General features: G+C 33.0%; 4 protein-coding genes across 8 annotated transcripts; 1 reads left to right on the top strand and 3 right to left on the bottom strand.

Annotated features, from left to right (window-relative positions):
- Positions 1–825: 825 nt before the first annotated feature.
- LOC148620859 (uncharacterized) lies at positions 826–2,987 on the bottom strand. Its single transcript, XM_088573941.1, has 4 exons — positions 2,844–2,987; positions 2,248–2,468; positions 1,773–1,904; positions 826–972 (listed from the first exon to the last, which is right to left on the bottom strand). The coding sequence occupies exons 2-4, from the start codon at positions 2,456–2,458 to the stop codon at positions 965–967; spliced, it is 351 nt and encodes a 116-aa protein (XP_088430067.1). The 5' UTR covers positions 2,459–2,468; positions 2,844–2,987; the 3' UTR covers positions 826–964.
- Positions 2,988–7,403: 4,416 nt separating this feature from the next.
- Positions 7,404–8,691, bottom strand: LOC148620858 (uncharacterized). The gene is made up of 3 exons (XM_088573877.1): positions 8,487–8,691; positions 8,096–8,227; positions 7,404–7,411 (listed from the first exon to the last, which is right to left on the bottom strand). Exons 1-3 carry the CDS (start codon positions 8,689–8,691, stop codon positions 7,404–7,406), a joined length of 345 nt encoding a protein of 114 aa, XP_088430003.1.
- A 6,901-nt stretch (positions 8,692–15,592) lies between these two features.
- LOC148620857 (uncharacterized) lies at positions 15,593–17,337 on the bottom strand. The gene is made up of 4 exons (XM_088573940.1): positions 17,251–17,337; positions 16,528–16,754; positions 16,142–16,273; positions 15,593–15,736 (listed from the first exon to the last, which is right to left on the bottom strand). Exons 2-4 carry the CDS (start codon positions 16,736–16,738, stop codon positions 15,729–15,731), a joined length of 351 nt encoding a protein of 116 aa, XP_088430066.1. The 5' UTR covers positions 16,739–16,754; positions 17,251–17,337; the 3' UTR covers positions 15,593–15,728.
- Positions 17,338–28,575: 11,238 nt separating this feature from the next.
- LOC148620856 (thrombospondin type-1 domain-containing protein 4-like) lies at positions 28,576–111,444 on the top strand. 5 transcript variants are annotated; one of them, XM_088574695.1, is made up of 16 exons: positions 28,576–28,874; positions 40,099–40,183; positions 43,866–43,955; positions 45,101–45,204; positions 45,608–45,659; positions 46,523–46,774; positions 85,919–86,123; positions 91,350–91,525; positions 93,114–93,789; positions 99,102–99,231; positions 100,381–100,585; positions 101,689–101,859; positions 105,100–105,273; positions 105,575–105,760; positions 107,536–107,689; positions 108,543–111,444. In XM_088574695.1, the coding sequence occupies exons 3-16, from the start codon at positions 43,887–43,889 to the stop codon at positions 108,689–108,691; spliced, it is 2,703 nt and encodes a 900-aa protein (XP_088430821.1). In that variant the 5' UTR covers positions 28,576–28,874; positions 40,099–40,183; positions 43,866–43,886; the 3' UTR covers positions 108,692–111,444. The 5 variants fall into 5 exon arrangements, with proteins under 5 accessions (XP_088430821.1, XP_088430820.1, XP_088430822.1 ...); XM_088574694.1 differs by lacking the exon at positions 40,099–40,183; XM_088574696.1 differs by lacking the exons at positions 28,576–28,874; positions 40,099–40,183 and adding an exon at positions 40,202–40,314.
- The last annotated feature ends 32,735 nt before the right edge of the window (positions 111,445–144,179 follow it).

Below are 144,179 nucleotides of genomic sequence, written 5' to 3'. Positions count from 1 at the left end.
GTACTACTAAGCCTCTGAGTCCGGCTTGCTCATACAATGCACCAAGAGTTTGCCATTCCTATCAAAGAACCCGCCTTATATTCAATCGGTCTTTATCATGATATTGCAGAATGTTATGGTGTATCAATCTTCTCAATAAGTCTCCCGACATTGAGATGACTGATACACCATAAAATTTGACAATATCATGATAAAGACTGACTGAATAGGTTTGATGGTTATTAGGCGTTTTTTAAAGGAATTTTGTCATCTCTTCTGCATTCTACTAGAAATTAAGATTTTTTTTTTTTTTTTTTTTTGGTATTTGGTTAATGATTCTGGAAAAGAATAGACGCTTTCACTACTAGAATATCAGGACTTGTCTACGGATTAGTCGTTTTATAGCAATATAAGGTTTCGAAGATGTGTTATCTATATCGTGTTTCTTGTTGTTTGTTTGGCTTTGCTCTTTTTCAATCTTTTTTCCGTTGTCCTTTTCATCACATTACGAGTTAAGTTACATTTTAAGGATCGTAATCAGATGCTAAACATTATTTTAAGGTGTACTAATCTTTCCAAAAAACAAGTTCAAAAGATTTTTCGAACCAAAGATAAAATATAGAGTATGATGCATTAAACTCACGACTATCCGCTCCGTAACTAGGTAATGAAATGTCTCCAAGGTCCCTAATTTTTTTTTAATTTGTAAACTTTCATAATGATCATCATTTAAAGTATATCATAAAAATAATGAAAAGGTGAATGCCATTGGAATACAGTTCGTATATATTACAAAAGATGAAAATAAGCCGTCTATAAGCATAAAACAAATAAAAATATCTGTAATTCATAATTTTATTGTCATATATATATAGAAAAATAGAAAACTTTAATTTGATGACCGCAATGGTAAGTGTCATAACTGACTTGCACGCATCTTTGGAATTACTGTGATATTCTTGGATTTTTCTTTTTTTTGAATTTTTCAATAACCTGGAATTAAATGGATAGTCAAAATAAATATACATAAAAAACATTCAACTGGATTAGGATATGCCTTATTTATATATTACATGCATTGTTTTACACATTAATATCACAATGAAATAATCATTCTTATTTCCAAAGCGTTATTCGAATTATACCGACAGATGTATCTTTTAACATTTCATGGTAAAATATCAAACGAATGTTCGATAGAAATATTAAAATGAACCAGTTTTGTATAGTCCTGTCTAAACAAGGCAAGGGGTAATCCATCACAGATCAAGATAATATACGAAACTGTTCAAATACATTTGTTACGTTCTTGTTCTTGAAAAATATTCGATTGGTTGTAGTGTAAAAAAATATGGCGGGAAATTTTCCAATTCTTTTTTTTTTAATTCTGTAGTAGAAATTTTAAATGTTTACATCTCCATCGCCCAACTTTTGGCTACACTTTTATTTTTTAATACAGTTTCTACGAGGCATACTGACAGATTTCCAATTAAAACCTATTTGGATTACGAAAAGCATAAATCACTAATCATAAGTTTTTGTCTGCTTTTAAGACAGAGCTGCACTTAAATTGATTAAGATATGCATTATTATTAATACTAAATGTATTGTTTTACACATTTATCTCATAATGAAATATGATTTTCGATTTTCAAAGCGTTATTTGAATTATACAGTCAAATGTACATTTCAAAATTTTATAGTAAAATTACACTTTTATCGCACCAGTCTATACAGATCTAATATAAAGTAAACAAGGAAATTATATATCTAGCGAATATATAAATGCCTACCGCTCCATAAGCTTCCCAGACCAGAATGTCTCCATGTTCCACCAAGATGGCCTCCAAGTCGGCTCCCAAATCTGCTTCCAAGGACACCGTTGTCATAGTGACCGTATCTGTTGTATCCGACAGCGGATCTTCCTGTAGCAAAACAGAAAATAAAACATGTAATACAAGAAATGCTAATGACAAATAAAGTGAATACGATGAAAATTAAATAAAATTTACGATGAATTAAGAAAATCAATGTGAATAAATATGAAAATAATATGAGATGAATAAACATATAATTAACATCCACATTCATGAAATGTAAATATACAAATAACTAAAAATAACTAGTTTGATAACTAAGCACATTTTGTCACGTACATTAATAGTTGATTCATGTAGAGTGTTGCAGAAAATAGATTAAAAGAAATTTCAACAGGCTATGATATTTGCAAAACTTTCGCTTTACCCAACGATTATAAAAAAAAATTACTGTATCTGCCGTGGTGACCAAGGCTACCACCACCAAGACCCCAACTGTTTCCAAGACCAAGACCTCTACCTCCAAGACCCAATCTATCCCAAGATCCTCCTAGTCCTCTAGATCCCCATCTGTTCCAACGATTACCATTGTATCTGTCATACTGACCGCAAGCCAATGCAACCATGGCAACAAGGACGACTGCTACAATTTTGATGTTCATTCTGATTTGACTGAAATAACCAAGGAATAAGAGATTATTGTAGGAGTTTGTTTGAATTTGGTGCTGTTATGGATCTATAAACGCAATATCCATATTTTGTTGAATAACATTGACAGAGAGTATAGTATTGTTCGAAAACATGTACTTATACACAAATATAATACTTTCTTCCTCTCATCATCATTTAAGGGAATATAACGTAAGGTTTGATGGCACACATTTAGGCAGCAGATGGAGATCGCGCATTGAAATCGTTTGAATGCAGAAATATTCTCATATATCCTAGAAGGGATTATACAATACAATAATATGTGATTTGTTGGTTTTTTTTTTTTTTTTGCTTTCATTTTTCTTAGTACTAATAACAAAAACAGCATTGACTTACCCTGTGTTGAAACCCTGATGGCAATGATTTAGTTTACTGTGATCTTTTTGTCAATCAAATCCTCATATTTATACAATTTAAAAGAAGGAAAAACTAAAGAAAAACTTTCCCATTTACTATATTTATGTTGTGTTGACGTAGATATAAACAATACGTATTTGAATATTAATGAAAATTAATTCACAAGTTTTAACCTTATGTCGTAGTAGGTGACATTTGATTGACATTTGACATGTTGTAATAATGACGTCTGGTATAGCAGATATTATTATTAGATATTATCGCGCTTAAAACATAAAACTGTACGACGTTATGAAGAAAACCTTACTTTGACAATACTGATCGTCCATTAAATGCAGTTATTAATGGAAATGTGACAGGGTAAGCGACATTACATGTTGCAAAAAAAATTAAGCAAATATTGTAAATAGCGTTTTCTCGACAACCTTTTGAAACTATATTACATTAAAGAAGATCTTTTTCATAGAAAAAAAACCTTATATTTAAATTGTTAAAAATTTCAGTTCAACACTTGACTGTTTTTCGATACACAACTGCATGCTACATTTTTAACGTGCATGATGTCGGATTTGCCAAATACAAACCCTAGTCCGTTCGATCGCATCCAAACTTGTAACCGCGTATTTAACCAAAAATTTACGTAGACCGATATGACTAGATTTTTCAACACTAAGCATAATGTGAATATATATATAGTTTTAATATATATAAAACTATTCGAAAGAAACGAAAGAGACGAGATGTACATTATAAAGACCAGTTCAATTTATAGACCAATGAATAAAAATCACATCAAATTCCAAAATTCGTGACAGCGAATTTTCCTTGAAAGCTGGTCCCTAAAAGTAATGAATAATCCCTACGATAAATCAACTGACTAGTGAATTTTGCCATTTCCAACTTTCTGGTATTTCTATTCTTGATATATTTGAATATAGTCTTGTTAATGTTAGAATAATTAATCTAATTTTCCCGTTATTTAGTTATTTTAAATGAAACACTAGAAAAAAAATGTTTGATTAAGGACGAAATATACATAGTACTGTTTGTATGCAGTTTGTCTTCGGATACTATATAGACGTTAGATGTGCTCTAAAAAGCTCAAAATTGTCTTATGTTCGTGTGCTTAATTGATTTTATCTAATAGCACCCCATCATGCGTTTTGTGCTATCAGAGAACGGGTTCTTCTCAAATCATACGAAATGAGCTTAAAACCATATATTGTAATGTTCATTATAAATGTCCGACCGCAAGTATTCAATTTAGATCAAACATTTAAAAAAAAATTTCAACGATTTGATTGCCTACTTTTTGTGTTCTTTTCTTCTATCTGATTGTTCGCAAATTTGAATTTTAATAAACAATATGTATTCTTTCTTCAGATTCAAGTTTGAATTTTGGACATTTAGATAGGTTTTGACTTAAGCACTACTTGTGGCCAGAATTCTGGGAAATATGGTCCAGGTTCTTTTTCGGTATCATTTTACTAGTTCTGTCTTGGTTTATTACACATACAAGCTGATTGTTTTGTATATGATTAAACTCAATTGAATGTTTTTGTATATTTATACCCCACTCCGTAGGAGGGGTTACTGTTTTACCTGGGTTACTCATTCTGCCATTCCGTCAGTTTGTTATTTCGTCATTCTGTAATTTTTTCGTAAAAATTTTTAGCTTCTGTAAATGACAGACTGTTGAAGTGTTCAACAAAGCTTTATATGGGTATATTCTACAGTTGTACTTCCTGTGTCCTTATACAGTGGTAATATAAAAATTTTCGTCACATTTTCCTCGGCTACTCTTCATCACAGATGGCTGATATTTTCCTCAAAACTTCCAATGGGGGGGTGGGGTGGGCGGGATTAGTTCTAGTAACAATATGACATCTACTTACTTCATCTATATTACGCGTGAGACAAAATACTTTCAGTGGGAATACACTATTACCAATACAATAATCTACCACACTTGACACTCACCGGAATTTACACAGTTACCATATGACAGAAAACGCAAACATATTTTTGTAAAATACTGACACATAAATTCGATTATCAACACGTTAACCAATAACACAAAGAAAAATGAGTGCTGTGGAATTCTTGAATAATGTACATGTTTCACGAGAGACTCTTAGTGAGTGACATACGTGGGTTACTCGTATTTTCCCGGCTGATTTGTGATTACCTACAGTTTTAATTATTTTTGTAATTTTCTGGTAATCACCAGACATTTTGACACTGAAGGAAACATCCCAATTAATTACATTTCAGAAACCATCATTAAAAAAATTAAGCTAACAGATAACTAATTATATTAGTCATATACCTAGAGTAAGTAAGTATAACTTTTTACTGTTTGAAAAAGCTTATAAAAGGGCAAACATTTGATATTTTCCCAGATTTGCTAATCGGGCTGATATCAATTGTTATTTTGCTATTTCATGCTTCGGAATGATATGACACGGTTGTCCGTAAATGGTATAACACCTGTTTCAGTATCCATCCGCTTGGAAATTAAATTACCGTAATTGTTTTCAAATATGGCGTCAGATCGATTAATTCAGAGGTAGACTACACTATGGATTATTTCGAGTCTATGAAATATTAAACAAAAATCAAAAGGGAAACCACGAGTGATCTAAAAATATTATCGATGTGACTGGAAGTAAATTCTGAGCACAGGAATATTGAGAAATTCTCGTTCCAGAACTGGATAAAATTTGGCCCGGTTCTTCATGAAAGTTTCGGCGATACACCAAGATAACCAGCAGCTCTTCTTTGCCTACCAAGAAACACAAGTTTGAAGATTTTCTTAATGGATATCTCAAATTTTGAGACGACTGATATTAACCCTTGTAAAGTTAAAAATTCATAGATGGTCCTGAAGTTGACTTTAAAGATAGAATAGTTCATATGTTTGCCAGGGCACTGAAAAAATAACAATGAAGTTATCAAATTTAGATTCAGATGAGAAATTTTAAATAATTATTCATGTTTGACTATCAAATATCAAAATATTTTCTTGCTGTATTCTTATATTGTTAAATATAAATGTTTTGTTTTTCCAAATATGTAAATATCTTTAACCCCCCTGTTGTGAAGCAAATGATAAAACGACGATTACAAGCCATTTTTAATATTATATGCATTATAAGCCCTTGCTTGATATTAAACATTCGGCTCTTGTGCCTATATCTAAACTTGTGTTTATAATACATCAAATATAAAAATCTGATAATAGAAAATGAGCAATAGAAAGACTTTAGCCTACCATGAAGATTTTCATCTTGTCCTTCCACTTTAGTTCTAAGCGCGTTAAAGGAAGACAAATAACCAGCATGAATCGTTTTATTTTTCAATAAAAATGCGTTTGTTTCAGCTTTCTGCCACTTTAAAGGTTTACAAAGAGTTATAAACAGCTTCAACCTAAGAGGTGCTGAGACTTAAGTCATTTCTATCAATTGCAACACTGGCTTTCTACAGAACAGTGAATAGTAATATGTTTGATTTTATTTCGGGAAAAAATAAGTTGAAACGAGGTACCCCCAAATCTGGGATCATCTTTTTTCTAGTTATATACAACTCGGGTTGCATATTTGATAAAGTTGGAGCCAGTTCTTGTGATTGCAAAGAGCACGAACACTAACATAATGTAACCGAGCGACGAGCGTTAACTATCTTACCTTTATTGGTAGATTGATTACTCCTGTACTAGTTTATTATTAGTGTGTATTATAGTAGGAATACCAAGGGTTATACTTTATACTAAGTCGATGTTTTAGGGAAAACGAGTAGACGTTTTATCTACTAACATAAAAGGACAAGTCTATATTACATAATGTTTAATTGTTGTATTGGTATATGTTTGTGCGAGGAAGGCTTTAAGTTGCTGTAATTGACATATAATAAAATTGCAGTCTTTGTTTACCTTAACTCGACCTTCTTTCGTTGAGTCATCACGTAGTTTCTAACAATTACAAATAATTCAGACAAACCTCCGCTTGTATAGAGATGAGTTCATAAGGTGTCGAGTACATGTGATTTCTGTAAGATGTTTGATCTTGCGTGTGTTTTTAGGGGGGGTGGGGCTATGACTCGTTTTGAAGAACACTTCAATCATGGATGGTCGGGCACTAAACACAGTTTTTTCCCCGACAGAGTTTCAATCCCAAGTTAAAAAAAAATCTTTCGAGTATAGAGATCGCAGTCATCTGTTTCAACTGTATAAAGATAAATGTTTCAAAGATGCATGATCTATTTCATATTTTAATTTACTTTTTTATCATAATGTACAGTATACAACCGAATCTAGTGTTAGGTCTGAAATGCAACTCGTATCTTATATCATGTGTTTACAACAAACCGTCTATAACTAAACAACAAATTAAAGTATCACATTTTCATTATTTTATTGACATAAATATAAAAAAATATATAATGATTATTGCATAGCCACAATGATTAGCGTCATTTCTGAATTGCACGCATCTTTGGAATTACTTGGCTGTATATTCTTGGATTTCATTCTAAATTTCTTCAATACCCTGGAATGAAATGGATAATCAATGAGGGTGTTATGAAATGTACAAGTGGCATTAGATATCTTTTTTTCATTACTACTTTATATATTACTATGCACAATAATATCACAATTTGATAATATTCTCTATTACAACAACATATTTCGAAATTCTGATTCCGTTAATATCTTTTGAAAGTTCATGAAAATATGTCAAAATTATAACTAAATCCACGAATACATGTAAGTTTACATAAATCTGAACTTAAACAAAACACTCCCTTGACTGCAGTGGATTGAGGTCCACTATACTTATGGCAATGTCATGTTCGTAAATGCAGTTGATAAGTGTACCAGTCTTGGAAAACATTAGTTAGTTTCTATGAACAAAGAGCTTTTTCTACGATTTGGATGGTTCTATTCCACTGCCGGGTAAGTCGACCCAGACCTTCCAGAATATGACAACCGAAAATTTCTTATGAATGCCGGACAATTCGACCCATACTAGATATTTCGAACCATGACGGTGAGTGTGTTGCCCGATTTGAAATAATTTCAAAGATAATAAAAAATAAATCATAAGTCTGACAAAATGAAATACAATTCTAAATTATGTTTTCAATTTTGTTTCGTTGGAAGCTTTTTCAAGTATTATCTGTCTAGCTCATATTAATCAAAAAGATTTATGTGGCACTTAAAATATGCCTACCTCTCCATAAGCTTCCAAGACCAGAATGTCTCCATGATCCACCAAGACGGTCTCCAAGTCGGCTTCCCAATCTGGCTCCAAGGACACCGTTTCCATAGTGACCGTATCTGTTGTATCCGACAGCAGCTCTCCCTGAAGATAAAAAATACATTTTATATGAAAAAAAAAGATAAAGTGATATAGATATTAAAATTAAATGAAAATAAAATGACATAAAAAAAAGGAATTCAAATTAAATTCAAATGTATATAAATGTAATATAACTTTTGATAATCAAGCGCTTTTCTTCACTTACATTGAACATAGATTTACGTCGAAAGTAAAATGGACAAAAAAGAAATACCGGGATTCTATCAGTTCGAAATTTTCTCGATAACATATCAAAACTTACTGTATCTACCGTGTTGACCAAGGCTACCATCGCCATGACTCCAACTGTTTCCAAGACCAAGACCTCTACCTCCAAGACTCAATCTATCCCAGGATCCTCTTGGTCCCCCAGATCCCCATCTGTTCCAACGACTGTATCTGTCATACTGAGCAGAAGCTAATGTTACTATAGCAACAAGGATGACTGCTACAATTTTGATGTTCATTCTGTTTTGACTAAAGTAAGCAAGGAGTAAGAGATCATTTTAGGAGTTTACTTGATTTAGGTGCAGTTACGGTTCTATGGAAGCAATATCCATATTTTGTTGAATAATATTGAAATAGAGTGTGGTGTTGTTCGACAACGCGTATTTATAAAAATATATACAACATTATAATAGTTTCTTCCTTTGATCATCATTTATGAATATAAGACAAGTTTTGATTGTATACATTTACGAATCTGATGGAGATCGAATTAAATTCATTTGAATGCAGAAATATTCTCATATATCCTATAAGTGATTAAACATACAAAACCAAAATTTAAGTATTAAATGAACGGGAGCAAAAATTACGAGTGATTTTTTTTTGTTGGTGGTAAAAGTAAGACTTTTAGTATAAACTTGTGATAAAAAAAACAGTTTTGACTTACATTATGCTGCAACCCTGATAACGGTAGTGATTAGGTTTACTGTGATCTTCTGTCTATCAAGTCCTGATATTTATACAACTTAAAAGAAGGAAAAACTAAAAAAACAAATTCCCAGTTACTATGTTTATGTTGTGGTGACGTAGATATAAACAATACGTATTTGATCAGTAATGAAAATTAATTTACCACTTATAACCTTATGTAGAAGAAGGTGACTTTTGATGAACATGTGACATGTTGTATTAATGAGGTCTGGTATAGCATATATTATTACTAGATATCATCGGTCTTAAAACGTAAAACTGTACGATGTAATGAAGAAAGCCTTACTTTGACAATACTGGCCATCAATTAAAAGCATAATGTGAATATCATTGATATAAAACAAATATTCGAAAGAAACGAACGAAGCGGGAGGTACAATATACAGACCAGTTCAATTTATAGACCAATAAATAAAAATCATATCAACTTCCCAAATTTGTGGCAGCGAATTTTCCGTGAACGCTGGTCCCTTAAAGTAATTACTAACCCCTACGATAAATCAACTGACTGGTGAATTTTGCCATTTCCAACTCTCATAATTTTGGGGGTTTTTTTGTGTTGTTTTTTGTTTTTTGTTTTGTTTTGTTTTGTTTTGTTTTTGTTTTTTTTTTAATTTTATGTATTTATTCATATTCAACACTGTTTTTGATATATTGAAATTTCATCCTGGTAATGTTAGAACGTTGTTTTGTTTAAAGAAAGTACACCCGACTGAGGTATTAACGATCATACATTTGGAAGATTGGGGAATCCTGACATTAGGTGTTACAGCATTAAATTTATTAAAATTACGATATGTAATTTGACGAAATAAGACATCACAGTCACAGGAAGGAAATGGCATTATAATAATTACATTTTAAATAACATACCAGAAAAAAATATGTCGGATTTAGAACGAAATATACATAGTACTGTTTGCATTTGTCTTCGGATACTATATAGACGTAGGGTGTGTACTAGCAAACTAGGACTTGTCTTCTGTTCGTGTGTTAATTGATTTCATCTAAAATCATCCCATCATGCGTTTTGTTCTATCATAGAACGGGTTCTTCTCAAACCCTAAGAATTGCGTTAAAAACCATATATTGTAATGCTTCTTTATAAATGTCCGAACGGAAGTATTCAATTTAGAGCAAACATTTGAAAGATATATCAATGGAACCAAAGTTATAGCGGTAACCAAAGGAATGTGATCCAGGCACAAAGACCAGTTATGGAAAACAGACATACACAACAAAGAACATAAAGTTACTAAAATCATACATACAAAGTAACTAAAGCAAATGAGCAACTCGAACTCCACTAAAAACTGGAAGCATTGACCTGGTGCACCGGTAGGAAAGCGTACTCTGCTTTCCAAGAAACACCCGCCGAGGTTCTCATAAAAAGTAAAATCCGGAGTAGACGAAAGAGGAAAGGAAAACTATGACACGTTGAACAAATCAGTTTCCATGGAGCAGATGAATTCATGATGACGACCATAAAACTTCTGTAGTGATGGAAGAATCTTTTTCAACGATTTGAGTTGTCTACCTTTTGTGTTCTTTTCTTCTATCTTATTGTTCGCAAAAAATTGTATTTTAACAAAAATATGTATTCTTTCTACAGATTCCTGTTCGAATTTTGGACATTTAAATGGGTTTTGCACTACTCGTGGCCAGAATTCTGAGAAATATAGTACAGGTACTATTTCGGCAGCATTTGACTAGTCCTGTCTTGGTTTATTACACATACAAGCTGATTGTTCTTTAAATGATTAAACTAAATTGAGTGTTTTTTTTTTTGTATATGTATACTCCCGCTACATAGAAGGGGGTTTACTGTTTTACCTGGGTCCGCCATTCTGTTATTTCGTCATTCTTTCAATTATAAACACATTTTTCGTAACAGAATTCTAAGCTACTGTAAATCACAGGCTGTTGTAATTTTCTACAATGGTTTATATTGGTATACTCTACCGTTGGTTTTTTATTCGTGACCATATGCAATCTACTTCCTGATTGCCAAAAAAAAAAAGACTTCAAATTTCCTTATACAGTTGTAATATATGATATTTTCGTAACATCTTTCTCGGCTACCATTATTAGTAGGATGTTGATTAACTGTACTTTGCTTTATTAGGGGAGTTGCACTGTGCTATTCATTTTCGTAATCATCTGACATATACTTCCTGTGTCAAAGAGGGTCTACAGTCCTACCACAACACTCGTTACTCCCGTAGTGGTATTAATTCAATGTAGATCCTGAAAACTTCGAAAGATCTTTGGAGACAATCAATTCAAAACTATCATCTGAATATAATAGCATTAAAACCTATGATTTTTCAACACTTCTATTCCCCATACTCAGTTAAAATTCCGACTTAAACATATTATACATCGTTGTTTTTTTTTTCAAAAAGATGGTATACCTAGATACAAACATATAGTTCTTGGTAGACATTCCTCATACTTTGTAAGAAATAATTCCAAATCATCTTCCAAATACAGAGAAATATGTTTAAAAAATGCTGGAATTTTTAATCGACAACATATTTGTCCAGTGTGGTGGACGCGTTTTTCAACAAACGGTTGGCATTTAAATGGGAACAAATTTTGTTCCTTTACTTGCTGACCTTTTCCTTCACTCTTATGAGGCTGACTTTATTTTGTTTGTTTGTTTGTTGGGGTTTAACATCCGAGCAGCAATATTTCAGCTATATTCAGACGATGAACATGAAATGGATGATAAATGAACATGAATGATGATGAAATGAAAAAGGGATGGGACACGAGGACAATGGGGTCGAAAAATTTTGATTGCCACTGGAAATAGGGAGAAGTGGGTAGGGTCAGGCAATTTAGCATCCTGTGGCGGAGCCCTATGGTTCATACTCCGGGAGAATACCACAGTAGGGTTCTTTAACGTGCGAGGAACGTGGCATCTTTCCCAACACTGTGCACCACTATGGTTTGCGGTCAGGATTTCCGTTTTATTGCCTGACAACCTCAGCATGTAACACGCCAGGGGTACTCCATTCCACCACTTGGGGCACACATCCCAGTTGCTGTGTGGGCAGAGCGCCTATTCTGTAAACACCCGGACCTGCACGGGGCGGCTGACTTTATTGCTGATCTGATTCGAAAGAAAGAATATCGTTTGGCTAGATCTTTTTATATCAGTTTCCGCTATATAGATGACGTATTATCTTTAAACAATCCTAATTTAGGGGACTTGATACATCGCATCTTCCCCAAAGAACTTGAGATAAAGGATAATACAGACACTGTGAAGTCAGCCTCATATCTTGACCTACACTTAAAAATTGATGGGAAAAGAAAACTATTGACCAAACTTTACGACAAACGTGTTGACCTTTCATTCAGAATCGCCAACTTTTCTTTCATCTGTGGCAACATCCCTTCAGCACCTGCGTATGGGGTGTTCATATCACAACTCATTCGCTATGCCAGAGCTTGCTAAAACTACGCAGACTTTTTGTATCGCGCCAGACTTCCAACAAATAGGCTTCTGGAACAGGGTTATGTTAGCTATCTTCATCACTAAAGAAGTTCTATGGTCGTAATCTTGAACTCGTGGATCGCTACGGTGTATTCATCCGTGCCATGAAAACTGATTTGTTCAACGTGTCAGTTTTCTTTTCCTTTTTCGTCTAGAAAAGCAGAAGACGCCTACCCTACCGGTGCACCTGGTCAATGCTCCCAGTTTAGTGGAGTCCGAGTTGCTCATTTGTTTTTGTTACTTTGTATGTATGATTTTAGTTACTATATGTTTTTGTTACTTTGTATTACTGAAATGGTATGATACCATTTACGGACATGTTGTATCATTCCGAGGAATGAAATAACTTTTGATATCAGCCCGATTAGGGAATCTGGCAAAAATATCAAATGTTTGCCGTTTTATTTGCTTTTTCATGCGGTAAGAAATAATACTTATTTACTCTAAGTACATGACTATTATAATTATATATATATATAATAATACTTATTTACTCTAAGTACATGACTATTATAATTATATATTATATATATATATATATATATTAATCCTACGAGGAGGAATGACTCGGCCAGTGAAAGCTATATTTTTCTATAGCCTAGCTGGCCGAGTGGTCTAGGGCGCTGGACTTTATGCAGGCGGTGTTGTCATCGATGTCACAGCAGTACGAGTTCGAGTCCCGCGGAGGGAACGACAAAAAATTTGCATTGCAAATTTGACAGTTCTAACATCGTTGGGAATTTTTCAGACCTTTCTATACGTTTATATATCTTCCCTGTATCAATTTGATCCGATGGAGCAGTGTAGCAAATAGAGTCGTCACATTCTGAGACGTTGTATATATATATATATATGTTATCTTACAATTTTGAATTATGATAAGTGTCTGAAATGTAATGAATTTGGATATTTCTTTTAGTGTCAAAATGTCTGGTTTTTACCTTTTTTTTCCAAAAACGATTAAAATTCTATGTTATCACAAATAAAACTCCGCTTGTATAGAGATGAGTTCATAAGATTTCAAGTACATCTGTTTACTGGAAGATGTTTGTTGTGGCGTGTGAAGAATATCCAAATGATAATTGTATTTATTATATAAATATCCTTTATTTTCCCCTCCTGTTGTGAAGCATATAATAAAAGACCGTTACAAGACATTAATACATTGTAATAGCATATGCATTATTAGCCCTTGGTTCTTGGGCCAATATCTAAACTTGGGTTTATAATACATAAGACATCCCTTCCGCAGAGAAGTAAATAGTAATATGCTTCATTTTATTTGGGGGAAAATTAGTTGGAGAGAGGTAACCCCAAATCGCCTTTTTCTAGTTATACGCTTCAGAAGGGAACGTTTATGGTTGAATTATCAACTTGGTTCTGTATACTTATGGCAAGAAAAAACATTAATATCCGGTTTGTGCTTTCATTTTCAAGAGCTGAAAAACCGTATGATGGCAACTTCCTTTGCGTATATTTGTATATATATGCGATTGAGAGCCAAACCAGTCTCGGAAAATATTCGCTAGTTTCCATAATTAAAAACTAATCGAATTATAGCTTTTTCAAGATAGGGTTGGCCAAAAAAGTCTGCAGTATGGCGCCCAGATATTTACCGAAAATTACGTTATCAATTTTACCCATTATTCTCGGGTCATAAAAATTACGAAACGAAAATAAACGATAAAAGAAAGAATCGAAACGAAACAATTCAATAAAATGAATCGAGTCGTGATAAAAACATAGTTCAACGATACAAATCGAAACAGAATGAAGCGAAAGTAGATTGAATACAAGAAATATCTTAAGACGTCTTAATTATAAGAACCATAATGTTTACCAGTGCCGGACAATTCGACCCAAAGACATTTCAGACTATGACAACCAATAATTCCTTATGAATGCCGGATATTTCGGCCAATAGACATAACAGACCATGACAATCAGTATAATGCTTAAGGACATATATCATTACAAAATTTACAATATTTAAAGGTTATAAGTATAAATATCAAAACAGAGCTGACGAAAATGATCAAAGTTGTTTTTTAACTAATCTTCTTTGGGAGCGTTAATAGGTTTCACCTTCATCATATTATACAAGTCGGGTTGCATATTTGATATAGTTGGAGCAAGTTCATGTAATTACAAAGAGCTCGAACACAAGCATTATATAACCGAGCGACGAGCCTTATCCATCCTATCTTTACTGGTAGATTGATAACTCCAGTCATCGCTTAGTATGTATTATACTAGAATATCAGGGGTTATATTTTGTACCGAGTCGATGTATTATGGAAAAAGAGTTGACTTTTTTATCTTCTAACGAACAAAGACTTGCCTATAATGCATAATGTTTAATTGCTGTACTTAGTATATATATGTAATGTACATGTAGGCTTTCAGTTGCTGTATTTGACATAAATTATTTCAGTCTTTACCTTTACTCGACCTTCTTTTCGTTAAGTTACAATGTAGTTTCTAACAATTACAAATAATTCAGACAAAACTCCGCTTGTATAGAGATGAATTCATAAGATTTCAAGTCCATGCGTTTACTAGAAGATGTTTGTTGTGGCGTGTGTTTTAGGGGGGGGGATGCTTTGACTCGTTTTGAAGATCACTTCAATCATGGGTGATAGGACAATAAACATAGTTTTTCCAATTTCTTTTAAACTTACGACACAAGATAAAAAAGCTCTTTTAAGTCTAAAAAATCTAGTCATCTGTTTTAACTATATTAAGCTAAAAGTTTCAAAGATGCCTGAACTATTTCATATTTTAATTTGTGGATTTGTTAATCGTAATGTGCAGTATACTACGGAAGTTAGTGTGAGATTAAAACCTCTGAAATGTAGCTCGTATCTTATGTCATGTTTTAACAATAGACCGTTTAAAACTAAACAAAAACTTAAGTATTACATTTTCATTATTTTATTGTCATAAATATAGAAAAATATAAAAAAATATTGAATAGCCACAATGGTAAGTGTCATATCTGAATTGCACACATCTTTGGAATTACTTGGCTGTATATTCTTGGATTTCATTCTGATTTATTCAATATCCTGGAAATAAATGAATAATCAATGAGGGTGTTATGAAATGTACAAGTGGCATTAATTACCCTTTTTTCGTTACTACTTAACATATTACTATGCACATTAATATCATAATTGGATAACATTCTCTATTACAACAACATATTTTGAAATTTTGATATACCGTGTATATCTTTCAGACAAGGACAAACGAAAATTTCTTACGAATGCCGGACAATTCGGCCAATACTAGACATTTCGACAAATGACGGTGTGTCAGGCGATTTGAAGCAAATTCAATAAGAATAAATTATAAGTCTGACAAATGAAATACAATATGTTACCAATTTTGTTTGGTTGGAATCATTCAGATATCATCTGTCTATGTCATATTAATCAAAAAGATTTATGTGGCAATTAAGAGATGCCTACCTCTCCATAAGCTTCCAAGACCAGAATGTCTCCATGATCCACCAAGACGGTCTCCAAGTCGGCTTCCCAATCTGCCTCCAAGGACACCGTTGTCATAATGACCGTATCTGTTGTATCCGACAGCGGCTCTCCCTGAAGATTAAAAAGACATTTTATATGAAAAAAAGATAAAGTAATTAAGATATTAAAATTAATTGAAAATTAAATGACATAAAACAAAGAAACAATAATTAAATTCAAATGGATATAACTGAATATAACTTTTGATAATCAAGTGCTTTTCTTCACTTACATTGATAATAGATTTACGTCGAAAACAAAAATGCACTAAAAGGAACACCGGGGTTTGATCAGTACGAAACTTTCACAATAACATAAAAACTTACTGTATCTGCCGTGGTGACCAAGGCTACCACCGCCAAGTCCCCAACTATTTCCAAGACCAAGACCTCTGCTTCCAAGACTCAATCTATCCCAAGATCCTCCTAGCCCTCTAGATCCCCATCTGTTCCAACGACTACCACTGTATCTGTCATACTGACCGGAAGCCAATGCAACCATGGCAACAATGACAACTGCTACAATTTTGGCGTTCATGTTAATGTTGTGTTAACTGAAAAAAAGAGGAAAAACATATGTACCATTAATGTACTACATGTAGTCATTTTTATTGAAATCTAGATTGTACATGTACTGACGGTAACATCAGAGGTAAACCCTGAAACAGAACACTATCTATGTTGTTGATGCATGGCATTTTTACAGTCAGCAGCAAAACGCTAGCAAGTATTAAAAATCACATTTACTATAACTTCATACAAGTTTTGGTCTGTACTTTATTGTCTTAATTCAAATGTAAAGTTGCGCGATGAGTATATGCACTATCATTAAGAGTAAAACGGGTATATTTTCTGTTGGCAAACGCTTGTTTTACCTATATTATACTGTATCACTGGAAATCGTTAAGCATTTTCTTTGCATGCTGAGATTGTTTTAAATTTTGATTCTTATTCAACTTTATTTCTAATGAAGCTTATTTTGATTAAGCTGTAGAACATTTTAAACGCTAAAAGTACATGTATGGGAGCAGTAATATTATTAAATCTTACCTTTGATTCTTTCAAGTATGAGACTTCTGGTAACTCTGAAGTGGTTGTGATTTTTTATCAATTTTAACCCCATATTTATACAAAAACTAGATGAGGAAATATTGAAAACTAAAATCCCCCGATCAAATTTTGCCATTCTGTGGTGACGCAGGTAAAAAAAACAATTGGTAAGAAAACACCTATAGAATGCCCTTTTGCCTTTAATAACCTTTGTGTGGTTGTTATGTTTTTGATGGATAGGTGACAGATATTATCATATTTTGCAAGCTAATTGTCATTTCACACATACACTGTATGTATGAACAAATCTAATTTACGCATCTTCTTTGGTTCTGCTCAATTTGTAATTCTAAATAACTTAGCATTGATGACTAAATTATTATTTTTATTCACTTTTAAATGTTAGAAGTTATTCGGTAGATGTACCGATACATCCCATAAGGCATGTTGTATCAATACATGAAAAGTTTTGTTGGAGTTAAAACATATTATTTTTTTGCCTGAATTGTTTGCAAAGGATTTTTTTTTGTTTGCGGTGGTACATTTACCTATCTTTTGTGTTCATTCGTTTTTACAATATGAAAAACCTCCTTTTCATTAGTCATTTCATTTGTATTTATATTCAAGATAACAATGTATCAAATAGTATCTACACTTCTCATCTAGTTTTCTAAACCAGTGGAAAAAAGTGTCCTTGATAAATCAATCATCTGCGTGTTGCTCATTCATCCCTTCACATCAGTATAACCTTGCTTCTGCATGTAACTTGATAAGTGTGTCGTACATGTACATAGAGTAAACGCAAATATCATTTATCGAAGTTTAGTATGATTATCATATGCGTTTACTTTAAAATGTAACTATTGACTCGCTATCACATATGTACATTTGTACTATTATCATGTGTGTATGAGTTTTTGTTTAACAATCATAATTTAATTATGTTTTTTAGATGATAAGTGTATTTATGTCCTTGAACAATAAAGGAATTTATGATGTAAACTTTTGTATGAGCTTCAAAGTACATGCAAACTATTTTCTTTAAATAAAATTTGTTTATACAGTTACATGTATGTCCTAATAAGGAAGCGCAATGTTAATTGGTCAACCAATTGACAACCACGCAGTTGTTTTGTCTGGACGGTCTAGTCAGTCGTCTGCATTCACAAGCGCATTTGGGTGGAACAAAACTTTTTACCAACCCAACCCCCCTTCCCATAATTTAAGTTCTTAGTATGGTAGGATTATTTTATAAAATTTTAATTCTGAGTATTCGTTAAAATTCGCAGTAATTTGTGCTTAATGCAATGTTCTTGTAAGTTCACTGTTTGTATATCATGTCTATAGTTTGTAATTCCTATTTTGTATGTGTTTCATTTTGTTGAACATCATTTGCGTTCGTCATTTCATTTACTTTCAAACGTTATATCATATTCAAATAAAATAATACATATTTGACATATGTGTTTTAAATTATTGATATTATCTTTCGATACAAATATACAATAATTAAAACTAGAGGCCCCAGGAGCCTGAATCGCTCACCTGGTTGAATTCTGTCTTTCAAGGGCAATAAATTTAAAAAGAAGTTGTCCAACAATTTTGAACCAAGAAGACTTTGGTAGGACCTTTCATAAGGATCATTTCAGCAATTGCAAGTTTCTTTCTAATTATCATAGTTTTCAAGATATTGGCTGAAAACTGTTAAAAAAAAAATCAGTCATTTTTTTTTATTTTCAAGGGCAATAATAAGGAGTCATCTGACAAATTTAATGCCTAAAGACTTTTGTAGTTCTAAAAATAATGATTTTCAGCTATTGAAAAAAAATTGGCTAAACCTAACGGTTTTGGAGATATATATGAAAAATTACTGTCTGACCCTTATGTTCTATTTTTAGTAACAGGGGCCATGTATTTCGACAGATCAAATATCCCCACATTAGTTGTATGCTGGATACCCTTAAAAACATTCATACCAAGTTTTTGTTCAATTGGTAAAGTAGTGTCAGAGGAGGAGATTTTTGAAAGAAATTTCATTAAAAATAGCAAAAAACCGTTGAAAAAGAGCAATAACTCCAACATGGCTTAATGGATTAAAATGAATATTTGACCATAGATAGATCTCATCATGCTGAACACGTTTATCCTGTCAGAATTTAGTTAAACCTAACGATTTTGGGAGATATATGCGAAAAACTACTGTCTTACACTCATGGAGACGTTCACGTTTCCCATTTTAGCGTTCGTGTATGGTGCGCACGATAAAAGCGTTCTTTTAAACACACGATAGGAGCGTTCGTTTAAACGCACGATATTTATTTTTGTACTTTGATTATTTCCTTGATTTAACCTTTATCTTTATATTTTTGCCATTATTAATCTTTTTTATTTCTATTAATTTTATTTCCTATTTTTTTCTTTCGTTGTTTTTGATATTATATTATTAAACGTCTCAAGGAGTGTACCCTTATGTTCTATTTGTTAGTAACAGCGGCCATGTTTTTTGACGAATCAAAAATCCTAACATCAGTTCGATGCATGATACCCCAATGAACATTCATACCAAGTTTTGTTCCAATTGGTCAAGGACGACGACGACGACGGACGCGAAGTGATGGCAATAGCTCACATGGCCTTCAGCCAGGTGAACTAAAAAATTGATATCATAAGCGGCAAATTTCTGATAATCGCTAGTGGTTTCAGTGACCCGAGGGTCGCTCCTAACCTTTTTAAAATTCATATCCATTAAGATTTTACTAACTTATCCTAATGGAAACTAAGTTAAAAGTTTGCAGGAAATTGGTTAATAAGGACTAGATTAATATTCGTACCATATAGTTACAAAATGTATGGTTGACAGGTACATCATATTTGACATTGACATCTCATTTTTAATGACCTTTTGTTTTACATACGTCATAGTATGAAACTAATTATAGAATGACGTAGAATTGATTGACATTAACTATGCCATACTTTTACATACATGTACATGTACATTAATTTGTATGTTCACACTGTGAAATCTATAAATAGGTTCAGGGTTACAGTTGTCAAAATAATGTTCTTGATAGAAGTGCTATAAAAACTGTAATGGTTATTGTTTAAAGCCAAGATCATTTCGAGAAATACATGTCACAATGTTTTGATGACAAAATCATATAATTCCTCAATTCAAAACTATGCTAATGTTTAATCTTGTAAATTTCTGTAAAGTAATTTTGTTTTGGGATAATTATAGAAAACGGTATAATTAGTTATGTATCTATCAAGAAATAGAAATTACAGTATCGAACTAATTTGATTATACTGTCGTATGTTGATATAAAATATACGTTTTTTGTAATACATTCTTTTAATCACATACAGAAAATAGAGATTGAATAACTTATTTGCAAAAGGAATATACATGTTAGTGTTATATCATATCTTCAAATTAAAATATAACTTTTTTTGCATACGCATTACAAGTGTTTGTTTAAACCCGTTACCTTATATCACACATCTAGACCTATATTGCATACCTTACATTGAACCCTTCACTGACCATACTTTAAGTATGGTTGAAATATATGATATAATGAGCATGACATGTTAAAATCTGTATCATATGCTGTATCAACCCTCGACCTATATCACCTCGCGGCCCGGTGGTTTTGGGGTGATATAGGAATCTCGGGTTGATGCAGTATATAGCACATAGCATAATATACAAAATGTATACATTGATAATGTAACAGAGAACAAGTAGGTGAATGCATTTTCGCTTTAAAAAATACGTTAAAAATATGTAGTCGGATAACAACATACAATGACATGTTTAATTAAACCGTATAATATACTTATCCTCCATCAATGCACATCTACGTTTCCAGGCAGCTTTGAGGAACAAACATAGATTTTTTAGTCAACCCTTGGTACTGATCCCACATTAATGTTAATAGGAACGAGGCAAAAAATTACATATCAGAAATCTGTATGCTTGACAAAACATAACAAAATTTTTTTCGTCTTTATTGAGTTCATAATGCAACAGTTGCAATATCGAGTACTCCTTGGTATATTTCCATAACGACCAGACCCTATACGTAATCTTGCAGTACCACTACGTACGTGTAGTTTAGTTAACAGAGCAAACATCAAAACGTAAATTTAAATACATTTCTAAGGCTTGTTCAAAACATAGTTCGGAAAATTTGTATAAACCACGCTTTTCACAATCAGATATACACATTCATATCACTTTTGAAAATAGTTGTCTTTAATATACGACATCTCATATGACACGTTTATGTTACGTTGATCCAACCATAAGTACATTTTGTAGAGAGATATTAAACAGCAGATCACCTACAATTGAAGACCAGTAAGTTTTACCATTTCTAGCACCAATACATAGTAACCTATGCAAGTCATAAACCATATTAAACTTATCTTGTATAATATGTAACCCATATTTAACAATCTTAATATTTCGTATAATATGTAGAGGTAATTGACTTAATTCACCAAGCAAACAAGAAGTTGGTGCTGTTCATCCTAACTAATAACGTTGATTAAAGCCGTACAAAGTATTTTGTTTTATTTTTGGATTTTTTTTTATAATTAAGTACTAGTCAACATAAAATTCAGACATTGCCTGCGGTAAAGTGGTCCATGATAGTGAAATAAATAAACCCACAAAACAAACGATGCTTTTTTAGTCTACATATGCTAATATACTTTCACATAACAATAATCTTTTCTGCATTCAGATCTGCACTTTTTAGAAATTCATACATTCATCTCCCACTGAAATCAACCAAATGAAACCAAATCAAGAACGGTAACTCTTGCAAAGTGCTAAACAATGTTTTTATCTCGAAAGTGCAACAATCAAATGACAAAGTAAGACTGGTTATTTTGCCACTAAGTGTCTCTGAATTATAAATAAACATGAAATCGGTGGGATTTTGACAACCATGAATTACTTCCTGTCTTTATTTTTTTAAAGACTGCTACTACATGTATATATTTCATTTTTTATTCTACCACTACCCAGTTTATTTCAATTTTCTTCTACTGCTACTTGATATATTTCAATTTTTGTATCGAAATTTTCTTCCATTTTTGTCTCAGTCCGATTTGATTAAGTGGTTTTGGTACCGGACTTCATACTGATTTTTTTGCGTGTGTATTGTTTACATTAATTACTTTTAAAAATATTAACATTTTTGCTCATATATGCAGTCTGGATATCAGTATGAATTAATATCCAGTTTTGAGGATCAACCAATAGCTTTCGGGTTTTAAAATGTACATGTACATGTATATAAAACGAATATTTTTACGCAAACTATTATGACTGCTAAGATTACACCAACATATGCATAAATGGGCCATACCTAAATACATGTATAAAAGACAAAACAATCCCCAACAAACAGAAACAAGTTCGAAAACAGTGTGCAAGATAAAGCATCATGAGTTGTCTTTCTTTGCTCTTGCATGTAAATATTTAAGATTGGACAATATGTACTTTTAGACGTATTTTTCACATTTAAAAACGCATTCTTATAAATAGAACTATTTCATTTCTTCGTCAGCCTTACTTGTAACTTTTAAAAAGGTGTTAATTCCGTAATGAAGTTGTGGTTAACTGGTTTAATGTAAACTTTCTAGCCTGTGTGTCTGTTTTATCTTGAAGAATCAAGATTTCGGCACTATTTGATCAACACCAAAAACTTCCACGCCAATAATTTATTACTGCGTGTATTTACACACTCACGCTTATTTTTCCTCAGTTATTTCTACTTTAAATAGACATTTTTGAGTCACATAAAAGGCATATACGATGAAAGAAGGGAAAGAAAAAATACAAAGATAATTGTTCAATAAAATACCAAAAGAAAAGAATCTACTAAAATTATAAGGTCAATATTGTTTTGGATATATGCATATACATTCATGTTTTGTGTTAGTGTTCCTGTACCAACCAGGCACTGAGCCACCAAAATGCATTACGGTTGTAATTCTACAACTGGCAAAAAATAATTAGCTTGCAAAGAAAATTTATTTTCACTTATATATATATTACCTTATCAATTTTTTAAATCAAGGGAATTCAGAAATATTTAAAAGTTGTGTCAAACGAATAATGACGCAAAAAACATGTTATATCTAAACTTAAATGAACCTGCGTGCCAATGAAGTTCTCTTCTATAGGTATAACCGAATATATATGTAAATGTTGAGCTCCCTAAAATTTCAATCTTCATTTTAGCACTTGAAAACAGCAGATTCAGGATTTTATATTGTAGGAAGTAGGGGTGGTTGGGTGGTGTATATGAGGGCGTGAATAGAATGAAAACTCGGGCAATATGTAATAACGTTAAAATGTTCTTGCTTCGCTTTGCCCGAGTTTTCATTCTATTCACGCCCTCATATACACCACCCAAATACCCCTACTTCCTACAATATAAAATCCTGAATCTGTTGTTTTCAAGTGCTAAAATGAAGATTGAAATTTTAGGGAGCTCAACATGTACATATATATTCGGTTATACCTATAGAAGAGAACTTCATTGGCACGCAGGTTCATTTAAGTTTAGATATAACATGTTATTTGCGTCATTATTTGTTTGATACAACTTTTAAATATTTCTGAATTCCCTTGATTTAAAAAATTGATAAGGTAATATATAAAAGCAAACTTGTAATCAATAAGTGTGAAGAAAAATCGTTTAATTTGTACAGTGTATATTCAAATTTATATGAAAGATAAAGCATGCGTGAATGTAAACTGGATTTCTACTCAATATAAGAGTCAGGCAGAATCATTGCGATTTAATTTTACAGTCCGTTTTCATTGCTTACAGTCAAGCTATATAGGTCACTAACCCTTTGTATTTTTAGAGTCAGTTCTACAACATCCTAAGCTTCTTGAAATATGGTGTAGTTCGAGAAACTTTGCCAGTTCCCAAACGTATACAAACAAGATCATGACTGTGACCAAAAGTTTTACAGTGAAATTTCCGGGTTCTTTTCCATTTTAACTAGTTTGCATTGTTCTGAGTTCTTTACTAAAGTTATCATGCAACAAGAAATACAAGTATTATATTCAAACTGAAAAATATGAGTGCGCCAAATTATTATGTGGTATAATAATAAAATCATAACGCGATCTAAGATTGTGTAGACAGTACAACCAAGCTGACGTATATTTGACTAGAATCGACCTTTATTTGATGGCCGGAGAACCATTTGTGTATGAGCAGAACTTCTGTCGATCATAATTCTATTGCTGTCAAATTTGACGATAAGTTACTGGAAAATTTGCCAAAAATATTGATACAGTTGTTTTAAAATGTATAAAATTCGTGATTAGACCATGGGTTATCTCCAGTAATTTGTACTTAGTCTATGCCATGACACTTTTCGACATTGATAGTATTAACTCATAGTAAATTGAATCTTTTGATTTGATAACATTTGTACAATTGACTGTTACGCGAACTTGTCCAGGTATTGGTAGGTCAGATCGGGGGTATTCTAATGATTTTATTGAATAAATGTAAAAATGGGGCTGCTATGTGTGGGTCGTTTAATTTGCAGCTCTTGAGTTTTTTTTCCAGTTGTGTGGCATCAGCAGTGTGTGGTTAAGAGGGAGTTTCTTTTCCAGTTGTGTGGCATCAGCAGTGTGTGGTTCAGAGGGAGTTTTTTTCTCCAGTTGTGTGGCATCAGCAGTGTGTTTTTCAGAGGGAGTTTTTTTCTCCAGTTGTGTGGCATCAGCAGTGTGTGGTTCAGAGGGAGTTGTTTTCTCCAGTTGTGTGGCATCAGCAGTGTGTGGTTCAGAGGGAGTTTTTTTTCCAGTTGTGTGGCATCAGCAGTGTGTGGTTCAGAGGGAGTTTTTTCTCCAGTTGTTTGGCGTCAGCAGTGTGTGGTTCAGAAGCAGTTTTTTCTCCAGTTGTGTGGCATCAACAGTGTGTGGTTCAGAGGGAGTTGTTTGTACAAGTGTTTACTGAAGCACTGTTTTTATTGGACAAATTGTAATTGTTAACTGACTGCTGATGGCAGTAATTTACTTCTTGATACATGTAACAAAACCTCTAGTATATAGTTCAGGACACATAAGCAGTTGGGTATCGAACTCTGACTAAATGTTCATGACCTACATGTATAGCTACTCGGTCAGAACAGACCTCTAGCCGACGGCTTTGAACACGATCCAAAAGCGTTTGTCCTGTGCAGGGACTATGGCCAAGTTCCTAGGACTGAAACCAAAAGCCGACTCTCAAGGTCTCGAACGTGATTGATTGATTAATTGATTGTTTTTTTAATGCCGTTTTGGTGACCAGGGCCATATCACGGCAAGAGCACTTAACCATCTAAAAACACTAACATTGTCTCGAACAGACTGAAAGCACAGCTAAAAGTTCAGGAAGAGGGAACATGGTTTGCCCATAGTCGACTACCAAAGATGTGCATGGATCACTGTCGACCGCCAAGGACGTGCATCACAGCCGACTGCCAAGGACGTGGATCAAAGCCTACTGCTTAGGACATGGGTCACTGCCGAGTAATCTGTCCTAGTAAGTTTCAATCCTAGGAACGAAGTCGGACTGTGTAAATTCTGAAGACACGAACCTTAACCTACAATCAGTCCATTTAATCAGAACTGGAGCAGTATTGCTTTTAGAACACAAACAATCCTGATTATTAAGTACACGATGTCATTATAACTAACCTTCATACAATGTACGCACATTCTACATGTATAAAATCAAATGCTTGACAGACCAAGGATCGTTAATCATTTGTGACACGCTGTCTTAAATCAGTTCTCTAACCATCTTGAAGACCTTTTTCCATACCAACACACCGATTAACCATTAATTTTGTAAGTTATAGTGGGCGAGGATGAAAAACTTGAGATTCTTCACTGTTATTACGTAAAAGTGATTTGAATGAGATATCAACAGAAAGTTTTTTTTATGTTTTATGCGATACAGCGCTCTTTAAGATTAATGTAGGAATTATAATTATGCCATGGTTCACATTTCTTTCAAACATTATATTAGTTTTAGATACTGCAATGCTAAATTATGATTATGCATCATATAGATTGTATCATTCCGTAACCTTTACCAAATTGTGCAATTGCAGTTGCAGTATATTGTACGAAACAAAATAGGGATATACATTATCATATTAAATTTGAATTGAAAAGGTGAACTTTAAAAGGCCATAGCTAGGTGTTAAGGAAAGGGGTCTATAAAAAGAAGGCAGGTTTATTTTTATTTTTCTTTGTATAGTCAATGGTTACGCTTAAGAACATGAGATTCAAAGTGACAAATCCCTCATATCCCCATATCTGCATGATAATTTAAGCTGAAGAACAAAACAATAAAAAAAATAACAACAACAAATAATCATGGCAAAAATGCAAGAACATTTTATGGGTTATTTCTAGTGTCTTTTCGCACAAAAGGGTTGTGCATGTGCGTGTACATGTACCCATTGACCCCTATAACTACTGTTTGAACACATGCAGTTCTATAGAACTACCGTTTGAGACACTCTGCTGAGACTAAATAAGGTAACTGACACAAAATATTGAATACATCATGCAGTGGAAAGAAAATCTTAAGGTCATGACAAGGTCCCCATTATCCAAATAAAAGATCTCTAATGGCTTACGTATGATAAACAAATACAGCAGGGTCTAGATTAACAATGTCGGGTCATCATGTACATGTATTAATTGAATACAATACAAGAAGATCGTTTATTCTCGGACTGACGGAAGTTCAAAAGGTGTGTAGCAGTACAAGTTTGAACGTCTCATTAAATCCCTTTTATATACTTGCAGGTTAATTAAAGATCAATTGAAGTACTCGGAAGGTACTGATTGAAAAAAGGAGGACACAAACTTAAAACCTAGATAATCATAAAATGAGTGACATATACATGTACGGTCAGTTAAGCTAATTTTGTGGTTTATAACTATTATCTTGAAACATGACAACTTATCTATTATACAAAATATCCTGATTTTACAACTCTTCATATTTTTTAATCGGTCATTCGCGGGTCGGGAATATATTCGTGCTTGGATTACAATCACAAGAATGTACAAAAGCAGCAATAAATAGAACCCTGTACCTACAAGGAACAGTTGTTTGATTTTAATTAAACCATTGTTGTGACGTCAACCTATTGTTTTAACAGTGGATTCTTTTTGACAAAATCAACGGTAGACAAACAATAGACAAAGCTTTCCAAAACAACTCAGTGAGTAGTTTTTAAAAAGTGTAAGCCATTGTTCGATTTATCAGTACGCCACTAATTACCATTAGTTCAAAAAGAACTAACGAAAAAGTTATTAACATTGACTTCTGAATGTATACATCCGCGAATCCAAGTTGCCAATGGGTTTCCGCCAGTCCTTGCGCCAGTTTGTTTATCACGAACTGGCGTTTAACTGTACACTTCGCTTGCTCCGTAGTGATGACGTGCGATTCCATGCACACGAGTACATGCACTTAATTTTATATAATATGACAGCTACTTTTAAGGACCACATATGTATAAACGATTTCTTTTTCAAAATTAGAAAGAAATGGAGACAAAGATTTTAGCTTTTTCATTGGAAAACAATATTATGATAAAAATGTCGATCGGAAACTCGAAAAAAAGTCGAATTGACCATCTGGCTCTTGGGTCAGGCCATGTCAAAGAAACTCCATATCTGTTCATATATCGATCTCTTCCTATTGATCAAGGCTGCTGTAAGTTATTGCTCCACTCGAAACGTCTTAAAACAAATGAATTCAGTAATGTTGAAAATACCCAATATATACTCGAAGCGAATTTAGCTCACTTGAGTTACACAAAAGACTTAACTGGAAGTCAAAACAGATTAATTCGGAGACGTCAAGACCATAGTTTAAGTAACAGAAACAATGAAATGCTGTTGATTCGTAAAAAGAAATCACTCGCCCTTTTGGTTCGTGCTTTCTTTTTACGAATCAACGGCATTTCATTGTATATCTATTACTGAAACAAAATGAGTAATCTTTTTTATTCAAGATCCTTACATAAAACTGAGAAAAAAAGTAATTCAATGTTATATTATCAGTGTTTTATTTAAACTTCGCAACATTGATTGCATGACATTTATCTGGAGTCGTGCTATTATATCAAATGAAAATATCACGTTGTGATGAGAGTTTTAATCATTTTTGTCTGCAACGTAAAATCCTTGAAGAATTATGCTGTATAAAACATGATGATTTTTCCACTCTCAAATTCTTTTTATAATCTTTGACGATGAAAAATATCGTTAACGCATGCCCCAATTGTTTCTACTTGTTTTTAATCGGATTTCACCCCTGTTCTGTTATGTCAAAGTAAAAAAAATTATGTGCTTTGAAATAATAGGAATTTTTTTTGCAACTTTACTGCAAGTTTTACGAGCGTCTCAGAATTCATTTATACTTACACTGTTCATTGTAGGTGTTGAAATGTAGAGGAAAGGGGAATATTAAGTTTCAAGTGTGACAATATTCTTATCTTGTGGAATAAAAAGGGGTATTTTTCTTTTTTAAAAAGATGAAAGGATAATTATACATCGTTAAAATGCGGTGAGTATACTTGTATTTTCAAATATAAATAATTAAAATAAAATACGTGCAATGTATAAAAATATTGAAGATATCTTGATTTATGTTTAATTTCCCGATGTAGGAGATTAAACTGGTTGCTAAATGTATATGATATTACCGATGATATCCTAGAAAACAAAATTCCGTTCTTGTAACAATTTGCTATAAAAATATTACAGTCTTAAAATAACAAAAATGTTCTTGATGCTACAGTGTGAAAGTGGGGCATTTTTTTTTGTATCAAATTGAAACGATGTAAAATCTATCAAAACCGACCATCAAGAAATGTGTTTTGTTTTAATCAGACATCTTATACGTGTATATAAATTGTTAACTGCGCAAGTCCCTATTAGGGCATTAGATGTAAACAATTTTTACTCTACATTGATGGTTTATGGATGTAGACCTATGGTAAGGGACATAACTCTTGAAATCAGCGACATGTTTGTATCATATTCAATTTCGCCTAAGCCTATCAAACTTTCGTTTGATACTGATTGAAATCAGTCCCAGTTATTTTGATGCTTACATAAGATCGATGTAAAATGCTGAATAAAAACGTTCCAATGATTTGTAAGATTTGTGTCCCTCAACCTAGATATACCTGCTTAAGAAGGACTTGCTACAAGTCTCTCTGTAATATATATGTTCTATGATACTATCAAATATTAGTTCACTATCCAATATGCAGTAATGATATTTAATCAAATAGCATGTATATTAAAGAGAGACGTGTAGCAAGTCTAGATTAAAGTAAAAGTTTAAAATAATCAAATTCATGTTTTCAAATTACATTATGTAGGATGGCTTAATTTTATGGACTTATATACAGTCATATGTAGGGTGCATTCGGTAAACCCTGTCGTGTAGGTATTCCGGGGACATACATTGTGCATGTTTCAATTTAAAGGCAAGGAGTTGAATCAAGTTCAAAATACCGAAATGGATACGGGAGTTCCACGATGGAATTTGATTCATTTCTACTTGTGGCAAACATTAACACTAAACAGACTAGAACCAAAAGGCTAACACGAGTTTCAAAATAACCCGCTAAGGTGACGATTGGCATTTTAGGGTTAATTAGAACCCAATAGATCATAGCAACACGACTCCTTTGTATAACGAAAGTAATTTAGCTTTACAGGTAATGGTACATTGTGAATGGAAGCATATTCATGCATTTGTATTTTTTTCAAACAAATATCTGGTTAATTTCATATGCAACTTAGTGAAATATGCATATACGAATATACACCGAACAGATAAAATAAATGCTTGTTTTGAAGGTGTGACTCTTTGTATTCTTGATTTATAATAAAGGGAATAGATTAATTTCAAAAACCTGCTACTTTTTCACTTTTTGCGATAAAGCGTTCATTAAATTCGTCCCAGATTTGCTTCCTATTTTTTGACAGACCTACGCCCTGTGTCGTTAACAAGCATGAATCATATGGTTTCGTATTACAAAGTGATTATATTTACCAATTACTTTTTCAATATATAAACCTTCAACCTATACATGTACATGTAGGTGAAAATTGCATTCATTCGGAAGTGTTGATTGCTTTTAACTACATGTGTCTGCGTGTATCAACACTGGTTTGACTAAATTGTGCACCGGTTCAACCTTACCGGAAAAACCATTTACGAATCATGGAAGCAGTAATAGCTTCGTTGTTTAATTGTTAAACCTTGGTCCAGCTGAAAAATAATTTATCAAATCTCACGTTTTTTTTATATATTAACTTCTTGATTACATAATGCAACACATTGATAAAGTTTTTAGTGAGACATGAAATTAGAAATTAATGTCGCTTATATAAGTAAAAATAGCCAATGTTTTAAGTTTAAAACAAACAACAAAATTCACGTCAATTTTCAGGTTTAGAACATGAAATTCATGCCTTATTTCTTCAAAGTTGATTAATAAAATAGGTTATAAATAAGTTATAAACGATACCAGATTGAAATATCACCTTTATATCACAAATATTTCATATCGATTATATTTATCTTAAACGTAAATTAGTCTCGCTGAACCCTTTGGAAAGCTTTCAAAACTTCATATACAACTTTTTATTTTTATTGGCAATGGAGACTTGAATCTCAAAAAGAGATTATTGTTTTAGTATTTATTTATTAAGTAATAAACAATATCTCAATGATAGAACAAGCATTTTATTAGGGTGTTCACAGTAGGTGAAGGCTATTTCATTCAAATTTAAGCTATAAGACCGATTAAGAGTAATTGCAACGCACAGCTTAGGTTTCATCTATTATATATTTATCAAGGCGTAACAATCATCCTTGATTGTATTCGGTGCTTGTTTTAATCCAAGATCTACACTTTATTACGTAGTCCTTATGCAGTAGCCATTCCTGGGGGTTCGGGGTTGCACACCCTTGTTATGAAAATTCTGTTACTTAAATACAAAATTGGCAAAAATTAACCAAAAATAGCCTGGAACCACCTTTATAAAATATTAGATCCGCCTCTGAAATTGATATTGTGATTTTCGACAGATTAAATTGTCAATTAGGGTAAGAAAATCAAATTTGGTATCAATGTTTCTGCAGAAAAAAAAACAGTCTACGGGAGCCTGAGTGTAACCTGACCTAACTTACAACCGGAAATCACGGGAATTCTCGTTGGTAACATGTTAATTATGTTCATGTCATTATGCACAGAACAAAGTAACGCTGTCTTCATACATAAAGTTTGACTTCATTATACATGTAAACATCATCCATTGGCATACATGTATAAAGTAGCGACATGAATTTCTCGCATTACACTAGTTCTGCATTTAAATTATTTGCTGATATTGAAAGAGTAGTCAAGGGAACCAAGGTTATAGCGGTAATAAAAAGAATGTAATCCAGGGACAAAGACCAGACATGGAAAACAGACATACACAACAAAGAACATAAAGTAACCAAAACAAAAACATACAAAGTAACAAAAGCAAATGAGCAACTCGGACTCCACTAAAAACTGGGAGCAAGGACAAGGTGCACCGGTAGGGTAAGCGTCCTCTGCTTTTCTAGAAACACCCGCCGAGTTGCTCATAAAAAGTCAAGTCCGGGGTAGACAAACGAGGAAAGGAAAACCATGACCCGTTGAATAAATCAGTTTTCATGGTGCTGATGGATACACCATAACGATCCACGAGTTCATGATTGAAATTTGAGGCCCAATAACAAACCGAAAAGATGAAACTAATAAAACTAATCACAACTGTAGCTGCTCGACTATGGTTTTTCCAATCCTTGGCGGTCCGCGTCCGTCTTTGGTCAGTCATCACGACCTCTCGTCCTTCAGTTTTTGTTTCCGCTCTTATCAAAATATTTTTTTTATCATCTATAATAATTATTAAACGTGCCCCTCTATTCAAGATCTAACATTCGCTCACCCGTTAATGACTACGCAACAGTTTCTACGGAAGCTCGGTAATTTCAGTGTCAGGCGTTATTCATTTTAATGTCGAGTTAAATACAATGTAAGTCGTTACAACAAATTAGTTTAAGTCGATGTGACGAGTAACCTAAGTCGGGTTAACGACGTAAAAATGAAGCACTACAATTAGTTTTCAGAGCAAAGGACGCTTACCCTACCTGTGCACCTGGTTCATGATTCCAGTTTTTAGTGGAGTCCGAGTTGTTCATTTACTTTTGTCACTTTGTATGTATTATTTTGGTTATTTTATGTTGTTTGTTGTGTGTGTCAGCATTCAATGTCTGGTCTCTGTCCCTAAACTACATTCTTTTGATTTCCGCCAGAATATTGGTTCCCTTGATTACTATTTCCGATATATTTTAATTGGTACCGGTAATGCACAACGTGTCACACTAATGGTCAGTTTCAGATCTTTATCCATATGATCGATGATCTGATTTTTGTGATATTGGCCTGTTTCAGATCTTTTTGCATACGATCGATGATCTGAATTTTGTGATTCATAAATATAATCAAAGTGGTCCCGCGCCATAACTTGTTTTATGTAATACAGGCCCGAAGCCAGAACTTTTCCGAAGGGGGGCGGGTTCGGAGGGGTTATTTTGGATGATTTTTTTTTCAGACTTATAGAGCTTAACCAGTTTTAAACTAAATGTAGTGTTAATCAGTTATTAACGCTATATGTTGTTTCCAAATGAAGGTTCTTCGTATCCTCCCTGCCTATGGGATATGTAATTTAAAAAAGCATGATTTTGTGTAACGCACTCAAATATCTGATTTTCCTCCGACTAAACTTTGCTTGATAATGTATATTTTCAATTTTTATCGTTATATGTGTATTATGGCCAATATGAGTTAACACGAAGTTCTATCGTAAACTTATAGTTATGTCTAACAAATACTTTTAACTACTCCAAAAATAAATGCAACTGACGATTGAGGCTACTGTCCTCTAAATCCATTACATATACCGTAATGGTACTCAGAAGGCGAATCCGGCAATTCACTTTTAGGGCTTTAATTTATAGTTCGGAAATGTGCAACATTCTCATTGTAAACGACTTTAAGGCGGATAACACCCCAACGCTTTCGGTTTTTACAATGTAACTGGGATTTCTTAAGAAAAGAGAATCGAGTATAGAACCTATGTACGACATATTCATGAATATATAAAATTACCATATAATGTAGTTCCTGTATAACACCCATTTATACCATAACTTACAATGTATGAATATTGCATCTTTTGTACTATACGAGCAACTCGGTAGGAGAAGACTTCATAATATTGACTAACTTGTGTACTATCCCATTTGTTTTAGTTGAGTAAATAGAATTATTATAAACGAGAAAGTGAACTCGGTAGGTGTTTCCAGAACAGCAGCGGAGGTCAACGCTACCGGTGCACCTTGTGCATACTTCTAGTTTTTAGTAGAGTCCCGGTGCTCATTTACTTTTTATTTTACATGTATATGCATGTTTTCTCGTGTTTTTTGTTGCGGTTGTCTGTTTTCTTTGTCTAGTCGTTATCTCTTGATTACACGTATGTTCTTTTTATATTATCGTTCGAATCCTGACTCCATTCATTTTAGAAGGGATTCTGAATATACTTGACAATGTCTTCACAATGTTCACAGATTATTTACGATATCGTTCCTCACCACTCCCGTTTTAACCCGCATTTTAATCGTATGAGCAGCTCGGTGGGTGTTTTAGAAAAGCAAAGGACGCTTACACTACCGGCGCACCTTAGTCGAGTATGTGTTCCTTATTTATACTTGTACAGAGGGGTTGAATGCTGGGTTTGGAAGATTTCTTCGGATCAAAATACGTTTTTTTACTATGTTATTGGTAACGATATTTTTTTCACATACATCGAATCAAATTATTTTTTTATATAAAAATTTTTAATATGAGAAAATTTGGATCAGAGGGACAGAAAAGCAAGGGCATGCCTTTTCCTTCCATTCATTTCATGTTCATCGCCTGAATTTACCTGAAATACTACTGCTCGGGCGTTAAACCCCAACAATCAATCAATTAATCAATCTACAAGACAAAAATAGTTGTCCCTTGTACAAAGTCTAAGGCAACTCTAATGAATATTGAACGAAGAATTAGTAATGGGCAAATAAGTACTGTTGATATAAACAAATGAAAGTGTATTACAGAGACTCATAAGCATGTTTATTTATAACAGAAGCGCATATCCAAATAGCACACGGTATTTGTTTTTTGTTTTGAATTCTACACGAAAAAAATTCCACACATTGACGTAATCGTTAACTTTTAGGGAAAATATTTATAAAATCACTATAACCCGAGAAAAGGTGACCGCAACATACAGACCGATTGTTTTTCTTAAGGTCCATTAAACTAATCCCTATCTAAATACGCATTTGTTAAATGTAGTATATTTTAATCCGTATTATACCCTTATTAAGAAAACAGATTTTAAAGATCTAAAATTGAAAGAAAGTTAAAGTCAATGTTAAGACTCTCCTTCAACTTTACAGATTACGAAAACAGGTGTTTTAACAAACGTATGCTGTTTAACAAACCACCCGCCGAGACAGTTAAGGGTGCACTCTACATGTATTATATTCTTTTTTTTTCTTTTTCGTTTATAATTCTTCTTTGGTATATGATTTGTTAGGGTTTGAAACTTTACACAGTATTCTTATCTTCTCACATCAAAGTATATTTAACCATATTCAGTCTAAATACGTACAAAGTTGAAGTTCATTCAAAGTTTAACCAGCGATTTATTAATTGTGGGCGTGAAAGCTATTTTGAATTGATAGTCAATCTCAAGTAGTTATGGAATAAAAAAAAACAAATGTGTACAGCAACATTCGAGATAATTCCTGTAACAAATCGATTAGAATTGAGACAAAATGCCTTTCAAGTAATAATCACATCGAAGAAAAGTCATACCGATGCACATGTACGAGAAAAGTGCATGTATGTTTGCATGATCTTAAGATCATCGTGGAGTAAATTACCTATCACATCCACTATTAGATTTTAACTTCAAAGTTATCGATTCTCTGCAGCAAATACATGTATATGATAAATTCCCCACAATATCACTTAAATTCGATAATGCATGCGATACATGTATGTTTGTTAATTGGTTGGTAAATAAACTATAATCAACAAGGAACGATACAAAGTTTTTTTTTCAATATCTATACATAAATTATTTTCATTTTACATTTTTCGTAGCGTCACGACACCGGTAAACGTCCTTTGTGCATGCGCAACCGCAAATTGAATGCGAAAAGTACGACCCGGGAATTCCTGATCGATCGTAATAACATCAGAATGGTCAGCTGAAAGATGCGAATTTCCTATTTAATTTCTCAAATTGAAATTTCGGGTAATAGTTTTGAACCGTCCGTACATGTATTTGGTCGCGAAACTGTCTTTGGCAGTATGTCCCTATCCGGGCTCCGGAGGTTTCTACAAAACGTTAAATATTTTTATTTATTAAAATGTTGTATCGTTTCTTTTGTTGACCAGTGTAGATTGATAAAGTTCATAAATGCGTGAAAGAAGTTCTTTTGTTGTGTTTTTAGAGGTGACATTGGTGCGGTTGTGTAAATGGCTTAAAATAAATACTGTGAGGCAGTGGTGCATTCCAGGAAAAGGTTTCGACGGTTGAACTTTGTGGAAAGTTTTATAGTTTTTCCCAAAAGTTCGGCAAATGAGCGTGATATCATCAAACGAGACCCCCCTTTTATGAATTTCTAGATCGAAACTCCTCCATTTAAGAAATTTCTGAACTCGCACCTAAAAGATAGGGAGAGAAAGATTGAAAAATTTATGACATAAAAATATGTAACCGTTGGTCTTACATCGTTGTAGACCCAGGCCTGACAAAACATACCAAATTGAATACACATTCTTTCGGTAATGGAAAATTAATCTTTTAGGAAATTCTTTGTAAAACACCTGGTCATTTAATCCAGGGGTAAGAAGTTTACCATTTCAACACTAATTAGTATTTAAAATTTAAGCCCTGAATTACGGGACATACATGTAATTTTGACTTAAAATGCTCGTTTAACTAGCTCCATAATGCTTTTCGTAGTGGGGAGCTCTTTTATAAAGATTGATTTACTTATTGATAAATTGTAAAGCAACCTTAAAATAACTTTAAAATTTAGATTTGAGGGGTGTTATCAGTTTGAACGATTGCACGATACTCCGAGAGAAAAGCACAATGAGAGATAAGCATTTACATTGTACATGTAGCTAGAGAACAACCGGTGTAAAATTAATGAAAAATTAACGTCAAATCTTTATAACAGAAAAGAATTATCGATAAGTCTGAAGCAAATAATGGGTACGAACAAATTTGTCGAACAGATTGGCAAACTCTAGGCAATAATTAAAAGGAACAGTGTAGAGAAGAAGGTCCACATACCAAATGGCAATATCAAGGCAAAAAAACAAAACAAAAACAAAAACAAAACAAAACATAACCCCCCCCCAAAAAAAAAACAAAAAAAACAAAAAAACAAAAAAAAAACCAAAAAACGGAAGGCTGCAAAATAACCGTAATGGTCCTGACTTGCTAAACGCGATTCCGATGAAAATGCAAGCTTTCTAAATTAAATTGTATTTGTTTACTTTTGAACGTATGGGGAAGCAAGGAGTAAAAGCCTGTTCGAAATTCATTATTATTACCTTTTCCAATTTCGAACACATTTTAGCCTACCAAATCTTTTTTTGATTTTGACGCTAATGCAACCTTCATTTCTTTTCAAAGCAATCTAAACCTATCAATTGTTCCATTCAGTCACTGCACGTAGGATATAACAATACTCAATTCTACTTTCTGTTCTGATGACCGAAGGTTTCTGAAAAGGTCACCTAACAGAAACTGAAATGGAGTGTTGTTAGTGACTGAATTGAACAATTGATGGATTTAATTTCAGTTAGATTGTTTTCAAAGGCCCCTGCACATGAATTCAATATACATGTATCATGTACAATAGAAAAAAACGAAAACAAAACAAACAAACAAAAATCAAACACAAATATGCTACGGGGAACAAGGCTTAAAAGTTATACTTATTCTAGCTTAGAGATTAGATGAAGAATTCTTTCAGAACAATCTACGAACGTGCAAAAAACAAAAAAGTGCATCACTTTAAAATTAATGTTTTTATTATGAAACTTGTCATCACCACATTATCAGTTGGAATGTTTTGAATGCCTTTTTTTCTCTGTATAGATTGCTCATGTACATTTTATACTTTAAATACTAATCTTTATATGAATCATGCAGTGGTATACCGTATGGTGAGTTATTTTTGCAGGTGTAAAGTTTGGCAAGGTACACAAAAAATTCTGGTTTTTCTAGTTTTTGCGGACGATAAGTAGTGCACTAAGTACTAAAGCCAAGAATAACTAATTTGCGAATTTATTGAGGCGCTTTTAGACAGCCCACTAAAATACGCCAATGAAAATTAATACCCCGTGTACGGTATATACAATATGCAACGTAAAATTATTGTAATTTCATTATTTTAAAGCCTTCCACGAACAAATATATAATTATTTAGGCGGTGTTGACAATTGTATACGTCTAAAGGAACGACAACTTGTTAACCTTAAATTTTATAAGATCAGTATTGCTTGTTCTATTTAATTCGTATTCAGTTTCTTTATGAAAAAGTTCAATTTTAACCGGAATCGATTTACATTTTCTTATAAATGTACAGTGCATGCACAAGTCATGTTCTTACGTGTACATACAATAAGACCGATCTAAACTTAAGCCCGACTAAATACACGATAGATGATCATGAAACATCATATAACTTGCGTTCAAAGACACTATAAATAAACGCTTAAAATTTGATCAAGAAGATAGGAAATTGTCTGAGATTAGATTTTAGAATACTAGTATTACAGAGGCTGCCTTATTATTGCATGGATGTTGTATTAGTTTTTAATCTTAATTATGTAAACGAAGCCAATGTACGTTGATATCTGGTTAACATACAGTACAAGTACATGTACTTCGTGACCCATATAAAGACAAATGGGTTTCCATTATGTTATGTTATGCAAACACAACCCAGATCGTTCTATTTTATTTTAAGGCTTTTTTGTATCGCGCTAGAATTCTAGCAAATAGGCTTCTGGAGCAGGGTTAAGTTGCTACAAGATTGAAGTCATCACTACAAAAGTTTTATGGCCTTCATCATGAACTCGTTACGGTGTATCCATCTGCGCCATGAAAACTGATTTGTTCAACGTGTCATAGTTTTCCTTTCCTCTTTCGTCTACCCCGGACTTGAATTTTTATGAGCAACTCGGCAGGTGTTTCTAGAAAAACAGAGAACGCTTACCCTACCAGTGCACCTGGTCCATGCTCCCAGTTTTTAGTGGAGTCCGAGTTGCTCAGTTACTTTTGTTACTTTGTATGTATGATTTTAATTACTCTATGTTCTTTGTTGTGTATGTCTTTTTTTCCATGTCTGGTCTTTGTCCCTGGATTACATTCTTTTGATAACCTCTATAACCTTGGTTCCCTTGATTACTCGTTGATTACCTCTATAACCTTGGTTCCCTTGATTATTGTTTGATTACCGCTATAACCTTGGTTCCCTTGATTATTCTTTGATTACCGCTATAACCTTGGTTCCCGTGATTACTCCTTGATTACCTCTATAACCTTGGTTCCCTTGATTACCGCTATAACCTTGGTTCCCTTGATTATTCTTTTAAATACTTTATTATACTATGAACAAGTATAATTTTTAACGTGTTAAACAGATATATATTATTTGTTAATCAGAGATCCCATAAAGATTTCATTCTGTCGGGAATCGTCTCCCCCTAGTCATGTTCATTTTATTAAATAAAGTTTAACATACATAATGTTATATGTTTTTCCGTTTTTATTTCGAAACAATAATTTGCAAAATTTAGGCAAAAAAATAGCAAATAACAGCCTAGGACCCCTATAGACCCCATAAAAAGGCTGTGGATTTTAAGCTACTCCATAAAGTTTGTTTTAGACTTACATTTAACATCGTGTGTTTGTAGCGCATGATCAGTCTATGTTTTGTTAAGCATAGAAGGCAAAAGGAATATAATTAGCAGTGCGACATGGGAAAGTGTGAAACAAAAACATATTTAAAACTTTCTAAGGTTGCAAATTATTTATGCAATGTGTCCATGAAAGGTGTGCAGTCAGATAATTTGGAAGATTCGTGTCTTGCACACCCGTAGCACTTCCCTTTTTCATGTACTGGTATCCCATATATTGTTCACGTAAAACTTATGTGAATTGGGCTTCAAGTGACATTCACGAACATCTACGAGATTATCACATGAAATTCACTTAACATGAACTTCATGTTGAGATTCTAAATGAAATTTGCGTGAAAGTTCGATTCACACAAATTCACGTGAAAGTTCGATTCACACAAATTCACGTGAAAAAACTGTCACAATTTTTTATTGGCTCAATTTGGATGAAAATCACGTAAACTTCATGTGAAAATCGTGCAAAATAATTTTGCCTGTGTATGACAATAGAAGATTTGCTTTGAGTAAGATGCATGCAATTCATTTTCCTTTCATTTTTAACTTTTACATGTAGTTCATATTACAAGCTTATAGTACAACTCGCATACTTAGCTTAATTAATTATCATGCGAAGCAGATAATATCTCAGTATATACAGTGGTAAATGCTGATTAAAAGTTTAATTAATTTCAGAATTCCTAATGCCACCTGAAACTGACCACTGGACAATACTTAAGAGATCGGATCTGGCTAACGTATCGATTTAAGCCGAATACTTGTAATTATGGACTTTTAGATTAGATTTAGCAATAAAGAAATTCTTGTAACTAACAGATGCGACATGCTAAATTCACTGGTCTGAATTTCGAGGACTTTAATAATTACCATTCATAATAAGTATTAATTAAGGTAGGTCGTTGCATTTTTTTTTTCTATTATCAAGCCTAAAAAAATATGAAACCTAATATGGGTAAAAAATTCATGGCTATGAATTAGTGTATTTTGTTGAACCATAAAAACTATATTGAGATACAATGTATCTGTAGGTATAAATACTTGTATTCAGTTTGAGATTTGAGAGACTTACCGTTAATTTAGTTGAAAAAAAAAATTAGTACTATATTTACGCATCGCCGATTATCAACCAAAGCTTTATACATGTAGTAATCAGCGTCTGTAAAAAAATGTGCTTGCTGTAAAACCTTTCTTTGGAGTGAGACTTGACATGACTATTAATAACTATATTATATATAAGATAGTGCGCACAAGAACAAACCCTGTAGAAAAAAAGAACAGATTTCTTTCTTTGTTTGCTCTTCTTTAATATATTTAAGGATTTATATTTAGCTTTATACATGTACGTCTCATTCTCAAAATAATTTAATGGAGGACCATAACGGTCAATGAAATGGTAGTTTTATATACACAACTGTGGCCATGATTTACTAACATACTTAGTTTCATGAGGCAACAACATTTTATGTCGGTTCAGGCACCCTAAATACACACAGTAGCAGATTGCAGCCACGCATGAAAGTTTTTTTTATTTTATGTTGTTCCCACTATGTAATAATATCGACCCTACACGGTAGTTACATGTATATTGTTCCCTCAAGATAATATGTCGTTCGACAACATAGTTATCTTTGGTTCCCTAAAGTTACTATGTCGTTCCCACTAGAAACTTATCATATTCCCTCAATATATTATGACGTTCGGACCATAAGTATGCTATCTTGTTCCCTCAAGACGAAATATAATTGTTCCCACAAGAAATAGAACCGTGTGGTTCCGGGTATGAAAAGAATAGGTCCTCAACAGCGCTTAGCTTGGAAATAAAATGACGCAGATAACATTAGTCAAAGTACTCATGTACTGAATCAATTTATATCGATCCTTTAAATTTTTTACGCCTCAAATAATTGTCAAATTGCAAAAATATAGGATTACGAATGACATTTAATAAACACACAACAAAATTCGCGATGCATCGTGGCATGCAGTGCAAAATTTTTCCAAATATTCAGATTCGATGTTGGTTTACATGGAACACATAGATGAATTAACATAAAATATCCAACATACTGCATAACTGAACTACAAACTACTTGCTGACCTTTCCCAGCTTCTAAATGTTCAAGTCAAAATTCAGTTTAAATATATCCAGGTCGAAACAGTCCGTCAAATCCTTCAAACTTGGGTCACAATCATTGGAATTAAGCAGGTCCTTAGATACATGTCCCTTTAAGCTAGCTATATTTCTCAGTTGATAAGCTACATAGCTCAAATCCTACATGCGTGTCTTTTAAAAGCGCTTAGTTTCTGGGCACCTAGTTCCAGAGACACGTACATTAACATAAACGCCAGTCTTCGAATGAAATTTCAACAATTATGTCTGTTGCAGGAAATACTCGCCATGTGTTTTTAAGACCCTGAAGCACCTACAGCTCTATCATTATAACACATGGCTAAATAGCTAAATAGAATTATTATTACAAAAAACAATGTCACCAGACCACAGACTAATACCATTCCTGAGAAATCTTGCATTATCGGAATTCCTATACCATTGTCTATAATCAAAGTTTCATTTTATTCATCTCCGGACTTCCAATATCACGAGGAAATAACCGTAATCAAAATACATGCACGATACAGTGGGCGATATGGTTTCGGGGAATTATGCTACTCTTTTCTTAAAACTTTAGCAAACAATGCACGACACATATTAGCCTGAAAAAGGCAGTGTAGTACCTGCCTGAAACTCTTTCTTTATATAAGTTTCTTGATCGGAACCACTTCCCCATTTTTGTAAATAAATCGATCCGCCAGGCACTGCATGAAATGTCTGAAGACAGCTCTTCAAATTGGCACACAGCATTACTCTATTTCATTTCTATGAACTATGGCTATTTATAATCTCGAATGGTTTCCAATTCTAACTAAACATCAAATAGTTTATTATGCGTCTAAGAATATTTCATTTGTAGGCAACTTAAATATATCGACATATTGAATATAATATAATGAACGATTGGTTTATTCTGGTAAATGCATAGAAATAAACAGGTACTGGTGAAATTAAAGGTCAACTATTTTTAATTAGATCGTTGTTAATACAAACCAAATTACATGTAGAAATCATCATATTTATCTCGCAGTAAAAGTTGTTTATTTGGGTTTGTTAATTTTGCGTTAATAGCATAGAATGAAATATTATATATTAGAAATACCTATAAAGTGGACGTTACAATCTGTATTTGAACCTTAATGGGGTATGCCAGTGGGATTATTTCCCTGCAATTTCAGATGCTAACAGGCTTTACAAATCAAAATGCTCTGGCGACTGCTATATCAATTCTGATATTCGATCTAAACTGATAAAAATCAAAAAGCGAAGACAAAAATCCTTGTCAAACCCGCATGTATACAAAATAAAGTTAGATAATCGAGAAAAATGATAGAGACTAACAGCTTTTATGCTGCTCACAAACATCTTTATTTTACCTACTTGCATCCGGCTTCTTCAAATAATTCTGGCTAAAAGCTTTCAGAATTCCATAACTATAGGTCTTTAAATACGAACGTAACATGCAATGAATTTGGTTTATTTCGAAACAATATGTCATGGAATTCCAATCTAAAAGGGAAACAACTTCACAACTGCAACCATGCGTAGTTTTATTAAACTGTAGTTGTCTACATGTGTTACTTGAATTAAGCGATTTGTTATCTTTATATTTTCATTACTTTTCTCTCAGAAGAGATACGAAAATAAATTCGTATGACATTTCCAGAGCTGCGATTTTCAAAGCAATTCAAAGCAATTGTTTACAAGAATATATTATATTTCCTTGTGCTCAAACATTTTGTATTTGTATATAAAACTACGGTGATTTCTGGACTGTGTTCAATGATAATTGGAACATTACAAGCGAAGTATTTATACGAACCGGAAGTGAAATTTGTAAAGGGGGGGATAAAGTTTGACCGGCAATGTTGACGTGTGATGTTGAGTTAAAGTGATTCACAAATGTATACAGTTGTATTCATTTGTACATATACATTTGTGTACTTGTTATAGTACTTTTGCACACGTGTAAAGATTTTCATTGTTTATTTTTTGTAGATATTGTACCACATATTTTTTTTTGTTTTTAAATTGATTTATTCCTTCCGTATAATTTGTTTTCCTTGATTTAACTTATTGCAGCTTTCCTTACGTTCTCTTATTACACAGCAGTATTGTCGGCAAAATGACAAATTAGAATATACTACGCACAAATTTCTGTCGTGCGTTTGACACGATAATTTATGACAAAATGCGTAATAAAAAAACTTTAAAAATACAATCAAGCTTCATTTTATTTCTTATTGTCTGCCTTTTAAAAGTGCAAAAGGCAATTTGCATTTTGTAATGTTGTAATGTCGTAAAATTTGACTTTTTTTAAAATTTACAGTTGATCGTCAATAATATCATAATGCAGTCTATAACAAAATGGATAGTGAGGATAATATTCGTAGCAAGTTTTGTTCCTTCGTTTCAGCAGGTAAGTATTGGTTTTAATTAATAAAGTATAACGTGTAAATACTCATTTTGATTTTGTTTTATTTGACCAATCACCGTTTATATCGGCCTTCGGTCATCGTTCGTCGATCAAATAAAGACACCGAATTGTTTACTTATTCTGTATCGATATACAACCAAAGACTTTCTTCATATGTACCAATATATCATATAGTTAGATTAAAATGTAACTTTTTTGTACATGCATTATAAGTGTTTGTTTAAACAATATAGTGTCTACCCTTTGTCGCATACCATATATAACATCTCTATACCTATATCGCGTATCCTATATCACACCCCTAGACCTATATCGCATACCCTAGACCTATATCGTATACCCTATATAACATGATCATCTCTAGACCTATATCGCATACCCTATATATATCACACCCCTAGACCTATATCGCATACCTTATATCATACCCCTAGACCTATATCGCATACCTTATATCATACCCCTAGACCTATATCGCATACCCTATATCACACCTCTAGACCTATATCTCATACCTTATATCAAACCCCTTCACAGACCATATTTGAAGTATGGTTAAAATACATGATATAATGAACATGACAAGTTAAAATCTGTATCAAATGCTGTATCAACCCTCGACCTGTATCCCCCACGATGGTGAGGTGATATATGTAAAGGTGTCTTGGTTTGATACAGCATGTGTGATACAGATTTCGACATGTAATATTCAGTATATATTTAAGTCACAAAATGACCACAGTGACTTATTGCTTTTCGTTTGTTTCTTTTTACTATAGTAACTGTTGTCTTTTACTCATTTTCCCCGGTTTTCCTATGCACGAATTCGTCTGACACTTTTTTCTCGTAAACGGCACATATGAACATGCAACTGATCAAACCGAAACTTGACCGAATCATGTTTTAGATATAATTGATGTTGCGGGGTGCTTTCAAGAATTGAAACTTTTAAAGTGGCCTCCAAATAATAAAAAAATCAATGCTGTCCAGTTTCAAGGAACATTGACATTTATGGATTAAGCTTCTTCCGTGCGACAATATATGCAGGATTAGTCCCCGATTTTGCAAAACGCAATCTTTAGCTTGATTTATTTTGACTAGTGTTTTTTTTTTTTCTTCTTTTTCAGATTTCTGAAGACTCAAAAACCTCTATTGAATGGAATCCATGGTCAAAATGTTCACAAACTTGTGGCCACGGTATACAAACTAGAATTGAAAACTGCCAACAAGGGTAAGTTGTTCACGTGTATGATATATATTAGTTATGACATTTTTTTTCTTCAAAAAAATACATGGTAACGAAAGAAAGGAAAAGGAAAGAAAAAGGAAAGCAAGAAAGAAACAAACAAACGAACGAATGAATAGAAATGATAGATAAATAGCCACCAGTTTCATTGATATTCAAAGGACTCTTTTGATAACCACATATTTTGCAGAATTTTTTAGAAATAACCATGAGATTAAGTCGACTTTCGATAGTATACCCAATATGTTTCGTTTACAAATTATCTTTTATACACTAAAATAATATACAAAACATGAATCATTCAATTGTTATGAGGAAGAAAGCCAAACCCTTTTTTTTCCATTCTTTCTGTTTTACGCAATCATCTATATTATCACTTCCTTTTTAGAGGCAACGGCTGTAAGGGAATGAAACGGCAGATAAAGATTTGCCAACAACAGGTACTACTACTGGAGTCTTATAAATGTAAAGATGTTATGTAGGAACGTATGACAAAGGGGAGGCACAAGGGATTTAAGGGCACATACCTCGAACTAGTTTTCTGCCAAACTATTTTATTGAACCGTACAAAATGTACCTATTGATATGTGTGATTGTCTGTTTGTGTGTTATCTAGAATTAGTGTTTTTAATTTCTTAACTATTCAAACATCGTACTTTACGCATTTTGTCCCATTTTCATTCAAACTAGTCCGTAGAGTATTCATTAAGCTGTAACGTGGGGATTAAGATTGACGATGATGACATTGACGGACGAGAACTTATGTATATTTACATGTACATGTGCATTCGTTTTAAATGGGAAGTTGCTTAAAATAGGTGTTTTCAGATTCAAACTATGCCACAATGCTTTTTTGCTAGGCTAGAATAAATTCCGTAAATCTCCTACTATCGTGTTGCATGTAAGATGTGATAATTTTCATCGGTTAAAAAGTATCTGAAACGAAAAATACCAAAAAGAAGACTGCATTTATTATGACGAGCAGGTAGACGTGATGCGGTATTATATCATGTACATACGCTCGTCAAAAAACGGTTCAAATTACAATTTGATCCAATGCGCTAGCCAAGAGTCTCAACCGGAACACATCAGTCTTTCTCGTTACACAAAAATACAACCATTATTTTTTTAGTATAGCAGAAATGGCTGAGTACTTCCTATTGTCAAGAGTACGCTTTGTACAAGCATTTCTTTAAATAAATATTTGTTGCAAATACATCAGAAATCATTTTAACAGAAACATACATTCTGTGTCTTCAAATCTTTGTATCCGTAAAATCTTTTTTTCCTTACCCTTTTACAGAAATGCCCAGGGAAAGCCATAGGCTCAAGAGATCGCCAGTGTAAAAAGTATATTAATGAGATAGTTTACGGAAGACGACACCACTGGTACGGATATGTCAAATCTAATGATCCATGCGCTTTGTATTGCAAAGCGTCACATTATGGATTCTATAAAAAGTTTGAAGACAAGGCTGAAGACGGTACAAAATGCAAAATAAAATATGTACATCGTTCAGAGATTGAAGGCATGTGTGTCGATGGGACCTGCCAGGTAAGTTAATTTGAAACTCGACGCTTTTATGAGCAGACCCAATGAACGAGTGTATGCCCCTCCTCATTTCCCCCTTAAACTGGTATTTTTTATGTGTGCATAAAACGTAAGACTTGATTTTTTACTCTTCTACGCAAACATATCTTCTTGCCATCGCCATCTCGGCCTTTAATTCTATCACCAACCCTAACCAGAAGACTAGATCCGACCCTAGCGTAATTACAGTGCATGCATATGTGAGGTACATGTACATGTACACCTGTACACCGGTGTATACAAATGTAGTAATCATGTATTCTGTAATAACATGGAAATATTTCAGGACAGAAATGCATATTTTCATGATGATAACAAGCTTGGAATTCTTTCCTTTATTACCTGATCCATATGATGGCTCACATTTGTTCGAGTGTAACAAACATATCTATGGTTGGCAAAAACTGCATATCTATATCGTTGTTTTTTTGGGGGGGAGGATACACAGAACAAAGTTAATAATTTGTGTTTCGGCTATCCAAGTATGGATATATATATATATATATATATATATATATATATATATATATATATATATATACATCTATGTATTGTTGATGGACCGATCGAATATGGTACTATATATTTGTTCATAAATATAGATAATCTCCACCGTTGTGAATTTCAAAAGTTTTGGGCTAAGACTGTAGATATTGCACAGGAAACACGAGAAAAATGAAAGCAAATCCAACAACCTTAGGATGATCATAAAAGAGTAGAGTAGCGAACCCCGAGAACCCTTTTGTTGGAAAATTTGGTTAATTTTGCCTGAAATGTAGGCACATACATGTATGAGTCAATAATAGCATGGAATCACAGTTTTAAACTATATAGATCTACCCCATGACTATTTCAAGTTCGTGTGAGGTGCATGGAACGTACTATAGGGTCTTCTGTTTCCTTACTTGTACTTGAACATACATGTATTAGTATACTTATCGTCCGTATATACACGAAGTCGCTCACCCCATTATTCTTAGGTTAATCAAGACAATTTATTAATATTTAAAAAAAATATATACTGCATACAATTAGTCTATTTTTATGTCACTTCTGTTTTTTATATGTGAACTTTCGAATAAAAAGCTACAAAATAGATTAATAATTAAAATAGTTTCCGATCTGTAGCGTTTCTCACAGAAGTGTTGATGAATAAAAAGAGCTCCATAAAAAAATATTGTTATACATCATTTCATTTACAATCATCTTCACAAAGTAATAATGTTCATGTTCAATTCTGTGAAGTGCCTTATTTTTTCTTATTGCGAGGTATTATTAGTATTTTGGCTCTGTAAAATCCATTAATTGACGAATCGAAAGAGGAAACCGGTTACGTAATTGTCAGCATTAAATTAAGACGTCGTAGATTAAACACCGCACTTGACTCAGAGATTAGTGATCTCCTTCAAAATAACATAAACAATATTGTTATTTCAAGTACCTCTTATCTGCTATATTCATTGTAATAGTTAACTCAATTGATTGATTAATTAAAATTAGGATGAATAAAACTTGCATTGTGAGCAGAATGCAACATTACATTTCAATGATTAATTTTCAAAGTAATTGAAAGTTCTGTTTACGTCCGTCCACCTTCCTTTTTGACAATCTTTATTATGTGCAGATGTCTAGAATTAATTGAATTTGTTAATTGGCTTTGATGATTTGATTTCATACAGTATCCCTATATAAACTCTGATTTTATCCAGTTCTACTTTCAAGTATTTCAAGAATGCATGGTTAAAAAGGATCCTTTGAATAAAACTGAATCAGCAAATTGTAAATATCTATAGGCGGGCAAGGACAGTATTATTAAGATTTTATTTCGGTCATTTCCTGTCTCCGCAATGACAACACTGATTTTACGTAAGCCAAACCAAATAAAAAAGGAGAAAAAAAAATATCTACTAGCAAAAGAAAAATGCTTACAATAGGTTGGAAAATTATTTTATTTTTCAAAATTTAATCATTTTGCATTGAGTTACGTGTTATGGGGTATCAGCATCCATGTGCCAAAATGGAAATAAAATGTTTAGGGTACATGTAGGCACAAAAGAGGGTTGGTAGGGTAGCAGGAAACAGAGATATTATTTATTTATTCTGCCTTGGATGAATGACGCATTTTTTTCTACAATGTACGTGTCATCATGTCGATTTCTTAAACCCCTACTTATCCCGCCAAAGGATAGGTTTGCACTGTACTTTTTATTAATGATATCAGTATTCTTTAGTGATATATCTGAGTCAAAGGTGAGCGATTTGGGCCCTCTTAGGCATCTATAACCTTTAGTTCTTTGTTTGTTTGTTTATATATATATATTTTTTTTCCAAATTATGGGTCTTCAAATTAATATGCATGATTTCATAAAAACAAATGTACATCACATTTATTTACATATATCGACATTATCTTTCAAGTCACTAACCAAATGAGTTACTGGGTATGTTCAAATTTGAATTTTGGTTAAACGGGGTAGTTTTGTCATGGATATATCCGTTTCATTTTCATTATGAAGTCGTTTTTTGGACTTTTTTTATTGCTGCATGTATGTGTTATACTTTTATAATAAATGTTTATCTAGCAACATTCTCGCCAACACTGATAACGTCCATATTACCCAATAATTGAGAATCTAGATATAAACAACAGAATTCATATCTTGTAAATGATCTTAAGATCTTAGACTTACGAAATTATTTCGAAAGATAGTTAATGAATATATTAATAACTTCTTTGAAAGAATTTTCGATATGATACACTTTTTTTCTGTCTTATATTATATTTTTTTTGTGATAAATAGATAATTGGCGATAATATACCCAAAGTTAATATACAAGTATGAAATAAGAACGTAATTTCTAACAGTAATTGCATTGAACTAATTATCTGGCAAAGTACGAGACATCATGGTGAAACACATTCTGTTAAGTTTTTTTTTTTGACCCCCCCCCCCAAATAGTCTTACAAAGACTTGAGTTAAGTGTAGGTATTTTACTTAGACGATTTCCCTTAATACATGTAAGTACATTTAGATAGCATTGAAAACGGTCATATCCAAAACAAACGATATTATTTCGCTGTTTGTACCATCTAAATTAAAGACAGAGATGATCGAGATGTTTTGTTCAATATAATTGGCGGTTTTAAATAAACACAATACATGTGCGTGTACTAATTCTTTCCATAAGAAGCTCGAAAATTCGTTAACTTCATTCTTCATTTAGCAAAAACTATCAATAATATACTGCGAACCCCTTTTTCTCCTCATTCTCTTTTCTTTATATCTGGATTCGCGGCTGATTAACTTATATATTACATGTAAGTTATATTATATTGGTATGCAAAAACTTTGAATGAGTGTCAAAAATACATTTTGAGACATTCTATTATTTTCTCTTTTCGTTGTCAAGTACAAATACTGGTCGCCATGAAAAGGGAAGATCCCCTCGAAAGAATAATGAATTATCAAGTTAGTACGCTTTTGGCATGCTTTGTAATCAGCTCGAACTGTCGTTGTTCCTTTTGTCTAATTCTTTCAGAGACTCTTAGGTTAAAACAAAAAAATGATAAAAATAAAGCAGAGACGATCATTGTAGCTTGTCAAAAGTAGATTAAAGTGGCAACATATCTAAATTATTTTGTAAAGCCCCTTTCAATTAATATGTAAATAGTTGGAAATGGTTCAAAGGTAACTTGTCATTTGTGCAAATTAATAAATTTTGTTGACAGATTCGACTGTGTTCGGATATTTTCTGGTACATGTAGGACCATTATTTAATCAAAAGATTTCCTACTAAATATACATAACCATATTAATATGTATCTTTAACTTTTTTATGTGTCTATTCAGGCTATTTAAATATTTTACATGCATTACATGTTTGTTTAAGAATTGTAAATTGTCTTTTAAAATGTCCCAAAGTATTTTTCTGATAAGTGCTCATTTCCGCTTCTTGCCTCTTGTTGTCAAGAAAACCATAAGGGTGTAATGGGATCAAGGTTCCAAATAAATTTATAAAGGAAAAATCTAAAGATAAAAGAATCTCAATAGCGGCTTTCAAAAAACTGAACGCGGTAAAGGGCATAAGAGTCTATCTTTGCAGTCCAATTTATCATATTGAGTCTAGTGTTTGTTTAAACTTGGTTTGACTTGAAACATGAAAAAATATTTTAAGTCACAATCCAATTATTGCATTAACTTCAATGTCGGATGTGTTTGCTTTCTTTTGATGTTCTATTGAGAAATATTTGTATACTTTTAAGACGAATATGAATGCTTTTTATGTGGAGATTTCAACGCTATAACTTGTGCTGAACTTATCCATCGAAAGCTAAGCTACTTTGATGTGCAAATGTTTTTGGATATTGACATAAATTGAAGATTGCATCCTTCATCGTCTTGACACTTTTAATTGCTTTCCATGATGACAATATTTGGTTTATGTCAAATGACGAAGTTATTTGTGAAAGAGTGATTTTTCCAAAGTCAATTAAAACGATGTAGAATGATTTGTTCGCATAATAATAAAAGTAATTACCATGCCTGTGTGGAGTAAAGCTGGCTAAATACTAACGCCCAATATCTAATTTTTATATTCGAAGGTGATGAAATGTTTCATATTTTCATGTGTCAAATCACTGACACAGGGAGAATGAAGTGATTATAGACAAATTTATTAATTCCTCCATCAAATCAGAGAATGGTTGACTAGACTTATACTTGTATCCTCGGTATGAATTTTACAACCCCACAGAGTTCAGCATTGACTTTTTGCAGAGCTATGGAGATTTAGTGTTAGTACTTGTTAATTAATTAGTACATATAATAATGTATTACAATAACGTGCCAACAAACACAATATGTACACGACCCAGAAGAAGATTTCCAATTCTTATTACCATTCTCATTAATGTATTACATGTAAGGTACATGTACTACAGAAAGCAAACAGAAAGTCAACACTGAACGCGGATTGATTGTATATACAGACACGCCATGTAGTATAATTCTGCAAAGCTCGAGACTAATGTATAATCCTGATTTTATTCTGTGTGGCGTGGCGGAATTGTCAGTTCATTGCATATTAAAGCTTTTCCAGTCCAGGTGATGACGAATTACTGCACACATACACAGCCAAGCTTCTTTATATGCTTCAATGGAAATAAGTTACTTTTATCCGCAAATTAATCAGGCAAATTTTGGTTGCCCTTCCCTTTGATCGGTAGTTTTGTACATTGAGATGTCAAAGCTAGTTTCCAGTATGTTATATTAATAGTTTAGTACATGTAATTCTTGTATCACTACATCGCATAAGTGTCGAGAAACAAATGAAATAACCATGCATCAAATTTTCCGGTTATCTAATACAATAAAATCAGTAAGTTTCACCAATTATTATAGCTGCATTAGCTGTAATTTTCGTGAATTTTTGTTACTTTTGAAATATACCATAACTTTGAATTATTTCTACTAAATAGTACTTTTCTTGTACAATTTCATTTGATATCCACAAATAAAATGCACTAAATACATGAAATAGGTGTCTATATACTTATTGTCTTGCAAGACAAAAAATCGACCTAGATAAGTTCGTATGCATGTGACTTCTGGTGACCTTAATCTACGCATGTGCTGTAAGGGTCGCTTCTTTAATAACAAATCTGATTGCAAAACGAAAGCGGTTATTAAACGGCAAGGAAGTCCGACGGACTCAGGCCGTAAAAGAAAAAAGTTCGATTATAACGCAAGGATCCTTTGGAAATTTACGTATTGTGATATAATGTGGCTCAAATATGGTCATTATTTATTTGAAAACTAATCAAGATATAGATGAAATGAAATGAAAACAAAACACGTGCTTACCTGTGTATCCGTTATTGCTATTTTTTTTGCCAAGGTTAAAGTATTTTTAACCCTGGTGAATGTCCTGTCGGAAGTAATGGCGAAAAATAATTAGATCAGACCTATCGATATTCTCTGACTAAAAAAAACCTTGTTTTCACAATATTCTGTACGTATTATCCACATTAATTGCTTCAACTGCATTAGTACAAACTTACTTCGTTGAAAAAGCAAAATTCAGTAGAATCAAAACTGAACCAATTTGGCAGCTAACGCAGCTTTAAGATATATTTAACACATTTGTACATAAGTCTACGGTTGTTTGGTTCTTATGCGCTCTCTAACAACTTGGTATTTCGATCCGACTGAATTATTTTGTCCTAAAATAAAGACAGAAAATGAAAAGGGTTACATTGTTGTAACTGTTGGGATAAATTTGGATGTTAACACTTAATTACATAGTTGGTCCGTCTCTTTGTGGTAACACATTTCTCAGCTTGTATTTAACCTAATGGCTTTCTTTTGGTGTTCTACTTTTCTGTGGCGACGGCGACTTGTACGTATTGTGTCTCTTCTTTCAAAGTGTCCAACACATCTCATATGTCTATTTTTGTCGATGCGACTTGCATGTAGAAATTGCAAATGCCGAGTTCACTCACAAAAACTGGCAATAATGATGAACACGACAATTCGAGCACACCCGTTGTTTTACTAGAGTTTAAAACTTCATTCTTTAATTGATCATTATTGTATGAAAATGACTGTTTATAAGGTATGTTAGTATCGTTCTAGTTTCATTTTCTTTACCAGAATTTCCGGCGTAGAACATATTGAAAACCGAAGACCGATCTGTATTTTATTATATACTTAGGGGTACTCGAAACACTGTATAACAATGCAAAATCTTCTATTTTATGTTTTTTTTAATACCTCTATCATGTAGAAATAGATATTTGTCATTTTTATCGGTATTTTTATACAAAAAGATGTTTTGCCTTTAACAGTGAACTCAACGCTCTCTAAATGACAAATCTCCTTGCTTTTGAATGGTAGACTAGGACCCATTCTCGTGAAATCACGGAGTTACATGACGAGACTTACATACCCTATAATGAAATCTGACTTCGTTCACAGTAGAACCAATTAAATATGTCAGATTCTCGAAAATACGAATTGCAGTTAAGTGCATTGTGCATATTTCTTGTTCTAAGTTCAGCAATAATTAGCGCTAAGATTTCAACAAACTGTCAAACAAGGGTTAATCTGATTATTAATCTTTATACGTCATCACCCGAATTATAAGGCATTCATTATCATTCCTGGAGGCTGAGTATAACTGTTAATAAATAAGAGCCAATTTTTTAAAGAAAATTAAGATTGATGGCTTTGAAAGAGTCGTTTGCAATTCTCATTCTCTTTGTATGAGATTTTCACACAATTATTACGCAATTCCGTATAGTTGGTAACACTGATTAGGGTTAAACTGGCGTTATCATTTGCACAATCCGTCGCATTGTGATTTCTTATGGTTTCAAAAAGCCTTTGAAATTTGTCAGGAACATGCTCGGAATTTATATCGTTAAGAGGGCGCACGCCAAACGCACAAATGAAGCAGCATATTATGGAGTGTTTAACTATACTGACTAATTAAATTACATCATCAGAAAAAAAAACGGTGCGTTTATAAAAGAATCGAAATGAAGATAATGCCATTGATGAATTCAAATTATCTCTAGAAAGACATCTTATCTTCTAATTGCTCATCAGATGATACTAAGAATTGGAGTTGATTTTTTTTAAGATGGATTGTTATATCATCTTTGTATTTCTATTAATGTTGAAGGTAAGAGACACTTTATTATACTAATCATTAACAATACAGCAGCGCCTCAATTAGAACCTCAGGGTTTGCAAATGTTGCGTTTAAGAATATTGTTATTTTTATTTCATTAATTCTGGGTAAATAATAAAACATAACACGAGCTTTTTGTCGTTACGGTACTGTGATATTAATAAAATTTATAATATTTCTACCTGAAATGTGTTTTCATTTTTGAAATATTCTAATTAAATATTAAAAACATTTGCATTGTCACGGATCATTTTTTTCATTTTTGTGTATAATTTTGTCAAAAATAATGCATGTGCCGCCTTTTTTATCATGTATATGTCTTGCAAATGATATTTTAATGCTTAAATTTTACTGTATCACCTCCATCATCATGACCATAAATGAAAAGAATGGCAACACTATTCGCCAGTGTGTTCGATCGTTCTCCTTCCTGTCTTGTTTTATAGTAATTGTCACCCGTGTGTCTGTTCGACCGTTTTATTTCTTGTCGTCTTTTGGACATTGATATAGTTTGTCACTGAATTCTACTTTCAAATGTGTTAGAGTCAAATTTTGGTGAAAATTCTACATCAAAATATGATCAACGTTTTATAATGACGATTTGATGAGTTTTCTTTCGGTTTTGTTAGAGCTTCAGGGTTTGTATTGTAAAATTAGACTTACAGCTCAGGCGAAGATTCAGAAATTAGAAACAGAGGGTTCAAAAAGGGGGGATCAAGACAAATGGTTCGCCCAAAGTTTGCACAATATTATAGTTTCCAACTTAAAGGGATTCCATTCATTCCCTCCTTGGCTCCGCCACCTCAGCTGGAAAGATCACTGGTAGCCAAAACTAAACAATTACATGTATATCAGTGGCGGAACCAGATTTTTATGTAAGGGGACAAAAAAAATATAGACAGGACCACCGGTGAGGATCACGAAGTGATCCGATTTTACTAGGGGAGTTTGAGGCATGCCCCTCCCCCCCCCAAGAAAAATTTGAAATATTAAACCTCAAATCCTGCATTCTGAGGGTATCTTGAACAATTTTTCAACCATTTTTAAAAATTGCAATTTTCTAAAGGGGGTCGGGCCCCAGGATCCGCAATTGTATATACCTACAGTATATGCATTATGAAATTTAACAACACCCTTGTGACTGTTGCAATAATTCGAACGTGTAATAAAATTTATGGGTTGTCAGGTGTTTTATCTCAGATTAAGAGAGGCAAATTATAGTACAGGTGAATAAACGATTTTGAAAACGCATTTTCAAAAATTTTATGTATTTTATATACATGTATGTGAGACAAGAGAAATTTATCAACGACACGTGCAGCTTAGTGCAATAAATCTACGAAATTGTTTTTGCACTGAAAAATTCTAACATTACATCGTAAATTCACGAATAAGATTTGATTTTACTTATATTATGACAGTAGTTAAAACACGTATGCGCGCTCCATCTCTATGTACGAGGGCGAACTTTGGCGAACATGTTGTAATTAAACATTTTTTTGTATCGGGAAATTTTGTGTACATTAACATTGAATCATTATGCAAAGTCAATAAACGAATATACCCGTTGGTCCAGAGAGCAATAATTAATTTTCGCTCATGCAGCTCACTCATCATAGAAAAATACAATTTCGTCATGACGATTAATTTGTTAAAATTTTTTGTAAAGGTCAGTTGGTGGATGAAATTATAATTGCCTTACATGGGCAACAGGGCACTATGTGGCCATAAGTTACCACAGAAATTGTAGAGTGTTCATATAACAACTCATATGTTATGCCAGAGCTTGTCGGAACAACGCAGACTTTTTGTATAGCACTAGAATTCTAACAAATAGGCTTCTGAAACAGGGTTATGTTGCTACATGATTGAAGTCATCACTACAGAAGTTTTATGGTAGTCATCATGAACTGTTACGGTGTATCCATGTGCACCATGAAAACTGATTTGTTCAACGTGTCATAGTTTTCCTTTCCTCTTTCGCTTACCCCGGACTTGACTTTTTATGAGCAACTTAGCGGGTGTTTCTAGACAAACAAAGGACGCTTACCCTACCGGCGCATCTGGTCCTTGCTCCCAGTTTTTAGTGGAGTCCGAGTTGCTCATTTGCTTTTGTTACTTTGTATGTATGATTTTATTTACTTTATGTTCTTTGTTGTGTATGTCTGTTTTCCATAACTGGTCTTTGTGTCTGGATCACATTCTTTTAGTTACCACTAGAATCTTAGTTCCCTTGATTACTCCTTCAACACATACAATGTAGGCACTGTTAGTTGCATTATTATTTTATATTATTATTATTATTATTATTATTATTATTATCATCATCATCATCATACTCATATCATTGTAGGATGTATCCCTCACTGAAATTGCAGTGTTGTGCATAATAATTCAATATTTTCAACACGTATTCTGCAAAACAATACATGTACATGTATCATTGTAGCATTTTACGTGTAGTTAATTGATTTACATAATAATGTGAAGTATTCTTCTTTTGATCCAAAGAGCCTTCGCGTAGAGTACATAGTTAAACTATATAATAACCCTGGGTCTCTGGATGTTTCCAGGGGTATCTCGAGAAGAAACTATAATTGTGGTATGGGTTTGGGTGAAATTTGATTATTAGGCCATTCATATCAAAAAGAAAAAAAACAAGAAAAGCTACAGGTCCAAGTGCCAGATTTCCGGGGATTAAAGACGTCTTCTGTTGAAATATAGTTACTATTAATTATGTGTAATATGCAAGTGATATACAGGAAAATCTGCAAAATTACTAAAATAATATTTTTTGAATGGAACCCTCAGATAGATTTCTGGGTACGAAATTAAACAAAAATGTTTAGTTAAAGCTAAATCATTCATAACATATGTACATAACAAAGTCAAGTGAATAATCATAGAATTATATACCCCCTCTTTCCTAAAAAATGTAATGATTTCTCAATAGGCTCACAATTACATTTTAAGTCCCAGGACGAGTCATATGTATGCAATGCTAGCTGAGGCTCTAAAGGAAACTGTATCGTTGCTGAATTAGGCGTGTTAGTCGTGCTCTTTTAACACCAAACATTCGCTGTGTATATTTGTTTAGTGTTGTATATATTTCTACTGTCATGCTAAAGATTCATTCTTATACAAATCACTTCAAGTTGCAAAAAATAATCAAGAATCTACCCATCGTAAATAAAAATATGTTTATTTTATTTCTTAAAACAGTGAAATAAAGTTACAGAAATAAAGCATTTGTTAACATTGTTCTAATATTGGCTCTGGTAAATATAATGATCTCTCACCGATTTATCATCAATTCGATACTTCTTCAAGATAAGGAATTCCACTAAAACAATGTTATCAACAAAATCGCGGGAGTAGTTACAAACAACAAGTGGCATAGGAATTTTGCCTATTTATCGCATATCTTTTAACGTCAAACTTTTTTTCTGATGTTGAAACAATTCCAGTGCTAAAAGATTTAGAAGTCATTAGACACGCGTTAGGAGAATTTTGTTTGTTTTCAGAATGAAAACATGTGCGTGTCCCAGAGGGAGTAATATATGATATTTCTTAAGTAAATAGAATGCGTTCGTGTCCGGTTTTCTTAATGTTAGCAGGCGCAGTTCCAGGATTTTGAAGATTGAGGGGGCGAAGTACCTGAACAACTTAGCCAGGCAGGCAAATGTTTGAAATTTTATGAATCAATTGCAAATGAATTTAGGTAGAACGTGAATCGAGTGCAACCATACATAGTTTGGTAAGCCACCGGAGAGATAGTTGCGTGGGAGAGTGGGCAAAACATTTACATTTGTATTTGGTGCTTCATTCTTTATTCGTGGTTTGGAGTTAATTACATGTATATACAGTTAGTTGTATCCCTATCTGTAAATTTACAATATTGTATCTTTTCCTTTTGACGGATCAATGGACAGAAGTATATTACAAACCTTAATTTGCGGCCATCTTGAAAATTTCAAAAACATTATGCACGACCAGGTAAAGAAGTAATCAAGGAAACCAAGGTTATTGCGGTAATCAAAAGAATGTAATCCAGGGACAAAACCATACATGGAAAACAGACATACACAACAAAGAACATAAAGTAACTAAAATCATACATACAAAGTAACAAAAGCAAATGAGCAACTCGGACTCCACTAAAAACTGGAAGCATGAACCAGGTGCACCGGTAGGGTAAGCGTCCTCTGCTTTTCTAGAAACAGCCGCCGAGTTGCTCATAAAAAGTCCGGGGTAGACAAACGAGGAAAGGAAAACTATGACCCGTTGAATAAATCAGTTTTCATGGTGCTGATGGATACACCATAACGATCCATGAGTTCATGATGACGACCATAAAACTTCTGTTGTGATGACTTCAATCTTGTAGCAACATACCCCTGTTCCAGAAGCCTATTTGTTAGAATTCTAGCACGATACAAAGTCTGCGTAATTTCGGCAAGCTCTAACATAACGTATGAGTTGTGATATGAACATTCCATACGCAGGAGCCGAAGGGATGTTGCCAAAGATGAAAGGAAAGTTGACAATTCTGAATGAAAAGTCATCACGTTTGTCGTAAAGTTTGGTCAATAGTTTACCTTTACCATCGATTTCTAAGTGTAGGTCAAGATATGAGGCTGACTTCACTGTGTCTATAGTATCCTTTATCTCAAGTTCTTTTAGGTAGATGCGATGTATCAAATCCCCGAAGTTAGGATTGTTTAAAGATAATATGTCATCTATATAGCGGAAACTGAAATTGAAGGATCTAGCCAAACGATATTCTTTCTTTCTGATCAGATCAGCTATAAAGTCAGCTTCATAAGAGTGAAGGAATAGGTCAGCAAGTAAAGGAGCACAATTTGTTCCCATTGGAATGCCGACCGTTTGTTGAAAAACACGTCCACCACACTGGACGAATATGTTGTCGATTAAAAATTCCAGCATTTTGTAAACATCTTCCTCAGTATATTTTTGGAAGATGATTTGGAATTATTTCTTACAAAGTATGAGGAATCTCTACCAAGAACTATTGAGAAATGAGAACGCCTTCGTAGCGTCAAATTTATCTCTTTTTTAGTCTTACATATCGGACAATTTCATTTAAGGTTACGGAAGAAAAATATATGTAACAGTACAGTATGCAATGTAGGCAACCAGACAGACATGAACGCTTCGTTATCCACCTCCGAATGGTATATTCAAAAGGAATGGATGTATCCCATATGTCTATTAACATTATTGCATTATTGCTCGCAAGCTCGTGCTATATAATATTCTGCTCGGGACAATATTCACCAGTATTCATGCAATAACCCTTTTATTATATAGTAATAAATATTTCAGTTAACATTATACTAATTTGTTGGATGTAATGCATATGTGTTTTATTGCACTTGTTCAAATATGATGCATAATAAATATATGAACTAGTGCAATGTGAATTTATGAATGTTTGATAAATTGTAGTAAAATTGAAAGGAATGCATTTTTGTTTGTATTATTTGAAGGAAAAATGGAATCACGATAACTGTCACCAAAACACGGAAATATGACCCATATAAAGACGTCATTGCCGTTTCATAACAACCTGACAATATCCCGTTCAGCCATTTTGTAGCAGACGACAACAGTGCAATAAATTTAAAAACGTATTTGGAACGTCTCCGAATTTTTCCAGATACGAACGAAAGTTTGTGTGCAAATATCGGGATATATTGCATGCTTTGTTTTCTACTGATTTGAATAGGAAAATATTTATTACTATATAATAACTGATCAAAACTGCCAATACAGTACTAAATTCAAAAGTGCGCCAATATGGATTTAGCCGTCCAATTCGGCTTTTACCCGTCAAATACGTCATATAGGTCTGGTTAAAATCCATATTGGCCTAGCGTATTGGATAAGTTAGTCAATAAAGGTATAATTGGGTAAGGTTTTCCATATTAGCTGAGTTATTGGTCCTCGACTAGAAGTAATGGACTTCGGAGATGGGAAACCTTACGCAATAATACTATAATATCTCCGGCTAATATATGACCATACAAGCATTTCTTTGAAGTTGAACGAGGCAATATAGATATAGCCATTTACGCATTTACACAGCTTTGCCAAATAACTTCTGAAATGCATGCAAATTGTTGATATGAAAGAAAGTGAGATGTCAAACGTTTTCATAAAACAAACATGTCACATGTTACATGAATGGATATTAAAAGTCTCAACTTTTAACATTTTTAATCTCTTTTGGCAGAACAATGATCTATCAACATAAAACTAACATTACACCTGTTTGAAATCGCATTAATTTTAAGTTGAAAGCAAAATGAAGTTTTCATGATAGAGTAACTTTGAATTAATTCGTTCCATTTTTAACAGATAATCTTAAGATTTTTGGTCAACCTAGAAACAGAGACTTTCACTTATATCTGGTAGAGACCGTAAACGTTTGACCTTCTTGTATATACTTAAATGGCATTAAAGTAAATGGACCTGTTCCCTAGCCATTTGATAATTATGTCGAAATTTATATTCTTACAAGGTGTAGAGAGTTTCAGATGCCAGTAGCGACTTGTTTTACGATATGTTTTCATCCGGTACTCAACATTCATTTCGTCTGATAGTAATCTACGTCCGCAGAAACGATCAATAAAGGTCAAATTATTAAGTGAAAGAATTTTAAGTAGGGCTTCTTCACATTTCAGCTCAGTCACTTTTGTAATAGTAGGAAGTGTTTCCGCGACCAAGTGCTAATAATAACACTATATGTACATGTTTCCAAAACTTATACTGAATTGGATTAGACGAAAACTAGTAGAATAATGATATATCCCTCGTCAATAAAGTTCGGGTATGATTACACATTCCTGGTCTGTACGTCTGTCGCACGATCCAGTTTTAACTTATTAGTTACATGTATTTAAGACTTGCAATTTTATCATCTGGGATTCACCTATCATTCCGTTTTGATCCAGCCTTGCTAGAGCCGTATTAGCACCACCAGTTTATTTAGGGACGGTATCAAAATCATCAAGAAACATTTTGAAAGTGATAGTCGCATGTAAATGAGGTTCCATCTGAAAAAAATCCGAATGCTAATCGTCGCATCATTAATAGGTTCCAAGCTGAAGTATCTAAATGAATATGCTAACCCATAAAAATTCCTTGCGATATCTTTTTCTTTAGAAAAATGGCACATTTATGTGTTCGATGTTGAAAATTGGCGAGAAATTTTACCCGTACCTTTCCATTCCTTGATGCATACTGTATATATCTTCTGAACAAAAATTCATGTGCCATCATTTATGATTTATGTGATTTATATTAGACGCACTTTAATCCTTTTACCTGAATTTAATATTCGTATTTATTCTATCTTGTATGATTCTTACTTAGTAGCGAAACCATAGATATGCTCATTTTGTTTCTGACCCGAGCTTTTAAATCACGTCATAATATTTTCTTGTTTCTTTCTTTTCTTGCTCTGTTACATGTAGCAGTCATTTATCCAATCGGTCTCGTTTTAAGGAGAATTGACGTTCTTATTAAAAGTGTGATTAGAATAAACAAGAGCGCGCTTTCCACAGGCATGTCCAAAAAATGAATTGATATATAGACTACTTTATGGGTATGATTAAATGGGATGCCATGATAGATTTTGTTGTCAAACTTATTATTCGTGTACATGTTCGCTTGTTTTGTACAAGTGACAAACCTTTGGAGAGTATGTGTTTTATACCCCGTCACATGAGGTGGCGGAGTGTTATATTATATAATCAGAAAAGTTGCGTGTCCGTCCGTCTGTCCGTTCACCGAGGGTTTCCTGGTGATAATTTGAGAACGGATCAATGATTTTTTAAAACTTTGTTCATTTTTAAAGAATCATAAAGTATAGGGTAGATTTAACAGCAAAACCAAAATTTATTTTTCGAACATTCTGAAAAAATAAAATTGAAGCTGAGTTTCTTTCATTTTCTTCTTTCCTATAATTCCTTTGGAAAAAGGACAAGGGGAGAGAAAAGCAAAAGCATTTATGCTAATTGTGTAATAAATAACACATTGACATCTTGCTATTTATTATACATGAATCTTGTAATAGTTCATCATTATGAATATGATCTTAACAATCATTTTGTATCATAAATGTGACATAATTGTCCACTTGATTGGTTGTGAAAATCTACATTAAGTAAGCATTAATTCTTCTTCAAATAAGTTTAACATGCTATAAATGGGGGGAGGGTAATAATCGAATCTTCCCAAAATATTCGATGCACATATTCAATATTTATATATTAAATTTATTATTATTATACATTATGAAAAGTTTGAATGATATTGGTTGCATACTTTTTTACGTTACAGGAGCCGGTTTTATAAAAATTCTTACATTGAGATTTTCTTAAAATCCTTCCTCAAATCAAATTTCGACCAATCAGATCAGTTGAAATTAAAGATTTGAGGAAAATCTCCATTTGAGATTTTTTTTCATGAAACCGGACCACGATTACATAAAATAGGTACCCCTTACACGTGACTGCCGGCCGGACGGAGTTGAGCGGAAACTAGACCTGCGTTCGCTGTTAGTGGCGCAAGTAAAACTCGCATTCAGTCAGATGCAAGTATTCGGCTTTCTGTTTCAAGAACAATTTGAAGCAGGGCTTTTAGATTGTGAAATCTGTTCGTTGTCCTTGAGTGTTTTTGTTGATATCTTTTCCCATTATAAAATGACCGATTTTTAAAAGTACTCTCTTTCTATCATGATAAAAGAAAAATCAAATCGGTATGGAAATGCACTCAGTATAATTATGCTAAATTTTAAGATATGCTTAATACACTAAATAGCTCTTTTGTAATCTGCTCCTTTTATTATTAACTTCTTTCCAGTTAGATATCACGATAGGCTCCTCAAAAGTTAGATTTAAAGGTTCCAACATGAGAAAATAGATTCCTTAACTGGCGTCAGTTTAAGATTTCTTTTACGCCTTCTACTTAATTGGATAAAATTAATGTCAATCTTGATCTCAGGTATATTTAATGCAATCCAACAGGTAAAAATGCTTAGTTTAGTTTGCTCAAGTTATCAGTTGGGTCTAATATTGCAGTCGTCCCTTTTATACCTTATTTTCTACCTGAACAGGTGAAAAAGGTGTATTGCTTAAGCACACCTGAGATTTTTATAATGTAAAATACGATTTTCACAGCGGGACGCTTTGTTTTACATTATTGGATATCAGGAGTGGAGTTGTCAAATTAAGTGTTTAGTGCCAAAATTTAGCTCAGGATCAATATAATGTAACTTCTTGGTCAACTTTTGAATCGAATGGACCAGTAATGGATCTTCACTGGACTTTTATTATATGTCTCATATTGGTAAGTTTCATTTTATGTTAATACAAATTCATTTATTTTTGTTTGTTTGTTTGTTTTCCGAATTGTTATCTTTTTAGATTCCATATTTTATACGTAAATATGCTATCGGAGAAGTATTTATTTATAATTCTATTATGACATGCTGCATGTAAAATGCACAGTTAGATGTTATTGTATATTTTTACATGTTTTTAGTCAATAATAATACTTCTTCATACGTCTCATAAAGATTGTTCATAGATATTTTAAGGAGAACACATGGATTTAACGTAATAGCCTATCTCTAATACGTTTCCATTACTCCCTCCAAAAAAAATGCAAGTACATAAAAGATATGAAAATTTATCTTTAACTGTATATAATTATGTTTTTGAATATGATAAATATTTGGCCAACTATTATTTAACGACTGCAATAATTTACTTTGAAAAAAAATAACATCTAACAAATATGATGTAATAATTACAATGTGGTGTGGAATTTTAAAAAAATACCACTGGAAACTTGTTTTGAAAACAAGCTTTTTACTGTATTTCATATTGCAAGAAAAAATTAAGTACCTTTTGTAGACTTTTATGCGAAACAATTACACATGTTTGATGTATAGTGCAATTTAAGGAATTTGTGCAATTGTCAAATTAATATAATAAGAACATGGAATATGACAAACGATGAATTACTACAAGTCTGCAACAATGTATAGATCTGTTGTAGAGATTAAGACGTTGTTATACATGTAAATATTACTTTGAGCCCTTTTAATTTGTGAATGGAATTCCCGTGTTGTATTTTAAAATAGTTTTGTTGAAAACATTTGAACAAGCACATGAGGTCAACTCGAATTTGATAAAGTCTTTTAGTTGTTAATTACATATGTAATTGCTTTTGGTACTATTTACAACATGTAAAGACACGGTGTAATGTGGAATCTATTTTGCCCGAGTTCATCAGGAGATTTTTACTAGTATTATCAAAATTATGTTTGTGTTACATCTCTCCTTGAAGAAGTTTCCTACATGTACATGTGCGTCCTACTAAGAAGAATATTTTGTTTGTAATGTCCGGTCGCAAAGTTCATGCATCTTACATCTCTCATTTAATGATTTTTTTAAATGACAATTCTGTCACTGAATGTGTAATGTCAAATGATTTTGTTGATATTTAGCAGATATTTCAGCCTAAAAGTAGATGAGGTTTATTTCAAGACTTTGACAATTAAGTAGCAGTTAACCCACCGAATTCACTTTTATTTCCAATTCAGAAACAGTCATATAGACCACTTTACCAGTTTTAGTTTGTCATTTGGTTGTTCGAGAAAAAATATATTGATTGTATATAATATAAATTGGCACTTTGCAAGAGTTGTCGTTCTTAATTTGGTTTGACTTGATTATTTCAGTGGGAGATGCATGCATTGTTTTCTAAAAAAAATAAGGATCTGAATACAGAAAATTATGTAAAAATATAGCATATGTAGACAAAAACATCATTTGTTTTGTGGATTTTTGACACCATGAATCACCTCTACCATAGGCAGTGTCTTATTTGTATATAAACTGGTACTTAATGACCATAGCAAAACGAAATAGGTTATTTCAAACCAAGCTTGTTGCTCATTTACGCTCGTTCCTTTGTACGTGTTATTTCAGTTATTTCATGTCCTTTGTTGTGTGTCTGTTTTCCTTGTCTAGTCTTTATACTTGGAATATATTCTTTTGATTTCCGCTCGAATCTTGGTTCCATTGCTTACTCCTTCATGTTCAAGTACTTCAAAGTATGGTACCAGCAAACGGCTATCGTCGAATATATTGTAATTATTCATGCATTGGTGTATTAGCTAAATTAAGGCTTTACTAGCGGAGTGATACAAATTAAATCAGAAAGCGTTTATAGGTTGGCGGAGGAGATTGCGAGTCATACTGCTCACACCAACTTCACTTAAAAAATACTTATAAATATAACAGTTTAGTTTCCGCTTTAATGTATGTTGGTATAATGAGTGTAAACCGTGAAAAAAGTCTTTATTTAACAAAAAATATAAATTGTCCCGAACCAACTTTGTTAAGGCTGTAAACGTTCTAAAACTGTCATGTCGATATTCACCATGTTGATACGATAGCATAAAAAATGAATTACGGAATGCTCCATAAAATAATTTATAAATCTATTTCCTATAGAGGCATTTTATAGCTATTGACCTCAGATCTGCGGAAGTTCAAATGTTTATACAATTAAATAGTAAAAGCAAACGGCCTTATTTGACAACTGTCTAGACGCTAAAGGAAGGAATGAAAGAAATGAAAACCATGTATAATGTGTAAAAAATTGTAACATTACATTTCATGAATACTTTGGCGTATACATGTATGTGCAATCTTTTAAGCCATTACAAGTAGCAGTTGACGCTATAAATACAAAACATAAATTATAACTTTTTGCAACGTGTTAAATTCTTCAACTTTCGAAGTACTAGTATGTTTGAGAGTCATGCAATTTAAAAACACAATCAATGACTTTTTTATGCTTTTTAAAGTCGATGAATGTAGACACTTTATATGACCTTGAGAACATTTACATATACCTCCTACCTACAAGGTATTCGCTATTTAAAACTTTTACACCTCTGTGTTACGCATACTTAACCCCTCCCCTTTATGCAAAATAGTACTATAAAATGCAGCTTCGCGTATTTGTAATCAGCATGTCTGGAAGCGGTTATAGGTCTGCGGAGCTGATGCAACTGATACTGCTCATACCAACTTTACATAGATTTACTTATAAATATAACAGCAGTTTGGTTTTAGCTTGAGTAGCAGTCTTTATAAAAATCAGACAGAAGGTGATTCATGCATGTCAAACACCCACCTAATTCAGTTTTGTTTCTTGTTCCGACCCACATCTTGCATACCTATATAAATCAGAACCTCACCGCGTGTAAAGCGCTCTCCTAATTTTTTATTAATTATTCATGCTAGTGGTCAAGTGCAGGTTTTTATTGTTGATCACATGGTCACTAATCGTTAAAGTGCCCCTTTAACAGGCGTAAAATAGAAGTTTAAAATAAAACAACAATTTTTAAATTTGTACTGAAATTCTTGTCAGACAAACGGGTAAATATTTACAAAGAGAATATCGTGTCAATGTGCTTGTTAAGTTTTTCTCAAGTTGCGTTTTGTAATACACGAGTAGGAACGCCTTAGACATTGACGAAGAGGATACAGATAGTTTGTTTATGCTGGAACAATGGAAACATTAGATCCGATTCTCTGAGAGATATAAGACATTGTAAACTTTGGAAAGTTATAGATAATAAAATCGCTACCGAAGACATACATGCAGAGTGAAATTCAGTGGGGCTCTTTTTTTGACAATATAAACTATAAACGTTTCTTGGGTATGACGCGCCGGTCCTTGACTTGTCTACATGTTCATGTATGAGGTGGTCATTGATGATAAGCGGATCTGACATCGAAACATCGATTTTTCAAATTCATTCGTTCTTTATGAAATGAATGTAGGTATGGTGAACAATCTTGTTTGATGAAAGTCTAGACATATATTAAAGGGATGGACAAAACGCTAGGCGTACAGAATTTAAATTCATTATTGGATAGGCGATTCCGTCGAAGTTTGACCGAATTTCTAATAGGATGTCGGAAGGAATTTGACAACTTTATCTTAGTGATAAACATTTGACCATACAATACAAGCGATTTAATTATCTGACGGCTAAAGAAGTGTCCAAAAGAATTTCAGTTAATGGCACAACCAATAAAACACACACACACACACACACAAAACAGTCAAGCAAAAACAAACAAACAAAAAGACTATAATTACTTAGTTGTCTACCTTGAAATAACGATATTCGTAAAGACCCTCATCTTAAGGCGTGAAATGTACATGTACAACAACAATGCAGTGTCAAACATTGATTTTCTGCAATATGTAGGACAGACATTTTTGTAAATATTGACTGAGTCTACATACATTGTATATCAACATTAGGACAATTCTCCATATCTTTATCAACTAGGTCATATTTCTATCTCTTTCTATTTTTTATTTCTAATAATAGCTTATCATAATTTAATTTCGAATGAATTCAAATCAAAATATTGCGAACTTTTTCATTATCAAAACGTAATATTCAATGGCGAAGTGTGGATCTATCGACGTTAAAAAACGTCACAGTACCAAAGCAGTTTATTCAAAATAACTTTGTTAGCTCAAAGCGAACTAACCAATCAGAAATTTGAAATTTGTTACACATCAAATCAAATTATTGTAATATGACGTGCTCCTAAGCTCTTTAGACCACAGCCGTAGTAAAAAAGTGATAAACACATGACCATCGTGCAACACATAGGCTGCGTCTATTAACTATTAAAAATATGAAGAAACTAGTCCTATTAGAACCGAAATATATCACGGAAATGCCATTTTATCATTGTTTTACCACGGGCTGACCATTTTCGTTGTTATTTAATCCCTCGCTACTACTCGGGGAATAACAATGCTACATCAAAGGCCAGCTCGTGGTAAAACAATAATAAAATGGAGTTTCCGTGATTTGTTTCTTAATTTTATTATAAGGCGGGAAATTATGTAATTTATTTATCATATTTGCGATTTTGATATTTAAAAGTAAAAATGCCAATGTAGACTTACAATTTTATTTGTTGAATTCTAAGACACGCATTTTTCTTATTTTATATGAATTTAAAGTAATCAAGGGAACCATGATTTTTGTGGAAATCAAAAGAATGCAAAAAAAAAAATGTAATCCAGGCATAAAGACTTGACAGGGAAATCATACCGACATTTTTTTTTATTTTTCTATGTTGCCCCAGAAAATGTTCATGCACATTATTTTGTCATTATATTACAACAACAGTCAGACATATGAAATATTGGGTTAAGAAAGTAGAATTTAAAGGAATTTTATCTACATATATGGACGTTACAATATGCTGTTATCGAATGCACTGAGGCTTAAACCTCTTTAAGTCAACTATAGTCAATTTTCAGATAATAATATCAATTCAATGCAAGAAGAAGATTCATTTCGGTTCTCATTTCTATCTCATATTTTTTGCATTTGAATAAGCAACTACAATTTCATATGATTATGAAACTTAAGTCCGCCATAAATGTATTTTGTTAAGTCAACACACAGATTGCTATTTCTCTGTATACAGTTTGAACTACAGACTGTCTTAAGAATCATGCAAAAAAGATGAAGTGGTAAGTCGAAAATTGTTGTAAATTTTCTAAGCAGCCTATAGATCAAGTAAAGCTTCTCGAAAGTTATGCTTGATAAAAATGCCAAGAGGTTTATCTAAGGCAGAGAACGTAAGAAAGTTGTCCAAAATAAGAGGAATTTGTACTTTAAAGAAACTAAACAAAAATGTGGCTAAACATCATCTGCATGATTCTTAGGTAAACTGGTATTTATTATGCTCATACAAATGGATGAATACAGCCATTTTACAATGAACAGAAATGAACATTACGTAACTATATAGTCTAGATATACAATTTCAGAAGGAGAAAAAAAGAGGTGCAAGGTTTGACACTTATGCGAGATTGTTGTATCTTTCACGAAATAATACTTCTTGCATCATAATTCCTTTCAATAAAGAGCTGATTGAAACAAGACATGCATGTATAATAGTTGTATTGGTATAAAACCATCTTAAGTAAGGGAATTGTGTATTATAGACAGTCGGGGCGGATTCATAACACTAAAAATAGGGGTGTTTTTAACCATAAATCGATGAAAATGGTATCAATCTCTGCAGGCTGTCATTAGCACATTACTGTCTAAATCTCACGCAATAATTTCAATAAAAAAGTGAGGGGTCCGGAACCTTCCACTGAATCCAGCACTGACAGTTATAAATATAAGTTATTTTTGATCAGATACAAAAAATAGTACTTCAACTAACTGTAAGTTTTGCTTTTAAAAATAAATAAAGAAAAATGGAATGGAAGCATTCAAGTCAAATATCTGTATAACACCGTACGAATCCAAATAATGCCATAAACATGAAAGAAACATATGATAATGTATGCTGTTGTGTTCCTTGACATTGTAAAGGGATCATGATTAGCCGCAAAGGTTTTAATGCGTGTAGTACAAAATATAGTTTGGGGGTATGTAAAATTTTCTTCGAATTTGTGCCGATGATGAGGGTTTTAATTTTTGTTTTTAATTTTGAATTTTAGCCCCTTTAAGTAGTTTTGAACAACGCAGGTGTAGTGAATGCTTGTGACACGAAATTAACTTGCCGGTGGCGGATCGCTTTTTTGAACACCTTGGGGAAAATGTATCATTACAGCATAGAATCCCCCTTTTTCTGGATCCTCCTTTCCAAGGGATATGGATCTGCGCCAGTTAAATGTACGATACGTACATCATTTCTGCTAAAAAGACAATGATATACATGTATTCAGTACACCGGATATCTAATGCATCTCAATTTTTAACTATCCCATGCTTGTACATATACTGTGTATCCTGTATGATAAATTGTACTTGTGCATGTTTACATGTACATTTCTAATATTGATAAAAATGACTTGATCTATCCTTATGAAACTAAAACGGAAGTACGAGCGTGTTTGCATTGCCAAATATACATGACATATGGCCCTGTTTGACACTAGTCTCGAAATTTATGAATGGGATAAAATGCGTACTAGGTGTGGATTATTTAAAGACACGAACATATTATCGATTTTGCATACGAGTTACTGAATATCTCCTGTATTTGAAGAAGGCGCGGCGATAATGCAGTATGATCAATAAACATTCAAAATAAATTGTGTACGCCCGTATACGACCACATTTAGTTAATCCGAATCTTCTTAATAAATGTTATGTAACATTTGTGCAACTTATTGTTGTTAAGCGCAGTGTTTCGAAAGTTCTGAGGATCAATTTTTATGTTATTTGATCAGTACCGCATTTGGGGTTCTACTTTGAAATGCACGTGCATCTGTTGTAGGTTTACTCTTAATTTTATTTTCTAATCTTAATTCCGCATGCAGTAATGGATGTGGTAGTTTATCAAAAAGAGGTATTTTTGAGAAACCAGTACTCAATTTATATTTATGGTTCATTGAAAAGGGTCAGGCACCGGTTCGGCCACAACAAAGTACAGATCTGCCACTTTTTGTTCAATTCCTAGTCCGTCTGTTCGTACCGTACCATATTTAACATATGTTTCTACAAATAAATATCGTTAACCTTGAACCGGTAACTATTGCTCGAAAGTATCACAATATACTCATGCACGTGTACATACAGCTGTACATGTAGTACATAGGACCTAGACTTAACATAATTTTTAACAGACAAAAATCTTACTAAATGTCAAATTTCAAGTGACGAAAGTGTAACTCAGATTAAAAAGCATAAATAAAAGTTTATTCCCACTGATAAGAAAATATTGCAGCATCATTTCGACGGAAATAACTGAAGGGGGATTTAACAGTACAATAGCGCTTTTTATTACATAACTATTTGAGTTATCGTTTATTTCTAAATTTTACCTTGAACATTTTTCAAATTATTGTTGTTAGAACATTTTTTGCCGATATATGTACTTGTATTATGCTTATTTCTTCTCATTTTTTGTACACCTGTATTTTTCATTCGTTCATATCAATATAGCAATTGAACTCTTCTAAATAGCAAGAGATGTACTTGCATTTTGAAATCGATTCGTAAAAAGCTTCAATCCAATTGTACACACAGGTGTTAAGCCGTTCAATTAAAAGAATTTATGAGAAGATACACAATCAATTTAATGGTTAAAGTAAAGAAGTAAAGAAAAGTTAATTCTTTTTGGAAGCCATAGGACTTAGTCAGCCAAATCGTTTATAAGCGGATATAATTAATCCAGTTAATTACCACCTGGTACCATTTTGCTGCTTCAGTAGGTACTATTGGAAAGACCAGCTCTTGCATAATTATCAGGCTTAAAAAATAGTCATGTTTATACTACCCTGCATGTACGACCCTAATTTTTTAGCCTGCGATTAAGGAGTTAGACATAGGGAAAGGGACATAACTGTTGAAATCAGTGATATGTTTGTATCATATTCGATTTCACCAAAGGCTATCAAGCTTTCATTTGAAACAGAATGAAATCAGTCCAAGTTATTTTGATGTTTACATGAGATTGATGCAGAATACAAACGTTCCAATTATTTGTAGGAGTTGTGTCCCTTACCCTAGGTCTACCTCCTTAAGTTTTTTGTTGTCATTTTTTTGACAAGCATTATTAAATTCTGCATGTGTCTCTAAGACAAACCAGTCAAAAAGTTTGAAACCAAATACAGTTTTGGGAGAGGATGTTTATAAGTATGTTCAATCCCTTTGCTTTTTATACAATAAAATGTGTTCAGTTCCAAGTTTTGCCAACCGACTGACTATATTTTTGACTGAGTCTGTCGGCAGAAATACCTTTTTGTCATTTTGTCAGTAACACTATCGAATCCAGTACTCGATATTTTACCTATAAACATAGTCAAGTACAACGAAAGTAGTCAAAAAGCGGAAACCAAATTAAACCTGGGGAGACTTTTGGTATACACGTACAATGTATGACCATTAAATGGCATGACATTTTGACATGTATGATAAGTAAAACTTATTCGCATAGTTTCTTTATTTAAGACATGGTTCACACCCGTAGCCACGGGGGGGGGTCTTTCAACGTTTTTCGACCCCACCTTAAAAGCGAATACGCACTATTAAATTCAAGGTTTTGTTTGATTTGTGACTATTAAAATCGACTGCAACTCACAGTGCGAGGTGCAGGACTTGCTCAACGAGTCTAAAGAACCCCCTCTACAAAGTCCTGCCCACGGGCCTGTGGTTGGCTACGAATTTGATAAAACTCACAATTTCATTTGTGTTTTTAGCGCCGATCTTAATAGAGGTAATGTGCATTTGATTGACACATTCTCCTGATTAGCTTCATGTACTTCATGTATAAAGTTCAGCAAGTTGTATAAAGCTGTTATGAAATGCATAGTAGTAAGAAGTACGTGTATGTGGTGCATTGTAAGTAATAAGCTTGTAACTATTCGGACCAAATACAAGTAGATGGTACCTGTTTATTTAAAGAAGAAAAAAAAACAATCGTTGCACGCTGGCATGTACAAAAATAAAATCAACGTATGAGCGGATACAGTAAGATGGTGCAAGTTTTGTGATTCTTTACATTCTGTGCTTGATCACGTCCTTAAAAGAACACAAGATCTCGCGAGGCTTCCAGATACATGTATCCATTTCATAGTAGTTAGGAATGTTGAAAACTATATTTATTTTCTATTTTTACAGGTTTAACGTTTTTATTCATTGTATAATAGTATCTTGGGGCGAGCTTTGTTCTTTTGACGTGTTAAAATGAAACGTTCCATCATAGACCAGCATATGAGATATGGAGTTACCTCAGATTTGAGTTGTGTGCCAGGCGTCATACAACCCTAAATGTTAACCGTATAAACATGTCACTATTTTATGAATGAAAAAGAAACCGTTTAGCCATTAACAGTTTCAATCATTTTTGTCAGAATGATTAGATATTTATATTAACATTACGACTAACGTATATCACATCAATTTTACCTTGAAATCAAAATGAAGTGTACTTGACTTAGTGGCTTTGGATTAATTTGTTCCGTTTTTAAAAGTTAATCTATGGATTTTAAGTCAACTTAGAAACGTAAGATTGCTGTTCAGCATTAGGGAAATAACGACCGTTTTTGTATATACTTTTGTGGTATTTGGGTGAATAGGCCTAGTAAAGGTCGGCCATTTTATTCTAACTTCGTGACCTCCCCAAAGAAATTCATTCATTATTTATGTAATTCCCAAAGCACGAATCCTATTATTTTTGATGAATGACAAAAATATCTGAGGATATTGAGAAGAAAGACAAACATTTTTGGCTTTCTTTGATGTAGTTAAAGGTGCATTCCTAGATTAATGCGATGCATTACTACCGATTTGATATTTCATATTGTTATCACTAAGAAGTTGTACACATGTACGTATAGTTCTGAGTAAAGATTTTAATGCACTGTTTAAAAGGTACAGTTTGCTTGTTACGTTTCGGATTTTCCAATTAAAACATTGCAGTCAATTTCACCAAACTGCTACTTGAATGAGTTTTTAAATTAGTTAACTTGTCTGAACTTATTGCAACTTTTTCTTGGTTACTTCTATCTTCATACAAAATTAATTATAGAAAAAAGAGATGCTACCTTACTAATGCCATTCATTTCCTTCGTACTCATGTACATGTACATATATATATGTATCGGCTATTAAGTTGCATCTTTAACATAGAGAGTCACGTTGCGTTCCATCTTAGTCTAATTCTCCTCCGCAGACCTATATCCGCTTCATGAATCACTACAATGTACTTATCACTCCGCTAGATGATAAGTTTTGCTACGAACAGGATGTGAAACATTTCATAAGGCATGCGAACTACTACATGTATTAACAAAACGAATTCGCGGAGGTGTTTACCATTGTTATGTACTAATTTGCATAAAGAGGCGGCTTTAAGTACTGAATATGGTAGAAGTGTACCAGCTTTGAAATAGCTAATAATTATAATCTTGCACTTGAGAATGCGTTCAAACATATCTGACCTTGATATCAATGTAATACCAAAAAAGCAATTTTGCCGATCGTTTCCAATATGATGATTCTATCCACAACGAACCCAAGAAAGTTACAGTCTCATCCGATTAAGTTATAGCCTTGTATGTACCTGTACATACATGTATAATTTTTTCTTTTATCTGTGGAAAATTAGACAAAATCTAGAATCCGAAACATGTTCGGTTGTGACTGGTTTACTTTGATTGTTGGTTTATTGAACTGATAATCTAACTACAAAACGGGTCACATTAATAGAAAGTTTCTTATAAATGCACATTTCCTAAACATATGTCCTGCTTCGGGTGATACACGTATTGTATCTAGATACATTGTACGGTATTATTATTCAGGAATTGGCCCCACACCTTCTGTGTTGACATTCTAAGAGTGTCATGTTTGTTTTATGGCTAGAGAATAAAACAGCAACTTAAATAATGCAATGTAAATATAACGAAATTTATATTCAACTGCATGAACTCTATAAAATTATATAATCAAAGGATTCCGAAAATATTTAACACACTTGTGTAACTTGAAAATGCATTAATTTGGTGTAACTGTTTACACAATATTTTCATTTTAAGTAGGTGCTTCTTTAATGCAAATCAAACTTGTATCGTGAGAGGGATACATTCTTCGGCTACATGTACAATGTACACTACAATTCAGGTGTACCTTTCAATTTCAACTCGCCCGACAGTGGGATACTTTCGAAAGCTTGAACTTTTGTATTGTGACAAGCGGCTACAGCAGTCATCTGATTTTAGATAACTTGACAAACATGTATACATAGTGCAGTTTGTTACCAGAACCATTTTGTTTTTCGTGCACCATTTTCCGCAACCGTGTCGCGTGGAAGTGAAATGTTTATCATACTCGCAGTGTAACTGGCAATAATAAACTTGACAAACCTATCGAAGGCTTAAGTGAGAACATGAATGCAGCTCGAAATTAGTATTCAAATACATGTACATAATGCTATTATATAATCCATAAATGATTTATACATTGACGCAGTCACCGAGTGTTTTAGATGCTTTTTAATTTTATGCTAAGATTGGCTTTGATTAAAATTCTATTCTGAAGTGCTAACTTCTTTACTTTACACGACCACTTCAAAAATGTATTTGTTTATTTCGTTCAAAATGTTGTTAACTTCAATTGTACAATCCAACCTCGTTCACCTTGATCTTTTTGCAAAATAAATTACTTAGGCTTCAGACACCACCTTATTCTCAGTTAAAAATGAAAACAATACAAAAGTAATGAAATGCATTTAGTTAGAGTTTTTACCCTTTCATCTTTATCTTATTTCACTTTTTATACATGCACGTACATGTAATTTCCCGTTAAAGTACCCAGTACTTGTGATGTAGAAAGCCTCAACTTGAATCGATCGGACTGTGCTTTAACACCTACCCGCCTCCTCTGCGTGGGTTGAGATGGCCAAATTTTAACAGTACAATATATGCATTAAGTTACGTGAACATGCTTTTTAAAACTTGTCACGTTTTTATCTTCGTGGTTTAAGATTGGTAATTTCGCAAACACATGAGAATATTAGCATTTACATTCCGTGGGAGAAAATTTGCTTCGCTTTGTTAGAGATACACTTACAACAAAATATAAATTATACTTTTCAACCAAAGATTTTAAACTTTATGAACGTGTTTATTTATGTACCACGACCTGGGTCCACAAGCAATAACGCGTTTATATAGATTTACAAGTTATCACTGCAGTGACCTGATCTGAATAAAATGTGTATTGCATGTGAGACTCAGTAGAACGGCTTTTTTTTTCAACCTTTATTATTGGTGAAAAGGGTGGTCGCTTATTTTTGTAGTTCACTTTTCATAGTTTCTTGACATTCGGAGGAATTAATTAGTTTTTGGTGGACATACAATGGTATATGCTATATATAACAACTAACTAATATCGACTAATTCTCTAAAATGTTAAACAAAGTAAACCTAACTAATGAAACAACGGTTTTGTTGAGAGAATGGTCATACAATGTGCTTGAAATTACAACGTGTGTACAGACTTCTTGGACTTGCTTGCGGGTGTAAGGCAAAGCGGTCAAAGTATTTTCAACTAACAGTTTTAAGCTTTCCTCTGTACTAGCTATGGCCATTGTGTGCAACCTTTAAGTTCGAAAACACTTCTTTCAGTACAAGAAAATGTGACAAATCGAATGGATCCTGCTTGGTACTAGTCCACTTCTCGTGCTATAATATTGAAAGGAAAGCAAATTTACCTGTTCTTCTGACTGGTTGATATGGAATCAAACCACTTCGTTTGACTTCATATCAACCAGTAAGTTGGACGGGGAATTTAAAATTGCTGATAGTAGGTCGCAGTCTCAATACAGAATAAATACGTCCCCGATAGCGCCGGACATTTGTCTGGTACGCTATTACTATTCATCAATATATAAAACATATGACTTAAGAAAAACATAGATAGTTTAGTGGATCATGATTTAAGAGGACTATACCGATTGTTATCAATATTTTAGTGAATGTTCAATAAACTGTACACACCCCATGACCGAGTTCTTGTCCGATCAACCATTTCATGTGAAGGCTTAAAATAAACATATTTGGGGAAAGTAGTATGATAAAATTATTTAATGGGAACATAATGTTTGGTACAACTTAATGTAAATTGTCTTCTTGGTTTCATTCGTTGTACTATCAATTATGGCAAAAGGACGGAGATATACGGGCATTTTGAAAAGTAATTGCGAAATGATTCCAAGATGGTATGGTCCATGGACATGTACATATTCAGTTTACAAATACAAATGACAAAATATCTCATTGTACCTGATATTACAGGGACCGTTTGCTTCTCATTTGCGACGAAAATGGTTTGACGATTAGCACGTTTTGTCCAGTGACTCTTTAATGTGGTATATTATCCCTAAAGCGACGGACACCTGTCTGGACATCCATTACTATACCTGTTGTAATTTAAATATAATTGACTAAATAAGTATAAACTATTTAATGAAGGTCTAAAGAAAAGATTTTACCATCAGATTAAAATTAAAATATAATAAACCTGTCCTTAAGTCGGTGTTGTAGTGGAAACATACATGAAGGAGGGTCGCCATAATGAGATGGGACCGGAACCGAATTTTTCACCCCATCTTCCCTTTCCGTTAAATCAACGCTCTAAATTGTCTTACATAGGAACAAGTGAAATTTATACATTTTCTTCAAATTAAAATTGAATAAAGCAGACAGAAGGCTTTGTTACTTACATATCTAACCAAACGAAAGCATAGCAGTAAACAAAAAAAACAAAAAAAAACAACAAAAAAACCCTCTTTCAGAAGTCGCAATTCCCATTTTGCGTATAAGCGTGACAATTTGCAACCTTTCCTTTAATATCATTTTACGGTTACATGCTTTTTTCACTGTGTCGTTTTCCTTCAAGTTTACTGCAATAATAACAAGAAACATTACCATTATTGCATTTTGTACATTATCATGTTAGTCACAAGTTCTAAAATAGCAACCGTAAATTGTCTTACATAGGAACAAGTGAAATTTATACATTTTCTTCAAATTAAAATTGAATAAAGCAGACAGAAGGCTTTGTTACTTACATATCTAACCAAACGAAAGCATAGCAGTAAACAAAAAAAAAAAACAACAAAAAAACCCTCTTTCAGAAGTCGCAATTCCCATTTTGCGTATAAGCGTGACAATTTGCCACCTTTCCTTTAATATCATTTTACGGTTACATGCTTTTTTCACTGTGTCGTTTTCCTTCAAGTTTACTGCAATAATAACAAGAAACATTACCATTATTGAATTTTGTACATTATCATGTTAGTCACAAGTTCTAAAATAGCAACCGTCCCTTTTACGCCTATATCTACCTATGCAAGTAAAAAAGATGCTATAAATTTGACTAAGCACACCTGAGATTTGAGATCATAAATATGGCTCCCGCAGTAGGACATTTTGCATTCCATAAACAAATCGGGATTTATAAGTAGAAAAACTAATACCGATTTTTAATTTATTTTGTGTATATTCTACCGAAAGCTATATTAATTCTGTTACGTAATTTTATTTATGGTATTTATGTACAAACCTTTCTAATCGTTAGGCGGGAAACTGTATAAGTTTTTAGTAATATTTCACTTAGACGATTTAGGAAATTTAGCCGTTTCGCAGTGAGCGTGTATTTGTACAGAAAATGTTTACCACTAACCTGTAACTAAATTACTTTATTCTAAAACACCAGGCTTTTAAACATTTATTGTAAAATTGACTTTAAAAAGCACCGGAAGTCACTGAGGGAGTTTATTTTTTAAGGGGGAGACTAAAATTTGAAATAAGGGGCAGGACGATGATTTATTGTAAAAAAATAATCCAGGATTCCCAATCAGGTCAAATAGAAAGGCAGGATGCATGTCAGTAGGGGAAAAACACGATCTAAAGAAATCAGGAACGGACTAGAGTGAAAAAAGTCAGGTCAGAATCAATATTGAAAAACAAAATATCATATGGTTGCTTCCTTATACATACGAAGCTAGTAATTAGTTTTACATGTACCATGATTATCGAGTCACTCTTGCCAGGTCATGATGTGGTGATGTACACATTTTTGTAGTTTTTGTAGCACACAACTTGCGAGTTGTTTTAACATGAAGCATATTTTTGAAAATGAAAAGACCTTTTCAACATAAATATGAAAAATGACATTTTAAGTTCCTGTGTGAATTACGGTGAATTCAATAGCCAAATTGAATTTACCTTGTTTTGAACGAAACAATTTTGTCTTTGTATTGATTTATGGGCGAAAAAAGGTATATCAAGCTGTTACGTGCAGTTGTTTATTACTATGATTACAAAACTCCTGTTTTGTTATTTATTTAAGTGTTGTAATTGTTAACTTTACTTATGCTATTCTACGCCCTACTTTGTACGTGTATGACATTGACACGTCTAAAGCTTTTACTGTATGACCCCCATTTTTGGGTATTTCTTGGGGACTCCCTTTTTAAAATACTATAATAACAGTGTATGTTTATTTCGTACAGTTTTGAGACAGAATTTGCGAATGGTAGTCTGGAAATACACTTTCTGAAAACCTATAAGGGTCTGCGCATGTACATGTAGATGTATGATTATGCCAATCGTTTAACCAGAAATCCGACGTTACCAATCGTCCTTCTTGAGGTATTGCAGATATTGTTGCTTTTTTAAAGGGCCAAAAAATGTAAAACAATTTATTATTGGTATTGGATGTCCATGTATTATTTTGTTTCGTCGAAAAAGTGGTATAAACACAACCAATTTGATTACCCCTTAAGTACCCGGATGTTAGGACAGGAGAATGTTGCTCCGCTCGTACATGTATGCGTCTGTTTACTGTCTAGATACATACTTTATAATGTTGCTACAATATACGTGTATGCATCACATCTGGTTTATCCAAAGATGATTAGGTTAGTCTATGGTACAAATAATTCTACACAGTCATGTGTAAAATTGAAGAAATCTTACCATTCAATCCCGGTACATATCTTAACGGTAATTGATATGTAAATGTTTAAGTGTCATAAACAAATAAGGGAAAATTACAGTTGTCAAAGACGTGACAAATTATGTCAAAGAGCGGGAACATGTAGCACGTCAATCCGTTACCAACATAAAACACTTGACACTTGTGTAATGAATGATTTTGCATTTCTAACTGAATTCTGCAGATGTTGGCAAATGTACGACCGATTCTAACAAGTGTGATGAAATCCGCTCTTTTGCTTTGTTTAGAAACACCTCAAGTTAAGGGATAAAAAGATTGTATAACGATTTCGGGTTATTAAAATTGCAATTAAAAAGGAATATTTCTTCTTTCTTTGTTTATCTAATGTTAATATATTAATAGAGAACTTCGTTAACCCTGGCTTCTTTAGATTAAGCTAGCTCTGCTTACCATAAGAACCCGGGTGATGTCAGTCGTGATTTTTACTAATCTCATGAAACTCAGCTGTAGAACATATCTAGATTTGAATAGTAATCACTCATTTTGATAAGGGTGACGGGGTAGGTGACCTAACCGGATAATTATTATGTAGATTCATCTGAAATATCACTTCCTTCGATTTGAGATCGGAAACGAAGTTTGTGTGACATAAACAAGGCTGGTCGGATGTAAAAGGACATTTCTCCAAAACTGATAATGATACTAAATAACGACGGTCATATTCTACAGCGAATCATACATGCTAAGAACTATACCATAAGTGATTTAACATGTAAAGCGGGGTATAAATTACCTTACTGGCACTTACATGTGTTCACTAAACATCCATCTAAAAAAAATTCCGAACCGCCTACGGTTCCCATTGTTTTGCATTACAAATATGTATACATGTAGAAATGTATAGTCAGTTGAACTATTCTATAGACAAATTGTGGCAATTCGTAAATGAAATTTGTTTTTTAACTAGTTTTACTGGTACCTTTAGCTATTGGAACCGGATGTGGCACCCACTATTCCGTTGTTCCATTTACTACTATGCGAATTATTCAAGAACCTGTCACCTGACTTTTTATGGGTAAATTATTATCTGACAAATATTGTAAATCATAACGAAGTTTCTTACATTCCCCCTTAATGAAAGGGAGCTTTGCTTTTTATGAATGAACCTGCAATAGATTGATATGTCATGTGATCGATGACGTTTACTATATTTACTTATCTATTAAGAAAAAAAGTAAAATATTTGTTACAGTGCCAACACAAATACTGTGTCACTTGTGTCTGCACAGTTTGTTTTGCGAATGAATGAAAACAAAGAGTAAAAGAGTTTGATACAATCTGACACGAGACTTTTTTCGGTACTATGAACAGAATAGTACAGTTATTACAACAGCTTTTCATGTTAAGTGGTATACGTAATCATTCTTTGCAATGCTCAAATCATCAGCAAGTTAAGATTTCTGACACCATGACACAAGTTGGAGAGGGTTATAATTTTGGATGGGAGAAAAATAAACGAACTTTGTACGAAAAGCAAATAAACGATCTTTTGTTTAAAAAAATAATAATTTTACAAAAAAGGAAGACAACTAAGTTATTTTGCCCAATGACTGTATCGTTGAGATGGATGACAATTCAACTTAACTGCCCCCTTTTCGGCATATATGTAGACTGTCGCTTACTCGACTTAAGCTTTCGTACCGTAGCATGCAGTTATAACCGGCTCACCCCACCTTGATTGGTGAGCTGTATACCTTTAATTCTGACTATCTTCAATTAGAAACATCTGACAAAAATCACGTACATGTATAAATTTGTTTAATTATTTCAACAAAGAATCGTATTTGAAATCTTGAGTGATTTTTGATATTTCATTTTGTCACTAACAGATGTACATGTACATTTATGCCATTTTAGTGCATTTTTCATGTTATGGCTTGTTCAGGTACTAAATACTTGTAATTGCAACACAACACCTGCATACGTTCTCTGTTGGATCTGTTAAGTACCGAAATGTTGATGCAGCCATAATTTTTACACAAGGAAGTAGACATTTTCCTTGCCTGTTTTAAGTATATATCTTAACAATAACGTGTTAATAGCTCCTATTAACCATAAATGCCATGGTCAGTCCTTTGAAACGGTTTGACAAAGTGACTAGAAATCTTGCTTCAGTGGTTATGAAGATATCAAGTTTGTACGTTCTCTGTTCGCTGAACCTTATAAAATGGAACCCTTTTAAACCAGACAAATTTAAAAGTTCCTTTATATCAACTTTGTACGTTTTCGCTGAACCTTATAAAACAGAACCCTTTTAAACCAGACAGATTTTAAAGTTCGTTAATACATGTATTAGTTTAAATCATATCATCTGTCTGATCCGAACCAATTTCAAATTGAATTCAATTCAGTTAAGACAGATTTCACTGCAACAAGATTGTATGTTTCATGGGGAAAACTGTTCATTGACATCTTGTCTCATAGATATCGACAAGATTTTTCACGGGACAATATACATTTGAAAATAATATATGTAAGTTCTGAAAGTATCCATATCCTCACCTGGTCCATGCCCCCATTTTTATTGGAGTCCGAGTTGCTCATTTACTTCTGTTTCTTTGTACGTGTTATTTTGGTTATTTCTCGTTCTTTCTTGTGTGTGTCTGTTTATTTCTGTAGTTTTATCCCTTGATTGCATTCTTTTGGTTTCCGCTAGAATCTTGGTTCCCTTGGCTACCCTTTCTAGTTACACAAAACCATTCATGGTACTGTTCTGGTTATTCAGGAATGTTTTTTTCAAACAATAAGGTAAAAACTTTCACCGAAACTTATGCAGGATTCAATTGTCATATGATAAGGAATGGAAAATTTACCACATGAAAAGTATTAATCTAAAGATATATATGCCTGATAAATTTGTATATGTACAAATGCAAGCATAATAATCACACATATCATTGAAACAGGCCCATTATCGGCAAATATTATAAACAAATGTCTTAATTGGTAGGGTAGTAATGAGAAAGTGCAATTCATCGCGAGAAAAAAAAAACACAACCTAAACAGTAAATAAGTAATAGAAAGTAAGAAAAAGATCAATTTTCCCCTTTAATGACAAATTGAAAAAGTGGTCAAACCATAGATATCAGCCCTTATTAAAATTTAACTGCATTTTAAAGATTTTTGTAATGTACATTGTAAAGCCAGACAAAAGATGTCATTCTAAATTTGTCAATGTTACACCTAATGAGGTTCGTAAATACCTCATTTCGTTCGGTAATAGACTGAAATAGCCATTTTGGTCTGAGCTAATATGTCAACGTGATTCAAAATGATCACTCTAAATTATTTCGGTCTGGGGAGACATTTTTATTGAATAAAGAGGTACAAGCTATCCGAGTTCAGCCTGGAATTTCAATGCACACATATACTGTATGTACAATTGGTAACGTGCATTGTACATGTAGATCAATTATCACAATATCTATATATAACTGACACAACTATAGCCAAAACATACAATATCTACGAGTTTGTGTTTTTTAGTTGTGCTTCTGGTTACAGCCTCATATTTAGCAATTTAGCTATATCATACGTGCGCTTGACACAGACGTATTGTACCTTAAGATAGATATAAATGAGCGATAAAATAGGCTCTTAGCATTGTTTACAGGTGACAGTCCGTGTGCTAGTGGCCGTAGCGATATAACTTAATTATTTGGTGTCGAAAGTAATGAATCCTGATAGTATCGCAATGTAATTGTCGCCCTTGTTATTGTCAGAGATATATTCACTATATACAAAGTACAATTACATGACTTGATAGTTACGGGGGAAACTTATCACTAACAAGTGTAGAAATGTTCTATGCTACTATAATTATAGACTTGTGGCCTTCTCGTTTTTGTAATGGGATGTCTGTTTTGCCTCTAGACGTATAATTTTCACATTGGGTTTCATTCCATTGTGCAAAGTATCTGATAATTTCGTTATAGGCTAATTGAAAGACCTTTAAATGATTTACCATATTTTAGAATTTAGAGAAACGTCCTTGAAAGAACAATTATAATAATATACTTAACACCTGTATGTCAACAGAGAGTTTTGAAGACTACATTATCATGAAACTTGATATATATAATAGAAATGAATTTAAAAAAATAGTAGCGCTGCATTAAGTCGGTTTGTGGAATATTTCGAAGTCAATTTTCATCCTATTGTTTAAAACGCGAAACCATTGAACAACTGCTTGAGTATCTCTAGATGCATGGATGTCCAGTTTACCATCAAAAAGTCCCCCCTCCAAATTTGTCATGAAATTAACAAAATCTTTCCTAGATCGGCAACTGTGTGCAGATCTGATCATGATTTATCCACGTGCATTTATTAGAAGAAGTGGATAAATATCTGAAAAAAAATGTCAAAAGATGAAATTGTTACAGTTAGATAGCATTCGTGTTCCGTGTCTACAGAACTGTAAATGTACAAAAGTCTACAGTTTCATCATTTGGTTTCCATCACCTTCCATAGAAACCATCAGTTTGTCTTAAAGCTGGATAAATTTCAAATACTTGAAATCTTAACTGACTGAGGTCAGAAACGCCAATGTCAAGTACAGCGTTAAGTGTCAAAGTGTTATCACTTTAGGTTTTGGGTAACAGTATATGATATCTAGGATCAGAGCAAGAGATTGTGATAGCTAAAGATAATACATCAACACTCTCATAATAAATGTTTGTCTTTCTTTTATATTGTTATCTGAGCAAAGATACTTCGTTAATAGGTTTACAATGGGATTTTATAGTAAATACAAATGTTGAATAATTGACATCAATTCTAGGTTGAGCGCATTTACTGTACATTGTAACTTCTTGTTAAATGTGTCTATCAAACCCTTGTTTTATTAATTGTTTACATGTACTTGCAAATATGCATGAAAGTGTATTTATTTGAATGAAATATACAAAAATGTATTACATGTAGTAGGCGAACATCATTGTATGGAAAATACCATATCATAGATGTACCTACATTTTCTTATAGTCCTTTGTATATTTTTCCATTTCTTTCTGCGATGAAATTGAATAGAGGAAGACATTTGAAGATTTTGAGGAAAGGTCTATATCAAGATGTTAAAAGAATATGTCAACTGCAGTTTTAAGTGCCATTCTGTACAAGAATCACTCAATGGGTGGCACAACATAATTCTCAATTTCGTCTTTTGCCTTGAGATTAAATACATTCAATACATCTAGGAAACAATTAAGCAGAAAAGCTATTTAAATTTATCATGAAGCATCTGTGACGTAGATATTGTTTGACTGGTTATATAAGTGAGAAGTGCGAGAAAATTTTCCCGCCATTTTTCCATAATGCATTTCAACTAGATTTGACCTATCATTATCCTACAAAAAGCAAATTTTACAAGTACTTGGTTATTTCCGGAGGTTATCAGGTTAAATACTTGGTTAATACAATAAAATCTCTGCTTTTTTTCATGTGACAGACCTTATATACACTTTGCCTGATTTTTAGACGGGGAAGTACTTAATTAATTTGTACTTTTATCGATCCTACAAAATGATCGAAAGTCAAAGTTAAAGCCTTACGTGTTAATGCATCGGGCGAAAAACCATAGAGGAAACCGGTCTCGTCGATGCAGTCAGTCTATTCCCCTAGTCACCATAGTCATATTGGTTTCCGTTGATTTACTAACGTTTCATCATCAAAACTATGTCTTCTCAGAGTTCGATCTGTTTTATATTCCCAAGAAAATCAAAGATATTTTTTATCACTGAGACAAATGGATATTAATCAACATCTTTTTCTTCCAGAGAATTGGCTGTGATGGGATTGCCGGATCCGACGCCATTTTGGATCAGTGTGGAATTTGTAATGGCGATGGTTCTACCTGTCAGCTTATTTCTGGTATATTTACGAGGCGATATTTATCCTATGGCTACAACTTGATTAGCCGAATTCCCGCCGGAGCCTGCAACATCAACATTACTGAGATGTCAAGGAGTAGAAATGTATTGGGTAAGCGGAAACTCAGTCTCTTTTTTTCCCCATGTAATCGCCTGAATATCGCTGAAATATTGCTGCTCGGGCGTTAAACCCCAACAATTAATCTTTCCATGTACACGTATAATTTTTTTATTTGAACGTGTGCATTTATACACTATGGTTACATGTTTACTCACAGCTAATGCTTCGAGACGACCATTCCTTTATAGATGAATGATGAAAAATTACACTTGTGTTTATTTTTTTTCTTCACTTTATCCGCTTCGTTATTCTTCTTTTGTTTTGCAGGTTTACATGCAGTTTTTGCTGTTGGTTTTGTTTCTGGAAGTTTTTTTGTATTACAATTTCTTAAATTTGAACTTTTATCTCAAAGATAATTAACAATTAATAATTGTTTAGGCGAGGTTTTCTCTACATGATCTTTTTGTGACGTTATAACGTTAATTAATAAGGTCACATTCTACAAATATTTAAAATTATCACTTTTGACGTTTGAAACAGATTTTCACATCGTAACTCGTGGATTATCGGAAACCATTTCAATTTCAAATTCTAATTCCTTAGGACGACATAGAGATGCATAACCGACCTCTGTATTTTTTTTTTCATAATTAAAACTGAATAGTCCAATTTAAGTGACAAATTAGATATCAACTTGGCAACAAGGCGATTAGACTTTAAAAGCAAATAGAATTGTCACAGCGAAAAAGGTTACTGACACTTTGGCTGCTTGTCAACTTTATAAATGACCAAAATTGGGTAATTTAGACACAATATATTACTGAACTTCAAATATGTGAAATTACTATATACTTTATATGGTGTCATTTCGCTTACAACACACTGTTTAAACAGTACCATCAAACACATTGCATTTTTATTTTCTTTTAAGTTGACTTGTTACAAAATATGTGTAAAATTTCCAGTTACGCCTGAATTTTTTCGTTTCTGTGTTAATGTTTGTATATTAGGCATCAGATTTAAACCATCAAGTTCATTAAAATTCTTCATGAAATAATTTAAAACCAATATTTGTATACAGTAGCATATACAGTTTCATCAACTTTTTGTATTCTCGCTTGTTGTGGAGTTTGCAGTATTAAATTTCTTTAAGAGTCATTGTTTTTTTTTTTGTCTTTGGATGGTAATATGAGGGATCTATGACATTCGCAGTAGTAGACTGATGGACTCTGGCGCTCTTTGGAATGCTCATTTATCAAAATGAACCATGAGGTAGCACGCAATAAATTGTTTGTTTTTAGACACAAATTTTGTATACTTTTCTTCTCGTAAAATCAGAGCATACATGTAAGAGATGAATATTACATTGTGCATGTGGTACCGTTACTCGTTGAGTCAAAGCTACAGTCTTACATTACATGAAATTGTTCTCATAGATGATAATGTGGTTTGCATGATCGAACGGGTGACCAGATTCTTTTTCGAGAATAAAAGTGTCTTGAAAGCAAATTACATTGTATTTAAATTTGAAGGAAATGAATTTCAGTACTTATATAATCAAAAAGGGACATGTACATGTACATGATTAACTTGAATGTAATTTGGAAAGTTTTTTCTTATGTGGGGGAGGGGACGTTTTGAGGGGGGTTAAATTACACAGGAAGAGAGTATACATGCAATTGTCTTTATCCTAGGTCTTCGAACTACATGAACTTGTAATTCAGGTTTGTCACCTGAGTTACTAGTATGTTTCAATGTATGCCTAATAATATTATCCACCTCTAATCCCCAGTCAAGTCTCTGTGACCTAGCCAAGTATTTCTCGACTTATTTCTGTTATCATACGGATGTAGTCTAATGTTCAAATAAATGGAAATGAAATAACTGACCAAATGGAGGACAAAGGTTATCTGATAGCATCGTCCTTTAAAACCAATTTTTCGTTACTTCATCAATGTTTTCATTACACTTTCAAAGCGGAGAGTGACCATATGGAGTCAATCTTTCGGTGGCCGTACCATAAGGTGTCCATTTCATTTGTTTAGATTAGTACTTTATCTATTAAAATAGCATATCAGCGAAGTTGTTAGCGAGATATGTACTAAATGTTTTCAATTAAGGAGGCGAGTGTATGAAAAATTTTGATGTTTATATTACTATCACTAATATGGGTAATGTAATCGTATAATTAGGCCATTACACTCTACATATGATGAAGTTATACAAACTGAGTTTTCACCGCGGACGAAAACAAATTCATATAGACTCTGAAGTGCGTGTAAACGTTAAATTGGCGTTATGAAATGTATGTACATGTTTACAGCAAACTTTGAAATAATTAGAATTATTCAATTTTGTTCATTTGAATATCTACAAGTTTGTGAAGCTGAAATAATTATACTAGTAACTTCAGACTTCTGATTCTGTCAGATTTTCAGTTACATCAATCATTCGTATTGATTAACGATGTTTTCGATTGTCTATGAATTGAATAATAGACAACCGACGGGATATTCTAACATACTGAATTGAGCTATTTTTTCCTTAGGGTAAAAGGGGGGGGGGGGGTAAAGGGAAAACATTAAGCCCCCCCCCCAAAAAAAAAAAAAAGAAAATAACCAAAGAAAAAAACAAAAACAATAACAAAGACAAACAAACTAACAAACTGACAACAAAAAAAAGGAAAAACGGCGGGTGCGAATGTTCCTCACCAGCAGATATTGGATCGCAGATTCACATAGTGCTTAGAGCGATATGTACTGTTAATAGTTCGTGGATTTTTTTTTAATTATAGAAGACCATAAATTGCATAACAAAGTCGTAAATATCATGTCACTGTGAAATCAATTAGTTCACCTCGTTAACTACAAATCCGCCATACAAATGTGACAATTTCGTAAATAATTATACTTTAACATTCAACAAAATCTAATATTGGTACATTTGCACGAGAAAGCCCCGAAGTTACGTTTGCAATTGAAACACCATTTTTAAACAAATAAGAGAATTGATGTCAAACCGTTCGCATGTATGCTTAATTGATCATCTTGATTAGTTTTGGTCATCTTTATTCCAGTGTATTGCCAGTTTTTAAATTAGTTGCTATGGCAACAGGTTTATGGAATCGAGCTCTTACAAGAGTATTCAAACCCAATTGCTTCTGATAAGTGACTAATACAAGTAGAATGGATTGTCATACGTACATGTCACTATGTGACATCAACAGTAGACAAAGAATCCATACATGTACATGTACAATCAACAATCTCCATGTCCTTGTCTCTATATTAAATTCTTTCGATTACAACATTATATTCAGTGAAATATATTTATTAGTTCAGGAGGTAGATCTAGGGTATGGGACACAACCCTTACAAATCATCGGAACGTTTGAATTCAGCATTTAACATCAATGTCATGTAAGCATCAAAGTAACTTAGATTAATTTCATTCTGTGTCAAATGAAAGCTTAATAGCCCTTGATGAAATTGAATATGATACAAACATATCACTGACTTCATGAGTTATGTCCATTACCCTAGGTCTACTTCCTTAAACCGTTGTTCTGATTTTATTTTTTACTTGTGTTTGGTTCATATAGGGTTGATTCACAATAAGATGGACTTTAACATGTAGGCACTTCAAAGATTGCTTGGCCTAGAAAAGTTTTTTTTGTTTTTAAATACCGAGGGCTTAATTACATGAAGGACTGGTTTCTGAACAGACAAGTTGCTGTTTATTCACATATTTTAATTTACATTGTCCTGTAAGTTATTAATAGTTTAAATCCCGATTCCGACTCAAAGGATCGTTGGTTCTTCACGCCAGTTCTTCCAAGTTTCTGATTAGACAGGTTGTCGGTTATCTCGAATTTCAGATTAGTCAGGTTGTCGATTCTTCCACGTTTTTGATTGGACAGATTGTCGGTTATCTCGAATTTCAGATTTGTCAGGTTGTCAATTCTTCCACGTTTATGATAAGACAGGTTGTTGGTTTTTCCAAGTTTCTGACCTGCAGGTGATTGTTGTTTTGTTTTGTTTTGTATTTTTGGGGGGATGGGGGTGGGGGTGGGGTTTGGGGTTCAATTAAGACAAATTGTCAGTTTTTCCATATTTCTGATTAGTCATGTTTTGGTTTATTTCAGGCGTCTAATTGGACAGGTTGTCGGCTATGTCATGCTTCTGATTAGACAGGTTGTCGCTTTTTAAGTTTATTATTGCGCAGGTTGTCGGTTATTCCATGCTTCTGATTAGGCAAATTGTCGTTCATTCAGGTTTCTGATTTATAGACAGTTTATCAGTATGACTACATATAGAGTTTAGACAGGTTATAACTTTGTTCCGGTTTCTGTATAAACAGGTCGTTATTTATACGACCGCAAAAAAAAAAAAAAAAAAAAAAATGCGGTCGTATATTTTGGTTTGGCGCTGTCGTCGTCCGTAAACACTTGGTTTTTATACGATAACTTGAGAATTTGTTGGTTGATCTTCATAAATATATAGGTTGCAAACCATAAAGGAAAGGTTGGTTTTGATTTTAGGGGTTATACCCTCAACCGTTATGAATTATGGGCAAACAAAGGGGTCTAAAACAAATACAGTATTTTTATAGAATTCAACTATGTAACTCCAGTAAAAGATTATGAATGTCTATGATACTGTTCCACAATATTCATATCAATACCACTATGGTCAGAATTAGATTGATTTTGGGGGTAAAGACATTACAATGTAAGTGCCACACCTAAAAAAAATTCCTTATGAAAATCCCTGCCTGTATTTTTCAGTAAGATTTCAGATGTCTTTAAGGTTTTCGAATCATAAGGGGTCAAATGGGCCACACCCCAAAAAGATCGACTTTTTATGTTTTGGTCTGATTTTGAAAAGAACAATTCAAGTTTTGTGCTATATTGTATCCAAACCAGTTGTTGGATCTATAATGAACTGTAAGCCCCTATGCTTATGTGTGTCAAAAACTTGTATTGTGTCCACACTTACCTCAACTGTTCAGGGTTCGACCACGGCGGTCGTATCATGCTGCGCTCGGCGGCGAAGCTTTTTATTTAATTTCATTTACACGTAAGGCAGGTTGTCGATTTATTCTGGAATCTATCTAGTAAAGGGTTTTCATTGTTGACTTGTTTTCACATTTAAAAAAAAAAAAAAAAAAAAAAAAAAAAAAAAAAAAAAAAAACAACCTGTGTGATTTTGTGGGTGAGTTTCCTTTACATTTGTATTATTTATAATATTATTTATAATAATTTTGTCTTCATTACAGCTTTGAAAGTTACTAATGGTGACTATATTTTCAATGGCAACTACAGACTAAGTAGAGGTCATGCTTTTAATGAAGCAGGAACGACATTTAACTACTATAGAAACAAACGAGAGCCCGGATGTAGATCACAGTGCATCAAAGCGATAGGGCCAACAACAAAATCTATCGATTTAGAGGTACGATACAATAGTTTAAGGAATGATACACATATCAAATAATGAAAACATTCAATTTCCATATATATATATATATATATATATATATATATATATATATATATATATATATATATATATAAAGTCATATGCACAATATATAAAAGTCATATGCACAATAATGCGGCTATTGGTATTAGTGTTTGGATAGTTTTCATTCGAATACACGCTTCCAACATACTAATATTTTTCACACTGTAGAAGGGTTTGTATAACTGTTCATTGGTCGAGACCAAGAGGATCAGTGTTCGTAGAAGACTAATAATTATCCTCGACTCGAATAATATATTGCTTCAGAAATAGTTAATGATACGTAAAATCTTAATTTACAGAATTGTCAATACACAAAATTTAATCCGTTAAGTTTAACTATGGCAAATACATGTAACAAAGAACTGCAACTTTAAAACCTGTTGAATAGCGAATTGACTTGTATGTTTATAGCAAACATTCAAGGTATGTATGTAATTCTGTGAAATCTCTGCTGGAGGCTTGTTTTAAATTGACAACACGAGTGACAAGAGTGACATCATAACACATAAAAATATCAAAACGTCTTTACGGCTAGCTGAAAAGTCCAGGGTTAGTATATCATATATTTTTCATACGCGAATAAATCTTTTAAATTAAGTTACCACTATAGAAGGTTATTAGACGTTGTCGTGTGGTAATCGTAGATCTATTTTATTGCATATTCTGAAGAAACCAGTTTGCTCAGAATGTAATGATTTATTTTCTCGTATTAAGTCGAAGAACCTCTTCTTTAGATTCAGTTTCAAACTATGCACACAATATTTGAAATCAAGTCTGATTATGATATACAATGTACATGTACATGCATGTATAAAAAATGAAACCAAAATCTGCCCTCTTGCAGTTGTTGAAATGGCATAACTGACCTTTACCGTCTAGTCTCGAAGTTCTGAGGCGGACAATACTTGTTGTGTACTATTGCTATATTAGCTGCGGAGACCCTGACATTCAAAATATTGACATTAAATTCCCGTAGAATCTGAATCCTTTCTCGTCATCCAAGTTTGTATTTGTGCAAGAATCATTCAAATCCAACGGAACAAAATTTAACACGTATTATGTTCCCACGACAGACGCGGCGTACAGTCAGTTTTAATGTACTAAGGCATTGCTGTCGCGAATAAGGTTTTTTTATTTATCAAAACCAGTCCAAACTGGTGCAATGTATTTTAGTAATCATGCTGTAAGTGAGACATCATACATTTGTAACTCTTGAATTAATACGGCAGCTTAGAAAATTAGAAATCCGTCATTCTGAGCTTGCAACACAATAGGATATTATAGGAACTGCCTGGTTTCTACATTGACAGTCTCTAGAAATTTCTGAATACGACAGGGACAGTTTACGAACATTACGGAAGCAACCTTTCAACTTTGACCGGATCAGATTGAAAGCGAGAATTGCTCAAGATAAGCATACATGTATACCGGTATGTCTGTTGTGGGACATACCCGTACTTTCACATATAGAATTGCACTACATGCAGTAAAGATAATTCATTTTGTTTTTTTTCAGCTTTTGTTTTATCAAGTAAACACTGGAATTACGTATCAGTTTACTGTTCCAAATAATTTAACTGACTACTTTATGAGGAATATGATTCCAAACTTACGACAGCCAGCTCGGACTATGGGCTTACGCCGTACTCCAAATCAAAGTTCACATTCTCAGCGAAACGTTCATATGATAACAAATCCAAATGTGCTTAACAGACAAACGAATCATAATAGATATCAAAATACAAGACTAAGAAATCCATCATACCAGAATAGACCAAGCACAAATGTGAAAGACAATACAAAGATACCAGCGATGGATAGTACTTTACAAACTAGTGCCCTGCAACAGACACCTGTTGATCAGAGTTACCAGAAAGGAAGTAGCAGTCGATACTCATATTCAAATCAACTAGGAGTATACAAACAAGCTGCAAAAGGTGACTATGGGCAAAAAGTTTCTGAGTCTTCAAGAAATAATGGATATCCTGTTTACAGCCAAGGAATTCCGCTTTCTAAGACTGCTGACGGAAGGAATATTAACAGTGTACCTGTGGGAAACTTTGGTGGTGTTCCTCTTGGAGGAGGAACTGTCAATAAGCCTCCATTGGTAATAGCCAATAACATTCCAGACAGTAGGAATTATTTCTGGAGAATTTCTGGGTTCACAGAGTGTTCTAGAACATGTGGTGGAGGTAAGGCAATATACACTGATTTTGTGCTTTTTGTATACATCAACACAATACATGTATTTTTGTGCCCATGCGTCTGTTCGTCAGGCGTTTGCCTTAGGTCTGCTTAAAATCTTTGTTTTGTATGCAGATCAGTCGAGTCGTCGTGGAATATTGCAATGATATACTAAGGAGAAAGTTGAAACGAGGCACGTCATAATAGAAAGGCACTTAGTTCTTTTTTTTTACTAAATTCCATTACATGTACAATTATGTAAGTCATCCACAGAGGAATATTGCTACACGTGATTCAACACTACTTTTTCATTCAAGTTTGATTTGTCTTTTGCTATCGTGAAATTAATGTCCTCACAACCTGTCTAAACACATACATTTGTACCAGTCAAAGCCGAACCAAAATAAGCTGGTCAATGACCAACCTGCATTTGTATCTTGTTAAGTTGAAACTACATGTACCTCAACCTTCGAGTGCGTGACTGCTGCCAAATATTGTAAGCAAAAACGTAGTAAATATATTATAAAACTTACATTTAAGTACATGTACATGTTTAAGTTTAGAACTCTGTCCATCAGAACCATGATGACCATTTTGTACAAGTTTTGAACCGTTTCTTTAGGATTTCTCTCCATTTTCTTTCGGGTTTTCTGTGTTCTTTGATTTTTATTGTCGATCTCTTCTTTAACTTCGGTTTCCTCTGCTATAAGTATCATGTTCCTTTTCGTTAACCGAATTCCGGAGCTTTCGATTGGAAAGTTAGTTCTACGGTCGTCACTATGTCCTAGCTTATCATGACTGTTTCTATATAATGGCGAATGAACAACATTTGGCATAATAGATTTTCTTCCTCTTTCTTAATCTTCGGTGGTTATCTTGCTAGAAGCAGGATTGCACCTGGTCCATGCTCCCAGTTTTTTAGTGGAGTACGAGTTGTTCATTTGCTTTTGTTACATTGTATGTATTATTTTGGTTATTGTATGTTCTTTATTGCATTTGTCTGTTTTCCATGTCTGGTCTTTGTCCTCGGATTACATTCTTTTGATTTCCGCTAAAATCTTGCTTCCCTTTATTATTCTTTCTCGCATTTTTTGCACCAGTCCCAAGTCAAGAATTTCCGGCCTCTGTGCAGTATATATTGTTTATTTTTCACTTTCAGTTTACTTTTATGTTGCTAGAATATATAGGGGCAACTGCATATATTTTGCGGTACATGTACATGTGTATAATATTGGTTTGAGGCCAACTGCAGCCCGCCCTGTGCTGTGGGTTTTCTCGATGTTCATTGAAGGCCCATGGGTGGCCTTGAGCTGACATTTTTCATCCCGGTAGGACTGTTGTCCCTTTGAAATATTCACCAAATCCATTCTCTTTATAGTATTATCTTTCGTTTTTTGTGTTACAGCAACGTTTTCCTTATCTTCAGTTTTTATGTGTGTATGTAATCTATTGCATTCAGTACATTGTGCGTCTTTGTTTCCAGTTTTCACATTCTGGCCATATACATGTACTTGGATTTGACGTGTCTTAATTGTACGCGCTTCAGTATTTTATTGCATGCTCATTAATCCTACGTTTGCATAATGAAATTTTACGGGTTTGTGTTTCACAGAACTACAACGAGTTATTGGCGGTTTACTGAAAAAACAGTTACTTAATTTCAAGCGATATTAGTAATTTGTAAAAGGTATCATCAATAATCAATCGAGGTACAAAGAAAGACATGCAGACACTACGGCAAATAAAATCCAAACAATTTTAAATAATTGCTTTGATTTCCACTGAAAGTCGTACTAAAAGGGACTAGGGCCATTTGTTAAAAGCGTAAAATGAATGTTTTATTTTATCTAATCAAGGTTTTGTTCTAAATGTTTTATTTCTTTTACATGGGAAATGCATGTATTTTGTCAATGTTAACGTTTTTCATGTCTCCCCCTTTCGTCTGAAGTATGAATTACGCATTACAAAGCTATTCACCAATTTACAAAAAGTGCAATTTGGGGAGATTTTTATCAATCTTTAAGCTGTTTGAACTACGAGGTGATGTAATGGCACCAAGAGCGACTTACCCCTTGAGAGTTTTATAAATGTTTCTGCATTCAAAGAAAATTCATTTATGATAAACAGAATTGTAAAAATTTTATCTTTAATTCAACAATTGACTATTGTCGACTATCCTGTAATTGCACTTTTTGAAAATTAGATGAAAGGGCGTTTTTAATGACTTAGCATACTTAATGTTTAAAACATAATACATGTACATTGAAAAAGAACCAAGATAAACCGACTTAATTTCAATGTTTATATTCGCATGTGTCTTTGCTCTAGTACCATTTATTTTGAGTATAAAATAATTTAAAGACTTACATGTACACGTATATGCTGTACGTTGCACATTTTCACTCGCAACGTTGAAGTCGTTCCTTGTTATTTTCCATGTACTTGAAGAAGAACGGTTTGCTTATATTCTGCGTGGATTTTTTTCGATTGATTCAGAAATGCAGTTTTATATGGAATAAATATACATGTATATTGTATGACTAAAACATTCAATTTGTTACAGAAGAAAAAAGCTGCACAATGTTTCTGATAAATAATACGTGCATGATACTTTCAAATGAGCGTCAGTATTAGAGCCTTAAGTTTCAGTTCGGAATAAGAACCATTTCTCTCAAAAACTACGTCTATTTTGGATATATACATGTGAAAACATACAGCTAAGAATCATGCAATATGTGATACATGGCTGGAAAGCCTGCACATTTATATTTTTTACATTTTATTTAAAATGCTTAAGTAAACAGACAATTGCGTGTGGCTTTTCGTTGTTCATACGATATAAAAATTATATAGAATGTACTGTAGAATTTAAAATTAAGGGAGATAGCCCTGTAAATGACACTAAAATACAATAGAAACTATTGGATTTTCAATCTAAATTAACTTCTAGGAGCAGGCAGATTAGAATGAATGATAATACATATTTGATAATTTCTAGAAAACCAGATGACGCTTACCCTACCAGTGCACCTGCTCCTTGCTCCCAGTTTTTAATGGAGTCCGTGTTGCTCATTTACATTTGTTACTTTGTATGTATTATTTTAGTTACTTTATATTCTTTGTTGTGATTATCTGTTTTCAATGTGTGGTCTTTGTCCCTGGATTACACTCTTTCCGTTAGAATCTTGGTTCCCGTGAGTTCTCTGTCATAAACCTATAAAGCAACTTAATAACAACAATAACTTAAATAAAAATGTGCATCCTTTTTTGAGGTGTATCACATATTACAGAATTTGCATGATACTTAGCTGGAGTACTACTTAAAACAATAAGAGAATAAAACAAACTCAAAAAAAGCAGATTGCTATTGAAGTTAACTGGCCTAAAATAGCTCAATAAACATTTGCAAATATTTTAAATATTAACAAAATATTTTCTTTTTCAATGACGAAGTTAATTCTATCATAATTATATTTTTCAGTTACTAAAAGGTACAGAGTATCTTAGTAAACAAAATGAACGGTGCGTTTAGCAGGGACAATATTTCTAAAAACAAGTACCCTTTAAACTGCAGTATTCCGATCAAGAACACGATTTAAACCCAGGGTGGGACTAATAGATTTCTTGGTCTATTGAGAAGTTTAAATTGCTTTTCCGTTTAGCCACATTCCACATCCTATCGATATGCCATATTCAATAACATGCTGATATGCACATAAATTATTTGGTAAATTTAATATATTTTTTATCAAAAACTAATGACTTCACTCAATAGGATCAATTTCTTAGGATGGCACAACAGTATAAGATAGGTCCTATTTCATAATGCTAAACTCGTTATCAGGGACCCGTTTGGAATGTTTCAGTCCTTTTGATTGATGATATGAAGTGCACCGTGTTAAACTGATATCTAATATCTATTTTTATGTACTTTAGATAGAAGCTTCTTTAGAAATAGCATGGCATAGTTTGAATTTGTCCTCTTCGTAGCGTCTCGGACTTTTTGGCACTTTACACTATCCGATAAATGCAACAAGGATAAATCAAAATGGTACCGAATACTACACTAGTGATATATTTATTATGTAAATATAATAAACATAATGCATAATGAACTAGCGTTTGGAATACTTAAAAGGTCACATTGAAATCGAAAGATACGTGTACATGTACAAATGTACAATTCCTTGAACAATAGTAAAAACGAATGTCAAAAACGACAAACCAGCGGCGGATCCAAAAGGGGTAGATGGTTTCAGTGGTTGATCCCTTGTTTTGGATCTTTTAGTGTGCAAAACCATGGTAAAAAGAGCAAATTATATTATTGACCTCACTGTCCGAAGACTTAAGATAAATATGGGAGACAGAAACATTTAGAAACCGAATGAAAGCACACGCAAAATTAAAGGATGATTAAAATGTTACTCATACTCCTTGCAAAGAAAGTTTGGGGTGTACAGAGTTTTGGACCTATGTGTCCGTCTGTCTGTCCAAACTATTTTCTTAGTGTTTTGCAGCATTTCTATTAAACTTTGTAGAATGTAATATAACCGCATGATAATGAGCATACTGTCAGAAAGTTATGGACTAAAATTGTTGAAATAACGGCTGATGAACTTAGGCAATTTTTCAGCAAAACAGTCTGATGCGTTGTCCGCAGCTCCTCCTTAACGACTTGCTGGATTGAAATGAAATTACTATTTCAGTGTTAAATTACTATTTTGTCAATAATTTATGTTTTGGGACAAATTGTAGAGATCACAGCTGTTAGAGGTAAGCCTTTTTCATCAAAACTTTGTCTCAAGTGTTGTCCGCTTCTCACCCTCAAACAGCTTGCAGAATTTTTATGAAACTTAATGGCGTGTTAATTAACCATATTGAGATGAGCATTTTTTCAGGAATTTATGTTTAAAGAAAATTTGCAGTCATATTCTGTCATTGTATTGTATATTGTCAAAGAATATAGATTGTGTAAATGGGAGCTAATTGTGTTAATATATCAATGTTAATTGTGTGTGATTTTCCCAGAACTTTAGTCTATCCACCATAAAAATGTTGTCCAATCTGAATCGTGTGTCCACTTGTCCGCATATGTACAGGGTCCTACCGGCTGCGGGGGTATTAGTCATGTTATGGTCAATGTGGGCAATGTCTAGTTCATAATTGTCGATTGCCTTTGCATGATGATATATTAAGGTAATTCGAATTCAGATGCTTATATCGATGCGGAATAAGAACACAATATACTGCAATGACCGGAGTGATCACAAACCATATGATAACTTTGGGAAGTACTGCATTTATAGTCTACATTTTTCAGGACTGCAAGATACAAAAATTATCTGCTTGAAGAAAGACACCAATGTCATGGTAACGGACTCCAACTGTGATCCAAGACTTAAGCCGGAGACACAGGTGCTAAAATGTAATAAGAATATATGTCCTCCAAAGTAAGTAGTCTAGTACGATGTTAAGGTGTATTGCATTTGTAGTCAATTTATCGGGAGCTTCGTGCCTTCACTGATTATATTGGGTAAACTAGCCTTACACATATACATGCATGCAATTACATGGGTCGTACATGTATTTACTGCCCCGTGCAGGTCCGGATGTTAAAAGAATAGGCCTGCAGCAGCGCTAAGCTTGTCGTATAAGGCGACTAAATAGTGCTCAGAAACATAGCCGGGGGCTAGGCGCTCTGCCCACAGAGCAACTGAGATGTGTGCCCCAGGTGGTGGAATGGGGTACCCCTGGCGTGTTGCATGCTGGGGTTGTCAGGCTATAATACGGAAAACCTGACCGCAAACCATAGTGGTGCACCGTGTTGGGAAAGATGCCACGTTCCTCGCACGTTAAAGAACCCTGCTGTGGTATTCGATAGGAGTAGGAACCATAGCGCTCCGTCACAGGAGGCTAAATTGCCCGACTTTACCCATCCCTCCTTTTAGCAGTGGCCATCAAAGTTTGTCGACCCTATTGTCCTTGTGTCCCATCCTTTTTTTTCATTTCATGTTCATTGTCTGAATATAGCTGAAATATTGCTGCTCGGACGTTAAACCCCAACAAACAAACATGTATTTACTGGACAATAATCATCTTTTGTATTGTCAGGACATTATGCCTTTTCCTATATATTTATGGTATAGTGTACATGTACATGAAGTTTTGGTTAACAAGCTGAACTTTCAAAATACACGTACGTGTAATACTATGTACATGTATATATGTTCCCGGTATTTGTACTTCTTCTGCTTCCAGTACATGCATTTCCAGTACGACATTATTTCTGTAGAAACTGAGGTACAACACTTGTCAATTAACATGAAGGAACACAATAAAAACCAGCGCATGATCATATTAACTGTATCTTACTTGAAGCCGAAAAGTTTTGAGAGAAATATGAGTCATACTGTTACATGTACTTTATACCTACATATTGCTGTTAAATATATTACTGACTGAATGAAAATGCTTTCTGAAGAATAACATATCGGAAAGACATCAAATTATCATGTTATTATTTAATTATACGCGTGGGAGTAAATTGTATGATGATTGAAACATTGTTCTTATTCTTTAATAAATGTAACTGTTTTCAGTTGGGATTCTGGTAATTGGTCAGACTGTAGTGTTAGTTGTGGACAAGGCATGCAGACAAGACATGTTCTCTGCAAACAGCTGATAGACGCAGACCTCCACCCGGAAGTACCGACAAATAGATGCGACATGAGAACGAGACCAGAGTCTGCCCGAAGTTGTAGTCCTAAACCATGTGCAGAATGGAGCCATGGCAACTGGAGTGAGGTTATTATCATTCTGACAATAAGTAGTTATCCACGGAACTACAATGGGAAAATATGTGAAGTAAAATAGGATATATGGTATAGCAGAGGAATATGATATAATGTGAACTCCAAAAAGAAATTGCGAAAAAATTCAAATCTTTTTTTTCCTTGTACAACAGCAACACAAACCCCTAAACCATTAAATTCTGTAACTCTAGCAACACAATTTATATTGCCTGAACACTGCTTTTCACTGGCTAAATGTTCTAATCTCTCAGGGGAACTGTCAGAAGAGCCAAATCTAGGACAGTTCTAATCTCTCAGGGGAACTGTCAGAAGAGCCAAATCTAGGACAGTTCTAATCTCCCAGGGGAACTACCAGAAGAGCCGGCTCTATCTAACCTCTCAGAGAACTACCAGAAGAACCGGCTCTAGGACAGTTCTAACCTCTCAGGGAACTACCAGAAGAACCGGCTCTAGGACAGTTATAATCTCTCAGGGGAACTACCAGAAGAACCGGCTCCGGGACAGTTCTAATCTCTCAGGGGAACTACCAGAAGAACTGGCTCTAGGACAGTTCTAATCTCTCAGGGGTAATGTCAGAAGAGCCAGCTCTAGGACAGTTCTAATCTCTCAGGGGAACTGTCAGAAGAACCGGCTCTAGGACAGTTCTTATCTCTCAGGGGAACTGTCAGAAATCTAGAACAGTTCTAAAAGTGTCATAGAAAAGTTCTAGAGCCAGCTATTATGAAAGTTCTACTAGCAGAACCGGCTGTACCAAAAGTTCTATTAATAGAGCCAGCTCTTCGGGCTCTACGAGAACAGTACTACTAGTAGAGCCGGCTCTGCTAAAACTGTCATAAGAGCTGGCTCTAGAACTGTCTGAGAACTGTTCTAAATTTGTTATAGAATTGTTAGATAGATTCTTACAGTTCTTGGACAGTTTTTTAGAGATTAGAACCGATCTCACCTGTAGCTATATACATTTATCCACAGCGCTAACGCTAACACTTCCAAAAAAACCCATCTTTTACAAGTAGATTTTAAAAAAAAGATGAATTTATCAACAAAACAGTAGAATATCAGACACAGTACAATTCAATTTTCATGTCAATTTTTCAGTGTTCTGTCAATTGTGGACGTGGGAAACAGAAGAGAGAAATATTCTGTCAGCACATAAATGGACACAACACATCAGATTCGGAATGCACCGGACCCAAACCCCACTCTAAGAAGTCCTGTGAGATGGGACAATGTGCTGTTGGCTGGTTATACTCTAAATGGTCAAGAAGGGTAAGAACATGATGAAAAACATTAAATGGTTAATGCACGGGTAAATTTTAATCAAGTGGTTGGATAAAATTCATTTGGATAAGACGTCTAGATACATGGAAGCATTTACATGTACATAGGAAAAATTGCAAAGTATGTTTTTCATGCATGACTTGTATGTTTTGAAAACATCTGAAATCATATGTTTCTCATATGTTTTTCATATGTTTAGGACCATCATGAAAAACGCACGAAAAACACGAAAAAGACTAACAAATAATTAAGGAAAAATGTAGATAAATATATGTCTTCCACGGGACTTCGTTTTGAAAATGTAATGGCTTTCATATATTTAGAAAAACGTTGTTTCCATGTGATTTTATACGCACAAAACATACATTTCCATATAGGTCATAAACATATGTTCCATATGAAAACATATGTTGCAACTTTTCCTGTGTTCTTAATATGCCTTTTGTCGTTTGACTCCAATGATAATTTATTGGATTCATGTATTTTACATAAACAACCCTTTGTAAAAGCTTGCATGAAAGAAGAACAATACTTGCTCTCAAAATGGTTCGAAGCATAAGCAGCAGAACAAAACAAAACACAACTGCACCGCATAAATGCTGGTCAGCGTTGCTTCCTCCTTTCTGTGCATGTACATGTAGTAGAAATTTATTTTATTCATGTTGTTCTGTTTAGATGCAATCTACCGCTAATGCTAAATACTTCGTTGTTTATCGAACATAATTACATGTTTGTATAAATAAAGCTGTCAATAATTGTACATTATTTGATGTCCAAAATCAGAGGCTCACTAGTCGGTATGGTGTGTCCGTACCCAGCTCGAAGACCAAAGATGTATCTCCTATCGTTGTTTTCGTCGTGTATTAGCACACCTTAAAATAACACGAGCGGTTCGCTGTAAATGAGTATATAATGTTGAAGTGCATCCACAAGCTACATTTCATACCAGTACAACAGAATCATACATGTACATATACCTCAAACAATTTTTTGATTGTCTTATTTACATGTATATTTTTCTTATATTGCTATACATGTTCTTAATTTTTTTAGTAACCGTATCAAATCATCTGTCATGTTTTTTTTCTCGTTTTTTTTCAGTCTGTATTTGCTTTCTTGGATTCTTGTTATACGATATGTTCTATTTTAATTGAATTTCAATTTGATAACGTACATTTAATGAAGCCAAAAATTACTCGGTTTTCTCATATCGTGCTGTCAAGTAGAAATACATATAGTTTGTTTGAAATGCTTGCGAATCTTACATTTTAGAAGTGAGTACTTGTAAGTCTTCCGTCTTTATTGAACAGTTCAGAAGAGAAAATGCCGTAATGACATTTTAATTTATTAGAGATTTTTTGTAGGATCAATATCCCGAGGTCACTAGATAGTTTATTTGACAAGATATGGGATAAAAACATTTAAGTTATACAATATTTAAGTTGTCTTACTATAGAACATTCCTGTATTGTATCCTTCCTGTGTTGGCAAATATTTTTTTCACACGTTCTAAAAGCACACACACACACACACACACACACACACACACACACACACACACACACACGTTTTTCCTATAATATATTATGTAATATGTCTATACCTTGCTGGTTTGCTGGTTATTTCTTCACTGAGTCGATATTCAGGATTAAAAGTATTTATTATAGCTTAACTAAGTTGCTTCTCTTTGGTCGATTTACAAAGCTACTGTCTGTAAGACGGATTTGAATGGAAGCCCTTTGGTACAAATGAATATTACGTAGATTTTTTTTAACTTGTTATAATAACAACCAAGCAAACTTGTGATATCAGTTAAGCTTCTGACAAAATAGATTTTAGTTCAAATCTGCCTGATTCTAAAACTTAGCTTTACATCCGATTGGTGTGGTCCGAGACGCTTCTATGCATGTACATCTCCCGGTCATAAAAATATTTTGTATATTTTTTCCTTGATAAAATTGGAAGATATTTCTTGTTGAGGAAAATTTTTGTGCTATGATAATCTATATGTAAATTTCACGCTGTTTTTGTTCTTTATTTGAAATTTATTCGTCTTAAAAATGAAGTGCCCAGCGGCTTCTTATATATGCAAAGTAACAACTTTATTGACAAAATACAAATCTGCTTATTTGTAACTATATGTGGCTCACTTGAAGATTTACTTCGCTACGGGCTACGACGAAAACTATAATCTGCGCCCAATAAACCTTTCAGAACAAAAACCACCGTGACAGTTTGATGTAATCAAAGACGTGTTTTATTTAGCATAAAAAGCTACCGAAGTTTCCAGTAATCTAATCTCCAGGATCTATTGACGTTGTTTTGAAATGATATGAAACTGCACAATACGAATTTCCTTAAATGATGTACTAACGAAGCTTGTTAAATGCATTTTATATATGTAGAATGTAAGACCAGAACAATGAATGCCTAAAATTATTCTGAGGAAGTCGAGAAGTACATGTAGACAATTCCGCAAGTGCGAAGGCGCTGTTTCGTCTTTGAATACGTGGATAAATACGATTTTATATTTATTTATTTATTCAGTGATAATTTTGAAACTATTGGCTGTGTAGAAATGTAGAACTGTATTAAGCTTTCCAAGAAGAAAGTCTCACACATTCTTCTCACCGAATGAGACTTCGCCGATAGCAACATGGCGATGCACAAAGAAACAAAGAATGAGATCCGCCCATCATAGGCATAGCCTAAAATCTTGTTAAACGTATTATTGCTGAACTAAAACTGATCCTGTAAAAGGAATCCTGTGCAAATAAATTTCATCTTCTAAGCATACAGGTTCGTCCGTCTATCTGTTTTTCTTTCGATGATTTTTTGGTAACTTTTTTTTTTCAAAACTTCATATATTAAATACAGCCATTTAGACCGATGGGGTATTCTTGTATTAACCCAGGTTTATATAGCTTTTACTTCTCACATGTATTTTGGAATAAGTAAAAACAATTGAAAAATTTCTCAAAGAAGACCGGTTATCTGTTTTTTTTTTGTATATGGGGTATATAACGAGAATGCAATAAGTGTATCAATGATTACGTTTGGACCTTCCTGTTCTGATTATTTTCGTGTGTTGGTTTATTTGTTATATATCTATCCAGTTTGTACTTTCCTCTGTGAATTTTCTTTCTCTTTATATTTTATTTTAGGTCCCACAGACAAATATCCAATGGTTATTCAGTTATCTGTATTACCTGTATTGTTCCATTGCAGTGTTCGTCAAGTTGCGGAACTGGTGTCGTTACCCGGAAAGTTTACTGCGCAGCCGCCGATGGTACTCCTCTGCCAGAATTCAAATGTTCTAAGAAGTCTAAACCTAAACAGAAAAGACCTTGCCGGAAAAGGATACCCTGTGGAGGTATCTGGTTCGAGGGACCATGGTCGAAGGTATTTATATCGTTTCTTTTCTGCAAAGTCGATGTTTTAATCTTCAAGTTTATTTTTTTACAATGAAAAGTCAACTAAGGCGAAACAGTTTGCAACTTAAGTATGAGAAACCAATGCTGTCTATCTAATAGACCATTTCGTGTCATCTATGGGTTAATCGATGAACATGAGTGGAACATGCACAAGGGAAAATTTACCCACGGTTACCTCGCGGAAGTATGTTTCATCGATCATCGACCTAACATGATTGGGTATACATGTATTTTCGTACTTAATACCCTTTCCTGCATGTACATTTCAGTGCTCTGTGACATGCGGTGAGGGTGTAAAAAAGAGGGATGTAGTTTGTATGAAAAGATTTGGCGAAAGCATCATCAGTGTCGTCGGTGATGAAAACTGTCTGACAGACAATAAACCATCTAGTACCAAACCATGTAAAGGGCTACCTAAATGTCAGTCAGAATGGTTCATGTCATCCTGGTCAAAGGTACTAGTTTATTAATATATTATGGAGTCGTTTTAATTAATATATATATTTTTTTTAATTTAAAAAGGGGAGATAACTCTTTCTATGAAATATTAAAACATTTTACATGTACTATAAACTCATTGGTTTGAACCTTTGATAGATTCCAATTACTAAGCTGTATGTACTTTCTTTTCTACATGACGTTTTCTATGCCAATTCTAGAAAGAGCACAGCTTATGCTTGAGCACAGCTTAGCATAAGCCGCTTCAGATTTAGAAATAGTAACCTTTCCGCAAGCCCAAGACTGGCTATTTTTTGGCAGGGCTGGCTAATTTTAGCAAAAATTTATATAGCCATATGGTAAATATATTGGAAAATTGTATTCGGGACTGGCTAGAATTTGAGTGAGTTTCCTACCCTGTTATCATAAGCTATTATTATTTTTGGCCATTACATGTTTCAAGTGGTGACCAGTATGCCGAGTTCCTAGAATGGCTATAATAACTTACAAATACATGTATTAATTGCTGAGCTAAGGCAACATATGCACATAGATTAAAGTGGTCATTTCAAAAGTTTTACGGTCGTCACTCTGACATGATTGATCCATATCTAGTTTCCATTTACATTTGACCGGTGACCTCCAGTTGTCAAACATATGTAGATGTCAGTCCTCTTTCTTCGGACTTTACTTTCATAAAGTGACGATGCCGGTGTCTTGTTAGAAGCAGAAAATGCTCATCATTATGGGGCGTGGGAATCTGGACCAGGTTTTACTGTTGTTCATGTTGTCTGTTTTTTTTTCTGTGTGTACTTATAAACCCTTTTGTATTGTGTGGTAACTGTGTTCTCACGTGACTGCATGCTCCCAGTATTTTGTGGAGTCCAGGTTGCTCATTTACTTTTTTCTTTGTGAGTATTACATTGCTTGTTTCATTTACATTTTTGTGTTTATTTTCCCTGTCTGTTCTATGTCCTTGCGATAAAAAAAAAATATTTTCTTTTGATTTTTGCTCGTCTTGGTTTTATTGATCATTACTCCTTTATACATTTCTATCCGTTGTTTTCAGTGTTGTCTTATTTTTCTTGTGTGTTAATTAGTTGATATAGTTGATATTTCGAATTTCTCTTTCAATATATAAAGAATGAGGTTTATATCTACTTTATATGTTAGAATATTACTATATAATATGTAATTATGTAACTGGCTTTACAGGTACATGTATCATGGCTTTAACAAAAAAAAAAGAAAAAAAAAGAAAAAAGAAAGAAAATAAAAAACGAACAATGTATAATAGGATAATTAATTGGGAAGAGTGAATTACCAATATATTATTATCACGAGTGCCGAAGAACGCCTTTAGATTTAACGAGTTTGCGGAACTTGTTCCGCGCTCGAGTTAAATCTTCTAGCGTTCTTGACGCGGATGGTCATATTTTGGTTAAATTGATTATCCTATTTATTGTATAGATTTTTTTTAATAATCTATCGATATTATCAGCATGAATTTTAAATTCTGTGATTGGCGGATTGATATCAAAGTTGTGACGTTTTGGTCCGAGAAAGTCCAAATGTGAAATTACCGAATTTATCTATAACTCTGTAAATTATCGAAATTTATTACACTGGGAAGTTCGTAGTGGGAACATTCGATAAAAGTTACACTGTTACATGTATCTATAAAATAATGAATATTCTTAAATAAGGCTCTATTTTCTGGCGCTGCTTTAAGCATTCTATTTTTTATCGTTTCAACTTCCAATTGTTCACAAATACAACTTGTTATTTGCAGTGTTCCAAATCATGTGATACTGGCACCAGGACCCGATACATCAAGTGTCTCGATCAAGAACTTCGCCCAAGTTCGACTTGTCCAGCGGACCTACGTCCATCTAAACGGCACATTTGTAACACAGCATCATGCGACCTTCCTCAGCTTGATGAAGGTTTGTTTTAAAGAACTGACAAAAGAAATCCTTAGCTGAATATTGGAACTTTTTACTAAGTGTTTGAAAACAGCAAGGCCACGCAAAATGTCTGTATCACTTAGACTTTGAGTATACTAGGAAAACAATTACTTTTTACGGCACTTCTCTGTTTTCACTTTGAAGTTAAGGAGGTAGACCTAGGGTAAGGGGTACAACTCTTAAGAATCATTGGAACGTTTGTATTCAGCATTTTACATCAATCTTATGTAAGCATCTAATTAACTTGGATTCTTATCCTGTTTAAAAACGAAAGCTTGAGACGCTTTGGTGAAATTGAATATAATACAAACATGTCATTGATTTCATGAGTTACGTCCATTACCCTGGTCTACCTCTTTAAGTAGTGTTTCGTTTTTATTCTAGAAACAACATTGCCAAATATCTGTGGCAGCATGCCAATATATCGTAGAGCTTACACAATGCATGATTTCTTCATCGCTTATATTGGCTAATTGTGAGGAAATGCTCATGCTACGAGAAGAGAGTATTTTTAAATCATAAAATTTGATAAAAAAATATCGTTTTCAAAATCAATTTAGTATACATTCTTTGAATATTTGCTGTGTTACTGTGGTGAAAATCTCTATTTGACCCTCTTGTATTCTTCTGGCTCTCTTCTCTGTGATGTTTACAATGGATTTACCACAGGTTCTATATTATGTAAGTTTCAAAATTAAGGCAAACAGCTTATCACAACATTTATTTTTTTTGTGACTAAAATTGTATTTTTTTTTTTTGGCACAATTATTAAACATTTCATTAAGCTACAATCACGACCACAAAATCATTTCCATTTTTTATCTCTTTCCAGATCCAACATGTATTGACAAACTCCCCAACTGCAAACTTGTACCTCAAGCAAAGATAGAACTCTGTGATTATTCATTTTATAGAACAGCATGTTGTCGTTCATGTAAGCAACGAGAATATAAAACACACTTTAACGAGACAGGATCATGACAAAATTGATCGTTAGTGACAAAGACAGATAACGGTGATATTCAACCGGAAGTTGCAGATCCCGGTCCCCAGGAAATGCTAGGAGAGTTTAGGTACTATAGCAAGCAGCATACAGACACCGATTAGATGTGGAACTCGTCCAAAACATTTCCTGGGTTGTATTAGCATGGCATGGATGTATTGACATCATATTTGATGTATAGAGGCGAATTTATCGATGTTCTATTTTTAGTATTGTATTTTATGAACGAATCGAGACTGTTACTTTTCCTCTTTTCGATTGGTTTGATATCTTTAATGTTATACAGTGAACCCCGTTTAAACCAAACCCGTGTCGGTTTGTACAGGCATTTGGTTTAACAAAGGTTCAAAATACATTTAAGGAGGTAGACCTAGGGTAAGGGACATAACTCATGTAGTCAGTGATATTTTGGATCATATTCAATTTCACCAAAGGCTATAGAGCTTTCATTTGACACAGAGTGAAATCAATCTAAGTTACTTTGATGCTTACATGACATTGATGTAAAATGCTGAATACAGACGTCCCAATGATTTTAAAGGGTTTTGTCCCTTACACTAGGTCTAACTCCTTAAATGTATATAAAAGGGTTGGTATAGTGTCTGGTTTGACAGATTTTAGGTTTATTCAGGGTTCGGTTTCGACAGGCTTCACTGTATAAGGTTCTTTTAAAGTTATAGATCTGCCTCGCCTCGATTCAAAATTGACGGATATTGATTGGTTAGTCAGCATTAATTTTACATGTATAACCACTATGTTAAGATTTTGATTTTCACGAAAGACAAAATTTTGTTTTTGTCAAAAGAAGACTGTCCTTTCACCTCTATGACCCTTTTTATCCATCTGTTTGCAAGTATGAGTTCTTTAATGACATCTTTGATTTGTTTGATGAAAATCAAAGCAAAAAAAATCTAAAAATAGTTCCAAGCATTTTGCTCATCATATTGTTATTTATGAAAATATTATCAGTAGCAGGGTATATATACAGATAATCACATGAAGCTTATTTCGCCACTAGTATTTGAATATACATGTACGTATAGTTCATTCAAATGACGAAAAGAAGGATTGTGCATGCGAACTTGCATGTACATTCAGTGATCAGGCCTGTGTTTCATAGAAAATCTCAAGTTAACAATTTCATCACGTCCGGAGTATTTCTTCAAATCTTCAGTTTTAAATGTTCTGATTGGTCGAAGTTTGAGCTCAGGAGTGAATTTAGGAAATTCTCAATTTGAGAATTTTTATGAAACCGGGCACTGTAAAAGTATCATATTTCTGTTTTTAAATGAAAATATATATACATGTAACAGTATAGAATATTTTAATTATGTCAACACCAAAGGTTCCTTGTTTAAAATACAATTACTTCCTGATTTCTGATATAATTGATGATGTTGACATTGTCAGAGTTCATGCGTTCGCTTGTGTCCCTCGGATCCCTTGACAAATATAATGTAACAAAGTAACAAAATGATCTGGGTTTCTGTTAAAAAATATTAGTAATTATACTGGTTATTATTGATACAAGGGGTATTGATACTAAATGGCGATCACAGAATGACGTTAAAATTACAATTTTACATGTTTACTTAAAAGTAAATTTGTTTTGAAAGTTCGGTAAATGAAAACAAATAAGACTTTACTTATTTAGTTTTTCATGTGGATAGGAAGGTTTGAAAAGACGCAACAATTATCATGTACAATAATATTCGATGCCATGGCCAATCCAAGTTGCAAGAGAGAAGATACACGCGGGGTCTGTCTCTATTCTCCATGGAAAGCAATTCTGAGTGTAAGCCCAATAGTAGTACATGTATGCATTATCTACGGTAACTGATACTTTTAAGAGGGCGTCCACGCAAAAACCAGGCAGTGGATGGCACATAACAAATTCTGTTTTCATAAATTTTCATCTGTTTCACATCGAAAATGCATCCTTTCTCAGAGTTGAGTATTAGATTTGGACTGTTAAAGAGAAATGAGTTACATAGAAAAGATTTGAATTCATTGAAAAAGGGAGATAACTCTTTCATTTTGTGCAAAATTTGGTTGCTTTTTTGTGGAACTAGAAAATCATTTTCTGAGCCATCCATTGTCAACAAATCTTTTTACTATTGGACATATATATATATATAATACTAACATTACATGCGAACAAAAAAAAATTCGTGGGTTAAAATTTACCATGTTCCATCCTTATAAGAACTGCCTAGTTTTTAAATGAACAGTCACTTAAACATTTACTGATCATTGGACCTGTCAGGACTTGTACATGCTCAATATATGACTGCGCTAACAGATCAGTAAATTTCTTCTTCGGTTGAAGCAGAGAAATATTTTAGGAGGGCGAACGATTGAGTAATTCATTCCGGAAAAAATATTGAAACAATATGGCATTCATCTGCCTCTTTTGTTTTGGCTGTGAAATGCTTTAACCAACTTCCATTCACTAGGGCCACGTTACTAGGGCAAACACATTTGTAATAAGAAGGGCAATATATATTTCAAAACTTTATTTTATTATTTTTTTCCACAATTCATGTCTTTTGTGTATTTTGCTAAAATAGCATTATTGTATCTGTTTGCTAATTTGATGTGTGTCGAATGGTAAATATGTAAATTATTATTGTGTACTATGTATATTCTACGTCATCATTACGTCAACATTCATGACAATCATTACTGTAATAATTGTTATACATGACAAATAAATGTGTTCAACATACTGTTTCGGGAGCAATATTTGGTAGAAAAAAAATCAAACAAGCACGAACTTCCGGTTTGGTATGTTGTCGCCTTACGATAATGTATAGCTAAAATACGTTTGGCATCCATGAAAAGAATCAATGAGAAGTTATATCGTTTATTTCAGGGAGCTAATTGATGCTTCCAAATCTTCAAACACAGTAAAATTATCTCAAATGCAACTTTCAAATGACTACGAAATCTTAAATAAAAAAGTTTGCGGATGATAAAAAAAGGAGGCGATTAATCGTGTATTAAAAACACAGGGGCTTGCTTTCATGATCGAATATGCAACTCCACTAGCAAAATAACCTATACAAGAGTGATCCCATATTTGGGGGTGCCTCGCTTCCACTATTTTTTTTCAAATAAAATCACTGGACAAATGATGAATCAAATGAATAACAACACAGGTATTACCATCAAATACTTCTAATTAAACCAACACAATAATTTGAACATTCAAACTCCATATTTCTACAGCGGCTTTGACCGAAAGTGAAAAGAAACCACCATTTTGAATGTTTAATTTGGCTATTTACACATCAGAATTAAGGAAAAAAGACAAGACGTTCCAAATCATGTTGGTGCACTGATTTATAATGTTATTGAAATGCCCTGAAAATGAACATTTCAAGGGCAGATTACTCTGTCAAAGACCTCATTTTTCTTAAATTCTACTGAAGAAAAATTTAAGCTAATCCAGTGATGCAGAGAACAAATAGGGAAAGTATCATTGAGTGATATTATTGTCAGATCGGTGAGGTTTTGACATAAATGTTTCTGATTCACCCAGTTTGCCTGATTATTACAAACACTTACATTTAATCAAGTTATGATCACAAGAAAGACCAAACATCTCAATATATTCAGACTTTCAACAAGTCTTACATGGATAGTAATAACAAAACAACCGAACTGATAAACTCTAACCAGGCAAGAGTAAGAAGAATGAGTAAAACAAGTACTCCTCAGAGACCACTGAACAGAATTTAACCAAATATTGCAGGATTGTTTGTCACCATATGTAGTTGATCATACTTAACCGCTATTTTGATTCGGCAATTTTTATGGGAGTTATGGGACTTTGTTCATTTTTCACATTATTCGCATAGGAACATTTTGTGGACGCAACTCAGAAACCGCTGAGCAGAATTTGACCAAATTTTGTAGGATTGTTTGTCACCATATGTAGTTGATCATACTTAACCGCTATTTTGATTAGACAATTGTTATGGGAGTTATGGGACTTTGTTCATTTTTTTCACGTTCTTTTTTGCGGATTTTGCCCCCGGCTAGGGTTCTGAGCACTATTTAGTCGCCTTTTACGACAAGCTTAGCGCTGCTGCAGGCCTATTCTTTTAACACCCGAACCTGCACGGGGCTGTTGTATGAAGAATTCTTAACCTAACTTAATTTGATTCATTAAGATACATTAACCTTGTTATCAAGTTATCAGTATTTGGACAATATCGGGAACAGAATTGCGATCAGGTGGTCTGAGTTTCCATAGAAGAGCGTCCTTTGGGTCAAAGGGTAAAAAGCGAAACTATACCGTCTGCGTCAGAAAAAAAAGAAATCCGTTTAACAAATGGCAGTATCAGGTAAAAACCGGACCGCTGAAAACAGCCACAATGGTTCTGAATTTATACAGGCACTTGTAATAGTAATGATGGGTTAAACCAGGCTTGGTTTTTAGCATGTTACCACCTGTCAAAATCGGGTAAATCAGTAGTCAAAATCAGTGCAGTAAAAATAAACAATAAATAAATGAAAATAAAAAGGAACTAAATACAACTAGAAATACTGTGAACAATCTTTAAATGGATTCAAATGTAAAACCTTTAATTTGGATTTATCTCCCTTCGGAGTCATCCAAGAGTAATTATATTCTTTTCACATTTACTGTAACGTATAATACCCAACCTTCAAAATTCCTTGAGCGGTTTACGAGGTTTAAACGTGTAAAGCCATAAATATTGATTATCCCCCTTTGAGTCCCATGAGAGTCATTGTATCCCTTCATGTAATTCTGAATATGATGCCAAACATTTATTTTCTATAAAATTACATAAAACATCCCTTATGTTGTGATGGAGAATTAGCGCTTACAAGATTGTAACATGCAAAAATCTTGATTTGGATTATCGCCCTATAGAGTCATCCACAGTAATTATATTCTTTCATGCACATCTACATATCATTCCCAACCTTCCTATAATATTTGAGCGGTTTAAAAAAATTAGGACGAGTTGCGCTTACGAGAATTTTACATTTTAAACCTTTAATTTGGATTATCTCCTTTCAGAGTTCGCCAACAGTATTTTTATTTCTTCATGCGCATCTACACTACATGTTAGTATAATTCTCAAACTACCTATGACATTTCATCAAAATCCCTGGAGAAGTTTAGGTTGCTTACGCTTGCAATTAATATGGACAGACAGACAGACAGACGGGATGGTTCTTATATACATGATGCCCCCTCCCCTCCCCCCACAAAAAAGAAAACTTTGCTTGCGGGGGTATAATTACAATACAATTACAAGTAAGAAGACACCGACTTTAAGGTACATGTATGTCTTGAACTTTGTAGGGAAGGCGCGTTAAGTTCTAGATGACAACAAAACGACAAAAGCTAAGGTAAAATAAATCTGTTGATTTGTTTTTCATCTGTTTATAAAACAATGTTTATCAATTAGATCTAGATATCGGAAATAAAACTTTTTTAGGCAGCGTACATTAGTAATACGGGTAGGCATTGCCTAAATCAGCGAGCACCGTGAGCTTTCCCATACATGTACCGTCTGGGCGAGACTCGTAAAAATAATAAAGGACATTACAAAGAGGGGGGGGGGTCAACCCGGAAGAAATTTTTGCTTGGCAAGTGCAATAATTTTATTTATATTTAAGCAGCAAATAAAATCAATATTTCTATTTGAAAGTCTGTCTTGTTAATGAATGGGGGAGATTTTTTTCAATAAATGAATAACTTGACAATTTTCCCCCCAAAATTCCCCTTTCCCCTCGCTTTCTTATACCATAAGGGCATCTCTAGCAACATCCATTTCAGTTTTGGCCTGTAAGATCAATCTGTACATATATCGGAAATATTACAGTTCTCTGTGGATGGTGGGAATATTTTACACATATCATGTGACGTAAACAAAATTCAGACGACAGCTGCAAGTTCCAAACAAGAAAATGATTGCCTTTCCTATGCTTCGATTTTGATAATATAATCGGAGTTACATTTTTTTCCGAGGCGGGTTAGGTTCTGACAACAGCAGCTGTGGAACAGCTGAGATACACGTACGTACACCCACGTGTTTCCCGAAGTTTTTATAAACATAACATAAGTAAAACAGATTAGAAAAAGACTTGAAAACTATCAGAAAAGATGAATTTATTTTTACTGAAACGTAATCTTAACCTACATTTTTTTTATTTGTTGGGTTGAAGGAAATGATGAATTTTCTCCGTAAGGACAGTCACTTTTTATTACTTCCGTGAATTACTTTTTTTCATGAGTATATTTGGGAACTTTAAAAAGTACACGTAATAACGGTAGAGCTCACACCGCTTCGTGGCGCTCGCTATAAGTCGTCTTTTTTATTAACTTGATCCATACGATGGACTAGCTACATGTACATGTACAAGTATTAAGCAAATGTATGCATATACACTGAACGCATGTCAAAACCCCACCGATCTGACAATGTAATATCACCCAAGGATACTTTGTCTATTTGAAAAGACCATTATTTGATCTCTGCGTCACTGGCTATGTGCAGAAATTTTTCAATAGAATGTAAGAAAAATGAGGTTTTTGACAGTTATCTGCCCTTGAAATGTTCATTTTCAGCGCATTTCAATGCAATTGAAACTCATTGGTCCAGCATGATATGGAAAATCTTGTCTGTTTTCCTTGATTTTGATGGCGCAAATATATGTTTGTATTTACCAATTAAACAAATCATTATACCGGGTTTTTGTTGTCTTTTTGTGTCTGAAAGTTTTTGTCATATGCAATTTATATCACTGTTATTAATGGAACAAGAGTTGAGTTTTACAACAGAAGTTCGCCAAATTAATGTTTCGATTGACTACCATAACAGTTTTATCCTATTGCGATTTTTAGCTTTTTATGTTCTTTATACAAATTTATATTTCCTTTTACTATTGGTCTTCATTGCATGATTTTGTCGTTTCGTATGAGTCCTGTTTCATTTTGTTCATATATAATGTGCAATGTATTATCTGGCCCATACTTTTTTCATTATGAGCCTTCATCAGTTTGAAGAGCTGCTTTTCATTAATAAATGTTTCCATAAGATACACATCCCCTCTATTTGAAATCCACTAAAAATCCTTAGTCATAGTTTTCAAAAAAATCAACTAGAATGATTCTATCAATAATTCACCTCAAGGCAATCCTATCTTATGTAGAGTAAGACAGTATTTACTTTTGTTAGTCTGACATACATGAAACGAAAAAAAATGAGAAAATAACATCTTCCTTAGATTCTGCCAGTCTTGATCCCACCGATAAAATATATCATCATTTGTCAGTTGTGAAAAGGACACTCTAGTAATATTTTCCGCCTCTCTCATAACACTATAATAAAGATAAGATATTAATGACTTTCTTCGTCTACTTGGTAAAAGATATGATCATAATTCGTCTGTGCTTAGAGATGTTTGTATAAAGTTTCTTAGACAAGCAAAAGGAGATAGATAGCATTTTATAATGTGTGCTAAATGTATCTTAAATAGTTTAGAATTCATACAAAGGCGATAAAAGTGTCATATAAAACACAAAATAATTTGTATATTTGAAGTACATAGAAAATCTAAACTACAAATGTTTTAAGGGTAATAAACAACTTTATATCCAAATAAAATCAAACACTCGTGAAAGATATTGGGTGAAAAGTAGGTACAAACGCTTGATACTAGGACATTGACTTAGAACGGGCAATTCTTAAAAAAAAGATAAATTTGATCAAATGTTCATACCTATAAAAATTGCTGCTTACAGTATATTAAGGTTAAGAGCATAACATTCGGATTATGGGATGACATTGTCTGTTTTAAAAAGTTAAAATGTAATTTGGAGAGAGCACAAAAGAAAATATATAAATGATTTAAACCAAGTCTAAGTAAATGATAAAAAAAGTCCTTGAATACGCAATCATTCTGCAAACACATTTTTTAAAATCAAATATGTAAAACACGTGTGATATAACAGACTAAGAAAAACACACTGGAAGAACCAAAAGAAACAAAAAAAAAAAAAAAAAAAAAAAAAGGACAGAAGAAAATAAACATTAAAAAAAACAAGCTAACAGAAAAATAAGAAAAATCATTATAAATTAAACAGTAGATTATAGGAGTTCGAAGCATCTTACGTAAGGCTATCACACATCACAATATATTATACCATGTTCAATTGAAAGACCGCAGTTTGAATTGAACTAGGGTTGCTGAAATAACCTTCAGCTTATCGTTTGTCCTTGTGTCTGTTTTTTTTTACATACCCCATTCGTACTAATTTTCTGAGGCTCAGTTGGTACTTCTGAGAGGTAAATTCATTACGTTATCGTAATAATTTGGTTGACAACTGTTGGATTGTTTACGGGAATATGCGGAAGTACCAACTGATCATGCTTAGAAAATAAGCACGAAAAGGTCTATACGGTTTTTCGTAATTTCAAGGTTTTTCTCCTTTCACTTTTAGGTGAATAATGTGATTATAGTTACATGTATGAATTAAAAGAGTAAACAAGGCAACCAAGTTCCTAGCGGAAATCAAAATAATGTAATTCATTGACCAAGACCAGAAATGGAAAACAGACACACACAACAAAGAACACAAGATAACCAGATAATACACACAAAGTTACAAAAGTAAATGAGTAACTTAGACTCCGCTAAAACTGGGAGAAAGGATCAGGTGCACTTGTAGGGTAAGCGAAGTATGATATTGGCACATTGTGTCCAACTACAGATGTACGCAAGAATATAATGCATTCATTAAGTACAATTAACAAATATTTTAATAGTTATTACACACGCAAATGAGAGGTGAGACTTGTCTTGACATAATTTTATATTTTAAACTTACTTGAGAATTTCATAAAATTTAGAAAACTTTAAGATCGTAGGATTATATCTAAGCTTTAGCTATGTATATTGTAGAATACTATCCTTTACTTACATATAAGAATCAAAACATTAGAGAATTTATGAGAAACTTATTTAGAACTGCATCATCATTCTATATCATAATAACTCTTGACTTTTATAATTTCCCATTTTCTTCTCTTTATTCTGATATGGAGGGCCACACAGTTAAAATTTGACTTATATAAAGAAGGTCATTTTATTTATTAACTTTTCTGCATTGAGATCAAATTATTCTTCATTTCAAACAATTCGTGATTTACATGTCAGTATCAATAACACCCGAGGTGATATAATGGACCCGGTGACGGAAGAATTAAATCTGCAAGCATAATATAGTGTTTATTATTGCGACAATTCAAATATAAATCTGAGGAGGTGTAATTATATTGAGGGAGTTTGAATAATCAAGTTCGAATTTACTGACATGGTGAAATATTATACTGAAATTATGGCACAATACAAATTCAAACAAGGTGTCATGGTGTAATTTTCAAATGAATCATATTCCCAGTTTTTGGCAGAGTCTAGGTTGCTCTACACATGTACTTGTTTGTATCAGGTTGGTCGTCGTTTCAGTTTCAAAAATAATAATTTGCTGTTTTCGAAGATAAAGATGGAAAACTTAAAATGAACAAGAAAAATTACTCAAAACATAAATCAGCAACATCGCCTACTCCATGAATTTATGTCAGGAGACAATATGTGGTGGTATTTCTTATCCTGAATGAAATTTTTCCATATACATAGACTCGATTATAGCTTATTATAGCTGTGCGGCAGCTACAAGATTATTAGTCAAACGTACGGACGTAAAGGCTTCAATTGTCCAGTTGACATTCATTTTAATTGTGATACTTTGTGAAGCTTAATGTTATTTTGAAACTTCAATTTTGCTTCTTGTAGTGAATGTGTCATACAAAATACAAATGCGAGCATAGTGTTTAAATTTGTATGAAGTGTTTGTCATCATTAGGAATATTTCTCAATCGATATGTCGTTTCCATGTTAATGTGATTACACAGCGATATCCATTTGTTTTTTTTCCTTTTATAATTAGGCATTCAGCTGCATGGCAATTGTTGATTTTTACAGGACACTGTAGCACTTTGCAGTCAGCCTTACATCTTGACTTCCGCTACGAGACTCTTGATAAACTATTCGACAAACGCAATGGCCCCTCATTTCCAGTTCATGCAGCACGTTTGTGATTGAATTTAAGTTGCTCAATTGCTTTTGATTCTTTGTACGTGCCATTTCATGTTCTTTGTTGTGTGTGTCTGTTTTCCCTGTGTGTCATTCATACCCTATATGTTTATGTAAAGTTACGAAATGTATACTGTTGCCTGTTTACGTAAAGAAGTTGTTTGATGTTGTTATTTGTTCACATCGTATGTTATACACAGTTTTAATGCAAAGCATTAAAATTTGAAAAGCTAAGCAAAACTCAAGATAAATTGAAAAGTAAGTAAAACTAAGCCTAAAAGCATTTACATTTGATACTGACAAGACGCATGTATTGAGCTGTGACATACAAGCAATAGAAAAGTAAAAAAAATCAGACAATTTAATCTTTTTTATTAACTATTTGTTTATTTAACATCAAAATCGGTTGTTTCTTTCCGAATATTGATTCAAAATGCCAATTTTTATTAGACGGATGGAACCCTTATCTTTATAATTAAGGCAACATGTACATTAGCATGAAAAAAAGGAACTTACAACTGGTACAGTTGTGCTATAAATGATAAAATCAATATATACGAATACAAAGTAATTTTACTTCTTGTAAGTTTTTATTATGATTCAAATGGATGAAATTTTACCGTCTAAACCCAACTTTAATGTTTCTCTATTCATAGTTGGACACATTCACATTGGTAAATGTGGTTGATGTGTTCATTGGTAAAAACGACAGGATAATCTGAAGTAATACAAGTCTCAATCAAAATTACCTTTCAACGGTTTGCGGCACATATTGCACTCATTGGTATACACTTTTCTCGGCGGGTGTTTCTAGAAAAGCAAAGGACGCCTACCCTACCCATGCACCTGGTCCATGCTCCCAGGTTTTAGTGGAGTCCGAGTTGTTCATTTACTTTTGTTACTTTGTATGTATTATTTTAGTTACTGTATGTTGTTTGTTGTGTTTTTCTGTTTTCTATGTCTGGTCTTTGTCCCTGGATTACATTCTTTTGAGTTCCGCTAGAATATTGATTCCCTTTATTACTCTTTCAATATTCATGTAGTATTTTAACCCTATAAATAAGTAAACCCCATTCATAAGTGTAGCAATCACTCATGCATGCTGGATACAAATGATTCAAATTTGAAAATAAATTTACGATTTAGATTGTGAAAAGAAAATGATTGCTTTTAAAGCAATCTAAATATTATTCAACGTTTCATCGGTGGTAAACATGAACTCATGGATCGTTCGTTGTATCAATCTGCACTATGAAAACTGATTTGCTCAACAAATCATATTTTTTCATTGCTCTTTCGTCTACCCTGGACTTGAGCAACTCGGCGGGTGTTTCTAGAAAAGCAGGAGACGTTTACCCACCGATGCATCTGGTCCCTGCATCCCATATTTAGATGAGTCCGAGCCGCTTATTTACTTTTGTTACTTATAGTTCGTATTATTTTGGAAATTTTATGTGTTTTATGCCTGTTTTTCAATCTCAGTTTCCGCTATAAAGATGACGTATTATCTTTAAAAAACCCTAATTTCGGGGATTTGATACATCACATCTACCCAAAAAGAACTTGAGATAAAGGATACTACAGACACTGTGAAGTCAGCCTCATATCTTTACCTACACTTAGAAATCGATGGTAAAGGAAAACTATTGACCAAACTTTACGACAAACGTGATGACTTTTCATTCAGAATTGTCTTTTCCTTTCATCTGTTGCAACATCCCTTCGGCTCCTGCGTATGAAGTGTTCATATCACAACTCATACGTTATGCCAGAGCTTGCCGAAACTACGCAGACCTTTTGTATCGCGCTAGAACTCTAACAAATAGGCTTCTGGAACAGGGTTATGTTGCTACAAGATTGAAGTCATCACTACAGAAGTTTTATGGTCGTCATCATGAACTCGTGGGTCGTTATGGTGTATCCATCAGCACCATGAAAACTGATTTATTCAACGGGTCATAGGTTTCCTTTCCTCGTTTGTCTACCCCGGACTTGACTTTTTATGAGCAACTCGGCGGGTGTTTCTAGAAAAGCAGAGGACGCCTACCCTACCCGTGCACCTAGTCCATGCTCCCAGTTTTTAGTGGAGTCCGAGTTGCTCATTTACTTTTATTACTTTGTATATATGACTTTAGCTACTTTATGTTCTTTGTTGTGTATGTCTGTTTTCCATGTCGGGTCTTTGTCCCTGGATTACATTCTTTTGATTACCGCTATAACCTTGGTTCCCTTGATTACTCTTCCATGTCTGGTTTTTGTCCCTGGATTACATTCTTTTGATTTCCGCTACAATCTTTGTTCCCTTGATATTCTTTAATGACATTTGATCTATATGATCTTATGATAAGCAATAACAGGTGTGTGCCTGTGTCATTGATATTAAGTAGCACTAAAACGGATTAAAAATAAAACCACATCGACCGTTCGCATGATACATGGTTAAAGGAAATATTGAGCAGTATAATACATGAATCTAAGAATACAATGAATGTCATTATAGTATATTGTATTTTTTTTTGTGCTATTGAACTAACATTTCTTGGCTTAGAAGGCGGGTAACCTCATGCATTTGTCAAATCCAAATAAACTATATATGGTCTTTAAGCAAATTCCAGTATGTTATTTATAGGACGTGGCATATTTAAACGGAATTAGATTGTTGCATTTAGGTCAAATTTTCTTATCTTTTGTTTATCGTTTGCCTTTATATGCGTGTCAATTTCAGCAATGTCTAGAGCATATATTACACATTATAGCATTCAATCATTACTTGCAATTAGCGGATTCGTTAGATGCCTTAATAAAAACAAATGACTCAGTACAATAAACATAGGACTTGCTAAAACGTTTGCCCAGACAACAGGTTTGGTCTTAGCAGTAACAAAGGAAATGTCAGGAGTAATATATTTGACTTGAAGCTTCGTTTCGACCGGTAACATCCACAAAAACTGACTTTAAACAAAATAAGTCATATCAAAATCTTCTAATCTTAGCATTCGTCAATCTTCCGTTAATAGGCACGGTTGTTTATTTGTAAAATAATTTATCATTTCAAACTTCTCTGAGGAAAAAAAAATAGAACAATAGCGAACGTTGCAATTTTTTGTTCAACGCTTGATTTCTTTATTTATGTTTGTTTCAATAATGAATTAGAGATTGAAGAAAGCCGAGTTCTCCTTTTTAATAAAATTATACTTCATTTTTCACAATACTATGTGATATATACTGAAAATTACATGCCACGATCTGTATTACACATATACCATATTAAGCCGAGACTCCTATATCACCCAAGGGCCACCGGCTCGAGGGTTAAAATAGGTCGAGGACTGAAAGATTACGACATGTCATCTTCATTAGATAATATATTTTAATTGTATTTCAAGTGGGTTTCGTGTAGAATTGCGATATACGGTATGCTATATAGGTTAAACGATATAAGCTTTACACAATTAATAAAAGTGCAAATGCAACTACAACATATTTTAATCTTAATATATAATGTCAAATTCAAACAAATAATAATACATAAATTAAAAATACCATGCGGTTCATGAAGACTAATGGACGATATTTCAAACAAGGTAATTAACAGTAAAAACAGTCATATAGAAACATCTTACAGAAATGGTCCGGGTTTTAGCAGAATAACACATGTTGTTTGTTTGTCCATGTTTTTTAGAAACATCACATTTTCATTTAGGAAAGCAGAAAATAAGAACAAACCTATTTAATATAATATAAGATACCTATCATGATAATACTTGTGCATTTCACACTGACAGAAGGCAGACATCTTTCGAAAACCTATTTTGAACTATACTGAAACCATCAGTCGTATTTTTGATGGGCATATTACATTTTGTAGAAGAGTGAAAATAATTTGTACATTAGGTTAACTAGTACATGAGTAATAGTATTAATACACATTGGTGGATGAAGTCGAGAGTTCGACGTAGTAAACGCTTTTTAACATTTGAAAACACATTTGCATTTGTACTCTTGTACAGAATATATTGTGCAAATGTTAGCTTTCACACAAAATACCGTTGATATATCATAATGTTACGCCACACAAAGAGTTTTTCAATACTGTCCAAGCAGGTCACTTCTAATTCATATACTTCAACTACTAGTTTTTTGTTAAATAATCAAAATGAGGATAGCTTTATATCATTCTGATAAGAGTTAAGGTAAATATTATTGCAGAAAATTAATGTTTAAAAGTTAAGTTGCATTGATATTAAAAACCGTAAAAGTCTTTTTGCAATGACATTTGTAATGGATAAACATTGGTAAGAATGCAAAAAATGCTTTGAGAAATTCTCTTGAACCGAAATAATATCTTATGCACATACTTCAAATAAGAAATGAAATACGCTTAAAACATGTATGGTTCAGTTGAAATCAGATGAAGTGTTAAACTACTTTTGACATATCAAATTCACATGGTATGTGACATTGAGGTAAGGGCAGTTTAATAAAAGTACAATGTTAAAATGGATACCAATAATATCAGAATGAGATAAAGTTACAAATGTACCGTTAAAGAGTAATCCATCGAGGGAAATATGATTACTAATATTTAATTTTATCTTGAAGTCACCGTTTCCTGGACCTTCATCTAAAATGGTCATTCAATAGTATTTTCTTTTAGTGTTTTTAAAAGCCATACCCCTAAATGAATATAAAGTTAATTTCCTTCACTGATGATAGGCACATTGTTCTACTAGTATATCCTTTTCAAAGCTCTTTGTGTCAACGCACATGTCAATGAAATACAAATAAAACAAAACAAAAAACAAAAAACAAAAAACAAAAAACAACAACAAAAAAACAACAAAAAAACAAAAAAAATTAATAAATAAACATCTGTAGGAAAAGTTTGTTCTTAGGAACACGGGTTCATACACCTTTTCTGTGTTTTGTATAGTTGTTCCGCACATGTTAAACGTTTAGCAAAGATTATGATACATGTACCTTAAACGATGATAATTCTTGTCGGGTAGTGTTCTGAAATAAAACAAAGTTACATTTAGTTAAATTACAATTTAAATGCATTTATGAATATCAAGTTCAAGATCAACTGTGTATTATGTAATGTAAATGTGAGGAAGTAGCGTACGACGTGGATTTCTAAAAGTTGTAATATTCATTAATTCAAATTTCTTTTTGTCCAAATATTAACCTTTTACATTTTAAAATGTACGGGAATCGTCCATTCTATGAAATGGGACCTCTTTATTCCAGGAGTTACATTACTGTAGCTATAGTTATAAGTTATCAAGCACTGCGAAGATCAGCTACTTTTAAAAGCAAAATTAAAATTAAGATAATTCATTTGTCAACATTCCCAATAAACCTCATATGGCCAGCAGTATCAAATGGGAGGAAAACGGCGGGAATTCGTTTTGGTGCAAAAATCGCTGATGTTTAGATTGGTGATTTAAAAGCATGATCATTTGTATATCAAAACAAGTACATATACCTCCTGATGTCTTGTTAGAAATGAACACTACGACATGGATTGCATTCTTTTGATTTCCGCTAGGATATTGGTTCCCTTGATTACTCCTCCCCTACTCACTTATACAATTGTATTTGATGAATATACCATGCTACAACCTGAATTAATGAAGAATTCCTTAGACAGGAATTGACAATATTTGAACGTTTATTAGAAAACAACACTATTTGTAGCGTTTTGTACATAAAAAGACCCAAGAACTGATTTTACGAACGCGTACTTTGAAACCATTAACAATCAGTAATAACCATACGCCAACTTTTGTAGTTACCTTTACAGCATATCGAAATTGATTTTATTCTTTTATTGGTTAGAATAATATATGTTTTAATTTAATAAGAAGAGCAATTCAACTTTAAATACCTCCATGATCAACTTTATACGAGATGATGAAATAAGTCTGCATATATAATAAGAAAAATCGCAAAATGATTTTTTTTTTATCTCGCACTCATTTTCAATAGTAGGAAATTATTTCCTACGAAATTGTCTTCATTCATGTATAATAGGATATAAACTTATGGCATAATTATGTATGAATACGAAGTCTGAGGTTTAAGCAATAATCAGTGAAAAGAAAACCATCAAAATACCGAAATATGAAGTATGGACTCTGAATTGTAGAAATACATCTATAACCTCTAGAATGGAATTAGAATAAAATATAACTGTAGATAAAAAAAAAAAAAAAAAAAAAAAAAAAAAAAAAAAAAAAAAAAAAAAAAAAAAACTTTCAGACGTTTAGAGCAATATCGACGAGCTCTCGAATAGACGATGAGAAATTCATCATATTTTTCATATTTGTCATAGAGTTGTTTTCTTAGAAAAATATTTCAAATTCTAATGATTTTAGGCTCTGCCTATGATGGACGGGGCTCATTTTTTGTTTACGGTGCACGCCATTTTGCTAGGGTAGATAGAAATAGAAACAAACAAAAATACCTATTAAAAGGTGCCTTTTCCCCTACTTTGACTTTTGATCTTTTTTCCTATCCACCGCATGTACCTATGAGCGAAGTCCCATTCGGTGAGGAGATTGCGTGAGACTTTCTTCCGGGAAAGCTTAATATATTTCACCACAGCCAAAAATTTCCAAATTATTATTATTATTACATAAATATATATATATATATATATATATATATATATATATATATATATATATATATATATATATATATATATATATATATATATACATAGAATCGTAACCATCGAGGTATTAAAAGACAAAACAGCGCCTTCGAACTTGTGCATTCGTCTTATTTCGTGTGGACAAATTTCGACTTCTGTCAGAATTTTCAGTAATTAATGGCTCTGGTCGCTGACGCACCGTCCATATCATTCCAGTCTTTCAGTAATTTGTTTCTTTTTCTGGTTGTACTTTTTAGTTTTTTCCTGTTTTACTACATGGGTTTCAGCTGTTGTCTAGGTTAATCGTAGTCTGTTGTCCTTCTGGATGTATCTGGTATTTATTTAGTCATTGTTTGTTGTCCTTAAGATCTTTTTTAATAGTATTAATTTATTCTTGGTCTGATGTCGTTTTGGATTGTCCGGTGTAAATTTATTCTGAGTTTGTTGTTCTGTCGAATGTTTCTGGTGCTGATTTGTTCTTTGGTGTCCTTTTGGATGTGTCCACTGTTGTTCTTTCCAATGATTCCCATTCCTGCGCACCGTATTTCTACTTTCTTCTGAAAAAACTATATACAGAAGTACGACCATTCTTTTGTGAATATTTAACAGTGAGTCCTATTGTGCGTAATGTACTGCTTTGTCAAAACGTTAAAAAATAATTTTAATCTCTTTATTTGCAATTTACAATTTACATTTAATGAGAAGAAATTGCTAATACATATTAGTGCGACGGCAGAATCTGAAATAACAATAAAAACAATAAAAACATAGATTTCCAGTTTTCTTGGTTAATATGGTTTTGATCAACACAACATGTTCCATTAATGTCCTGTTTATTGTATTTTGAAGAACATCAATCTGTTAACTAGTTAGACATTTGTATAATAATTAAGTCCTGTCGTATATATATATATATATATATACTTTACATGACGCAAATATGCACAGGTGCAAGAATAATTAATATCAGTGTACTTACTATCATACTCAAAGTCTACATTTGTTTTATTTCATGTTAATAACAAACTCCTCTGGAGGCAGAGTGTTAAATATTAGACAACTGACACAACACAACATAAACCTATCAAATTAACATAAGGCCACTTAAATTATTATGTTATCGTTGGATATAGTAAGGAAATTATGATGTGTCCAAGAAAAGTTTTATTCCTAATTCAAGAGGAAAAATAAAGGAAAAAGCAGAGTGGCCTTCAGTATAAAAGTGGTAATTTTATGCTGAATTATTTTCTTCCGTCAATTTTGTTTAAATTTTTTCCAGAGAAAATGACCTTTCAACAAATTACAATAGAAAAAGGAACATATATGATGAAAAGCAACAAATGCGCCGTTATTCAAATTCCCTTTATTGAAATAGTAAATACTTATAGAGATCACTAGAAAGTCTTCGAGCAGTGTAAGCACACCTATAATTAAGTACTGAAAGGCCCTACAAAAAAGTAATAAAATCCATAGTTAGAGAACGATGACACTTCACAATAAACCAGAAACTCAAATAACGACACGAAAACATAATATTGACCAACATCTTCTGACTGTGGACAGGCGTTTGTCTGCAGTGGGGTTAAACTAGTTTTATTAGGCCTTTACCATCCTCCTTTTAGTGTAAGATCAGTGTTGAACTGAAACAAGAAATAAACGTACCATGAAAATCATTCAGTATTATATTCAATTTTCCTTCATGGAATACCTAAACATACAACATATTGACAAAAATGAAATATCTAATTCAAGAACGATGGCAGTTACTGAAAGCTACCTCAGGACATATCAAAGAATGATCATAAAATTTACCAGCATCAGAAATAACCGGTCATTACAGTTTCAGTGGACTGGATTTGGAGTAGTAATGTTCAGTTCTGCGGTAAGATTCGATGACGTGCATGACACAAATGACTTAGTTTTTACGTAGGATTCAATTAGGGGTCGAACAATATGTATTTGTGAAAACAAGGTTTCAAAAATATACAATGATTTGATAATTATCATTTACGAATAAATCTAGTAAGGGCAGTTGATTAACCATCGAATGTTGTTTAAAGAATGTGCTGTATAGACTATATTTCCATAACTGGGTGAATAACGCCATCATTTTTATTAAGAGACGATTAATAATGCAAAAAAAAAATTAGCAAATGTTTTAAGAAGTACCCCTGATGCAACAGCTTTTCTGAGAGGAATTTGTCGCATTCATTAAAATCTGACACTTTATTACAAATATGAACAGTGTGGACCAATTGTGAAATGTAAATACCATAGGTGGGCGCTCCCGGAATATCACTATCGAGAAATGGAAAATAGAAAATCAAAATTGTCTCTTTTGTCATAAATGTTTGTATGAAGGCTGCCAGTTATAGTGTTATGTCAATTATTTTTCAAAATCAAGAAATGGGAAAATATCTTGAAAATGGTTTTTGGAGATAATGTACGGCCTAAATTTCATCAAGATATATACAAGTGTTATTAAATTCACGCAACAGACCACATTTTGAAGGATCTTGAAAGAGTTTAGCCCTGAACTGATTCGTAACAGTAAAAAACAAATCGGCTTTGAGAGGAGCACATTAAGTCCCCATATGAATACCAACAACTTATCTTTATAGAGTATTACCAAAACGAATATAAATGTCAGCTATGAAATTCAATGCACTGAAACAAAAACACTGAAAAAACATTGTGGTCATTACATGAATAGATTGAGAGCCAGATTTATAAAAAAATCATTTAATTATAAATGACAACTTGCCCTACATATGTTTTTTGGGCAGTGTTGTATATAAAGTAAAATATTCTTAACTTTTTACAGAATCACAGGAATCTTGAAAGTAATGAAGCCGATCTAATACCTCAAACGATTTTTGGTACTCATAACATTTGTTGCAATAATGAAAAAAAATTTTTTTAACACTAGTAAAAGTAAAGTTAGAGGTTAAATTAAGTCCAATTAGTGAAATCCCTAGTGCATGTACACATACATAGATATCGCTTATGTCAAGCATTTCTTAGAGTGATATATGATGAATCCAACCATAATATATCTTCAAAAAACTGAACAAAGTCATAATGTAACATATTTTTGGATTTTAATTGCAGTAATGCAATTAACCTTTAACATACATATGTAAATTTGCAGGTAGGTCATTAACTTTCAGACGTTAGCTATAAATTAAGATAATTTAGGTGTTAGCCTGTTTATATGATACATTTTATTTGACAACTTGGCATAGAGAAACCAGCCGTTATTCTAAGGAGCAGAAAAATATGCTTATACGTAATACTTTATATGGTCCTTCAGTTGAGGAATTTATATTAACGTAGTATTTGACCATTTTGATTATGTGGTCCTTCAACGCATTATTTTTTTTAATCATTGCTAGCGTTATTATTATTATTATTATTATTATTATTATTATTATTTTGGATCCCAGCCTGTCCTCTTTGCGTCGTTTTGAATAAAACTATGCAGAACATGCTGAGAGAAGCAAAAAAGATACATACGGAACAGCGTTACTGGTGTTTATTTGTAGGTAATAATAATTCAAGCAAATTAAGGTTTTTGATTCATAAGTACAATTTGTTGATAACAATTCATCACACATAATGCATTTTCTATTAATTTGTACCAAAATGAAAAAAAATATTAATTAAATTTATTATGTGTTTCTTTTTATTTTATTTGTTTGATGTTTTATCATTGACAAAATCACCTTTCATAGAAGAAGGTAGTAAATTCTTACATCTGCTTTAAGCTATTCAAATATTTAAGTTTCTGGGCAGTATTCATATTATATAAATAAAAATGTACTTTTAATTCACAAGGGGTGTGGCTATTTGTGAGACCATGTCAGTGCAAGTCGTCGTAAGAATAAGTCATACTGTAAAAAAAAAAAAAAAAAAATACACCACTTTAACAAAAAACGTTCATTCGATGAAGTATTATCTATTTGGCATTTTTTTTAATCTTACTTCCACTTGAGGTGTATGAAATTTCATAAGGATATGAGAATTGAGCTTATTGATAGAATTACTTGCCCTAGAAATATTCAATTGATATTTTAATTAATATGACTGGAAATACTATGTCTTCACTCCTTGATTCTGGTGATACAAATCGTAAAATTACACTGTAAGGGTGAACTGCCATGTTTCACCGACTGCCTGATACTTGTAGAGACTAACACGTAATATTGAATACATAAATATTATTGGATGTTCAACGCTAATTTTATTTAAGTCGTTCCAAAACTTGAATACTTTATCCTATGATTTTGACATATTAGATAATTTAATTCTAAATTATCGTCTCTAAACTCGTAAACATTTCACAAATAATGAGCTTGTGAAATAGTTGAATTTGTAATAAATTCTTTGCATTCCTTAGGATAATTAAAACTGTATTGTATACTTTAGAAAACCAAAACTGTATAACAGTTGGCAGTATAAGACAGTTGGCATAATCATCTTCCCAGTAAACTAAATATGCAAATATGATGAAGGTTGCATATTTGTTATATCACAATTTTACCTTATATAAGTTATTATTGTGTATGTTAGAAAAGTTGGTCTTGAGTGTCATTTTATTCACAAAGATATATGAATTCATTACGCTGTATGGAATCAAATATGCAAGGCTGCACGACATTGCATTAAACTTGTACCATCCCTTCCAAGATTAACATAACGCATACTTCACGGATTAAACCGGATCAAGTATAAACGTGATAACATATCTTAGACTGGAACCGATCTATTCGAGCAGTCAAAATGCATAGACTGTATAAGTACAAGTGATATACGGTAACTGAATGAATAAAACTTTCTGTTTCGACGTCACAAATTAAACGTTACATTGTGTCATGATGCTTCGAATAATAAAACGTTGTTTTCTTACTTTAAACGTCGTTTCTTTTTTTTTTTTACATTTTTGTTGCAGTATAAATACAATAACAGTGCACAAACTTAACAAAAACTTTTATTTACGAATTCGGCTCGAACCGATGAACATTTTCGGTACCGCCTCGCATTTTCCCGCAGTTCTTAGACTCATCACTATATCTGTTTTATGTCAAGTAGGTACCCTGTTATTGTCTATTGTATTGCTATTTCATGCTTTTGTTTTGTCTATTTTACTTGTTTCGTCTTTTTCCATTAATCATTAATTCTTTATTTACTTTTTGAATCCCGGTTCCCTTGATTTCCTTCTGCTATGTTCAAATTATCTAATTGAGGAATAAAAAAGTCAAAATAGTCGACCAGATGCACACACTTTCTTTGGTTTTGTGTCATACTGTACATTAAGTTGTTACTTTGTATGTATGATTTTAGTAACTTTATGTTCTTTGTTGTATATGTCTGTTTTCCATGTCTGGTCTTTCTCCCTGGATTACATTCTTTTGATTACCGCTTTAACCTTGGTTCCCTTGATTACTCTTTGATAGTACGCGATATTCAACTTTCATTCATAATGAAGTGAAAATATGTAGAAAAATCATACAATGCATACCTATGACGTCATTACTAATACAAGAGTCAAAGAAACAAGAATTATCACGGTTATCTAATTAAAATTATGCAAGGGTAACAACCAGACATGTAGAAAAAACACATAACATAGAACATGAAATAACCAAAATAAGACATAAAAAGAAACAAAAGTAATTGAAAACCCGGACTCCACTAACATTTAGAGCTTGGGTCGGGTGTACCGGTTGGGTGAGGCTTCTCTTAGTAATACCCATCGATTTACAGTAGTATATTAGCAATCAAAACGTTGAAATTTGAAATTTGCCAAGCAATACTCATAACAAAAAATGGTAGAGCCGTAGTCTATAAGTTAAATTTAAAAAAATAATGCTAGGTTATTGGTTGTCCGTCCAAAAGTAGAACTGTTTTTCAGATTACTAAACTTACCTCAGAACTTACATAACACATTGACATACATTGCATAATAGTAGCCTAAAATGACACTAACTTTGTAGTACTTAGTTACTGTAATTATTTTTTTTTCCTAACAATATGACACTCTATGATAAATACGTTATTCACTGTGATATATCAACACTGATTTACAAGTCATATTTCACGGCCTTAATTATAAACTTACAATGTTTTTTTTCAAAATAAAACAAAAATAATAATAAAAAAAAATAATAAAAATAAAAATAAAATAAAAGCTTATTGCGGTATTAATTTTTTAAAGATGATATAAATAGAAAAATATGTTTTTTGGTCTTTATACAACATACAATAAATATAGCGTGCAAACAGAAGTACATCTGTTTAATCATGTATAATGTTATGAAATGTAAGTGAGCTCCCTTTATCTTGCAATAAGAGGTGGTGTGGTGAGAACGGTCTCCGATCTAGAAAAATGTCCTTTATTCATGTTTGTATTTATTTGCAGAAAAAATACATTTGATACAAGACAGCCAAATTCTTTCCGTTTTTCATTATAAAGTGTCACATTTTCTTCTCGAATTTAACTTTAGATTCACACATTTAATATATCTTCATCTCATTATGTAGTATAATACCAAGACAAATACGTGTATTACATTTTTGTTGAATGATTACTTTCTATGTTTAAGAAGAAGTAAACAATTTACACAATGAGTGTTTTAAATTTTGGGAAACTGTTTTTTTACTCATTGATATGAAAGAAAAAAAAATCCAAATTTTGCTTATAACTTAACAAGGCAGATTTTCAAATAAAACATTGATTTGGGTTGCTGCTGAAATATAAATAAAAAGTTTGCGCTTTCGCGAAAAACTAATTCTTATCCGACATAAAATGTCAGACCCATCAGGATGGTCAGTGCCTCAGAATGCTGAAAGATAATTAAATTCACCAAAACATTTTATTTTTTAAATTCCCCTGTAATCATTAATTAAAACGAAAATTGCATAATTTTGAAAACCGAAACTGCTTATTAAATGTGTTGCTCAACCAGTTATTACGGTATATATAAATTATGTTTTAATATATGTATTTAGTAAACTGCATGTACATGTTTGTGAAAAAAATCAGTGCAATATTAATCATTTCCTACAAAAATCTCATCTTAAAAAATCCTCTGAAATAAGGGTACACCAAGAATCATGTAAATTTAAATTTGCCATAAAGTCATATCTATGTGAAAAAAAAATCAAAGTCTAATGTCTAGTATTTGAAAATTAATGTGATTAACTAAAACCATATTTTTGAATTATATAAAATAATATATGCCATCAATATTTCTTCAATGCGTTCTGTTCTTCTCAAATCAAACATGTCAAAATAGTACAAACTTACAGCAACCGTTGTGGAATTCATTCATACTGTAACAGGTGTATGATTACTGACGGGATTCAACGAGATGTTCTAAATTATTGTTATTCACGGTATTTCACAGTTTATATATAGCTAAATTACATTAATATCAAGGGAATTTCATTTTTAATTATTTATCACCAGAAATGCAAAGTTTATCTCAAAATTTAGTGGACGCTCGTAAATGCGTCTTGTTGGCACCAAAGATCCCGATATGTCTGACGTCATAGATTAAAAGTGGTGGACTGACCGGGACCAGCTGTCCAGGAGCGGCCTTATACAGAGTAACACTGCATGAAAAGGCGCTGAGGTCACTGTGTTTCTTTATGTACATGTTTTGAAAAAGTTATAAATAAACAATTAATAACACATAATGTTACAACAATACGTCAACATTAATAAATACATAACAATTGATCATAAAACAACCTTGTTACATTACAAACGTGGCTATATTCACACTTTGCAAAAATATACACTAATTAACCTCTGCATTATTTATGGATGAAATCGCATTTCAAACAATTTCTTTTATTTTAATAAAATAAAAACGCATGAACTGTATGGCAAGAAATCTTATGACACCAATGATGTTCGGATGACACCGTCCTTTATCAAACTATGAGCATGTCAAAGAAAAGTGGTAAAAGTGTTATGGTCGTTATTATAAATGCGTAAATCGTAATGATTCATCACACTGTTCACCGTGTCATAGTTTTGCTTTCATATTTCGTCTTCCTGAACGTGACATTTCATGAGCAACTCGGCTGGTGTTTCTAGAAGAGCAGAGGTCGCTTACTCTATACCCCGACGCACTTGGTTAATTTAGTGGAATTTTTGTTGTCCATTTACATTTGCTTCTATGTGCATGTGATTTTTTGTATTCCTGGTTCCCTTGATTTCTTCTGCTCTGTTAAAATTATCTAATTAAGAAATAAAAAAGTCAGTATAGTCGGTCAGATGCACATTCTAGAGAACGATTGTCCTTAGTTTCGTATAATAGTATGGGATATTCATTTTTAACTCATTATATTTATCTTGTTCGGATAAATTAGAGAAGTAGAATCATTGAAGGTTCTGACAAGGTGAAATCGTTAACGCCAAATGTACAGTTAAGAGGAAACAAGACTCGCAACGCAATAAAATTAAAAAACACACAAAACACACATATAAACGAAGAATATGATCCTTATTAAATACCGATGGTAAACAACGCAAATGCTTTGCGAGGGTGATATCAAATATCTCAATAAACTTAAGAGAAGCTCTGAATATTAACAGTATATATTATACAAAGCACACACTAAAAAAAAACAAAAACAAAAAACAAAAACAAAAATTAAAAACAAAACAAAACACTAAAAAAATACAAAAACAAAAACAAAAACTAAAAAAAACTACCCTCCCAAAAAAAAACAAAAAACAAAAAACAAAAAACAAATGTCAAATCAATTATCACATGAACTACCGTGTTATCTAAGTAATTCAATTGTAGCTTTATAATACATAGACTTTTCCTTCATGTGTTAAAAGGTGTCCAATAGATGTTTTCAATTAGAAATAGATCTTGTTTACTCATGTTTCTCTCACTGCAACGATACATTTATACATTGAGTTATCACCCTTTGTCTTGTTTTATTTTCTTAGGACAATTAACTTTACATATATATATCTGATATGCAACAGATATTTAGTAACGAAGCAAAATTTGTGTCAAACAAAATATTCATATACATTTTTCTTTCCTGTAGTGTACAATGTATCCACGAAAGATGAGAGTAACGCTTTTTAAAAAGACGACCATATGAATAAGAAAATTTCGTCTCTTTATTTAGGATATTTACATCGCTCTCCTATATTAAACTATCATTTTTGTTAAAATAAAATCAACGAACATTCTTACATATTATCTCTGCTTGAAAGCCGGAAAAAGATAAATGAAAAAAAGAAAGTATATTCAGTCATTTTACGACTATATTGATATATTTGAATTTTTTAACCCGTTAGAGCATGAAAGATAATAATTTAACGCTTGATAGGAATACATTGTTATAGTTTTCCTTTCCTCTTTCGTCTACCCCGGACTTGACTTTTTATGAGCAAATTAGTGGGTGTTTCTAGAAAAGCAGAGGACGTTTACCCTACCGGTGCACCTGGTCCATGCTCCCAGTTTTTAGTGGAGTCCGAGTTGCTTAATTTATATTAAATTTTGATTTTTGGCGGTGGACAGAAAAGTGCAAAAATGTTACCGGCGAAATTGATTTTCAACACATTACAATATAGAACGCCTAGACTGTCTGAAGAGATGCGGATTTATTTCTGTGTCGTCTTTTTTATATTACTTGCTGTGGTTTAATAATTACATGTGGTCATTTTGTATTAACGTTATGTATCAACACCTTAACATTATGTCGTTTTTTCTTTACGTTCTGTCATTTCGTCTTACGTTCTCCCATTTCTTCTTTTCGTTCTCTCATTTCGTTTTCAAGTTCTGTCGTTATTTATCTTATGTGGATTTATCTTTACATGCAGTGGTTTTTTATTACTTTTTATTGACGTTGTTTCGTCTTAACTTTATGTCGATCTCTCATTACTTTATGTGCATTCGTTATAATATTTACGTGCAGTGATTTCATTTCTTCATTACGTGATGTGGTTTCTTATTTACGTACATTGCCTTGGTTCCGTGTTAATTAAAATGCCTTATAGTATAATCCCAATCGAGGGATGGGTTGTGTAATGGGTCAACCTTGTCTGTTCGTCCGTCATTCCGTCCATCTTCTGTCATAAAAATTTTTCGGCTCCCACAAAATTAATTTATTTCAAATCATCCATATGTCCCATGCGTAATGTATGAGATTTTTGACTATGTCAGATATGAACTTCCAGTTAAAGGGAACATTGAATTTTTATACCTGTTCACGTACAACAACTCTTGATCGGGGGCGGTTCGGGTGTGCTTCCGGTTTAATCCAGTGATGTTTTTTATGAGCTTGAAGGTAGAACGATACCATTTATTTCCCATGGGCAACAATAGTAAAACATTTGAAATATTCACCCCTTTAAAATAATGACAGAACTATAGACTGAATTTTTTCAGTCAAATTCATTCCCTAAATAAAATTGTAAGCAAAGTCACAGCATAAACGTCTCGTGTCTGGTATTTTAAGCAGATGATGTTTGGGGTCAAGAATTTTAAAAAATTATAATATTTATATAAAATGGTTTTAAAAAATATAATGCAATTTTTTAAAAGTGTTATAATGTTATAGCCTGGAATTAATAAAACATTTTTGATATCTGTACAATTAGTCCAATCACAGCGTCCGGAAGTATTTACCTGAAAAGGGTACACGAAAGGTCAACCTAAAATAATGAGAAAAAGTACCGTTCTACCTGAAACTCCGTCCTTTCTAGGTCAGTTTTTTTTTTTATTTCACGATTTAAGCTTAATATTGTCATTACAAAACATATTGGACAGAACGTGCACATCATTTGGCTATCACCAGCCATTTTACTCCAGATAATACACTGTAGTTTTCTTGAACATTCGCGACAAACTTCAATCACCACGCTGGAGATAAATAATTCATGTTTTTAAAAAATAAAACCAAGATTTATTTGTGAAATAGAACTTTGTTGTAGAGAAATAAATAACTTGTGTTTACTGAAATATAACTGACGAAGTGTATCAACAAAACGTACGAGGTTTGTCAAAGTGGCGGGTGTCGAGGGCTATATGGAGGTGGTGCATACATTTTGAATCTTTTACACTGTTGTTATTGCATAAATACCATATTATTGGTATTTCAATAAAACATATCAAATAAATTATGGAAGATTAATTTTTGCTTTAAACGAAAACTTCGAAAAGAGGAATCCGACAAACACAATTAAGTTATTTTCCATTTAATAAATGTCTGACCTAGATCTATAGTACTTTCCAAGCAAATTATTGTTATCTCTATATTATGCATTTTTTTAATTCACTCTATAAAATATTGAGTATGGTCTTACTAATTATATCCACACATCTGGTAGATTTTATGAATTAGGTACCAGTCTATATAAAGTTCAGACACTGCCTATGATAAAGTTATTCATGGTGTAGAAAAAGCCCCGGAACAAATGATGCTTTTTACTCTACATATGCTATATTTTTATGTGACAATAGTCCTTTCTGTATTTAGATCTGTACTTTCGAGAAAACTACACTTCAATCGCCCACTAACATCAACCAAATCAAACTAAACCAAGAACAATAACTCTTACGATTTCATGTACAACCGTATTAATTTTATCTCAAAAGCGTAACACCCAAATGAAAAACTAAGACTGCTTATGTTTTCTATAGCTGTTTCTGAACATGAAATACAAGTTAATTTGCTGGGGTTTTGACATGCATGAATCACCTTCTGTCTGATTTTTATAAAGACTGCTACTGAAAAATTACACCTACTGTGGCTACTAGTAGATTTTTACTGTTATTAAGGCCAACACCCACTACAAAGTAAATGTATATTCTAGCCTCCAGTCCATAAAAACAACCACCGGGTAAAACTGGAAGCATTTCCGAACCACTACTGCTCGAGAGGTGTTGAACGTGGTGTGTTTTATATCGACAATTTTCGTCACAAAAATCTCGGCTTCAACAACAACAAAAAAAAAGATTTCAAAGACTGATCAAGGGAACCAAGTTTATAGCGGTAATCAAAAGAATGTAATCCAGGGACACAGACAAGACATGGAAAACAGACATAAACAACAAAGGACATAAAGTAACTAAAATTATACATACAAAGTAACAAAAGCAAATGAGCAACTCGGACTAAAAACTGGGAGCATGTACCAAGTGCATCGGTAGGGTGAGCGTCCTCTGATTTTTTAGAAACACCCGCCGAGTTACTCATAAAAGTCAAGTCCGGGGTAGACAAACAGGGAAAGGAAAACTATGACACGTTGAATAAATCAGTTATCATGGTGCAGATGGATACACCATAACGATCCACGGGTTCATGGTGACGACTATAAAACATCTGTAGTGATGACTTCAATCTTGTAGCAAATGACCTAGAAGCCTAAGTTATTATGCAGGTTCATGGACATTCTTGAAAAAGGTAGAGAACTCTGACTTTGCGAACACATGAAATTTTAACTGTAATGCCAAATATATTTTCTTTATAGCCTCATATGAATATTATTTCACAATGTATAAAGCTAACTCATACCATAAATGGATAATGAAATGATTTTTTCGTCTTAACATCTATAAAATAAAAAGTGTCATGTTCTATGCAATCAAACTGGTACTTGCTAATATTGTAGGACCTGAATTTTCTGTAAATAAGACTCTCTGAAATCGATAGGATATTGCTCATAGTAATGAGAGATCGACATAAAGTAAAGACGAAACGAGCTCAAGTAATAAAAAAACTGCTGCATGTAAAGATAAATCCACAAAACGCAAACATTTGTTGACATAACGTTATCATAGAACGACAGAACGTAGAACGAAATGAGAGAACGCAAAGACGAAATGAGAGAACCTAAAGACGAAATGAGAGAACCTAAAGACGAAATGAGAGAACGTAAAACAAAAACGACATAATGTATAGGTGTTGCTACATAACATAAATACAAAATGACCACATGTAATTATTAAATCAGAGCAAGTAATATAAAACTGACGACACATAGAAAAGTCTATATCTCATCAAACAGTTCGAAATTTAGATTTATGATCTTGCTCCATTCCATAGATTGTGTCATAGTTACATTCTTCAACACAAACTTTTTTGGAAAACCGTTTATTTCGCTTAATTCATTGGACAGAATAATTATGTTCTAAGTATAGATTTATATTTTATTGTATTGTTGTTTGATTTTATTGTGTTTCTTGTCGTTATTGTTTTTGATTTACATAATGAAATTTCATTCTTTTGTTCTCAAGAATGTGCATCTGATCGACTATATTGACTTTTTTATTCCTCGAGCAGATAATTTGAACAAAGCAAAACGAGTAACAATGAACACTAAAGAACAACGAAAACCGATGGACTACAAATTCCAGGCTTGGATCAGACACACGAAGTATGTTCCGGGGATAAACATATTTATGAGTTCTGACCCCCCACTGTCCCGATTTGGGACAGTGGCGGACAATACAACAAGGAAACAAAACACAATACACACTGTTTGGTATAAATGTATGTCTATTACTTTTGTCAGTAGAATAAAACACTTACTGGCTGTATATTCGAGGAATAGTAAGTTTATTTTCCCCTCATACACAGTCAATAAGTATGAAATGTTAGAATGCTTAACGTAAGACCTCAAGTAAAATTTGCAGGATGACTGTTTAAAATTCACTTGAACTATATATTCTAGATTCTAGTCTTGTCGTTTTTAAAGTTTTTCACATTTACTTCATAAATTAATCAAAATCAGCTGCAAAAAAACAATTTATCATAAAAAGTCATTTTGATAATAAAGGGATATGATTAATAGAGGTAAAAAAAAAACTAATTAAGGATCTATACCTTACACCACAGTTTAACTTTTAATTATTCATATGAAATACATGTAAGCAATAACTTTGGTTTCGTCTTTTATCTCCTGTTGTTTGGGTTAGGTGCGATGTATGAAATCCCCGTATTGTGTAAAGACAGAAAGTCATTTATATAGCTCAATCTGATATCAACTGATCTGGCTAAACCTGGTTTCTTTTTATTTGGATAGAGTGTGCCTCAAGACAGCCCATGAGTGGGCTTGTTCCTGACTATATTCTCAATCCCCATTGTGTAATTCAAGAAGTTGAACAAGAATATCATTATCTGTTTACTTGTAATAACAATGAGTTAGTGTAACTGAGGAATAAATAAATTCAAGGTTATTACTCTCTAAACCCATCTTCTGTTAAGGTGCAGGGTTAATTGCCCATTTGAAATTAAAGGATTGTAAGATTATATAAAGATTTATGTTGAATGAAATTCGAGAGAGATTTTACATGTGAGCTGATTTAAACTGTTGATATTGATTTGTCTTTTCAGCCGTTTGTCACATTGTTATATATTTAGTTATTTATTGCTCTTGCAGCACTTATTAATGCCTGAGTTAGCAGAATAAACTTGTCCTGTTTTGTCTTTCCTCAGTAAAGAAGCTACAGCTACAGCCCTCGAAGAATGGTATTAACATCTCATTAACACCATTTATGCACTCCCCATTCCGCATTGCCCCCATCCCAAATCACCATATATAATTCCTTATTCCACTTTGAAAAAAAACAGTTCTCCGATACAATCCCCAATGTCTTTTTTTTAAAAATTTATATCATCGAAATGGATTTCGTATTTAAGCTGTCTTTTTCTTATTGTTTTTACATATTTTCAGGTGAACTAATATTTAAAATCTACTTTTCACATCCTCTACTTTCAAAATCCCCACCCACATGCTCGTTCCCAAACCTCTTCATTCCCTATTCCACATATTCTTATGAATTGTTTGTTCCATACCGTCAGTCAAACCAACGTATGGCATTTATGTTTGTTTTAGTTTGTTTTATGTCGAACGTACATTTGTATAAAAAACGTTGATTCAATTCAGCGTGTATAACCATTTTCTTAATTCATTATTGTCAATATCATTTCAGTCTTTTTCTAAGATACCAGAAAAGTTGCAAAAGCTTAATTTAAATTCATTTTGCACATTGTAGTCAAATTCTTTAAATTAAATTTAATTTGTTTTTAGCACGCACATCGTCTACCCATCGAAACCTGGATACTTTGAACGAAAAGGTGACTACAATGCATGACGGCAATCGATCAGTTTAAACATAAAGGTGATAGTAATTTTGTCAAAGCATACATTTTACTAACATAGAATGACATTCAAAATTATAGTCCACAGATATCATCTGGTGGCTCCTTTTTAGGATTTCCTTTTTTTATTTAACACAGTCCTTTTTTATAACTGTTCTTCGAATTCTTTTACACTTGACATCCCTGCCTCCATGATGTGTATTATATCATTAATATCATGTCAATCCTTACAAAAAGAGTCAACTCAAAGTAAGCATTTCGATGCAAAAATCAAGTACATCTGTCAAATCTTAAACAGGAATGCAGGAAACGCCCCAATCTAACACTACATTGATATTTAATGTTCCTTCTGTACTTATATTCAAGACAAATTGATCTATTTTTAACAGTAGTATAAAGTATATTACTAATTGTATTGAATGGATGTTTTAAATCATGTTTTATACTTACAAAGATCAAAAGTATTTATTTCAATTTCGCTGAGAGTATTCAAGGCTTATTTTTCAAATTTGAATAACTTAAAATGTGATTATTCCATACAGTGTTTAACTAATTAAACTATTTAACCCTTTGAGCAAAATGTAGATATATAGTCTGTCAAAGTAGTTTGTACGAACTAGAAAAATAGAATATCACAAGATACATACTCCCAACGTGAACTTGTTATTTATTCCACAAATTAAACAATACATGTACTAAACGTACCAGGGAAAATATGCAAGATTAATCAAGGCGTTTCATTTTAAAAAGATTCGAAAACAAATTAATGTGAACCTATTGGCAGATATTTGTATATAGTGAAACTTGTCTTTACCAAATCCTGAATAATTAAAAAACCTGTCTAAACCAGACATTCTTTAAAGTCCTTTTATATCAATTTAGATGTATTTTGAACCTGGGTAAAACCGAACAACTGTCAAAACCAAACTAAAAAGTGTTTTTTTCTTTAAACAGGTTCACTGTATTGACATGTTTTGTGTAGATCATTTTATACAATACTAATAAAATATATTTTCAATTTAAATCTAAAAACAAAGTTAGGACAGAGGGAAAACTAGTCGTCACACCCAACATGACATTAAAAACTAATTAAAAATGTTGTTGATAATATTGACATTATGAAAAATAAATGAGAAAATGCTGTTAACTTTTTCATTCTCTATAGCCAAAATGATAGCCAATTCAAAACGTCCATAAAAACAATATACCAGGCAAAATATATTAAATCACGACAATGGTTTTCTTTTGTTAAAAGTTAGATGAATTTTATTTGTCTCAAAATGTTTTCAAAAAAAGATGGTACACATAGATACAAATATATTGTTCTTGTTAGAGATTCCTCATACTTTGTAAGAAATAATTCCAAATCATCTTCCAAATATATTAATAATAATAATAATAATAATAATAATAATAATAATAATACTTTATTTCAAGAGGGTAATACTGTTAGTAAATATACTAATCTTCCCTGAAGCTGTCAACAGTAAACAAATACAACAAATCAATAATACATATAGTTTAAAATACACGCTAACATACAGTCACACAAAAACAAAAACATCAACTATCTTTGCTAAGTAAATAGCATCTTAATCCGTTTTAAAAAAAAATGGCAGTTTTTGGAATTTCCTACTATTGTTGGTAGATTGTTCCACAGAGTTGGTCCAGAGTAACTAAAAGATATTTTGTAGAGATTAGTTTTCGTTTTAGGAATAGATAAGTTGATAGTGTTTCGTAATGAATAATAATGAGTTGTTATCAGATATATACTTTATCTTATTAGAGAAATAAGATGGAGCTTCATTTCTTATACTTTTAAAAATAAGAACATGTTTGTGATATATCATTCTATTTTCAACCGTCAAACATTCTAGTTGTTTGAAAAAGGGCGCAGATGGTGCAAGGAATTCTGTATCCAGGATTAGTCGTGCAGCCCTTTTTTGCAGTTTCAAAATGCGGCTCAGATTTTCCAGACTACAGTTACTCCAAATAACTATAGAAAAATCAATAAGAGGTAAAATATATCCTGAATAAAAAAAGCTTCCTTAAATCAAGATTTAGAAATTTCAGATAAATACGACTATATTTTTAGACATACTTCTTCTACCTGCTTTGACCAGCATAATTTAGGATCTATCATAACACCTAGTAACTTCTCACAATTGGAAATTTGAATAATATTAGAGCTTATTGTAAATGAAGGAGCATCATTTTGTTACAAGACTTTCTGCCTAGTTCCAATTAACATACATTTTGTTTTAGCACAGTTTATAAACATCTTTTTACTTTCGCACCATTTTTCTATTTTCACTAGGTCTTGTTGTATTTTAGGTTTTATCTTGATTATATCTTTTCCAGATAAATGAATTGTTGAGTCGTCTGCGTAAAGATCAATATTACAATTTTTTTATGTGAAGTTGAAGGTCATTTATGTATAAACTAAACAAAAGAGGACCAAGAATTGATCCTTGAGGTACACCATATTACACTGGGAGTTTTTTTTTACTAAACATTTCCTATTTGAACTTGCTGGGTTCTTTTTTTCCAAATAAGATTAAAAAAAAGTTTACACTGTTTTTGCCAAGGCCATATAATTCTAATTTTTGCCTAAGTATAGAATGGTCAACAACATCCAATTCTTTTTTTTCAAATCTAGGAGAATTGCAATATTAATATTTCCCTCATTCATTTCCTCAAGAAATTTATCAACTATATTGATCAAGGATGTCTGACATCAATGACCAGGCCAAAAACGTGATTGATCAGGGTGGAGTAACTCAAATTTAGAGAGATAATCATAAAGATGGGAGTGAAGATGGCGCTTAGTAAGTTTTGAAATAGTTGGTAAAACCGATATCGGTCTATAATTCGTTGGAAAAGCACAATCACCTGCTCCATGTTATATGACTATGAGAACGTTTTTCATTTTCTTTTATTTTTTTCTTTTCTAGATATACAAATAGGATAATGATCACTAAAACTGTATTTCATCACACGTGATTCTAAAACTGTATCTAAGTTTGTAACATAAATATGATCAGTTAAAGTTCTATAATTTTGTGTAACCCTTGTTGGTTCTTTTATAATTTTATGAAGACCAAAAATCTCTAACATACGTTTCCATTTAGTTGGTAATTTATCAGGTAATAGGAAGTCCATATTAAAATGACCAGTCGAAATAATGTCAGAATTGGAATTTGTGGTAGTAGACAATTCATTTTCAAAGTAATCAATCCATTGTATAAGAGATCGTGGAAGCCTATATACAAAGCATAATAAAAATGGTTTTCTATGACTAGTCTTAACTTCAAACCAAACTGTCTTGATATTTGAAATTTCTAATTTTTACTTCCTTTCAAATTGCAATTTTTCCGAAAAATAAATAGCCCATCCACCACCTCCATGAGTGGTTCTATCTTTTCTTTTTAATGTGTAACCCGGGATATCAATGTCATTATTAGGTACTGTATCTGTCAAAAAAGTTTCGCAACAACCGTAAACATCTGGAGGATTATCAG

Source organism: Perna viridis, chromosome 3, assembly GCF_037379345.1.
Source record: "Perna viridis isolate PV_CMFRI_1.1 ecotype Kerala chromosome 3, ASM3737934v1, whole genome shotgun sequence".
Classification (NCBI taxonomy): domain Eukaryota; kingdom Metazoa; phylum Mollusca; class Bivalvia; order Mytilida; family Mytilidae; genus Perna; species Perna viridis.
Note: the sequence above shows the minus strand (reverse complement) of the source record. Positions and strands in the feature narration are given on the sequence as shown.

What these genes read in the sequence shown, in the direction of transcription:
- LOC148620856 (XM_088574694.1), top strand. Translation starts at nt 43,887, where the DNA reads ATGCAGTCTATAACAAAATGGATAGTGAGGATAATATTCGTAGCAAGT. An exon ending in AAGGAGTAGAAATGTATTGG is followed by an intron (nt 86,124 to 91,349) that starts GTAAGCGGAAAC and finishes TCTTCATTACAG; the next exon opens with CTTTGAAAGTTACTAATGGT. An exon ending in TCGAGGGACCATGGTCGAAG is followed by an intron (nt 105,274 to 105,574) that starts GTATTTATATCG and finishes TGTACATTTCAG; the next exon opens with TGCTCTGTGACATGCGGTGA.
- LOC148620858 (XM_088573877.1), bottom strand. Translation starts at nt 8,691, where the DNA reads ATGAACATCAAAATTGTAGCAGTCATCCTTGTTGCTATAGTAACATTA. An exon ending in TGGTCAACACGGTAGATACA is followed by an intron (nt 8,228 to 8,486) that starts GTAAGTTTTGAT and finishes TTTTATCTTCAG; the next exon opens with GGAGAGCTGCTGTCGGATAC.
- LOC148620859 (XM_088573941.1), bottom strand. Translation starts at nt 2,458, where the DNA reads ATGAACATCAAAATTGTAGCAGTCGTCCTTGTTGCCATGGTTGCATTG. An exon ending in TGGTCACCACGGCAGATACA is followed by an intron (nt 1,905 to 2,247) that starts GTAATTTTTTTT and finishes GTTTTGCTACAG; the next exon opens with GAAGATCCGCTGTCGGATAC.
- LOC148620857 (XM_088573940.1), bottom strand. Translation starts at nt 16,738, where the DNA reads ATGAACGCCAAAATTGTAGCAGTTGTCATTGTTGCCATGGTTGCATTG. An exon ending in TGGTCACCACGGCAGATACA is followed by an intron (nt 16,274 to 16,527) that starts GTAAGTTTTTAT and finishes TTTAATCTTCAG; the next exon opens with GGAGAGCCGCTGTCGGATAC.